General features: G+C 34.9%; 1 protein-coding gene across 5 annotated transcripts; it reads left to right on the forward strand.

Annotated features, from left to right (window-relative positions):
- The first annotated feature begins 2,490 nt into the window (after positions 1-2,490).
- rps6ka1 (ribosomal protein S6 kinase a, polypeptide 1) lies at positions 2,491-108,104 on the forward strand. 5 transcript variants are annotated; one of them, XM_068214459.2, is made up of 23 exons: positions 2,491-3,045; positions 23,857-23,901; positions 24,023-24,103; positions 82,898-83,017; positions 85,281-85,362; positions 87,626-87,706; positions 89,488-89,567; positions 89,657-89,763; positions 91,430-91,467; positions 91,552-91,694; positions 91,786-91,856; positions 93,496-93,584; positions 95,399-95,463; positions 95,549-95,651; positions 97,731-97,861; positions 99,249-99,374; positions 99,911-100,000; positions 100,134-100,292; positions 101,235-101,396; positions 102,808-102,884; positions 102,973-103,090; positions 103,163-103,300; positions 105,692-107,139. In XM_068214459.2, the coding sequence occupies exons 1-23, from the start codon at positions 2,983-2,985 to the stop codon at positions 105,812-105,814; spliced, it is 2,292 nt and encodes a 763-aa protein (XP_068070560.2). In that variant the 5' UTR covers positions 2,491-2,982; the 3' UTR covers positions 105,815-107,139.
- Positions 108,105-126,951: the final 18,847 nt, after the last annotated feature.

A 126,951-nucleotide genomic window follows, 5' to 3' on the forward strand; every position in this document is an offset into this window, starting at 1 on the left:
CTATGTAATAGGCTTAGCCAACAGCAACAGTGAAGAGCATCAAAGCCAGTGGTACTGTCTCAGAAATTAAGGTACAAATCTGTCACAGCACTGCAAAAAATCCTGGTGGGTTTAAATTTTTTAAGCTGAATCAAATGAACCTTATGAGTCCATTGAACTTATATTATGTTAAACTGACTTAAAACAGCTTGTGTAACTTATACAATTGAGTTAGAACTCATTTAACTTAGTTTAATAAGTTGCAATGACCTAAAAACATGCTGTCAGTGTAACCACCCCTACACCACCCAAACCTGCTCTGAGCCAGGATTGAACCGGCGACTCTTCCCATGGTGGTCGGGTGCTCTAACAAGGAGGCTAAAGACCTTGGCCTCCAGCATCTGTCGATAGAGCACCCTTAAGAGGTCAAAGGAGTAAGATTAACCTGCACAGCACTTCACTAGCTGGCCTCCATACACTAAGCCCCCTAAACCTTACTCCCTTCCGGATCATGGCACCAATGTAATCACCACCGGTCCTACACCACCCAAACCCGCTATGAGCTGGTATCAAACCGGTGACTCTTCGCATGGGAGTCGGTTGCTCTAATAATATAGAGGATAAAGACAGTGGCCTTTAGCATCTGTCGCTAAAGGTCAGAAAGTGAGGTTTATCTGCACAGCACTTCACTTGCTGGCCTCTGTTACATCAGGACTAATTGATCATATATTTTTTTTTACATTTTGGTACCTGTAAAGTACTACACTTTTTAGGTATTATGTACCTTTAATGTGTAAATGTGGACAGTTACAGTACAAACATATTTCATTTCTGGCAGTGGAGCATTAGTGCAGAGAATAGCAGTTTCCACATCCTACTGCACAAACACACACACACACACACACACACACACACACACACACACACACACACACACACACACACACACACACACACACACACACACACACACACACAAACACATCAAGTGTGTTTGCAATGCTTGATTTGTTTTTGTGAGAAGGATTTATAATTGTCTTTATATCCACACTTGCAGGTCTTAGTCTTGATGCCTTTTTTTAAATGTCACAGTTTAGCCTGACAAAGCCCTACATTATCATTAGTGTATTTGAGTGCCATTAAAATCAGTTTGTACTTTGTCCCATCATTTGACTCAATGAAACATGGTCCTCTACCAATGCACACTCCATATCCTCCCACTACCATCTCATAAAGGCGGCCATTCATACTCTGTTTTACTCTGGCAACAGATTCACCGGCACGCTGGCAGATGGTCTGTGGTTGCCAGTGGTAACCACTCTCAGCGAGAAGCAACAGTTGCTCTTCTCTGCTCCCTTTGAGAGAATAAAAAGTCAAGAGGTATTGGCATATCACTGCCTCGCCACAAAATGGGCAAGCCTACAAGACAATTACAATTGAGAACATCGAACAGCATTCCTAGCATGATGGAAAAGGAGATAGGCTACTTGTGCCAGTAATGGGGAATACTTTGTTACATCAATCTCTCTTTTGTTGAGAAGTTTTTTTTTTTTTCTGAGAAATGCCCTGGGATGATATGCTTTCATATCAGTCAAATGCAGTTAAAAAGATATTTTATAGGAAATTGGTGGTGGTGTTGTTGTTTAAGTGATAAAAAACATCCAAATGTTATCTTACACCTGAAAAACGTGTAATAATCAAACTGCTAGATTTTTTTATTTCAGAACCCAGTTTATGAATTGATGACTTTTTTGATTAGACTTTAACAAATTGATTAAGTTGGTTGACAAATTTATGAGAGTGTGGACTGAAACACAAAACACAAAGTCTGTAATTCAATCTGAATTTTTGTGACATAGCCAATACTTTAAATTCGCACATAATTCTGACGAATTAATGTCATGTGAACATGATTGATTTATCAGTTCTTGCTGAAACCCCCAAAATTCCATCTAAATGTATCTTTTTCTGTTACTTTTGTCCTTCTAACTTTAAAAAACAAAACAAAATTGTATGAGTTTTGAGGAAGATAATTGTTTTTGTTGTGAGTCTTCTCTGTGAAATGTACTTTCAGACACAAATGGAATTTTTAAAAACAAAAAGTATTGATCTCCAGGAGTTTAAGAAGTGTTTTCATCTGGCCTCTTTAACTTTGACACAAATATATTTAAATTTTAAGCTATGGACAGCAGGACATACTTTTATTTGTGTGAGGTGACGTGACACGCACGTGTGTATGAGGTTTGAACGCAATTTCCCGATAAATCCACGCCGAGACCGCAAAATAATTAAACTACTGTATGTTTGGAAGAGGATTTTTTATTAGTTACATGAGAGTTTGTTTGAATATAACAACCTGTAAATTTGAGCTAGAAGTTTCAGCCCTTGTCAGTGCAGCTTTAGAGTTTGCCTTGCAGTAACAGCACAGGTCCAGAGAGGGGCGTAAGCAGAGTGTTTGGAAAAGGGGCTGGCCGAGAACTGTCTTCAAACCAATGATCGGCTGAAGCTTTTACACTGTGGATTCGGTTCAGAGGAGAACACACTGACAGCATCGGCTCCTCTTTGCAGCGTCTGTGTGCACACCGACAGTCAGTGTCAGAAGACACTTTCCACCGTATTGCATTAACACATCTTATTGGATTTCCTCGGAGGAGACGCGATTGATCGGCGCAGACGCGCAGTGCATGTTCTTCTGAAAGCCGAGTCCACCTGCGCGTGTCTGAGAGATTTGTTCATTTCCAGGAACGGGGCTGTGCAACTCCTCTTCCTAGCCGGACTGAGAGGAGAATCCGTCAACGTCATTTAAACGGGAATAACAGCTTTGATCTTTCTTTTTCTACGAAGTGATTATGCGCGTCCTGCGCGGATTGTAAGCAAGGAAAGTCGCCCGTTTGCTCCTGACCCAAAGGGACATATCAGGTCGTGCCAGCAGGAAATACACGGGTTCGGAAGAAATTCCCATTCAAATTTGAGGACTTGAGACAAACAGAAGGAGCGTGCACAATGCCTCTTGCTCAACTGGCAGAGCCATGGCCCAAAATGGAGCTGGTGCAGTTGGAGACGGAGGTGAGAGGTGGTGAAATCACAGCACTAAAATTAACTGATTTAATGTGCGCCCTTTAGGTTGCTCTATCCGTGCCAGAGGTCCACGTGTTTGACTTTAGGAGTTCATGAGAAATACAGCAGTCGTCTAGAAATGTGATACTTTGTGCAAAATAACTAAAGAGTTGTGCAGGTGTGATGGTCAGGGTCTTTATTCTGTTCTTTTGGAGCGCCAGCAGGACGCGCAGCGCTCAAGTAGTGCAGGTCAGATGTTTCCTAATACTGGAGGGTCGTTTCATAAAAAAGTGCCTAGGTGACCTTCATAATCGATGACTTTAACCAAATAATCTTTTTCTAACTTAAACACACTCACACTCACACTCACACACACACACACACACACACACACACCAGACCCATAAACCTTCTTCATTTGGATGTCAGTCGTAGCCTTGTAATGATAGCAGTGTGAATATCAACCATGTTTTCAAGTTTCTTTTTTGATGAAAACCATAATTTTTTTTAAGAATCATGTTCATGCTATTTCACAGCTGCTTTGGAAAAAAGTCAATTATATCTAGATTTTAAATAATGTGGCATGAAAGTATAATCCAAAAACATGCCACCACTTCAGTGATTCATAACCTTTTTTCTAAATCAGAAAATCACATAAAATCACATTTTCAGCGTGGAAAAATGAACCAATTTTAGGGAATGACTCTGCAGTTGTGTCATCTTTAAACTCCAGCGGAAGAATATTGTTTTCTTGTTGTGCTCAGTGAAGCAGCTGTTTTCCAGTTTTTCACTGTGCAGTTCTCTTCTCTGGGGTACATGTCAAATGTCATAAAATCAAATAAATAATACAGCAGTTTAAGGTCAGAAGAAGCATTGGGAAACAACACTCGAGTTATCGAGCTCTTTTGTATTTCTGAACTTTAGTTGTGGTGCATAAGAAAAACACAATTTTTAGTGTTTTTTTATGTTAAACATGTTATAAAATTATTGGCATATAAATACTTAATATTTACATTGTCAAAATCAAATAGCATCCACTCGTATCTGCAGTATAAATTGTCATGCTTGGTTATAAAAAAATTAGGTGTTTTTTCCTTTAAAAGATTTAAATTGCGATATGTGTTCAAATATGCTAGTTTGATGATTTGTATCTTTTGGTGACAGACCACAGTGCTGACATCTCTGAGAGCTAAACTCCTAGTCAGTTCGAGTTTTGTATCACAGAATACTGTCAAGACGTTTGCATTGTACAGCTCTGGAATTTCCTCTTCCAATTCAGCTGCAGGCCAAGTTTGCAACTACAAGGCAAGCAGAGACAATATGTTCTGTGAGTGATTAATGAGAATGGAAGGAAGAAGATTTAATTTCTTATCTTGCTCTCAGACTAATGTTGATCTCATTTGAGAATCACAATAAGAGGCGTATTTTACTCTTTTGTTCCTGTTCGTGTAATCTGTGCAATTTTGAGATTAAATTAACTTTAATTTTCCCTTGCCTTCTGCTCTCTCACCTGCGCAATGAGTTCACCACCAATCAACTGGCAGCAGGTTTGCTGCAGAAACATTCTCAGTTTTCTCAGTCATTTGAACGAAATTACTTCTGCAGATGAAAACGAGAGGCAGAACTGATCAGAAAAAAATCTAATATAAGTTTAGCAGGAAAGCTCTACTGATTAGAATCTTGCTACAGCATTTCTGCAAGTAGCCTACCACAAGATCTTAAAGTGCTTCTTCCTGATATAGACTCGCTGAACAAAGGACTAAGCACAGGAAGTCACACCACTTAATTTGTCTGAAAAAGACAGGTTTTAGTTTTTTCACATGCTGCTAGTGCTCAAAGGACCCCAGACACACAAAGTGTGTAGTTACTAGATTGAAGAAAAAATGTGTCGTCAAAATGTAAATGTATGTAAAATGCACACCTGCCTATTCTGTCTGATATTATTTTAAAAAGGGCATTTTGCCATTTGCATCAAATTATATTCAACATAAGTGCAATTTTGCAGTCAAAACATGACTCTTTACAAATAAATAGATCTATTGCTAGTTTTGATATGTTTGTTTTGATAATCTGACATTACTTGCAGCATTTTGGTGTATATATTTTCATGCTTACAGAATCATGAAGTATCAGTACACATTAAGTTAGCTTGGTTTAAAGGTCCTGTGAAGTGCTTTGAAATGTGCATTTTTGGTGTGTGACAATTTCAAATGAAACTTGAAAACAGGGCAGGAAAGCTCCTCCCCTTTTAAAAAGCAGCCAATAGCTTTTTATTTTTATTAATACTCTGCCAGTGTGATTGTGTGAGCTCAAGTGCATCAAATTTAACGCAAATCTGAAGCGTCTTGAAGGGGGAAACATGTAAGAAACTACAGAGCATTTGCTTGGTCAGAAGATTTAATGTGAAACTGAAAAATGAAGTGCCATCAAAAAAATAGCTAATCCATTTAGATCATATCTTTTTCCTTTTTTCCCCGGTATGCTCCTGTATTTTACAATTCTATTCCGCTATCATCTCATAAAGGTATTTTTCTATTTCTCCCATATTTTTTATCTGTCTATAAAGGGTGGCAATAAACATTAAAGAGCCGATCCTCTCTATACTCAACCCATACATCCGAACCACCAGGGGATGCCCCTTGCTCTGTAATGTAAATCTGTTCTGTGCCTTCATTTTATTTAGGCAGGAAAACATTTTGAAATAAATATTAAAACGGTGGGATTCCCTTCCTTTCCATTACAGATGTCGTTGCTCTTACTATTCACTAATACAGTCAGTTCATTTAGCTGTGCGTGACTGTCAGACATGCTACATACTGATAAATAGACACTGTTTCCCCAATGGATTCTGTACACGTGATTTGAAGTGGAGCAAAAGTGGACACTCTGTTTTGGCTGCGTTTGAGACAAATACACAGAATATTAATATCAAAACATATCCCTTATTTTCACATCTCAATGTTGACATTTCATTTAGACAGAAGTGACAAGCTTTGGTGGTTTATATCTTCATTCATTTTTCTTTTCGGCTTAGTCCCTTTATTCATCAGGGGTCGCCACAGTGGATTGAACCACCAACTTATCCAGCATATGTTTTACGCAGCGAATGCCCTTCTGGCTGCAACCCATCACTGGAAAACATCCATACACACTCATTCACTCACATACACTACGTACAATTTACCCAATTCACCTATATACTTTTAAGTATATGTCCCAATCAGGTTTTTTTTTTTTTTTTTTTGCCTCTGAGTGATTTGATTTTGGGTATTTGCCGATACCGAAACCTGGTCCGATTCCGATACTTCTAAAAGGCCTAAAAAAAGATTGAAGAAGAGCAAAGACAGATCCAGGATGTTCCTTATTTTTTATTTAATTCATCTTATTTAAACGTTTAACAACTCTGTTAAAAAAACATCACTTTTGTGAAGTAACTTAAACAATCATATGATAAATAACATCAATTCTTCACTTTGGACTTTTTGACTTTACAGCTTTAAAACATGTACTAGCTCTATTGCAGTTCCTAATGCATTAAAAGAGAAACAATACTTCTAATTCATACGTGCGCAGTGCACTTGATGTTAAATTTATCGTTCACTATTGTATTTGCATGCTGTATGTTGACTAGTGATGTCAGTTTACTGGAATTGCTAACATGAACAATAGAACTGTTCTAATAACTTATATTAACATGGACTCATAAATGCTGCAGATCCGTTTCTTGTTACTTGTTATTGTTTGAATATATATTAATACTTATAATTTTAACATCACCATTTTTAAAAATATGATAAACATATTTTTGTGTTAATTTCTTATGTAATCTATGCAGGGTGGTATGTTGAACAATTGCATTTCCCTGTTTACCAGCGCATAAGTCTAGGTTAAAAGGTTCTGCTGTAGGTAAAAAGAAACACCATATTTCACATCCTGATAACTTTTTGGAGTGAAGCACAGACACATCTTTCTGGTGTAATTGTTTCAAGTTTCTATCAAATGAAGTATTCTTTGAAAGACAATGTATTCTCAACAGTGCTTGTAGGCTAACATTAGGAATGCAATGATTATAAATTTTGGTTGTACAATTAAAGTCTGAGGAATAATCAAAGTTTCACGGTTATCGCGATTATTATTCATTCATTCATTCATTCATTCATTCATTCATTCATTCATTCATTCATTTTCTTTTCGGCTTAGTCCCTTTATTAATCAGGGATCTCCACAGCAGAATGAACTGCCAACTTATCCAGCATTTTTTTACGCAGCAGATGCCCTTCCAGCCGCAACTCATCGCTAGGAAACATCCATACACACATTCACAAACACTCAAACACTATGGGCAGTTTTAGCATATCCAATTCACCTGTACCGCTTGTCTTTGGACTGTGGGGGAAACCGGAGCACCTGGAGGAAACCCACGCGAAAACAGGAAGAACATGCACTTCACACAGAAATGCCAACTGACCCAGCCGAGCCTCGAACCAGCGACCTTCTTGCTGTGAGGTGAACGTGCTACTCGCTCTGCCACCGCGTCACCATGATTAATATGTATTCATTAATTTCAAAACACTTCTAGTTTAGATAAAAACACGAAAACACCTTAAAAGTGTTATTTATTGCTGCTCAGTCACTAAGTAATACAGCACAAAATAATAATAAAAAACAAACAATAGTTCATTTTTCTTTAGACTTAAAAATAAGTGAAAAATGTTTTTGGCATTTAAACATAGGTACACAGCAAAATCCTCTGACTAAAATTTACTCAGTATTCTGTCCCTCTTAAAATTGAATCAAAAGTTACTCAAGTCATTGAGACAATGAAAGGATTAATTAAAAGATGATTGAGCACTGATGATGAAACCTGATGTTAATAAGCAGAAACACAGAAGAGAAACACAAAACTACATCTGAATTCAGTCACAGCCTAAATTAAGTCAGTGAAAATATAATACATTAAATCTCTCAAAATCTCAGCAGAGGATCATTAAGCAACTCCACAAACAGCAGCTTTACTTTTTACCAACCTGTTTGTTCTTATTTAAAGAGGGACCAATTACTCTCTGAACTGAGTCAATTTTATTCAAAGGATTTTGCTGTGTAATAATTTTACACATCTTCATTGGAAAAAGCAAACTTGCGCATGCAAAATATGGGATATGTGAAAACCTTAATTATAATAGTAATAGTAATAACCTCAGCCATTGTTAAATTCAGCAGTTTATCCAGTGTGTATTCACCTTGGTATATAAGCTTGGAACTTTAAACTAACACACATTTGGCATAACTTTAAGTTGCAGCAGTTTTGTTTCATGCAGAAATGCAGTGTTGATAAGTGTTTATGATTAATTAACTGTGACTAATTAAAGTGCAGTTAGTAGTGAAACTGGTTAATCGTTGCATCCTTAGCTAACATACGCTTAAAAATGTTTTGAAAAGTACTTTAGAAACTGGTAGGCAACTGCTTTAATTATTTGACAAAGTCTTATTTCCTTCTTTTTTAATCTGTGTGTAGAACTATCATTGCCTGATGAAATCTATCCATGCTTTTAACTGCAAAGGTTTTAGTTAATATTTTGTAAAGGTTTAGCTCCGAACACCTGCTGTTCATCTATTTGATGGCTTTTGTGCCCAGGGGTTCGACAGTGAAATGTGTTTGTAATCATACATATTACACAAGGAAGATTGGCGTCATTATTTGAAAACCCTGCAGCTCTTTGGAACATGCAGTCTGTTCAACAAGAACTTCCATCCCTTTGGAGGTTAAATGTAAAGAACAAAGGAAAACATTTGAGGCAGTACACTTCCATTAAAGGACATGCATTCTGTGAGCTCCAGGAGTCACTGGTTGCGTTCTCACTCCGTCACCGGTAATTCATGAACCTGGGAGTCTCCCAGATGCGCTTGAAGCGAGTTGACGGTATTTCATAGTGTATGAGGCCCAGTCTGTCCCCACAGGGAGGATGATATTTCACTCGGAAGAGCCAATATGAGTGTGTCCTACTAGCCAAAATGTGAGGTTTGAATTCAGAATGAAGGAGAATTCAAACATGAGTGTTGTTGGGTTGGGAATAAGCGATAGCTTATTGTTTCTAATAACACAATTCTTTCCTAAGATAACAAGGATAAAACCAACAATCTGGAAAAGGGTTTGGTCAGGGCTTCACAGTGAGACAAATATCGTATGTGCAATGAATAAATGTGCTACAGAACCATGTGTGCAATACAGAGTTTAATACGAGTCTTTTTTCGGAGATTTACTGAAATCGTCTTACTCTGATTTCACTTTTTTACACCAGTCGAGTGTTTAAATGAATTATTTTTGTGACCAGACATGATTTCACATAATGGAATAAGGAAGAAAGGATACTATTTCATAGATCATAGCCATATACAACTATAGAGCGCCATCTGCTGTTAAAAGCAAAGCTCAAAATTGATACAAGAGAGAATAGCGATGCATTTTAAAAATGTAAGATTCGATTTCTCAAACAATTTTTCGCCACAGCTCTACTATTTTATATTATTCTATACAGTTAGAAGAACTATGACGTTCAGCATCGCATTACAAATTCACGTTATTCTTTTAAAATACCCAGTAAGGCTTAAGGAACACCGAAAAACCATGTATTAACACAACTGTATGCTTATTGTCATCATGTTTGATCAGGATAGGCATTTCTATCTTGTTTTTACTCCATTACAGGCAGCTTCTAAAAATCACAGACTTCCATACTATATAGTATGCTAAAAACAGTATGCGCGCTAAGTAGCATGTCCGAACACATAGAATTTAAAAAACAGTATGCGAGAAGTACCCGGATGACCTACTACTTCTGGCAAGATTTTGAAATGCACATCCAGTGCATGCTATGCTATCCCATGATGCCCTGTGAGAGAATTTATGAAAGGGAATGAAGTGACGCAACTGATGCGGGTAGGTCACGTGATCATGACAAAATAGTGGTTAGTAAATCTGTGTTCCATTCATAATGTACAGAATGTACTTTTCTAATGGTCGAGTTGTACGTTTAAATACAAATCCAGTAACTACTGAGAAGTAGGTGATTTCGGACGCAGCCACAGTGCTAAGTTCATTTTTTTTTCCTTCTGTGATGCATTTGCTTTACGTGTTTTTTGAATTTAAGCACATGCTGCCCTCTAGTGTCCAGTGTGATTGAAACCTTTTCATTTCATGCCTTCTCACACCCAATGTTTGGTAAAAAAGATAGCAATTATTCTCTGCAAAGATAAGTAATATTTTCTGGTATACATATAAATGCTGATTAAATGACTATAATTTATCATCTTTGATTTTGTGATCACAATAAATGCTAGAAAATATCATGATTATAGGCTGGTTTCAAGTCCATATTAAACATCTCTATGTTGGTTTCACTTGCGTTGATTAGATATCGTCAACATCAGTAGTTCCTTTTGGTTTCCTTTGTGATTTTCCAAAGAATATTCTAGTAGAATGTTACAGCTATATTCTGTCAGCTTGCTCTTGCTTCTTTTGCGTAAATATCTCGTACTCTCATACAAAACGGCACATGTTTCCAGCATATGTTCCTTGGGAATATGAGATGTAAAGATTCTGTGTCTCGGCTGTCGTTGTACGCAGTGGTTACTTTGAAACGTGATACGCCGTAGCAGAGCACGAATATAGAGATGGCCACGAATATAGAGATGATGATTTGATCCGGAACTCACAAATAAAGACAGAATATCCACTTGTCATTTACTTTTCAATCCTGTCACCTTTGAATGCTAGTACAAATCAAAATGAACATTTGATGAGTGTTTAAATGATTAATCTGTAGTTTCATCCATAATTCAGTTCATCAGTGATTTTTGTTTTCATCTTTGTCCTCCTTTTCTCTTTATGTCTCTTTCTACATTGCCTTCTTCCTCATCACTTTCTGCTTTTCTTTTAACCAGGGCACACAGATATTCTGTCAGACCTTCATCTTTGATGCGTCACATTCATTGTTGTTCAGTCTTGTATAACTGCTTACCATGCAGTCTCACATGCTTGTCAGGTTTGACATTGAAACAGGCACAAATGTTTTGTATGTCAAATGTCTGAATCATCAGCAAAGTTGACAGTTCTGACTCATATTGTTTAATTTTCCTATTTATATGTTTTATTATTATTATTATTATTAATAAATAAATAAATATATAGATTTTTTGTTATATATTTTTCTAATTATTTTTGTAAATATTAAATGCATTAATCATTGTAGACATTTTTAGATATTTTATTTAGTATTTTAATGCTTTCTTTTGTCCATACATACATCCATCCATAGATAGATAGCTGAAGACTAAAACTATTAAATATTCTGTAAAATAAAAAAAAATTCAATTCCTTTTTATTATATTTTTTCATGTACATACACAGTTTCATGTACCAGATATAACATAAACCAACAAGCAAACAAATGAACAAACAAAACAAAAGGCTCCTCTGTATTTTAAATCAGATTACAATATCACCTCTTTTACTAATCTACAGGGACTAAAGGTCCCTGCATCTCAAGCAAGTAATCTGCAATATTTTCATTATATTTATGCAATAAAACTGGAGTTATGTAAATCCTCATCAACCACTTATATTGTAACAGTTTCAAACAAGTGTTCATTTTTAGTGATTGAGTTTCCTCACATGTCTTGACCCAGTCTTCTATAGATTTATCCTTCTTAAGATTCAATCTCTATACTTCTAATTTACAATTAGAAGATTCCTTTGATCCTGACACCAGCATCTTGTATAATGCAGAAATTAAACCTTCACTAAAACAGTCTTTAAATATAATCTTTTTCAAATATTTCACAATTGATGTTTAACAGAGCAAGAACATTCGTACACAGCATTTCTGATTATATATTTAATCTGGAGGAAAAAGTAGGGATGTCCCGTCAGGTTTTTTTTTTTGCCTCCTAGTCCGAGTCGTTAGATTTTAAGTATCTACCGATACTTAAACCTGATCCGATACTTCTATAATACATAAAAAAGAATAAAGAAGAGTGAAGAAACAGATCCAGAATGTTCCTTATTTTTTTTGTTTAATTCACCTTATTTTAACTTTCAACAACTCTGTTAACAAACAGAGCACTTCTGTGAGGTAGCTTGAACAATCGAGTAATAAATAACATCAATTGTACACATTTGGACTTTAGCGCAACAGTAAATGTATAAAAAAATAATATAAAAACAAACAGCACCTCAAGTTAAAACACCCAGCAGGCAATCCCAAGTTTACAAATCTCAAAGTTTGCTATGACAGTGTTGTCATCATCAACTTTATAATACCTCCAAACTGCAGACATACTTGCGCTTTCTGTTTCAAGCTGCTTTCACATTTTACTTTGCCGGCATTTAACCAATAGCATCTCTGCAACAAAGTGATGTCATGCTGCACGCGTTGCTGTTTTTGTGTGAAGTCAAGATAGAGGTTTAACTCTGTGACACCGCATAACTATAGATCTGTTAAAAAATGATTCCGATTTTAATTCAAGTCTGAAACCGTGTGATCGGGCCTGCTTTCTGATCACGTGATCTGATCTGGACATCCCTAAGAAAAAGCCTTATTTCTTTTTATTTGGCTGGAATAAAAACATGTAAACGTCATCAGCATCACCTGATTTGTAGGTTAAAGGTGAGATTAAATAATGGCCTAGTTGCATATTCCCTCTGCTATGAGGAACAGTGTGACCTACTCGGGGACTTCAGAAGGATGTTGAAAGTTTCAACATCCACTTTATCTGCCTGTCAGTCACATTTGTATGGAATTGAGTCACACATATATGGACAGGTCTGACTGTTGATAATAGTTCCTTCAGGGCCTGAATAAATGAGAATATTCCCCTTGTGTAGTCTAGATGAGTTTCCTTCAGTCAGGGTGCTGTAGAGGTGATGTTTGACTGGACACATATTACACCAAATAGGAAAGTCCAGCATTCTTGTCCAAATACAGAATTTTGTTCTTATATTGATGGTTCTGCTATTAATATTCTGTAGCTTGGAGAGGAAAATGGCTTTCATTAGTAGACTGTGAATCACTGTACTGAAGGTTTTACCTAAGGGAATTGTTCATCACTAAAAAAAATTTTCTTATTATTTACTTACCCAAGGCCGTTCAAAATGTATGACTTTATTCAGCAAAGAGAAATTAAAGGGATAATTAATCCAGACTTTAATATTCTGCCATTTACTCCATTTGTTCTAAACCTGAAAGACATTTTGAAGAATGCTGACGTTCTTCAGAATCCTGACGTTCTTCAGAATATCTTCTTTTGTGTTAAACAGAAGAAGAAAAAACAGTTTGTGTAAAACTTGAGTGTAAGTAAATAGTGAGGAACCCTTTATATTTGGGTGAACTATCCCTTTAAGGTTTTTAAGGACACATCCCAGGCTTTTTCTTCCATGTAATAACATAAATGTAATGAATTCTCTAATGAATATGAAAGTATTCAGTGAAATTATCAATAATTTTTAGAAAAAAACAAAACATTTATATATAAATTTTAAATAAAAATGTTAATTCTTTGTACAACTCATTTATTTATTTGTTTGTTTGTTTGTTTATTTATTTATCTTCCTTTAGCAATTAATCTGTAAATTTTAGTTTTGGGCTATAAAAACTTTGTTTAAAGGGTCAGTAGGTGAGTTGCCTAAATGCTATCCATTAGCATAATATCTTTGAAACATATCTCCCTCCCCTGCCGTCCAAAGCCACGCCTTCTAAAATCCCAAACATGCACATTAAAGATGACAGTAGACAACCCACTAGATCATGTCATTCGCCAGTTAGAAAACTTGACAGTACTTTGCAATACTACAATTCTGAACGAAAAACGATATTATAGCTAACACATTTTCAGTTGTGTAACAAGGAAAACTTTTCACTGTGCAATATTTCATGCATGCAAGGATCACTGGTTTCACTCTCTCATGCATTTTGTCTTAAAGTGACTACTGTATGCTTTGTGTTTGGCCAGCAGCATGCAGGAATTACACTTATTACTAAGCCGTACTTGCATGCTATTTCAGATAGAATATTCAAAGTAGCGTGGTAAACATTATAGGGAGCGTTTCACAGGTTGTCATTGTTCAAAAACGAACCAAAGTGAATATAAAACCAACTTCACCTCAGTAAAGCAGGCTAGGCTGTAAAACAGGGGTGTCCAAACTCGGTCCTGTACGGCCAATGTCTTAGAAAGTTTTGCTAATACCTTAGTCAAACACACCTGAAGCAGCTAATCAAGCTCTTACTAGACATACTAGAAACTTTCTGGTAGGTGTGTTGAAGCAAGTTGGAGTAAAACTCAGCAGGACACTGGCCCTCCAGGACCGAGTTTGGACATCCCTGCTGTAAAAGGTCCCATATAAAATTGAAAATAGTCACATTAATCTTTCGCCAGAAGATTTCAGTGACTGAACAAATTCCATGCACCTAACCCATTTGTAACAACAAAATCTACATCAGCTTTAAGTGATTAAATCAGTTTTAAAACACAAACTCCAATACTGATTCAGGATTTTAAAAAGTTTTGATTCAGCATTTGCTTCTACCGTTCTCTCTCATTCGTGCATGTAAAAACAGCACTCGTTCACGCTCAAACGGCAGATCTGCTTGAACTGCTGCACAGATGTGCAAATCTACATTTGTTGACAGTTTGGGCTATACTTATCAGAATAATGGGAATTGTCGGCCCAACAAACTTTAAATGGATGAACATATTTTTAGTCTAATGCCTAATCCAGAATATAAAAATACACGTAAATCATTAAGTTTAATAATTACTTTTGGACCAGCTTAACAAAAAACATTTTTGAAGACAATCACCTTTTGCACCTTTAAGTGTGTGTTTAAATTTAAAAGAAAGTGAAAAAGACTCACTTTTGATTGATTGATTTTTTTTATTTATTTTTTTTTTCAAAATGAGTTGTACTGTATACACAGTAATGACTAAAACATAAACAGTATACAGTATTTTAAGGGAAAAAAGAAAGAAGAGAAAATAAAATAAATAAATAAAAATTATGAAAAAAAGACAGCAGTATGGTCTAATTTAAAACAATACCGCGGTGTGCACAATTAAGGATAAATAGATGACTTGTAATCATTGTCATGACAGGTCAAACCTAGTAAGCACAATAATGGGGAGACTGTAACCTTCTGTTTATGTATTATGGACAGTTTGTCACAAACGCTTTTGATTTAAGATTAAAAAAACTATTTGTAAATGATATATTTTTGAGATATATCAACCAAAACTCAACCCTTACCACAAGAATTAGCATCCTTAAATCATATTTTGTGTAAATGTACACATACATATTATGAGTTTGGTTGGACCCAAGCTTTAGGCTTCAACAACAAAAGCTGTTTAGTCTTTTCTTTCAGAAGTTTCGAAGCCTTTTTATTTTGCTGTGTAATGAAATCTGCAGTTTTTGCTACCGTTTCTGTTCCCTCCTGCTATGCACTTTACTTTCATGAATGGCTAAGTCACTTAAAATACAAGCCTTTTAATTCTATTCACATCTCCATTCCCCCTCTTTTCCTCTCTATCTCTCCCTCAGACACACACACACACAGTTCCTCTCACCTCTCCGAGGAACAGTTTGGTCCCAATTATTCGCTGGCTATTTCTGTAACAGGGTCACATTATGGGAGAGATGTTGTTAATTTTGTGCAGACGGCTCTTTTAGCGCTTCATTTGCATGGTGTTGTCAGGAAAAGAGTTTCAGGGTCGCTTGTGACCAGCAGCCCTGATCGAGAGCTTGTTATGTTGTGTTTTTACTTTAGTTTGCACATACATTTTGCATATACTCAAACTGTGATCTGTGTGTGCGCTTTCTTTTTCTCATTAATCATTTGTTTGATTGTTTTTCTAGAAAATATATGTACACGAAAGGTTCTTTGCCTACATTTTGTTTCCCATGTTGAAATATCATTGATTTCTTTTTATTTTATTAATACGTTTAACATTAGGCACACTTTTCTTTCTTATATCTTAGAGAGAACAACTATCAAACATAATCTATCAGTAGATGATCTGTGCATCTTTTATGAAGTTTTAGATAAGCTGTATTCATCAGAGTCGTAAGTGTTAAATGTGTGTGTGGCGTTAATTAAGCACAGCTCATATTCCCTTATCAGTTTTCTTACAGATATCTGGTGTTCACGGCTCACTTTGAAACACTTTGTTAATGATTTGTGAAAGCACACATTGGTTCTTTTATAATTAAGCTGTAAATTAAAGCTGGAGCCTGTCATTTCTGTGCTGATAGCACCATAAATGTACATTGCATAAATTATTACTGTTTTTAATCTAGAATTGCTTGGTAGATGGTCTTGCCTCTGACTCGACTAACCCCAACCTTTTTTCTTTAGGGTTAACCTTAGTAATAGATTGCTTATTGTTAGAAATGTGCAATATGGCAAAAACGTATCTTGCACAATATTGTTATGTAAAAGTACTTGTATAGTCTATAGATGATGTGTATAGCTTGTAGTATATGCATAGTCAGTGGTTAGTATAGTTAGTTTATCGTTATGTATAGGTTTAATATAGCTCTTACGTCCAGTCACAGTGTTGTGTTCATATATTTTTTTTTATGTAGCACCGTGGTCCTGCAAAACACAACATTTCGTTCCACTATATGTCCACACATACTGTATAATGACAATAAAGCTCAACTTAAACTTGAACAACAAAAAAATATGTCAAAATTTTGTCATTTTGACTGATTCAAAAACTGATTCCAGATTTCTAAAACATTACTTTATATAACTAGTTTATATTTGCAGAAAAGAGGTCTGAACTATAAAGGCAAACATTGTGAATGTCCCAGTCAAATCCGGTACAATCAGAAATTATATAAAATAAGAAAATGCTACATAGTTTTGAGCCACAATGTACACATATGGTTTTAAAGGTCAACTCATTTTATTTAAATTAGCACCAGTACTAGCCCATTATTAACAGTAAAGGTTTTGTAAATAAAAATAAAATAGCAGGTTCTTTCAGTCTCTGTGAAGACATAAAGAACATAAATAAAGAACATAAAGAAATATCAAACGTACAGTATTTAGAGCTTTTTTTTGCTGCCTTTTTAGTTTTTTTTTTTTGCATACATTTTTTGATTGTTGCAGTGAGGTTTTAAATTTGATGAAAACGCACATACAATTATTAATAAGGCTTATCAAAGACAGCTCATTTAATGATGTGAGTTCTTATGACTTAAAATTTGTTTGTTGAAAGTATCTTGTCTTTCCCTTTATTGGTTGGTTTTCCTCACTTTCTATAAATAACAAGAATCATCTTCAAGGCATTGTTAATTTCTGCTCAAAAGTTTTAGAAGTTCCCCTGCAAAGTATTGCATCCTATTACAAACAGCAGGTGTTGAGGATGGCACATTAAATAATAGAAGATGGCACACACCCCTAAAACAAATATTTTGGGTGAAGTCTAAGGACAGATCTTCCACAAATCGTTATAAATTTACTTTTGTGCCCTAAGCAATTCGTTTCACAGTGATGGGTTGCAGATGGATGGGCATCTACTGTGTAAAACATGTGCTAGATAAGTTGGCGGTTCATTCCGCTGTGGCGACCCTAGATTAATGAAAGAACTAAGCCGTGAAGAAATTGAATGAATGAATGAAGTTCATTCAGTTCGGTTACTTGGTAAATGTACTGTAGTTAATCGATTGGTTATTACTGCATTATTTATTTATTTATTTTTTTCTTTAATAAATAAATATTATTAAATTTGTTTTCTTTTTTTTCTGCAGTTTTCTCGATAATTATCTTCCTTATTGAACGATAACTATAGATTTTTCGGTATAAGTTGTTAACGCTTTTAGCTTTAAGAGTACCCCAACAATGACTGAAGCCACAAAAATTTGAGCGTCCATTAAATGCCGTAACATATTTTTGACAAATCGATACATCTCTAATATCAACACACTTTAATTCCCATTAATGCACATTTCTGCTGTGTGATTGGCTCTTAGATCAATATAGAGTAAAAAAAGTCCTGATCTTATTATGATTATTGACATAAATTATATTGTGATTTGATATTAAGTCGTTTATCGGCCCAGCTCCTATTTGTACAATCTCATTTGTAGATTTTAGTATGGTTTGTTCATCTCACAATGATGCTTCCTTATAAATATTATACATTTTCATACTGAACTAGCATAAATTCTTATAAATTAGCCATTAAACTGACAAAATGTTGAATTGTTATGTTTCCTTGAGATCAGGGTGGGTTTTCCTTTTAATGTCATTTCATAACAAGTCTTCGAGACCAATATGGTAATATTCATGGTAAGATTACCTGGTTTAAAGGGATGGTTTCCATACTTTTATACCTCTTTGTCTGTTAAACACTAAATAAGATATTTTGATGAAAGCTAAAACAATTGTTTTACATAAGTAAAACAAATAAGTTAATGGCTTTCCATTTCCAGCTTTCTTCAAAATATCAATATATCTATATTTTGTCTTCAGCATTTTCAGTTTTGGATAAATTATCCCTTTGAGCTTATTGTAATGTTTATTTAATCATTAATTTAGTTCATACATGCCTATTTACACATTTTATACTGTAGATTAATCATGACATGAACTGTGCACCAATTCTTGATTGTAATTTTGTCAAAAAACATAACAAAAAGCATGTTGCAAAGTGACAGTTTTCTTTATAAAGGCAACTTGTAATAATCACACAAGTTATCCACATACTTTGCACTAGAGCTTCAGTATGCCAGTCCACAGTCAATGATTCACTACAGAGAGTAAAAGCAAAAACAGACAGAGCTGTCTCCATCTGTCACACCATTACCATCACACATTCTCTCAGAAAAGATGAAAGATAAATCTACTTAAGATTCTGAAGCTGCTCACAAAGTAAATATCCAATTGATATTGTCAGTGGCATTAGCGGGTGATATCTCTGGCCGTTTTATCTTCGGTCTGCACAACTCTAGTTTTGGCATCCCAACTGAGGTTGTCGTTGTTGTTGTTGTAGAAAGGTGTGTGGAGTGCCAGAGGTTCTCTTCACAGTTTGGAGACAATGCCCGAAGGTCTTTGCAGTTTCCACGGAAACTCCTTTCCTCAGACCTCTTGTGTTTCTTGTCGTCAAAAGTGTCATTGACTTGGCTTTTTTAAAGCGAGGCTTCATAACTTCCAGAGCCCTTGAGTAAATCGATCTGAAGTCAGCATAAGCGAACAACGCTCTGATTTCATGTGACAAATCCTTGATCTCTGTCTGTTTTTCTAGTTTTGCTCTGAGCTGCCAGACGTGTTTTCTTCCTTCCTCCAATTCCTTTTGTAAAACATTTGTATTTTTGTCTCTTTCATTTTCCTGTCTCCTTGCTCAAGGTTCTGTCTTGAATGAAACTGAAGCAGCAGCCAGTGTTAATAGGACATGATTGTAGTCTCATGGGAGAACTCTTTGATAGATTGCATTTCTGCATATTCATGTTTATTCAATTTTATGAATACTCTCTCACTGTTTGTTTCTGATCATTTTAGTTTTAAGGTCAGTTGACTGAGAGGTAAATACTTGTTCTATGGGAGAAATGAAGGAAAACCACACAAGGAAGTGTTCTTTACTTGTGTTTTATAGTCCGTTTCCACTGAGTGGTATGGTACGGTTCAGTACGCTTTTATGGCCGTTTCCACTGTCAAAAGGTACCAAAAAGTGAACCATACCGTACCACTTTTTTGGTACCCTTTCGGAAGGGTACCTAGCACAATAAAAGGGTACTAAAAGACGGAGCGAGACGTGCTACTGAACGCTATTGGTTTACTGAGATAGGTCACTAGCTCATGCACAAGCCAGGAGAATAAAAATAAAGGAAGCGCCATTTTTGAAAACACAGCTGAGACATCACACTGTAATATTATATACATATAATAATAAGCCATGGTTGACCCGAGCTTTAACAAATCTTGTCGTTTTATTTTTATTTATGAATTTATTAGACGATCAAAACGATTTGTGATTGTGATACAGATTTAACAAAACACTAAAACTGCCCATATGAAAATTTACCTACAAATAAAAACAGAATACCATGATAATTGAAATTGAACCACAGTTGCCACACAATTATATTTTTAATCTAAATGGCAAAAATGACAGTGATACCGGTAAATATCTGGAAAATTTCATATATTCAAAAAAGCGCTGTTCACACCGGCGAGGACGTTACGAAAATTTTCCGGAAAAGAGCATTCACACATCCATTCCAAAATACCGGTAAATTCTGACATCATTCACCACAAATGAGCTTTAAACGGCTGCGCTTGTATTTGTAAACATTTTACTAAATTACAAACTCTGTGGATGATCAATATTGTGAACAACTTTCGCTGGATCACTTTCGCATGTCGAGATGTTCATAATATGTGCGTGTGCAGGCGCTCACAGGCTGTTTCACAGGCAAACGCAAAGCTTGAAGGTAAACAAACAACGGCTTATCATAAGCATCTCATCGATGATTATTTACACAGTTGGCATTAAGAAGAACATATAAACGTGTTCTGAGTAACATCTAGCAGCTAAATGTGTCTGGAAAAATATTCAAAGGCTTCTATTCTCACAAACCGCGCGGACGTAAATGCGTCTGACTGTTGTGATTGGCTAAAGCAGACGTCTCACGTCAGCACATTCTAGACGTGCACGCGCTAATTACGGCAATCTTCCTTCTGCATTCACACAGCGCAGCATTCCGGCAAATTGCCGGTAATGTTACAACTTCTCTTTCCGGAAAATAGCCAGAACGAATTTACCGGTATTTTCAAAAAGGACCTGTTCACACATACAACCTTTCCGGAAAATTGCTGGCAATTTTCCAGAAAGGTGTGTATGTGTGAAAGGGGCTATTGTCAGAACACTTTTCCTATAATAAATCCATAATATTTTTATAGGAGTTAGCTTGAATCAAAAATGTGCATCTTTTCTTTCTTGTGGTTTAAATACAGGTGAAGTAGCCTCTTAAAATGAGAACAATTGAAGGGATTAATCTTTTTAAATGGGAATTTATTGTTTTGTTGCAGGATTGTGGTTCAGTCAAGATTGCTATGTCAATTGAATAACGTAATTGTGCACAAATACACCATCTGTAATCAACAGCAGTATTATGTAAAAATATTAAAATGGTTAGTTTTTCATGATTTATTTAACACTGCATTTCAAGTATAGCATGTACAATCTCAAAACCTAACTATAATAAATAACACAGGATTATTTTAGGATTCATTTGTAGCCAGACTTTGATTCTATGCTTGATCTATTCTATTCTCTATAAGCACACAAAATGAACAGTGAATCACTGTAAACATAATAGTAAACATCTTGTGAAATTGGTGTTACAGAAGATCCAACTTGTGGGCAGAACAGATGCTCGGGCATATTCTTCACAGATAGTGAGCGTGGATGTGATGTAAGGAACCAAGTCTGTATAAATGCCCTGGGAGCCATTGATTATGTCACCTAGACATAACACGCATTTATGATTTTTGACACCACAGCTGTGAGCCTTCAAGTACATTGATTCACACATGCGCAAACACTCATGCCGTGTCTGTTCTCACGATAAGCCAGAGGATCCAGCTGTAAACTGTCCTCAAAATGTTTATGTACACTAGTTTAAAGGCTACGTGCTTGCAGTTATTTTGCATACAATTAATCAAATTAAACTTGATGAAGTAAAATGAGCCCTTTTAAAATGCTTCCCAATTGTGTTGCACAAAATTGAGGATAACATTTGACATTTGTTTTGTGTTGTGTGTCTGCGTGTGTTAGAAATAGATTCTCTTACAATTCTGAAAAGATATCTGAAGTCATTTCAATACTGATTTTGAAAAATATGGATTAGCTGCAATCTATGTATGAAATGCATCATTAAATATGAAATGGAAAAGTTTGAATTAATGATTCAGTGTCTTTATTCAGTTCACATCACTTGTTTGACATCTACAATATTGGGATTTTGTATGCAGGATTGGGTAGGCATGAACCGGTGTAAGATTCTGACAGTATGATAACCTTGGATTTATATATAATTGTGTCATAGTATTACTGAATTGTGATTACTGCTGTAAAGTAAAGAATGTCTGGGTAAAAAAAACAACTTTTTCCCAATAGAACAAAATGCATTATATTTTAAGAAAGATTTAAAGTATTTTGGAACTGTAAACATGTCAGGCCAAATAATCAAATTGCTCCATTAGAAAACACAGATTTCTTTACAACTTGAAAAGGCATCTTTGGAGATCTTTTTTATAGATATACAATAAAGCCACTGCACTGTTCAGATCTATAGCACGCTAGGATTTTGGTGTGTAAGTTAATTTAAGTTAAGTGGGCTGACACCAGTAGCTTTTGATGTGGAGGGTCCTTTTCTGCTGGAGAGACTGTTGCCCTGAATACATAACTAAATGAAATTGTTGTTTAGAAAAACAACTTACTTATACCATAGGAACATATAACAGAAATGTTTTTACAGTTTTAAAACCTCGACTCTTCCAATGCTTAGTATTTCGTAGTCCATGCATCCCAAATGACACTGTAGGCATAAGATTCTGACGGTATGATAACCTTGAATAAAAATATCATGATTTTACAGTATTGTGATTGCAGATCTAAAATATATTCTTTTAAATGTCTGGGTAAAAAACAAAAACTTTTTTCCCCTTTGAACACAATACGTTTTATTTTGAGAAATTTTTTATAACAGTTGAAATGTCAGACTAAATAAGTGAATCATTGACTTCTGCTGTCTTCATTAGTTTCATAAACACAGATTTATTTACAATTTAAAACAGCATCTTTGGAGAGATTTTGTGCTGGAGATGCTGTTGTCCTAAAAAAAAAAAATAATGTAAAAAAAAAAAAATACATTTACCTTAGGAATGGTATAGCAAATAATTTTGGCGGTTTTAAAACCTTGACTTTTCCAAACCGCAGTATACCTTGAAAACGGTTATCATCCCATTCCTAAATGACACACTATACAACTTGTACTTATATGCTTAACCCTTAACTGTGATGTTGTTCCCAAAAGGAAAACAACATTTTTCCAACCATTTCCCAGGAGATGATTAATGGTTGCCAAATAAGTGAAATAAACAACAAAGCTTTCAAATAGTACCTTTCATGAGTACAACTGCAGGTGGCTTAATTAATAACATAGGAGAATTTTGACATGTTCGTCATTCCACACTTCTGTTTATTGGTTAAATTCATCTTCCAGAAAAAGACTTTTTTTTTTAATAGATTTATTAGATGAAAACGGATTTCTGTATTTCCCGATGAGTAGCTTGTAGCTTATCAAGCTAATACCAACACTGGTATTATTTAATTAATAAAGTGTTCATTTTGCACTTTGAACTACCACACCAATGTTAATGAACAGTTTCCCAGTACTTCTGTGATAATTTGAATGTTTGTAGCATGGAAATTACAGTTTGAAACACTTATGTCATTTCATAACTACGCATGACAGCTGCTCTCTAGGTCAAACACAGATCTGATCATACTTGACCATCATTTACATTTACATCATTTGTGAATAAGATCATGTGGGTGTTTTCTAATCGAGATCACTGTCTTTTAATGATTAATCACCACTCTTCTTCCCACGTGGCACCTCAAAAGTGGCTTTTTTGGTTTATATGACTGTTAATGTTATTGTAAAATATGGAAAATGTAAAATACTTTCTATTCATACCCAAACTAGTACTGTGTGTGCATTTAAACATGAATTTCTGTCTGGTTTTCTTGCAGAATGGGCAGAGCACCACTGAGGATGGAGTTTCTTCATCTGTAAAGGTAGGATTCAACTGACCACAAAAAAACACAAACCAACTTGTTTAGGATGGTCATAAGAGTTTTAAAGAAACAATATTAAAAACAAAAAGAACTTATTCATCATTGAGTTTCTTTCTCATAGCAAACGAATTGTAAGAGGGGTGTGGTTAAGAATATTGAAGTTAACAGCGCAGGACGGACACCCCAAACACAGAAGCAAATGGTCAGAAGCAAAGTTTTTTTAGTGCGTTTACTTGCATTGATTAGTTGCTCACCTAAAGAATAACAATGTGTACAAACAAAATAAACATCGTACATTTTCGATTTCACACAAACTTCATATTATATAGGTAATTTGCAAACTCGGTAAAAGAGTTTATATTTGTTTTTTTGTATATCAGTCAGTTTTTTACAATTTTTACATTTTTATCAGTCTAATCAGTAATGATGCAGTAATCTAACAAAAATAATTGATTTAAGTTTTTTTTATATTGTAATAGTGAATACTGTAGTTTAACTGAAAAAATATGAAGTGTTTTGTATTTTTTTACATTATGATATAATACAAACTTTATTCATGAACGACCTCCAGCGAGCAGAACAAAGTGCTGAAAATTAAAAGGAGTTCATAACACAACACAAGACTTATAAAACATATTTAAAAGAAGGAAGACAAACACATATGTAAGATATATAAAAAACACTATTCAAAACAAATATAAAATTAATTGTCAAAGGCCAAAGAAAAAAGATTTTTGAGATGGGATTTGAACAAAGACAATGAAGGGGCCTGCCTTATATAAAGAGGCAGAGAGCATTCCATCGTGTGGGAGCAGCCACAGCAAAGGCTCGGTCTCCTCTGATCTTACGCTTGGCATTAGGCATTTTAAGGCCGCGTTTACACTAGTACAATTTATTTTTAAAGCCGTGTTTTAGAACAAAGATGATCCACGTCCCGACTGGCGTTTCACCTAGCATTTCTAAATAGCTTTCCATCCACACTGCATCACTGAAAACTAGGCACGGTTTGGTTTACGGTTTTGGAACCACGGTTCGGTTTTTGTTTATTTCTGATGTCTTTCCTCTACAAATTACTTTTAGTTTTCGACATGTGTGGCAAAAAATGTTTACATTTATTATATGTTTTTTGAAAAGTCCTTTTCACAGATCAAAAGTGACAGGTCCTGCTGTAGAGATCTGTTATGAGATTGAATTACGATCTTGTGTATGAGCCAGGATTGTGAGTGGCGTATTTGACAGACCTCAGAGCAGCTTCTGTCTCACAGCAGTGTCTGAGGTCTATTGGCAGCTTTCTGAAACAATCGATGGAACAAGCACTGTAGATTTAGAGTTGTGGCTCAGAGACTCAGAGGCCTCTTTGGGTGTCTAAACGGGTCAAATTACTTGCCTGTTCCTCGGTCAATCTTGACTTTATCTAACTGTATGAGGAAAGCCTTTTTCCTGCTCCCTCACAGATCCCTGTATTTAAAAAAAAAATGTATGTGTAACATGAGCCTGATGTGCTGGACAAAGAGACAGTCTGTCTCCTCCAGCAGCAGCAGCAGCAGCATGTGCTTTTCTTCATCTTTCTGAATGGTGAGCTCACCTCAGGACTGCAGTGAAGCTCTGGTCAAGGTCCTGTGATGCATAAAACCCCAGAGACTGTCGACAGATATTTTTGGGCTTTTAATTTAGTCTGTCCAAAGACAAAAGTGACCTCGCTTAAAGGCACAGGATGTCATTTTCTCGGCTAGAGGGCACACATTTGCAACAAAGGCATATTTTAATGAGTGTGGAATCATGGGAGTTGTAGTCTTCATTGCATTCTAAAGGACTCCTGCTAAAATCATGTTCATGGATGAGCTAAAAGATTCAAAACTTACTATCATAGTAATATGAAGCAAAGTAAGGCTGAAAGCTTTGAAATTATTTGAGACTGCTGAAGAGATATGTACACTGAGCTTTTATCATGGCGTAGTCAACTGATTCCGGTTCTTCCGGTCAGGATCATGTGAGGAAGCACATCTTAGAATCCTATATATATATATATATATATATATATATATATATATATATATATATATATATATATATATATATATATATATATAGAATCCTGCTATATTGCTGCTATGTGTAGTGTAATAAGCATATATTAAAGCATAAATGTCTTTGGGGTTTCAATGTTTTTATGAAACCACAATGAAAATTGAGGATTTACAGTATGACATCTTTATCATTGTGAAACAGGACATGGTCTGTGTCACTAGTAGGTAAAATGGCTTATTTCTCTAAATTCAAACATTTTTCATAAGATTTCTATAACAAACCATTCACATATAGCAAATTATTTAGCACAGTTTTAGTGTTTTGGGATATTTGATTAAAGAAAAACTTACATATGGTCACTTTAAGCAGTAGTTTCACTAGTCTTTGCAGCTTCATTTGTGAATGACTAAATATTATGCAAATATTATCATCAATTAGTGAAGGTAGTTCATTAGCTGTTGATTAATAAGCATGCATTTGTGTAAATACAGCTTGTTAACATTTTAGTTGTTATTTCCTGACATTTCTTAAAATAAATTGCATTCATTTTTGTTATGGTTAGTGCATCATCATCATTATTCTCGGCATAGGCCATGATATGCATCATTTCCAGGGTGCTTTGACAAAAGTGATTCAATATAAACGATTTACTGCACATGTAATGTCCTGTCTTGTTAAAATGAAGCCTCTTCAATGGCAATTAAGATATTTCTTTTAAAACAGCATGTCAATTTTCTTTTATTGTGCTATTGTGCTCATGTTTTAGGGTTTTTTATTCTCTGTGGTGCCATTAGATTCTCATAATATGTTGATCTCTTAAAAATAACAAAGAATTAAAGACAGTAGAACAGATATACTTTGATGCTTAAACAAAGTAAAAAAAAAAACTGAGACAGACTGTGCAAATAAAATGTAAAGATGTTTCTTATTTGACACAAACAATAGATGTTTTATTGTTCCAAAGGCAAAATGAGTCGTTTTGAAAAACTTGCATGTGGATCATGCATCTTCCTTGCATTGAGATTTTTAACAATAACATTTGGTAATAATAATAGGTTACATAGTAGATTAATTTTTTTCTATGAATATTTTTAGATCAAATTTCTTTAAGTTAAATACAGTTTAAAGGAATTGTCAGTAATTTTTCCATTTAAATAATGTAATCAAAACAATTCAGTTTTTGAATCCCATTAACTGAATTGGTGATTACACATTTAAATGATTTACGAGTTTGTAAAAATCCCCTGAAATTCCTCCATACAGTATATATGCACATTGATAAAGTTCATGATAACTATTAAACTGATTAATTGTAGTTTTTGTTCAATGTAAACTAGGGCTGTGCGATTAATCAAAATTAGATTAGATATACTAAATTAGATAATTGCAAGAGGCTGCGATATGAAATATATATATTATTTAACTTCCCCCACTCAGAGCAAATGCGTGACTGCCGTCTGTGTGTGACTGACAGACTTACTAGCCAATTGATTGAGCGCACTTTCGTTCTGCCCAATCAGAATTGCGCAACTGAACTATGCTGCACAAACTACTACAAACAAACAGTTTTTAGTGCTAAAAACCGGGGTTCTGCCCAGCCAAGAACAAGTAAAAAAAAAAGAGAGAGCTATACAAGGCCTGGGTAATCATCAACAAATAAAACAACTGCATTCTGACACTGCACTCATATGACAGGGTATGTGAACTGTTGTAAAAAAATAAATGAGTGAATAAGAAGAGAGAAACCAGTCCAGGAGACTCGAAACAAGCAGAATTCCTTCATTGAGACGTGTTGGTTGATCTGCAGTCATACAGCGTCTTTTGGATGTCCATGTGTCCGCAGAGCCTACTGGAGGTCCGCAGTCTGCAAGTTCTATCACGAGTCTGAATTAAGACAAAGATGTCCTGTCGATATTGTCCTGTTAGGAGGAGGGGAGATGGCTAAACAAAGCATGCAAATTCAGTATTGGAGTCAGCATGGCATAGGTGTTAAAAACCGGCCCAGCTACTGACCACACAAGTTAATCAACATAGGGTTTCTGTAGCATAAAAGCAACACCCGAAGACAAAGATGGAGCCATTTAAAACATTTGCACCACTTTGGCTTAGCCTGTAGTCAGAAAGACAAAGGTTAAATGTCCCTCCTAGCTGGCATGTTAATGAAATTATATAATTAAAAACCAAAGAATATAACTTTTGAGTTATACGTAGGTTATTGTTCATTCGGAATTCGGAATTATAAATTCGAAATTTATATTTCCACAGAACTTACTCTTTCACGATTCATTCTTAGCATTCAGTGTACGCAGTTGAATTAAACATATGTAACTGTTTTTGCTGAAATCATTGCTGCAATCAAAAACGAGTAATGTGTATGATTAAGCATAGCGTGAACTTGCCTGATATAAAATGAGAACTGCAGAGTCCAGCATTTTTAATTAGGTCCTCACTTCTTTCAGCTCCCTTTTAGCCAAAAACGTCTGCGGTTGGCATTAAAAGCAGTGTGGTGTACAGTAAAAGTTAGGTTTTCTATTTTCGAATTGGGCATCCTACTGCACAACACGATATGTTTGCTATTTCAACTGGTTTCTTTTTGCAACTGGGAACCCGTGTGACGTAGGTTGGTAATTCCTCCATTGCCAGTGACAAGCTAGTAGCAAGCAAAATACAATTTCAGAGTTGTTTGCTAATGTAAGTTGATATCTTTTCAGTTCCTTTTATTAACTAACACTCACTGTATTTTAGCAGTAAAAAGCTACACTACAGATTATTGAGATGAAGCTTTACTACATAATTAAATCAGAAATCGAAATCCCAATGTCTGTCAAAAAATTGCACTTACTGTAGATATTTTCCTCAAATCACACAGCCCTATTGTAAACCTTGTTTTACCTTTTTTGTAGTTCATTTGTAGACTCTTCCCAAAAGGAGTCCTGACCACCAGAGAAAGAACCACTGTGCTAAAAGTAGGTTTAATGTTCACACCATAAAGAATTTCTCATGATTTGTTGGCAGTATTTGACCTGGACAAGTTTTGAAGATTTTCCAAATGCTGCCTGAAACCCATTTAACAGAACTCGTGCAACAAATATGGGCCCATAGCAGCAGACACCATGATAACAGCCAGAGCCTGTGATTCATGAAGCCATTACTGATCCACCAGCTCACGAACTGTCACTGCGCCCCTTGATACATGCTTATTGGTTGTTGTTGTTGTGGGAGCACTTGGAATAAATCACATGACTTTTTATTTCGTTTCATGTCAGCATCAGGTCGTTGGTGAGGGTCGATTAACTGTCGATGAACTTGGATGTGATCTACGGTCATCATAAATACAGTGAAGTCAATCTGTTTGGAAGGACAGGGCCGGCAAAACAATCCAGCTATGCACTGAAGCTAATCTGAGACGAAACAAGGCCACGCACAAACAAAAGCAGATGTGTTATGGCAGATTCACTGTGAACACTTCAAAAGGCCATGGCTTGTTTCACTTGTCCATGTTTGCGGATGTTAAATTGGGGTGTGTGAATAAATGGATGGATTTGTGCCTGTTGAGGGTTTTGTCTTTGGTCTCTTTATGCAGTTATTTTAAATAATCTTGTTCCTCTTTTTGTAAGGGAACATTCTGTCTAAGGGATGTTGATTAGTGGGAACAAGTGGTGAACATGAAGATGAAAGAGATCAGTTATTGAAAAAAAAAAAAAAACAGGAACAGTTAATGAGGTGAACTCTTGTAGTTTTTACTTCATACGCAGATTAAAATTGCTGTCTAGAATGTGTTGGTACCAATTTGCCTTATTAAAGGTGAATTTTTATTCTTCTCTTTTTTCATCTCTCTCTCTTTAATATGCTGTGTAGACCTACATCACACAATAACCCTGATTTGCATTTACATCTGAAAGATGTGTTTTTTTAGCATGTTTGCTCATCTGCAAGATGTTTTTGAGGCTTCTGCTGCTTTCTGAACTGTAAATAAATGGAGTTTGACCCTTTTAGTGTTCGTGTGGAGATCATCACTATCATGGACAGAGTAATAAAGTATTAGAGTAATCTACAAGTTAATTAAAAAATAATCCAAGGCATGAATGGATGGGTTTGCAAATGTATTTAATAATCTATAAATTAAATAAATTGATTAAATGGCAATATTTCAATGGTTAATTGATCGAGTAGTTCTAAAAAAATCTAAAGGAAATAGGAATCCATCAATAAATCATTCAAATTAAAAAAGAAATTACCAGAACGTTCAGAAAGTTCATTTAAAAGGGTAGTTTAATAAGAAAACACATACCTGATCATGTACTCTCCCTTAATATATACACTTATTATTATTATTATTATTATTATATTTCTGTTGAATGCACATGCACCCATTGACTTCCATAGTAGGAATGTATTGCTATGAAAATTGATTGGCCCCATCAACCAGCATTCTTCAGAATATCTTCTTTTCTTTTTAACAGATGAAACAAATTTGATGGGTGATTGAAACGATGACAGAATTTTCATTTTTGGCTGAACAATCCTTTTAGGAATTCATACATTTATGGCATTTCAAAGTGCATTTGCAAGGGCAGTTTAAAAACAGAAACGCATAACTGGAGCAACAAATAAAATTAAAAGTAGAGATTTTACTGGAAGTTAGCTGTTAAAATGCCAGTTCGGTTTTGATTTCCTAATGTTAGCTTTTTTTATAATAGTATTTGGATTGCTTGTTAATTTAGCCTTTCTATTTTAGCTGCTCTATTGAGCTTCTCTTTGAGCATTGCACTTGTAAAGGTAAAATAATGCAGATTGGCCATGGTTGATGAAGATAACAAGCTCTCTAATTGGCTGTCACCTGACAAGTTTGACAAGTTTTTTGCCAATACACAACTATTGTGTTGAATAATAAATACTGCATGTAGAGCATGAGTTATTCAAGATCTGAAAGCAGATGTACAAGGCTATTCCGACTTGAGCTGTAGTATCGATATTATGCATGAATGCTGCTAATAATACCCGGTTCTACTGTAACCCTCCCCCAGACAGATAGCAGGAATAAATAGCTGCATGTCCAGGAATCTCTGTCAGCCAGGTCTTGAGTTGAGCAGAGTCAAGCGTGACATGTCGGAGACTCCAGAAGACTGTCTTAGATGATAAGAACAGAGAATTTAATGAGATCTTATCATCTCTATTTCATGGCTTTTCACTTTCATCTCACTTTCATACTGCTTTACCTTCACATCTTGCTTCCTTTGTCATTAACAGTCTCTCCTTTTACCCCTGGCTATCTGGGATTCTAAATATGGGATTATTTGAAACTACAGTGTGAACATTTTATTTATTTATTATAATTAGAAATGGTTAATTTAATATATTCTTCATAATTTAGGCCCGGTTTCAACTTGGTATTAACATATGTTAGAATGTGACTTTTGTCGAGACTCTTTCCTGTCTTGTTTCATCATTTTTGCCTGAGCACTAAGTGTGTGAGTAATAATGAATGAATGAACACGTTGATGAATTGGTGGGCAAATGGGAAAACTATGTATTTAGGTGGAAACTATGATTTAGATTACATCTATTTATTTTGTTTCATTACAGAAAACTATGAACACTTTGTTTCAGGGTACTAACTCACAAGACACAAACATATAAAGCATACGAGTATTTCTAACAAAATGCCTGGAGCATTAAGACAATACGAATGTCCTACAAGTGGTTTGTCAGGCCCACTCACCTGCATGCATCACACTCATGCATCATACCATTATGTGTTGCATTGTGTGTATGATTTACTGAAATTTAGTCTTTAAGTTTTGAACTGAGATACTGTGTCTGAGCCTCGGACATTATCAGGAAAGCTTTTCCAAAGTTTAGGAGCCATAAATGACAAGGATCGACCTCCTTTATCAGACTTTGCTATTCTTGGTAATACCAGAAGCCCTGTGTTTTGAGATCTTAAAGAGCGGGTTGGACTGTAGCGAGACAGAAGTTTGGTTAGATAAACAGAAGCTTGATTATTTAAAGCTTTATAGGTACGAAGCAATTTTTTTATAATCAATACGGAACTTAAATGGCAGCCAGTTTAGGGAGGATTAATTTGGGGGGCACATGGTCATATTTTCTTGATCTGGTAAGAACTCTGGCAGCTGCATTTTCTACTAACTGAAGTTTATTAAAAGAGGATGCTGAGCAGCTAGCGAACAGAGCATTACAGTAATCCAGCCTAGAAGTCATAAAAGCATGGACTAGCTTTTCTGCATCTGAGATGGATAGAAAGCTTTGTAACTTATTTCTCAGATGAAAAAAAGTCAGTTTTTGTGACGAGAGATATGATTTTTAAAAGTTAAGTTGCTGTCTAATATAACTAACACCTAGATCTTTTACAGTAGAGCTAATACTTGCATTGTATTCTTATTTCATTACGGCTCCCATAGTTAGTAAAACATTAGTTAATTTAGCTAAATTGTAAAATGAAAACTACAAAACCGTTTAGACAGGATCTGACTTATTGTTTCTTATTTTAAAATGTTCTTTGCTTTTTCTGTGCAGAATTATTTTTTGTAACATTTTAATGATTGATGCTGGTTGAGTTTGAGAGTATAAACGCTTAAACTTAACACCTAAAATAAAATAAATCACTTCTTAACTTTTATTTAAGGTTTATAATGCAAGTCCAATTAGAAGCACTGCAGCAGGACTTGTATAATACATCTACTAAAAGAAAATTTCACTTTACAAATTGTGATGCACATAAGTCCTTTAATCATTTGCATATTATTAAATTATATTTCTGAAATTAATTTCTAAACTCAATACATGTACAGTTGAAGTCAGAATTATTAGTTCCCCTGATTTATCAGCTACCTGTTTATTTTTCCCCCAATTTCTGTTTAACAGAGAACACATTTCTAAACATAATAGTTTAAATAACTCTTTTGTAATAACTGATTTATTTTATCTTTGCCATGATGACAGTAAATAATATTTTACTAGACATTTTTCAAGACACTTCCATATCTTAAAGTGACATTTAAAGGCTTAACTAGGTTAATTAGGTTAGCTAGGCAGGTTAGGGTAATTAGGCAAGTTATTGTATAGCGATAGTTTGTTCTGTAGACTATCGAAAAAATATATAGCTTAAAGGGGCTAATAATTTTGACTTAAAATGTTTTTTAGCAAAATCAAAAACTGCTTTTATTCTAGCCAAAATAAAACAAATAAAACTTGAAATGTGGTTGGTTGAGTGAAACGACTAAAATGCCTTTCCACTACCCTGAATCAAGCACACATGGATCTTGAGAAGTTGCATCAGTTTCTAGAGTGAGACTTGGCAGAAATTGGCTGTAATGGATGTCAGATCTCATCCTCCCATAAGGTGAGCCTCCTCTGCCTCAAGGCTTGTTTTGGCAAGTCAGGCGGTTCCTCTATATTTTGCTATTCTTAGCATTGCATAACTTGCATTATAGGAGTTTTTGAGTTTTGCCCTGGAAATTTGATTATGATTTATGCTAATAATTCTTAATAGCTAAAGTACTGTAGCTCTATTACTCCTTATTCTAGAAAATAGATTTACTAGTAATTTTACTATCAGCTTGAAAAGTCTTTAGCTTATTAAAAAATTTGATTTTCTTATCTGAGAATTTAAATATTAAAAAACTATGTCAACAGCATAAACTATTAAACTATGTAAATCACTCAGACTGACCGTAAAATGAACATTCATGTAAACTGTTTATGTAAACATATAAATGAGAAATTTCAGTAAATTGCCGAATGTTTTGACGCCTGCATAATTTCCAAAATCCATGTAGTATCCATGGGCTACATTTAAATCTTGTAATTCTTACATAAAAGGGGAAGATTGTGATTTCATGATATAGATTGCACTGATACAATATATTAAATTGTTCTCTTATTTTGAAATAAAAAATATGTAAGTGCAAAAACCAGAAACCATTTTACAAAAAGTTTTTAGTTTAAAAAAGTATTTAAATTCCTTGTTGTATGACGATCTTTTCAACTGAATTAGTGGAGAGGTTTATTTTAGCTAGGAGTTACTGAGATATCTTTACTTAACCAGAGTAACCTTGTTTGCTTCAGAGGTAAATTGCGGATGGTGAAATATAGGCTAATGGCAAAATCATAATATGCTCAACAAAAAGGACCAACAAATGTTTTTACAGTTGTATTTTGTATTTTAACATATATAAAAACACAGGTATGACTTATTTTCAGCCTCTACTGTACAAAAATAGTGATGTTTATTGGCACCTTTTACTTCAGAAATATCACAGTAAGAGCTTAGTTATGACACGACACATAAACATTCACTTTTATAAGCAGTTTACGTGTGTTTGTTGCTTCATTACAAACATTTACAGCAAATTTCATAATCTGCATGTTAAACAGAAGATATACATTCAAACAGGCTTTTAATAGTAAGAATATATTTATAATCCTTATATCCTGCATTTTGAAGTACTGTGAACATTTTGGCCAGTCAAATGCTGCCTGCGGGATGCCTTAATGGCCATGTGTGGATTGAGAATCTTTAAATAATTCCTTGCAATTAGTGAGATATGTTGAGGTTGGCAAATATTTTGCATGACTTGTGCCCTCTAGTCACAACATGCTCTAACATCTGAGATCATTCTGTTTAGGGTGGCTCCTTATGTTGAGATTATATTCAGGATGTTCTCCTGTTTTCTTTCTTTGTACAGTCAAATGAGACTCCTATTTGTCTGATGATTTTGATTTTTATATTTTTTCATCTTATCAGGCGACTTTTCAGAAATTATTTTTAAAAAGATTATAGTAAATCTCATTTTACATCGTCATCAAGACTCTATTGATGAAATACTGCCTTTTTTTAGTCAGTCCTCTGATTTTTAACATTTCTGCTAGTGATTTTGGCCAATTTATGGAGTCATTTCCAGAGTCGCTGCTGAGATTGGAACAGAATCAAAAGCTCATGTGAAAATTGAAAGTGAGAAATTGGTCCTGTATGAGACAGTTCAGCTCTGTAGAGCTGCAGAAGCACTAAACTACCAGTCAATATCTTCTGATGAATGTATAAAGCTTCTCATCTAGCCTAGTGGTAGAGTTCAATCTTCTTGGCTCTACTTTCTGTGAGTATGTTTTGCTGAAGTTTGTTTAAAAATTCTGTTCTGTCTTTTGTTCTGAGAGGTTTTCAAAAGCAGGAACGAGCCCTGTGGGAGACGTCCAGTGGTTTGTCCTGTTTATAAAGTGCTATCAGAACTGCAGCTTATTCTCTAGAGAGCCAGGAGAGAAATAATCAACAGATATTAAAACAGACAAAGTTGTTGCTTGAAAGCAGAAGACTACAGGGGTTTTACCCAAAATATAATTTTGAAAAAAAATTTCTTTCAGAACATGAAGATCTGGCAAACTGTTCAAATATGATTGTCAAAAAATTAAAAAATTTGACTCCAGAATTTAAAAAATCATTTTGTTGATCATTAGGAAGAATAGTATTTTTTATTTAATTATTATTTTTTGCTTGGTGCAAGTAGTTTTTTCAGAGTTTCATTCATTTTTTCCCACACCTTTTGCTTAATGCACAGAAACCGTCTTGAACTCATCTGGGAGCATTTTTTTGCCTATTAAAAAAAGAATTTCACAAGTAAATAAAAAAAAAACAATACAGTGGTCCCTCGTTATTCATGGGAGTTATGTTCTAAAAGTAACCTTTAATAGGCGAAATCCATGAAGTAGTCAGCTTTATTTTTTACAATCATTATAGATGTTTTAAGGCTATAAAACCCCTCACAACACAGTTTATACACATTTTTCAGACAGGCATTAACATTTCACACTTTTCTCTCTTGTTTAAACACTCTCAAAGTTCAAACCTTCGTAGAAAAACAAGTCCAAAGATCAAAACCATCAAAGCCAAAAATCTTCATTTATTTTTTGTGTAATGCTGCCCTACAGCTGCGCAACTTTTACCTTTCTTTAGCATGTCCAGAAGTTCAGTTTCTGTGCTATGATTAGCATCTTTCTCTGCCTTTTGAGTGCTATTGGGAGAAAACTTGCAAGCATACAGTACAACACCTTAGAGTCACACTGCTAGCGATGGAAGATTTATGTTAATTTGGTAAGCTGAATGCATTCTGTACTGTTTACGATAGATACGGTACGGAGGAGATTGATTGACATGGTCTACAGCCAGTCAGGACGCAGAACACAATGTGCTGTAGAAAAAAAGCATGTCAAATTATGTAAAAACCCACGTCATAGCGAGGGATCACTGCAAAATTAATAGCTTATGCACTTAGTTTCTCTTTGAAAATAAGGTAATGTTTTGATACGACAACAGAATATTCATGTATCGACATGACATTTTCAACTTTATATCACACAACGTATATTAGCATAGCATACATTTTTATTTTAAACATGTACAAGTCATTGTATGTGTGAATAACATTTTGTTTTTGAATGAACTCGAATGTAAAATGGCGTCATTACATCATTGGTCTTACTCGAAGGCCTTCACATACAACTTTAATTCTGCTTCTTCTCTGCATTTAAAAGTCCCTCGACACACTCATGCGGTTGTGTTTGCTTCATCCATAATTGATTTTCACATGAAGTGTTGTCCTGTTTGTTAGGAAATGTTGTTAAATTGATGAATGTTGCCCCTGTTGTGTGTTTGCCGTGTGCCGCTTTGCTGACTGTATTGACCTTGTTGTCATGGTGTTTTATAATCGGCATGGCAACAGCATGAGATTTCGATGCATTAAACGGGGAGAGCGAGGAACAAACGTGTTCACTGAAACATTGCAGCTCATTGTCAGCTGTCAGAGTTGGAGTAAAAGGTTTTTAATGAACGCATGTTCATAAATACGGACCATTGGCACTAATGAGAGCGAATGGAGTCTTGCCATAAAAACTGTTGTGAGAGGTGTTTGTGTTAACGTGAAAGAGGCTGATGGATGTGGAAGCTCACTATTTGAATAAACATTCTCTCTGTGGATCATGAGATAATCAGTCTTTTACTCTAAGCATTATTTCAAGCTCTAACATTATGTTTGCAAGCTGAAGGCAAAACAAAATGCAATGTAATCTAATAAAGCATCAGTGAAGTAGAATAGTTTTTCTAGTGTGTTATTGTTGATAAATAGTTGTTCTTGTGTTTGTTGAAAATCGTGATAATAGGTTTGATTGCTAAGAAGGGAGATTTTAGTTCAAATTTTCTTATGTGTAAGGGATATATATGTATATATTTTTAAAAAATACTGTAGACACAACTTACAAAGCCACTTTAGTTGAGTTTTACCTGTTTGGATCCATGTAGGTAATTTCTGGCTCTGGCTGGAGCTTTTTAGCTTGGCTTAGCTTAGCTTAGCATAGATCATTCAATTGGATTAGACCATTGGCATTTCACTTAAAAATGATAAAAATTTTCATATTCAATAGCAATTTTTTTATTTTCCTTCAATTTTAGTACAATATGTAACTACAGAAGAGTCCAGCTTTGAGAAAATTATCTGAACCTGTTTAGACTGTTACGCTGCCATATAAAGGATAACTAGAAATTTAATTCACCCCATGTTATTTCTAATCCCCCAAGACTTTTGTTCATTTTCAGAACACAACTTAAAGATATTTTAGCTGAAATCTTACAGCTGTCTGACCCATTATATACAGCAACAATCCTGAGATGTTCAAAGTCAAGAAAAGGAACCAAAAACCTTCCCTGTGATTTGTGTGGTTTAACTACTAAATCAAATTCATATGAAGCGCCAAGAACATTTGTCTAAAGCAAAATAATAAAGCAAAGAACGTTCATCTTTGGGTTAAAAATCCCATAAATATCTGTTTATTTTTCCAGAATAATTAAGGAAATTACCACCAGTTGTTTTAATACTGTACTTCAGAATATATGTAAATTAAGGCTAGCTAGGTTGTTCAAAATTTGGGAAACTTTAGTTTGCTGTAATTGTAATCTTCAATGTGGTCCCTCTATCTGCTTGCCTCTTGTTGTTTGGCCGGACCTTGCTTAACCCTAGATTAAACACTATGCATCTCTACAAAGACTCTTTAATATTTGATAGAACACTTGTGCTTGTTGCGGAAGAGGCTTTTATTTACGCACCACTAACTGTCACCTAATGCAGATCTTAAGTTAATGCCAATAAATCAGTTCTTTGTTCTACTGTCAAAAATACAATGTTGCTAAAATGTAATAATCTTTTTTGTGTGTGTGTCATGTTTTTAGTATTGTTCACAATGAAATCTTAAATTATTTAAATTATATAAAATTATTATTATTATTATATTTATTGTTTTTGTTGTTATTATTACTATCATTGTTATTGGTATTATTAATATTTTATAGTTAAATTATTATAAATTATATTATTAGTATTGTGAATATTATTATTATTAATATAGAAAGTATTGTGATATTTATATTTCTCATTTAAATTATTGAAATAGTGGCAATGTGGCTCATTTAAAAGTAAAGTAAATAAAAATTACTTATTAGAAAAAATTATGAGAATTAAAAATGAAATTTTAACATACTTTTGCATGAAAGCAAATTTTTTGGGCCCATTCAGGGTGTGAATTGCAGGGGAGTGGTGGGTCAGTCTGATCCCCCTGAAGGACATCAAAACAAGATGTATGCGGGCGTCTGTCCTTTAACAGTTAAGAAATAGTTTGCTCTGATCTGTATCTTAAATAATATTAATATTTAAAATAATACAGCTTCAATACTCATTCGACCACCCCTATAATGGTTTATACCATTGTGAATGCATGTTTGCGCCAAAAATATTAATTCATAGGTTTGAAACCAGCAAATCTAGAGCACCAACAGACAGCGTAAGTTTTTACAAAACTTAAAAAGAAGTTTGCAGATGTCTGTAAAACTAGATGCATAGTTTGAATTTTATTTCACACTGGCTCGCACATGGAAGTTAAACGGTAGAATAAAAATACAAGCAAACCGGTCGCAGTTTATTTAGTATCACAAATGTCGTTGAGAACCACTCAATTTCGCTCAAAACACTGAAAACATTATAACAAGTTTGATTTAATAAATTTTGTGTTGTTTAATTAAATGTATACATTTGGCTCTCTGAGGCATATTACTAAACATAACCAAAAAACTTGACCACCCGAATCGCCGTATAAATTGCACTCTGGGCCCATTAAACCCTAAAAATACTTTTAAAAATACTAGTAAGGTTATTCTATTCAAAAGTAATTTTTGTTTCTTTTAGAGTGTGTTCCTTCTAAGCAGAGAAACTCCCAAAGCAGAAAGCAGAGAAACTCTTTCCAAATACAGCTATTATTATCATCTGTTGATTTTTTTTTTGTTGCTTTACTGTATATTGCAGTAAAACAAAATGTCATTTTTTCCAATATCATATAGTTGATGCTAGATTATGTGGGGTATGCATCTTGGACATTTCTACCAAACTTCTCATGTGGGTTTGAAACAACATAAAGATGAGTAAATGTTGACAAAGTATTTCATTTTTCATTGAACTGTCCTGCAGCACTGTGAAATTTCAGAAGCACATGGGATTTAACTTAAGACCTTTAAAATACAACACTGCTGTGTGAAAAGAGGGGGATCTAAATCTGAGTGTGTGCATGTGGGTGTGTGTGATTTATTCCCAATAGAAAAGGGAGGGCTGAGTAATAATGTCTTTTCCATTGGTGTGAATTTGATTAGTTTGCGCTCTTATGTTAGATAATGGCCTTTTAGGTTCGATCTGCACAGCTGGGGTGCTTTACACACCATACGTGAGTGTGCGTGAGTCAGTGAGTATGTTACAGACATCTGTGTATGTGTTTTAGAGAAGCATGTGTGTGTGTAGAGAGAGAATTTCATATCACTTTCAGCATCTGAGTGAAATCTCTTTGAGGTCGTCCTCCCTGAAGAGGAACTCTTGTGCTTGCTCATCAATTTTTCAGCAGTCTCGGCCGCTTTGTGGCACTGATGTTATCTGATGCCCTCGGCTCGTCGTGCGTTTGAACCTTGCTCTGTGGACGAGAGTGTGTTTCTCAGGATCTGTGTAATTAAAGCTTATGTTTGGGGTGCTGCTGCAACAACTCATCACATTCAGAGTTAAGTGGACATGAAGGGCTGCTTCTCATTAATAGTGATAGTAGTAATAGTTCAGAGATTTCCTGGTGATTCTAAATAGGAATAAAGCTGCCGTCACACTGGACTTTCCTTCCTATAGACTTCCATTCATACGTATGCGAATGCGTCAGACCAGAAACACAAGGTCATGCATCAAGTTTCGCAGGTCACTGTAGTGCAAAGTTCAAGCTTGGTGAACTCTTGACCTGCGAAATTGCATCACTTGACGGCGTGAGACCAATCGAGGATCAAAACATGACCTCTCAGAACAGAAATTTTAAATATAGACCGATCACTTGCTTTTTTAAATGTCTAATCATCTCGTTTAATTCCTCCTCTTTTCACAGCGCCGTATGGCAGAATTTCACTCACACAAACTCTAGTGTGACCGTTGAAATTGATAGATATAGTACAGTCAATAAAATAAATAGTTGTTTTAGTAACTTAGGTAATTTAATTGAATTCTGACACACATTTTCACTCATTTGAATGGCAACATTTCAGCAAATAGAACCCAAGGCCAAAATTAATTTTGTAAACAATGATGTCAAATCACTTTCATTTGCAAAACCTTAATAGTTAAACTTGATTGGAAAACAGCTTAGGCCTATTCCCAATTCTACCCTATAGCCTTTTCCCTTACCCCTACACCTCTTTTTGGGTTATCCCAATTCTCTTTAGCTTAAAGGTGTAGGGCTAATTGGAAGGGCTAGATACCCCTTGAAACAGATATTTTTCAGGACCACACTCAAAACCAAGGGGTACGAAAATTTCCCAGAATACACCATCTTCAACGGCAGCATGGCTGCGCATTGAAGTCAGGAGATGCACAAATTATTATATATATATTTTTTGTCAATATTACAATATTTTACAACAAACAAGCGTATGTTTTAAAACATTTATAACAGGGTTTGTGTTTTACTGTCATGCTTTAAAAAAAACATAAAATTTTGCTAGCTATAATTCATAATAATAACTTTTTAATAACTTTTTTAAACTGTATAGCAGTCCTGCAACATTCTGTCTCGTGTGTTTACATAGATGAATATGGCCAGGGTGTAAATGCACAGTTAAGATCTTATTGCCACATTATATCGTCATGATAACATGATATCGCTGCCTTCAGTGATTTCCTAAAGATAAATACCAAAAAACAACATAGCTGGAATCACTACAGCAGGCATGATTGCCTGATCTCAAATAAAGCAAGAGATTGTGATGACATATGATGACGTGTGCAGGTGCTGTGGTATACCATTTTTTATGGGAAATTTTGAAGCCCTTCAAACTCTGTTTCAATGGCCAAGGGGAAAGGGTAGGAGTACAAGAATAGAACTGGGATTGGGCCTTACTCTTGTGGAGCCAATCAAAACCCAAAACCTTTCTTGAAACTTTTCTAAATCTTCAAACTAAGTAAAGATTAAAGTCTAGCAAGTCTTTCTTTTAATTTAAAACATCTTAAATAAGTTGTATTGTCTTTATTATTCCTTTTTAATGTAATAATAGCCAGGCTGTTACACCAACATAATTTTCATGTTGTCCCAACACAAAACATGGCATGTTAACTTAATTTTTACTAATTTTACTGGATTGATCATCAATGATGGGAATAATTGTGTTATAAATAAACAGTGTTACTAACGGCGATACTTTTTTCAGTAACGAATAATATATTAAATTACTGCTTCCCCTGTTAGAATGCTGTTACTGTTACTAACAATAAAAGTATGCATTACTATAATTGAGAACACAGAAGTAGTTTTCATGTAAGCAGCGTCTCCCTCAGCCATGAACTCCCTTTCTCTGGGGTGGGTGTTTATGTGTCCGGGGCTGAGGTGAACACATAACCAACCAGAGATGATAATAGGTGTGTCTGAGAACATGATGATTGGCTTAGAGTAGATTTTTATCGCTTGGCAATCAGAGGCAGAGTAGTGTTCACATACAGTCAGTCACACACACACCAACAACCAGGAGTCAGAACGATGGCACATCCAACAAGTTCGAGGGTAGCGCTTGCAAATTGGAGATATAAGCACTACTTTTCTCTCAATGAGGTAAAAGGCAAGAATGTTTATGTATTGTGCAACTTATACCCTGGAAAAAAAAGAGTCTCTCTGCGTCGGTGACAAGTAATTATAAGTTATAAGTTATATTATAAATATAAATTATATTATGAAGCACCTAATGTCGTTACACGCCACCTTAGTGGCTATGCAGGTGATAACGTGAGCTTTGCTACCAAGGAGATGAAGCTACGACGTCAAAGCAAATAAAACAGAATTTTTCTCCACTGTAAACACTCATCACTCAGACAGAATTAAACAAACTAATATCTAGATATGTAGTTGAGGACAAGCTGTCGTGGTTGTTTTATAATTATGTAACTCGGGTACTAACTCGGTTACCATTTGTAAGAAGTAACTATAACTAATTACTCTAATTAGGGCATATCAGTGCATTTTTACTCAAAACACTATATCTTTACTGTGATTTTGCAAAATCTATTCCCATAGAGCAAGCTATCAGGGCGTTTATAGGAATGTTAATAAATACAGACTCAAAACTTCTAAAATTTTTAGGTATGCAGAGCGTTTGCTGCTTCTTTAGACGCCTCTGATGTGTTTTCTGCTCTCTCTCCTGCTTTCTGCTGTTTGCTGTTGAGAAATGCTGTCCTGCTCTGGTAATCCTGCACTTATTCAAGTTCTTCTCTCCATCGCTGTTGAGGATTATACAGATTTACGCTTCGACCTATCACACTGAGTGTGTGTTTTTGTGCACGTTTGCAGAAGGCCTTCTTTCACTGAATCTGACCCTTGTAAACCCCTGCTGGCTTACAGTATATTATTAAGGCACAGCATTAGAGGTCTGAGGTCTTTGCATTTGACGGGAATAATGTGCCGTGTGTGAAATCATTAAATGCAACTTAACCACCAATGTGACTTTCCCTTTTTTTCTCTTAATATAATTTTGACCAGATTGTATCCTAGTCAAGGGTTATTTATTTTTGTTGGAAATATAGTTTATAGTTTTGATGTGAAGATTTGTCTATTTTCCTCTTGTCAACAGGTCAGTAAAGGAGACTGAATATTCATGTATTTTATTTTCTGAACAGTTCTTTATTTGTGATTACTGTAAGCTTTCTTTTTAGATATGTCATTGAAAACAGCATGATTGTGTCATCTTGCAAGATTATCATGGTGTATTTATTTGGTTCTGAACATGCACTAAACATTTAGCTCTGTATACGTTAAAGTTTTGTTAGAAGCACATAATGCAAAGGTAAACAAATGTGAAACAACATTATTTTAGATGAATTATTTCATTCATTCATTCATTCATTCATTCATTCATTCATTCATTCATTCATTTTCCTTCGGCTTAGTCCCTTTATTCATCAAGGGTTACCACAGCACAATTGAATTGCCAATTTATAAGGCATATGTTTTACACAGCGGATGCCCTTCCAGGTGCAACCCAGTACTGGTAAATATTTTAGATGCATAAATGCATTTAATGATCTGATTTCTGGTTTGTTTCAATACGATTGAAAATTAGTGCATAAAGTATTAGTGTTCTTGCCGAACCGACAAGGTTTACTGTTGAACCCATACCAGAGAACACTTAAATACTATGCGAGTGTACTGCATTCGTGAGATTGCTGTGTGATTTCATGACACTGCTCTGTGGATAGAGGTGTTTTCATGGCATTTTAGAGGCACAGTGGGTTGTTTCTTGACATAAGGCTATTCTATAAACACCAAAACAATCTGTCAGGTGCTGGTTTCCAAACAAGGGAGTTTGAAAAGGAAGCAGAAAGAAAAAAAATGTGCAGGATTTCAGACATCACATTGGTTTGAAAGGAATCACACAACATAATTTTTTTTCTGTTCACACACTGATAGCAAGGCTTACAGTATGTGTGATGCCACATCACAGTCTGAGGGCTGTTAGGAGGAGGTCTGTAGATGTAGTTCTGGGATGAAAAAAGCATAAAACGTCTAAATATTTCAACATTAATGATCCAGTATATAAACATACAGTACTGTATACTAAAAAGTATATAAATAATATATATAAACCTCATTAATCATATATTATTATGTTCTGCTTTCTAAAGACACATAGATCCATGTTTACTTTGTAGAAAATGACACATTGCTGTGTAATATTTTACGCACAGATAAGACTCAATAGATGTTTCATTAAGCTTTTGTAAGCAGAGCAAGGCCAGGCAAACTTAATTTATAGAGAACAAGTTTTCACAACCGTATTGATCCAAAGTGCACATTATATTCTTTGTCTCAGTTTGCACTATTAATGCATACAATTGCACTCAATCTGCTCCAGCCATTATGCTGTTGTTTGCACAAGCCAATTGCATTGGGCACTTTTTGCAAAATTAGCACAATTTTAAACAACTTCTATACATTGTTTACATCTGTTTACAGTACTCCACAATCAGTATTATATATTGTTTACCTTCATAGATATATATACAGTTGAAGACATAATCATTAGCCCCCTTGAATTATTAGCACAAATGTTTATTTTTTTCTCGAAATTTTAACACTAATGAATTAGCTGTGCATCTAAATAAATCTGAAGTAACATCAACAGATTAAGTCACAGGTCTCCAACTCTATTCCTGGAGGGCCACAGCTCTGCACAGTTTTGCTCCAACCCTAATCAAATACAGCTGATCACACTAATCAAGATGTTCAAGACTACGGGAGACTATTAAGCTGGTGAGAATTGGAGCTGGTTGGAGCTAAACTGTGCGGAGCTGCGGCCATCCGGGAATTAAGTTTGAGACAATTGGTTGAATGAATGCTTTAACAAATGTTATGTTTGTTTTACATTACAGTACCTCATCAAATAATACATGCAAACCAATAAATCTTATTGTAAAGGAACTTTTCCTTCTATTTGATGAATGAGTTTGCAAATATGGAAATACAGTCTATAGAGGGTCTCTCTTTCACACACATATACATACAAATACATTGTACATACAAATATATATATGCATGAATACAGTATATACCGTAGTGTTTATATTTATATCCTCTCTCGCAAGACTCCCTATGAGTGTATTATCAATTGAATTATGTAAACACTGGAGGCATTACAGGCATCTATTTCAGTCTATAGCAGCACAATAGACCCTACAAATTGGAGTCAAGCTAGAATGTGGGCAGAGCACTTTATGCATTTGTGGTTTGGATCTATGACAGTATATGTATATGTTGTGTAACCATGGTGATGTGTATCCATGGTGACACTGCAGGCAAGCCATTCAATAGACCAGAGTAAGTTAATGCTGTATGTGTGTGTGTTTGTATGTTCACAGTGAGCACAGGTCACACTCGCTCACTCGTTCTCTCTCTGAGTAATCACTCCCTTGAAAATGACAAATTGCCTGCCATCCTCGCACTGTGTGTGTGTGTGTGTGTGTGTGTGTGTGTGTGTGTGTGTGTGTTCATGCTGCAATTATGATCCACTTTGAAAGGACCTCCAAGCAGTCTATGTTCATCTCCTGTGCTATGACTCCAGGACAGCCTGTGTTTGTGTGTGCATGCACTGTTTAACTGAAAGTGTGTATCCTGCTCGGACTTGCCTTTGGGAGGAGACACAGGTCCTGCTCCAGAAGACAACATGATATGGGGAAAGTCATGAACAGACAGAGGGCTAGGTCTTTAATGGAATCTTAGAATAAAAGGGATTTGGTATACAGATGTCATACAGGTACGTTTTTCTAGCCTTCAGGGAAGGGCAGTGACTCCATATTGAGATGATAGCAACATGCACTTAATGCGGATTTGTTGGCTGCATGTCCATGACTTGAATCTCTTGCTCCAGCACATCCCAGAGGTTTTCAATTTGACAGATGTGATGACGGTTGAATAGGGGTGTAAAAATTATACATCAGGGCCATCGTTCGGTTTTGTTCACAGTATTAGAGCTTTCAGTTTAGATCTGTTTGGTGTAGGGAACGGGGTTTTTGGGGTGATAGTAGCAATGTTTAAGAACTAAAGATTTAATTTAATGTTTCCCAATGGTCTTAATGAAAAGTCTATAACTTACTTTATGTTTCTCAGTGGTAGTGTAAACAAAGTCCCTTTAAGGCAATTCATTTCACTCGGCGGCCACCTTTAAAGCTCTCAGGCATTCTGTCTGAATGATTAAACATCTAATTCTAACAACAGCGGTCTCATAAGTTTCATTTCTAAACATTTGAAGCAAAAAAAAATAATCTTTATTTTTCAGGTTCCCCAATGCACATGCGAACTCGAAAGGAATGAGATCACCACACCAACCTTATTTATGGCCGTTCTACACATCATGCTCACCTAGATAATGCTTCGTCTGATAATGCTCGTCTTCTGAAGTAATTCACAACTTGGTCTTGATGGCGAATCTCCTCCAGAAATGTAGTTGCTGTCATGTGATGTGCGTTTGACAGGACGCACTGTACCTCGCGTTAGTTTCATTTGGATTACAAAACAAAAATTGAAAAAGCACAGATTTCAAGCTTTATGTTGATATATTTTTATGTCTGTGAAGCAAGTATTCGCTGAGATTCCAGAGTGTTTGTTAACCACAAAATCTGTTGCAAACATTTGGTCTGAGCTTCTCCCTCGGAGAAACGTATTTAGATCGATGATTTTCTCCTGAACTAGTAGGCGGGGCTTCATTCGCCATATTGACTCTACAATTTTTCCTGTTAAAAACTATTCTTCTTTTGTTTTCTTTAGGCTTTTGTGTAAATAAAAACTATTTTCATCCTGTCAAAAACACCTCAGGCCACAGTGAGCGGTTTCACTCAATATGTCTTTAAATGCCAATGAGCTGCTGCTCCCCCTCCCATCTCTGAAAATGCAAGGTCATGGCTGTGTCTGCTCCTAAAAGCTATACTAGTGCAGCAAACATTATTCAACCACACCTTGAGCAAACCTTGATATGTAGTATGTAAAGCTGTTTCCATGTTTTGATTATAAAAATGTGAGACCTTGCTTGGTGTATATAATTTATCATTTTTTGTCACTGCAGCCTGCCATTATCAATGTGCAATGTATTTAAACAAACATCTATAAATATGAACAGGGACTTGTGGTGGTTAGGTATTGGGTGGTACACTAGTTCGACGTGTCCTTGTTTACATGTTTCAAGTGTAACTTTAATAATTACAAGAATTATGCATTATTACACGCAACTAACCCTAAACCTAAAGCCTGTTTAACACTGCAAGCGCAAGCAGCGCGTGACCAGTGCTTGTTTTTTTGCCGTCAGTGTTAACAGATTAGAGTTTTCATACTGCATGTAGAAGCAGTGCGTCAGCATGAGGCGTGAGTATCGCTGAAGTAGCAGTGCTGCGATAGTTTCGGCGCTGGGTCTATTTTTGCTGCGCTGCTCACGCTCAATTAAAGTGACAGTTTATTGGTAAGAACCAAAAACACATTAAATGACAGTAAAAAAAGTAGCTATTTTACCGCAAAAATGCAGCGATAATATCCACTGATTTATATATATAATCAATTAAATGAACTTAAACAATTAAAAAAAACAACCAATATTTATTTAGGCCTGAAATATAAAACCAAATATAAAACAGTTTTAGTATCAGTTTTGCAAGAAAAGGGAAGTAGAAAGTGGAGCTTTAAGACTGCTATTTACGAGAGTTGTAGTACATAGTGGAGTGTATTGTGGGTAGTGTAGTTCGACAAGCATGCTGGAAAATGTGAGCTCGCTGTGCAGCTGAAGCAGAATTAGTTTGGCTTTGTTTTATGTTCACTCAAGTTAATCCAACCGGGAGCTGTTTAATTTGTGAACCTGAAAACACGTAAAAAAGTCAAAGAAGGGCGTTGATTACTTTTGTCCATCTCATCCTTTGCACAAGCATGAATTAATGAGCTGTTACCCTGCTGCTGGACATCGCTAAAGCGGAGAAAGTAACACTAGTTTGATCATGTATAAATATCATAACTATATTGTATAAATATTATTCAAGTTAGGCCTACAACATCCTGACATTTATAAACAAAATGACATGATCAAAATGACATCACAGGCAATTGTTTTCTGAGTGCACCAGACATGAATGACACTCCACATAGAGCGTGATAAGCAGACAGTACTGTATGATAAGTAGTGTGTGGTTAAGAAAACAGCATTAAAAAAAGTTAAAGTGTATTTGTATATATTAAGAGAGATAGGCAACTAGATAGAATAGACATAGATGCAGACCCAGTCAGTGTGAAAAGCAAACACCTGCGTGCTGCTTCTGCTCTCCATACGTGCTGTGCACGTGCTGCTCACACTTTGCTTTCACGTGCGGTGTGAAACAGGCGTTAACCCTGCATTCTAACCTTAAGCATATAATACATACATTTAATTTAATAACATTCAGTAGTTAAATGAATATTTACATTGTAACAAGGACACCTAGAAATAGTGTTTTCACTGTCCCATGATATACCAGACATCTAATTATAATAGGGTTGTCGCAATACTGGAATTCGATACTGAAATTTTAAAAATGTATTTTTTCCGCTAACATTTGAGCGCTGTAGAGCCCGTTCCTAAACACCGTTGATTTGTCATTGTGTTCACATGCTCAACAGAAATGACTGGCCTTGTGATTGGCCTTGAAGTTCTTCAGTTCACCGAACTCACCGCTATTTACTGAGTGTAACCACAGATACAGGGACACTGGAGCATTTAAAAAGCCGCGATTCATCAGCGGATCACACATATGTCAACTGATCGATGTGACTTTGAAATTCACCAGTGTCCCTGTGTCTGTGATTACACTCAGTAAGCATCAGTGAGTTCGGTGAACTGTGGACCTTCACAGCCAATCACAATTATTTTTGTTGAACAACACTCAAATATTAGCGGGAAATGAATATTTTTTTAATTTTTATATCGATTGGTACCAAATTTCAGTATTGTGACAACCCTAAATTATAAACATTTAATATTGTCAGTGTTCATCAATTTTTGCTAAATATTTACTTCATTCTTTGAGTAGAAACTTCAAAAGGTCAGCATTTGTTTTAAAAATGGAAATCTTTTGTGATATAAATGTCCTAACTGTATGTTTTTGTTAAATGTAATATGTCTTTGATGAATAAAAGATCTAGTCTACAAGACAGCAGCTTTAGCTTTTCGGAATAAAGCCAACTTTAGTTTTTCCAGATGTGTGAGAAGTTATCAAGGTAACTCGATATGCTAGTTGTAGAAAATGTGCCATAATCCACAGTCGGCCTCATTCAGTCGAGAATATGAAATGAACTGGGTCGTGCTGTTCTGATTTTGAGGTGTTGTGGGAGATCTTTTATTGTCACAGACGTGTTGAGTTCAGTGCATTTCATCTGTGCAAGATCTGACTGCCACGCTCCAACATCTTCTTTTCTTCTCAAGAGTCTTTATTTCTCACTGTGAATCATGCTCCTTCATCTGTATATTTCGACTCAGACACTCACACTTTTCCTCGCGTGCTGCAGTGATGTGTTAAATGAGTTTGAAAGCAGAGCTTGTTGAATGCGTATTGTGTATTTTATTTAAGATGTCACAAAAGAATGTCAATTTTGTTTTTATTTCTTGCTAAGGTCATTTTCATATGGAAGAAATTGATTCTGATTTGATTTGAATTTGAATTAGAACTTTTATTTCTCATTTTAAATTCTACAAAAAACCAAGATCAAAAATCTTCCACAGCTTACAAATGTTCACTTATAAAATTATATTGTATTACATTACATTATGTGAAAATATTTATGTATTTGTTTTTACACAGAGTATGGACATTCCTTGGTACATTTAAACTCCTTTTTTTTTTAAATCATAAATAGTCACTAGTGGAATTATCATCTAAATTGTGCAACAAAACATACCCGGGGCAACATGGTTTACGTTTCACAAAAAAGTAGACCGAGGCACTTATTTTCAATCAGCCTGGGCTGGAATTGTTTATGACTTTCCAAAAAATTCCTTTATCATGAATCCTCTCAATATACAGATGTATATGCATTGTAGGTGTTCTTAGTAGACAAATTGAATCAACTAATGTGACAAAAACACTCAAGCACGAAGGTCAGAATCGGCCTACAGCTGAAGAAATCCCCATCTACAGTCTGTGTTTGCTCTACAGTAGCTTGCGTCGACATGTTTTTGTGTAGTGGAGCGGTTTGGCTCTGTGTCCATTCATATTGTTGCTGATCCAAGATGTGCTATGTGTGTGTGTTGACACCTGCACACACTCAAACTGAGTCACTTCAGACACGTTTCAGCACGACCGACTCTGCACACACAGCGAAAATCTGATCTGCTCTTTATTCTGCTCTTACACACATTTTTTTCTTCGTCTTTCTGTCAGGTCATTTGAACCATCCGTGTTGTGTCTCACTCTTTATGTTGAGTTCTTTTAATAGGCTGGCATCTATTCCTCTGTTATGCACTGCGGCAAATTTCATTGGCACATTACGGCCCATCATGAGCGCAGAGCGAGGATTTCTGGCTCTCTCGCATTGGAATGACATCATCCTGTGTGACGTCACAGCAGTGTGCTCAGTGCTGTGTTTGTGTCTGACTGCAGTTGAGTGAACTGATCCGATGTCTGTGCAAACAGATTTCTCATTCCTACTGACACTCGCGTTTCTCATTTTAGCACGTTTTCTTCATTAACAGTTGATTTGGGGAGAGAATGAGTTTTGAAGACAGATAGATGAAGAGGGAGTAAAGCTACACTATAGTTTTAGGATGGAAAAAATAGCTTTTTGTGGACTGTTTTAGAGTTTTGTGGATAATATTATGAATGTTATTGTTAATTTTCTCTTTTAATATGAGCATGTGTCGATTAGGGCTGCACAATATTGGAAAAATCTGACAATGTAATTTCATAAGATGATTTGAATGGCTCTATTTGGGAATATTTAATTAATTTAGATCAACTTAGACCATCAATTCTTTTTCTGTTCAGTGCATATGCATTAAAATCCGATAAATTACAAGCATATGTAAATATGACAGAATTACTATATATATATATATATATATATATATATATATATATATATATATATATATATATATATATATATATATATATATATATATATAAAGTAAAATAGACAGTGCTTCATGGATTTCTGGAAAGACTAACAGCATCCAGGTGGAGAAATTGAACAGTCAAACTTTAAATAGCTTGGTCATTATTATATAAATAATTTTAAAACAATAATAATTAATTATATCTTTATATTCTTTTGATATTTAATAACTAATCTAATCATGCGGCTATTGCAGAGACTCACATTGCAATATCGATGCTCAACTGTTGTTCAGCCCTAGTTTGGATTGATCATTATATGTGGACCTTTTATTGTTTACCTTCTTTAACATTGCAGATATTGAAGTAATATTATTGTTATTATTTATATTGTACTTATTGAGTCCACAAATCTAACCTATGGTTCCTCTAGTTTTGTGTCGTCAATGCCAAGATGATTGGTTTGATTACTATTGAACATCCAAAATTCATGAACTATATCCTTTGTTTGGACTTGGTAACTTTTTAATTTTTCTAGTAGAGCTGCACAATATATAGTTTCAGCATGTGCACATCTGCAATAGTCGCATGGCAGGATCTGCAATGTATGGATTATATATATATATATATATGGACAAAATTTGTGGAGTTACTTCAAAGTTTAACCATAATGGAGTAAAAGTTTATCGTTTGCACAAGTTTTTAGGCGGTATGAGAGTTGAAAACATTCAGACACGAGCAATTTTACCATATGTAGATTTAATACAACCTTTATTGAAGTATTTAAAGAGTAAAGTCTTTGCACTGTTATTTTACGTTTGATTTTACTTTTTGAAATTCTGCACCTGAATATGATTTCACTATACCCTGAAAACCATAAAGCACTGCTTATTTCACATTTATATTTGACAAGTTCAGATGCAAAAGCCATTAAATGTCACTTTCTCCAAAAATGAGCTAATGACACGTAGAACATGTCCAACAAATATTTTTGCTTCAAATCATCTAAATTCCAGCGTCAGCACATTCAGATATAACAGATTGTTTGCAAAAGCTTCTAAACGCCACTTGCCTTTAACAGCATAAGCTGCTATGTCCTGAGAACCAATCAGAAGGCGCAAATCGAATCATGTTTTCAATGTAATGGCGCACTGATACTCCGGCTTTTATGAAGAGACTCCTGTTTTTATTCCGCTTCCGATTTACGTATTTTGTATTACACAGAAATACAAAATATCTTTTTTAATATTGCGCATCCCTGTTTTACAGTATTTTATTCTTTACTATTGTTAAAAACTGTTATGCTGCTAAATATTTATAGGAATAGGAAGAACACTGCAAATTAGAAAGTACATTTTTGTCTTCCCTGTGTCTTTTAATTTTCGTTGATGAATAAAAATATTAATTTTTTGGGTGAAAATAAAAAATATCTCTAACGCTAAACTTTTGAACAATACTGTGAGTTACAGTAAAGTTCACATTAAAAAATATGAATGAATAAGTGACTTATGAAAACTGTAATAAAAATTGAATTTTTCTTTTCCGCTTAGTCCCTTCATTAATCTGGGGTCACCACAGTGGAATGAACTGCCAACTTATCCAGCATATTTTTTAACGCAGCAGATGCCCTTCCAGCTGCAACCCATCACTGGGAAACATCCATAGACACTCACGCACATGTTCACTATGGACAATTTAGCTTACCCAATTCACCTACAGCACATGCCTATAGGCTTGTGGGGGGAAACCGGAGCACCCAGAGGAAACCCACGCAAACATGCAAACTCCAAACAGTTATGCTAACTGACCCAGCCAGGACTCAAACCAGTGACCAGTGACTCCTTGCTGTGAGGTGATCGTGCTACCCACTGCACCACTGTGACGCCTCTATTCAGTCTTTGTTTTTACTAAATTATTCTCTACATTTGATTGGAAACAAGACATATTCACTCCTTCCCTGATGTGTAAAAGAAAGGTTTGTGTGTGTCCACATCCTGTTTGAAGCCATAATTGTTCACTATTCATGGTGATTCATCCAGACATCTAAATCAATGCAATAAAGACAATCATCCAGCTATTGATGTCCACAAAGCAAAAGAAACACGCTCTTGCTTGATCATTTCCTCTCTTCAATTGCCTAGTTATCTCTTATGTTTTTTCGCCCATATCCTCATGCGCTATTTTAATATTCCCTTTTAAAGGTATTTTGTGATATTAGTTTATGTCACAGCTCTCTTTTGATGAAATATTAATATGTTTATGCAGAGATTTCTTATGTGAATTCATCCTCAGCTGGACTGCTGCAGGGGGAAAAAAAGAAAAACACACAAATCCAGCCCCGTCAGCTACTGATGGCTCAGCCTGCAGTGTTTTTAGGCTAATAGACCTTAAATAGATTTCACGTTGATTATCCACTTAATCTGTTTGATCTGGTGTAACTTCTGTTTGTCTGGTCAAATTTGTAGGACAGTGATTGAATCTGTCAAGTTACAGTCTATCATTTCCCATTAGAAAAGCAGTTTAGCAACTTCAGCCAGAAAATAAAATATTAGTCTGAAGTTTTTGTTTGTCTTTTGTAGACCATAAAAAGTGTTCAACAGATTGTTTAGGTTGCTATACACTTAGGGTGGTTTCACACCTATATAGATCGATTGTTTTGTTTTGTTTTGTTTTGTTTTGTTATGCCTTAAAAGCTTTACTGTGATATAGCCTGGTTCGTTGGATCATATTGCTTTTTTTGGTACAATAGAACTGCTCATTTCAAGCGAGCTGAGACTACCTCGTTCAGGCAATCTTGGACCGATTGTTTTGATGCCGATTTGAGCCCGATTGCAGTGTTCACATATGCCCAAAAGAACTGAGCTAAGGGATCAAACATGCCATGTTCCAAAACAAATGTCTAGCTGTGAAAGCACACTTAATATCCAGGTTGAGGTATTTCGGCAAATGATATCTTCAACTTTAACCTGTTTCTCACATGAATTTAATATACGGCTTTTGAAAATTTGCAGTGATGCTGATATTTGTGCTCCGATCAGAGTTTTTGCAGCAGATATCAACTTCAGATTTTTATTCACCATAATATAAATCCTGATTATTCAGTTTTATTTAACTTGTATTTAAGCTGAATTCTCTGTTAATTGTCATGGTTAACTTGTTTTTAGTTTTCAGCAAACTCTGACATTTTCAGCAGTGCCTGACCTAACACTCCTGATTGGCTGTTGCAACAGAAACGCATGTAAATGATTAGTAATGCTTAGCACTCCAGAAAAATCATGAAAAGATGATGAACTGAAGCAATGCTGAAAACATACACTACAGGTTTAAAGTTTGGGGTCAGCACGATTTTTAAAATACGCTTCTCCTGCTCACCAATGCTGCAATTATTTAATCAAAAATACCGTAGAAATTGTTAAATGTTATCGCACTATAAAATAACTGTTCAAAAGTAGTTTATCATTTATTCCAGTGATTTTAAAGATTATTTTTCTGCTTCATTACTCCAGTCCTCAGAGTCACTTGATCCTTCAGAAATCACTCTAATAATAATTACTATTGTTGTTATTATTATGATTATTATGATTTTTTTATTAATGGTAATACTAATAGTAATAAAAAGCAATAATGACAGGAGTAATCATTTTATTTGAAACTACAAACAAGTAAGTGAGAATTATTAGCCCCCCTTTGATTTTATTTTTTTTAAATATTTCCCAAATAATGTTTAACAGAGCAAGGAAGTTTTCACAGTATTTCGGATGATTTTTTTCTTTTGGAGATAGTCTTTTTTGTTTTATTACGGCTAGAATAAAAGCAGATTTTATTTTTTTAAACAATTTTAAGGACAAAATTGTTAGCCTTTTTAAGCTGAATTTTTTTTTTCATTAATCTACGGAATAAATCATCGCTATACAATAACTTGCCTAATTACCCTAACCTGCCTAGTTAACCTAATTAACCTAGTTAATCCTTTAAATGTCACTTTAAGTTGTATAGAAGAGTCTTGAAAAATATTATTTACTGTCATCCTGGCAAAGATAAAATAAATCAGTTATTAAAAAGTGAAATGAGTTATTTTAAAATATTATGTTTAGAAATGTGTTGAAAAAAATATTCTCTTTAAACAGAAATTGGGTAAAAAATAAACCGGGGCTAATAATTCGGACTTCAACTGTACAATAAGAAAGCAGTTGTATGCAATAAACATTTAACAGGTTAAACTTTTTTTGAATTTAATAAATGTGTCCTTGATCAACAGAAAATTTTTCTAAAAAAAAAAAAAACATGAAAAAAAAACTGACCCCAAATTTTTGACCAGTAGTGTAATTTAATTTTCCATGAGTCAACGCAGAATTAAGTCAACTAATTGTTTTTAAGTGATTTATTATTTAATAATATTGTAACACTACTTTTTTCATGCTTTCACTAAAATAACAACCTCATAGCATAAGACAAAATTGTCTCATAATTCAAAATTGCCTGACTCACCTCAGAAATGCTATTGATTTTTTTTCAAATCTCAGTAACAAAAGCATGATGCATGAACACCTGAAGATGAAACATACAGTACAGGGGCTATTATGGATGATGGACTGCTAGAGAAGGCAAAGCCAACGCAGATGTTTTTGTAAATTAGCTTCGCCTTTGTAAGCCAAAGCTTCTAAAGAGAAGTTGTTGGTATGCTGTGTTTTAAAATGAATGAATGTTTAAGAAAACACATTCTAAGGTAGGAGACCTACTGCTCTGCATATTTTGTATGCTTGTCCCATCACTACAGATACTATGACCTAGTTTGACAACGGATTCATGCACTTTTGGAAGCTTGAAAATAAGTCACCAACGACATTACACAGCATGCAAGAGCCAGGATAAACATTTTAAATTACTCTGACTGTGTTCATCTGTCAGAAAAAAGTTATGTAGACAGAGTATGGCTTGAGGATGAGTAAATTATGGGGTAATTTTCATTTTTGGGTGAACCATTCATTTTAATGACTTTATTGGTTTGTTAATTATTAAGCATTTTTATCAATCTGGCAGCTGTTTGGTTACAAGGTCTCTTGTTATAATCCTATTTCTCATCACACGGCTTTAATAGCAGCTGTCATTGTTTTGTTTTGGTCTACTCTTACAGTAATTCATGCGCATTTGTAATGTGAGAGGTTTGTGTTCGTTAGCTTTTGCTGTTCGATGTTAGATGGTTGTTTTTATTTGTTTTCGGCTGCAGCAGATTCATGCAGGACAGATGGCGTATGGAGGCAGAAATAGATTCAGACGTCTGTAGGTGTTGAAGCTAGATTTTTAAACCGCTTTTTTTTTTTTTTTTTTTACTTCACAGCTGTCTGGCCCGAAGCTGAACTTCCTCGTGACCCTGCTGTCACTATCGGACAGAAGCAGCAAACAGATCTGTGCTCCGAGGCTCAAGGGTTCCTGCTGTGCGTCTTGGCCTCGCAGAGCTTTAGTTCAGTCAACAGAATGCTGTTTATTTGTCAGACGCTGTTTTGTGGGTCTCGTTAGGGTTGTTTTATGGTGTTCGTGGTTGCTGTGAGTTTCCAGTTTATTTTCAAAGGGAAAGAGGACAGAGGCAAAACAGAGGCGGTGCAGAAAATTAATGGCTTGCGCAGAAAAGTCATGGTGTTTACATGCATGACTGCTAGTGAAGCAATAAAAATATTTGCTTTTCAAGGCTGACCCATATCTCTGACCTGTACCAGTGCAACTGCAGATTTTGTGTGCGATATATTTATGCGGGAAAAATAACACGTTTTTATAGAGATATAAGTAGCTTCTAACATTATTTTTGTACGTTTGTTTTGCTATCACTTACCTAATACTCAAAACAACACTGTAAAACATACGTCTCAAACTCGATTCCTGGAGGGCCTCAGCTCTGCACAGTTTTGCACAGCTGATCAAACTTTCAAGACTACTAGAGACTATTAAGCAGGTGAGAGTTGGATTTGTTTGGAGCTAATCTCGATCGAGTTGTAAAAGAATCAAATAGAAGCTTCTAGTTAATCGTTTGGAAAAGTGGCAGAGAGTAGATTTTTCTGATGAATCATCTGTTGGACTACATCCGAAGCCCAGCCCAGTCACCAGACATGAACATTAATGAGCATGTCTGGAGTAAGATAAAGAAAGAGGCATTGAAGATGAATCCAAAAATCTTGATTAACTCTGAAAGTCCTGCAAGAACGCTTTCTTTGCCATTCCAGATGACTTAGTTAAGTTATTTGAGTCATTGCAGAGATGTATGGATGCAGTCCTCCAAGCTCATGGGAGTCATACACTATATTTTAATTTTTTCCCCACTGCACCATGACTTTATATTCTATACTGCACATTATTTCTGTTATGTGACAAGACTTTTGTCTAGCAAAGTCAGACCTTGTTGTCTTAATCAAATACAGTTAAAAATCAAGGCATGATCATATTTTATTTTGGTAAAATATGCGTAATCTAGAGGCCTTTGCCTTTCATATAAGCCACTTCTGATGCCAATTGCTCAACTAGAAGTTAAGTTATTATTTGTTTTTCCTAAAACTTGGACAAGACAAGACTTTTTTCAGGTAGTGGATTTTAAACTTCAACTGTTGTTGTTGTTGTTTGCCGTAAAAATGTGTGGCTAACAAAGATAATAATATAACTGAAATGTGCATCTTCAGTCCAAATAACCTTCAGTACTAAGTACCAAGTTTATGCACATGAAGATAAAGCCACCTGGACAATTGAAATAACGCAATAAATATAAAAAAATTTAGAGAATAAAAATTAAAAAATTTTGAGAATGTATTAAAAAAAAAACAATAACACATTATAATTACTGTTTTTTTACTGTCTTTATTAAAAATGTACAGTAAAGTTACATATATTTCAGGGTTAAAACATTTAATTTTTTTAAAAAGTGGTTGATAAGATAATTTACAGTTTTTTGTAGCATTTTTAATTTTACAAACACTTCTAACATTTCACATTTTAAAACTCTTATTCAAAGAAGATTTGACTCTATTTCCACATATGTCCATAACTTTGTGATATTCACCAGATATTAATTACAGTATATCAATACTTTATTATTTAGTGGATTTTTCACCTTTACACTTTCACTTTTTTCAGTTTTATTTACACTAATGAAGCAACAATTTTTTTTGTAACGGCACCATATTAAAGAGTAAAAAAGTTTGAAAATAATTAGAAAGTTAAGACAAAGCACAAAGACCAGCAGGTGTCCTGTACGTTTTTAGAGAATGTCCAGCATCCACAGAAACAGAAAGATCAAACTTGAGATTTAAGAATCTGCCCACAATACATTGTGCTTTGGACATGAATTTGATTAGAACTACAAACGCGACGCGAGTGATAAATGTAAATAAACTACAAAACATGGTGAACATGTGAGACCAACTGTCAAGTAGAGAGGCTTTGGTAAAGATATTTGTATGACTGTTAAGTAATATCTAGCCCGCTGGAAAATATTTAAATCACGATTTCTGTGTTTTAGTTCATCTGCAACAACGTTAACTTATATAAAGACATGTTTGGACATTAACGTCTGAATGAACAATTATCAAAAGACCTGAGGAGACTTCTCTGCATGAAAGACTCGCGAATGGGAGATTATCCTGCTGCTGCTTCTCCAATAAGGTTGGAAATTAAATATGCCAGAAATGTGAATGATGTGTGGATGACTGACAGGGCTCATAACTAAGCAACACAACAATCTGTTAATAAGGAAGTAGAATGTCCCAAATCTTGCATAATCTTCTGTTAAACACTCAACAGTATATACTTTTCCTTCACACAAAAAATACATACTTTTAGTATAAGCATGCGAATTGGGACGCAGCAATAGTTTTTCTCTTTTGTAACCACTATAAAACTATGAACAGTCAAAAAATACTATATAAGAAACGTTAATTAAACTGCTTTAGTCAGTGATTCTGACCACACATAACCTTTTTCGGCAGGCAAAATTTCTAAATTGACTCCTCTTCATGTTCTTAAAAAACTGTGTGGTGTTCTTTCTTCTGTGAAACACAAACTGACAAGTGTGATGACGGAAGTTTCTCTTTTGGGGTGAACTGTTCCTTTAAGGTTTCCTCTCCAGCTTAGTCTCTCGCTTATTTCTTGTCATGTTAAAGTGACGAGCACACTGTACTGCGGCAGTGTTTTAACTCACACACAACTCCGTTCCATTCATCAGCAGGCCTGGAGAAATGAGAAAAGTCAGCCAGGCTTGAAGATGCCCGCCTGTACTTCACATCCATCAATTGTTTGACCGCTCTGGCTGACCTTCAGACACTCATATCAGGTGTGAGCATGTCGCCATTTATCTCCAGCCGTGCTCTTAAACTACTGGCCTTTCTGCGAACACATGCGCCTTTCACTGCTCTACAAAGTCCAGATCATCTCCTACTTCTGTTCTCAAATCAGCCTGGTCAGAGCTGAGGGTTTGAGCGGATTAATCATTAGCCTTTATTGCCTTTGTCTGTGCCGAAGGTGCATTCGACCCGCTGCAAACTTAATTGCAGCCGAAATTGTTTGAGTTATTGGTCATCGTTATAAAGTTGTGCTTTGGTCGACAATGGCTCGCCTTGCTGGCTGTGTAGATTCAGCTAAAGTCAATATCGCGGTGAGTCACAGAATCGACTCTGATGTGTCTGTATGCTGTAAATCTCACCCACTCCACACAACATAAATGACATTTAGGACAATGATAGTATTGATCCACAACTCTTTGCAGACTCTGAATTCAACTCCCCCTCATATGTACCCGATTACCCTGCGCACCCTGTACTCCCGACCATATTCAAAGCCTGTAGAGAGTTATTGATCAAGTTTTGCCTTTCAAGCTAGCACATTTTCATCAAGAAAGGAAGTCTACAGGTTTGTAAAGGAATTGATATTGCATTTTTGTATCAAAATTTATTTAAAAAAAGAAAAAAATATTGTTATTATTGATGATGTAATTAGATTTCAGAAATTCCACTTTTAAATATTAATGAATTTATAAATTAGCCTGAAATTCTGTGCATATCATTATGTACTCAAATTTGGCCAAAATGAAAATCAAACACAAAATCTAAAAATTAAAACCATTTCAAACTATTGATAAAATGTAAGTTACTAGAAAATTGACATGAAGAATAATAATTTCAAACATGTTTAAATGTTCAAATTCTTCCCAACATAAATCTTAATACAATTTTTTAGTCAATGTAAAAACGTCCATTGCTTTACCTTTATTACTTTATTTTAAGAGTTACTATATAAACAAGAGCCAATAATAATCATAATAATAATTATATATATATATATAATCTTCTCTCTATTTCTTATCTCATTTTAAAGGGGTGATCCACTACGATATTATATTTTAAACTTTTGTTCAACTTTAATGTAGCTGTGTGAACATACATGAACAACATCTTTGAATGTAATATGCTCTAAGTTCAATGCAAAGGGAGACATTAGCTGCGTCTCAAATGGCACACTATACACTATGCACTCATGCACTATGTTTTATGGAACACTAATTTTTTTTTAAGAAGCGGAAAATTCAAACCATTTCCCTGATGACATTTGACAGTTGCCAAATCAGTGAAATAAATGACCAAACTATCAAATAATACTTGCCATGAGTATAAACACATTCACCATCGGGAGGCGCTATAATCACTCTTGTAGGAGAATTTTGCTTTCACCATCCAAAATAAATAAAGGTACCCAACATGTGCCCGATAGCTCCGCCCCTTCCGCTACATGAGCAAACCTGCGGTTGTTGAGTGTGTGAAGAGTCCATCATTACCCACTTCATTTTAGCGGCTGAATGAGTGCATCATCCGAGTAATTAAAATGCACTTATTATTTTTTTAGAGTTTTCAGTGTGAACGCACTACTTACACTATTTATTCTACAAAATGGCATAGAATAGTGCATAAGTATGCGATTTGGGATGCAACTATTGGCTTTTACGGAGTTACCTTAGCAAAGCGACAGCGAAAGAAGATTGAGGACTACAAAAAAAAACATCCGGGTTAACGAAATCACACGCTTCCGGTTACACACATTTACCACGTGCATACACCCCATGCCGCAAAGAGGCGTAGCCAGAGGCGCTGTCATGCTGTAATGTAATGATATCAGAGAAAGCTAAAATGCCATCCAAATGCAGGTATTTCCAAAGAGCTTTTTATGTTTCTGTTATTTGGGCTTAAAAAGGGCACGACACAAAGAGAGAAGGGCTTACAGTTTATTTTAATTATGCTCCAGAGAATTATAATAAATGTATAACAAGCATTTGACAAAGGACAGCTTTCAGAATCTCTCCATGTTCAGTGCTGGATTCAGCTAAAAGCTCCTCAAAGAAAGAGCAGCTCCAACCATAATAGATGAAGCTGTAGATTGTGAGCCACAACCTTTAAGTATTTTTATTTGTTTCAATTTAATAATTACATGCACAGTGTCTAGCCTAACGGTATGTTGTAGTCAGCGGCATGTAAACAGCGGGAAAATGCTGTTTGGCACCATTAACAATTTAGCTACAAATTCATATTTATCCGTCAAACCCCTGTAAACACCCACAATCTTCAGCAGTGCTGCAGTGTCTCTATATGAAGATGCTTATTGTGCATTCTACTTCTCAAATAATGAGCTCGCAATATATCAGTATCAATTCATTGATTGTTTTTGGATTCAATAGTTACTTATTGGTTGGTTCTGAACCAGTTACTGAATAGTTCAATCAATTACTGATTGTTGTTTATTTAGTGTTACATTTAATTTTTTTAACATTACTAACTTACATAACTTACATTACTTAGATTACCTATCTCATGGGATTTATCCTAAAGAAAAAAATGTGTTGATTTTTTTTTTTCATAATGTACATTATAATGTGATGAATACACTTTATTGTAGCATACTGTTTAATTTGACTTGTAATTGCAATATCTACTTGTAATTTTAATTGTAACATTGCTTTTTATTTTTAATATACCAATTACTATTTTCAGAATTTAATTTCGTCTTGTGAATATCAGCATTTTCCTCAGTGGCGTGTAGAATCTGATTAAGGTTTTATGTCACAGTAGAGCTGTAACTCCCCTCAGAGCTGTGCACAGCCAGTGATTCATGAGCTCTTGCCCTGTTTTATTGCTTAATTGTCCAGCCAGCTGGGACAGACAGTTATTGGGTGCCCTCAGAGGTAATTTTGCATCCACATGAGAGCCTGGAGGAGGCAGTGATGGTGTGTTTGGGGTCTGCGCACGTGGTGTAAGGTGTCCTGGCTTGAGCAGGCCTTAGCAGAGCACACTTTATAAATTAATGAGCTGTGTTCTTGTGCTGGAGGTCATTTATCTCCGAGACTGTGTATGTGTATGTGTGTGTGTGTGTGTGTGTGTGTGTGTGTGTGTGTGTGTGTGTCTTTAAACTGTTCTGTCTGGGTTTGTACGCAAGAATACGTCACATATTTAGATATGTCTGTTTAAAATCAGAGGGTGACGCAGGTATTAAGGTCGTCTGGTTTTTCCTTTTGCACAGGTGTAACAGACAACATCTTTGTGTGCTTACATAACGCTTAAAGGGATTTTTCACCCAAAAATTTTAATTCTGTAATTATATATTCACCCCTAACTTGTTTCAAACCACTTTGACTTGGTCTGTTGAACACAAAAGAAGATATTTTGAAGAATGTTTGAAACTGGTAACCTTTGACGTCCATCATTTTTGTTTTTTTCTAGTATGTTTGTCATTCATATTTTTCAAAACATCTTCCTTTGTGTTCAACATAAGAAACTCTAACTACTCAAGTGTGAGTAAATGTTCCATTTAACTAGATCATGTTTGTTCTGATGTGGTGTGTTATCTGTTTGAAACTGACTACATGTTTTATGTGTATAATTTATGTAAATGACTATACGTGCATATTGTTATATGAAGCCCTCAGATGCTCCCGTGTCTCTCGTCTTCAACCCTGACTGCAGTTTCCATGGTTATGCTGCTCATCCTCTATTCTGTGATGACTCTTATTATTTTCTGACACTCCCCACGGGACTAATCTTCCATTCACACCTGACCCGAGCAACTCATTCACAAACCTCACACGCTACATCCTACAGATGGGCTTCTGTCATCGCAAGAAGTGGTGAAATTACTGAATTACTCATTAAAGCATGATTGAAATGTTGTGTGGTGCTCCTCCTCTGACATAGTGAAAAAGTATACTGGACTTTGTAGATTGAAGTAATAGTTTCTTCAAAAACATTTCTACTTTTACTTTTTTTTTTTCTTTTTTCGCTGGGTGATATGCATTTCACCTGGTGTGGAATATGTGAAAGCTATTTATAAGTGTCACACTTCCTGATGCCAGCAGGTGGCGCTGTGACTAACTGAATTTTAGCTTTTAGATGTGTCCAGGCTAGGACTTTTATCAAACTTAAAGTTTGGAGCAGACTGGAAAGTGTATAAATTAATCAGCTGTGCATTATTTTGTGATAATTTAATGGACGGAAGTAGGGCTGCAAGACTAATCGAAAAAAGATTGCAATCTTGATTTGACCCTGCACATGATGTTAATTCAGCATTTTTACAGTTCCGGCAATTCTATTTTCTAGTTTAGGAGAAGAATAAAGGCAGTTGTATAAGGCTTCATATTGTTTTAAATGCCAAAATAGTGTTAAAATACCTCCAAATAGTGTTAAAAGTGTCACATACTGTATTTACAAGGAATAATTCACCCAAAAATGTCAGTTTTTGTCTTAATATAATGATGTATTCGCGGCTGCGAAATCACACGTGAGCTCACGCACTTTGTTTCTTATTGAGAGGGGGTGTGCGCAATCGATGTCTAATTTAGTGAACAGAGCCTGCATAGGCTGTGAATGTTGTTAACAGGTAAGAAAGTTGTAAATAATGTTCAGTTTGTTGCACAGACTGTTTTTTTCCTCTTTCTTTCATAGCTACCACAGTGTTATGCATGAAAATAAATGTTTTATAGTGTCAGTTTACCTACTCTGGCCTATATAATGTTGAAATAAATGCAAGAGGGAATCTGATAATGGCAAATGTTTCATTTTACCAGTGAAAATGGTCTACTAATGTTGTCAACGACAGATAGCAAGTTGTTGTCTCTTCAGAATGATGAATAGTTGAATTCTGATGCATGACTTTACTATGTGTTATTGACCAGGACAAATTTAAAGTCTGCTCAAGTCCACCATTCCAAGTCTATTCAAAATGTATCATTTTAACCAACATTAGACCTACACACATGCTTAATATTATTGTTGTTTTACCATATGATTGAGAATAACAATAATACTAATAGTCTACTCGTATTAATCTTTATTCTATACCTACAGAATCGTAAGAAATTTGTAATCTTGATTTCTAACTAAAAAAATTGTGATTCTTGTTTTAGCCAGAATCGTGCAGCTTTAGACTGGAGTCAATACTACTGCTACTGCTCCACACCTAAAGCTATTGGTCAGATGTTCTCTTTTCAGACATTTTTTGTTAGGTTTCTGTCCTTAAATCTCTCTCTGTCCTAAAATTCATTTCTTTTGTTTTTAGCTGTGAAGTATTTAAACTCATTCACCAAAGTAATATGGAACTTCAGTGCAGTCAAGACCTACCACCAAAAACTTTAGTTGTAAATTTTTTTTCTTTGAAAATAAAAATAACTGCACACTTTAGGGCGTACTCACACTAAATACAGTTGCCTTGAACCATGCCGAAAGTGCGAATTTTTTATTTTTTTTTCCCTCCTTCCCCTGACGGCCTGCACTCACACTGCATTTTGCCTTCTGAATGAGAGCACGCCCTATTCATACGGGGCTTCAGCGTCAATGTTTGACAGAGGGTGTTCCTGAAGTTGGGACTAACGCAATTGTCACAGCAGCGTCAGCCAATGAAATTAGTCAGCAATCGACTTCTGTCTGAGCTGGTGTATTGGCATAAAGTGATCTGATTGGCTGACAAGTACATTGGCGCTTGAAAAGTTGAGAAAGTCCCAAGTTCTGCAGCGAGTAACACCACTGAAGCAGCGCCGATGGATCCACAATGCAATTCGGCAACGCCTGACGTCACCCATTCAAAGTGAATGGGAAGCGTTGACGCCCCATGTGAATGGAGCATTACATCATCGATGATGCGACTGTTCAGTTTAACAGAAGATTAACGCTCTTGATAGGCACAGTGGAGATTGCTTGAGTTATATCGCTTTAGTGATTTGGGATGCAGTGACACGCAGTCAAATATTTTGCTGAACAGATCTATTATTTCTGACACTCATAAGTTATCAGAAAAGCTCTCGTGCTGCAGGTATTAGGAGGTTTGCTGAAGGTGCAGCTGACATGCAGTGAAGGGTTTGTGTCTTCAGTTAACAATACCAGTTTACGTTCATTAAAAAGTAAGAATCATTAGTAAATCCATATGAAACAGTCTTCAGTTTCAGGCTCAGGTGCACTTTGCACTAGCCCAAGGCGGTTTGGATAGGGTTTGTAATACACATTGGAAATTTGATTGTTTGTAAATGTTCAAAAGGAAGAAAAAAAAATCCATTCATCTGTCCAGAAAGACAGATGTTTTAGCTGTAATTTTAGTTTTGGCATCTTAACACTTTTGTATCTGCTTAAGTGCAGTTCTTGTGCTGAATCTTTATTGGGAATCTTCATCTTAATGGACCCTTTCCCACAATAGCAACTCGCTCAAGAGCGTCTCAAGTGCAATTACCAGGAAGATTCATTGTAGTTTCTTTCTTCTTTCTAGATCTCTGCTTTCTTTCTCTCTCTCTCTCCCTCTCTCTCTCTCCCCCCCTCTCTCTCTCTCTCTCTCACACACACACACACACACACACACTCACTGCTTTCTTTTTTCCTCTTTCCCCTGTTTCCCATTTCTCTTAGCTCCTGAGCAGCAATTTGCCTTGAACTTACAGGGGTCATGATCTCAACTTTGTCCTGAAGAAATGTTTAATATAATAGGAATCTGATCAGGGCTTTATGTTTGAATTTAAAATGGTGCCCAAGTCAATGAGGTCAAACAAAGACCCTCTGATATGTGACTCAATCACAGAACTGTTCAAGTATTCTGATGTAATTATGAAGAACATTGCTTCCCCGATTTAAATGTCCGCACATTAACAGAACAGATTTGAGGAACAAAATGAAACGATGTGTTGAAGTCATTGTAGATCATGAATATTTACATTTTTGGAAATATGGTCTAATTCTTCATTGTGGTTTAAGCAGTAATTAGAATAAATTATTATTCAGGGTAGTAGTCACAGTGCTCCTTAAAGATTTTTTAGCATTGTTTAAGGAAGAGCCTAATAGAGTAATCAGCCATTCCACTGTTTTTTATTATTATTATTATTTTTTTTTTAAGAAACGGCATATATTAAGGCCCTCCAGACTTGACATGACTCACTCTGAACTCTCTGAATTTATTTGCATTTTAACAGCCTATTATATTTCAGTGTTCTGTGTCAGACAGGCTGTTCACTTAAGCAGGAAGGTTAGCATCATTTGCTTTTTCCAGTTGTCACACTTATCTGATTTGCACAAATGCTGCCACTTGATTTCTTCTTCCTTCAAATATGCAAAATAATTACATTTTTAAGTTTTATATGCATCTAAAAATAAAAACCAAAATGTATTTTTCTGAGAATGAATGAATGAAAGAATGAGTAATTCAATAAATGAGTAGTTGCGCATATAAATAAGTACTTTAAGGAATAATTAATTCTTTAATTTAAAAGAAAATTCTTGTATTAAATGGACTTTAATTTTGAAGTTTTATTTGTATAAGTTGTCAAATTATAAAATGTTTAATTGTTTAGATTGTGTAATTTAATTTAGTATACATACTTGTTGATTATTCAAATTTGCTTTACAAAGCAATCTTTTTTGTTGATGTTTTGAGACCAACAAAAGTATTTTCTATTACCATGAATTAGGATTTTTGTTTTACTCTAAGTCTGTGTGTGATCAAATGAGATCTCAGACATTTTTTTCCCTGAACTCTGTACAGCTGGTGAGTTTTCACGCTGTTTCCTAGCTAGGCGCAATGCTCCAAGCAAATCCTCTGTCCACAATCAACATTAACCTGAGATGAAGCGCCGTAAAATCACAGCCAGTCAGAATCTGATTAATGTACGGTTACATGCACTAAGTTTTGTTTTGACTTAAAAATTGCACAGACTACAATAATAAAAAAGTTCCAAAATTAAGTTTTTGTAACATTGCCATAGAAAATCCATATTTGATTCCCATAAGAACCTACCAGTGAAGAGTATCAGCGAACCTACCATTTTGTGTAACATAACAAACGTTTTTATAAACATTCTCTTATGTGGAATGTAAAGTTTCTTCCTGGAACCATTGATGCCAATAAAAAGCTTTGTTTTTAAGAGGGAATAATGTCACTGTAACCTTTGCATGATGTGATATGACAGAACAGTCTTGTGTTTGTGTTGATAGGAGTCTGAATTTGATAACAGGAATGAGTCTCTCCAGTGTATTCAGACCAACTCTTAGGTTTGTTTAATCCTCACTGCTCTATACTTTAGGCCAATAATGTTTAATATTTAATGATTAAAACATGAGTGTGTACATTTTTATACAGAACATATACAAGTAACCATAACCAAATTTCAAATTCACTTGCAGTCACTTGCAATAATTTTATAGTTTCTTTACAGAAGGACTTTTATTTCTTAATGTGAAAAACATTTTATTAATCTAATTAACCTTTTCTTCTTTAATAAACTATTTGAACTAAATTCTGATGGAAAAGGCTGCATGTGCATCTGATTTGGATAACTTGATAAACAGTTATATTTGTCACTGCATGAGTTTGCCATCAGTTTAGTTTATAGGTGTTTCTTTTTATGTCTGACTGAATTTGCTAAAGATTCAATGAAGTTTAGATCAGATAGAAGCACCTTTCCTCTTTTAATACCCATGATATTGTATTGAATCAATTTGATGTATCAGTGATGTAAGAAAAAATACCAAGCAAGTTACTTATGATGCTTTCAAAATCAGTAAAATCATGTCTTTTTCTGTATGTATGTGTGTACCTTACTCCCCTCATTACAGGGACCAAAAACCTGACAAGATGAATAACACTTGTACATTTTGACCTTGTGGGGACTTTTCTTACAAATAAAATATACTGAGAATGTAAAACTGCAGATTGTTTTCTATAAAGGTTGTATTTTAGTGTAGGGTGAGGTACGGTGACAGAAGATCGTTTAAAGTAAAGTAAAAAACAAAAAAGTCTTTTGGAAAATGGTGTGTGTGTGTGTGTATGTGCGAGCGTGTGTGGTCCTGCATGGTATTCATCAAACAATCAATCAATACCAATCATCAAAAAAATAAAAATACCAGTCATTTTTGACAATGTGGGGACATTTGTTGTCCCCCATGAGAAAAACAACTGAATCATTCAGAATAGAATGATTGAAATGAATGAAAAACAGAAAGTTTTTTTATTATTATTATTTTTTTTTAAAAACTTGCAGGTTTTCTCTCAGGATTAGAGTAAGAGAATAATTTGACCAACATTACATCCACAGCAAGTCCCCATTTAACATGAAAACCCAACATTTGTGTGTGTGCGCGATCAGATTGGGTTGCAGCTGACGCAATAATTTTAGTACAAGTAAAAGATCCTTTAGCAGAGTACAAATCTTTTTAAACTACACGTGTATCATGTTTCACTTGCACACCCATTAAAATTTAAATGACCCATACCTGTGCTGCCCTCTAGTGTCTTGTTCTGGCACTGCATCTGCACCCGTTCACTCATAACCCAAAGGAGAACAATGTCTGCCTCTTAGCGACTCTCAAACTATGAAGTGTTCAGCCACTTCATACAGTATATCACCAGCCCAACAACACTGTGCTCAGCTCATTACAATCTCATGTTTATTTGCTCAGTTAATTAGAAGGCTATACATATTCATACGCACTTTCCACTGATCAAAGAGGCTCAAACTGTTCATGTCTGCCAATTAATTATTAAGCCTCTTCCAGCCTTTGGCCAGCTAATTAGCATGACCAGTGTAGATGGCATCCTCTCACACACCAGCTTTATTAAGCCTCTTCCAGCCTTTGGCCAGCTGATTGGCATAACCAGTGTAGATGGCATCCTCTCACACACCAGCTGCACACACGTCTTTACGCTCAACGAGCAGTTCTGTAAATCCAGTGCAACAGGTGGCCACACAAAGAGACACACACATCGCGTGTGGTTCAGCGAGGAGATTCTGAAACACGTGTTGAGCTGTAAATGTTGCGTTCAGATGGTTTTGGAGACTGAAGGGAGTCTGGTGGTTAAGTGGGGTAGGTGTTGACGTGTTGGTTGGGAAGTCATGAAACTTGTCAAGCGCTCAGTGATCTGGTTAGGCTCATGAATATTAATTAGGATGCTTTGACTTAATCTAACCATACACTTAAAAAATGCTGAGTTTTGTGTTGGGATGACATAAAGGAATTAAGTTAATTTACAAGTCTTTACAAATACTAGTGGATTGAACATAAAGCATAAACTGAAGAATAGTTGTTTCAGCTCATTTTAAAGTTGTAGTAAGTAGTTTGAACAAGCAGCAAGCATATTTTTTGAGTGTAATAGATCATAGTAGAATCTACTGTACACTATACACTTTAAAACAAATCTTGCTGCCTTCATCTTTTGAATTTTTGAGTCAAAATAACTTTTCTAGTAACTCAATTTCCTTCAGTTTAGTCTCTATTTCAGAGGTTGCCACAGCGGAATGAACCAACAACTGCAACCCAGTATTGGGAAACACCCATACACACTCATTCACACACACACACACACACACACACACACACACACACACACACACACAATTTAGTTTATTCAATTTACCTATACCACATGTCTTTGGACTGTGGGGGAAACTGGAGCACCTGGAGGACACCCGCACCAACACAGGGAGAACATGAAAACTCCACACAAAAACGCTAACTGGCTCAACTGGGACTCAAACCAGCGATCAACCACTGAGCTACCGTGCCGCCTTTACATCAATCAAACTGACTAAAAATATTAGGTTTAACTTTGTAAAACTTAAATTAAACTATAGCCTGATTATCTTGTTAAAATAAGTTAAACTAGCATGAACTTTGTTGTCACATTTTTGTCATGTACTTTTTACAGTGTAAATGTTTGGGCTTCTTAAGTATTAGGTTACTGAGTATGTTTGCATGGACACCGATAATACGATTGTAATACGATTAAGACAGTACTCTGAAGAGTCTACATGTAAACAGCTATTTTTGATTATTTTAATCTGATCTAATCGAATTAAGATGTGTGGAGTATGCCGATTTTAGTCGTGTTTTGAAGCACTGTACAGACATGTACACAACTTAATCAAACTATTACTGTCATGTAGGATTTTTGTAACACATATTGTTACAGGATGAACTATACACACACAGATGTTTGACATTATTCTCTGCATCACGAAATGTGGAGGGATTTTCCCCATACAGTGTTTGGTATCAAACTCTATTAAAACAACTTCCAGCAGTTCATACCTGCATGCAAAGTGTATGCAAAGTGAATTATAGTAAACTGCTTGGCAGTCAAGCCCATGTCTTAGAGCAGAGATGCCTAAAGTAGGGCCCACAGGCCAAAGTTGGCCCATTGAAAACCTTTCATTTGGCCCACTATACCATCTGAGAAGAGAGTGAGAACAAAGGACAGGGTTGGAGAGAATGCCTTTCGTCATGTTTAATTTGATGCAACTTTTTTTCATTGTTTTATTGCTGAGATACAAAAAGGCAAATGTTTCAATAACATTTTTTTAAATGTATATACTGTCACTCGACAGATAGCAGACTATGCAGAAGACATCGGCAAGCGAATCATGGCAAAAATTTATGTATCTCCATTAGGGCTGGGTTGATAATGTTGAAATGATATTATATCGAGTCACAAAAAACTTACTGCAACAATGGGAATCTAAAAGTGTTGATATTAGAGATGTGCCTAAAATATGAATACAGCTCAAAATATCTTATGCCATAAGATATGGACCCTCTATTTTTTGTAGCTTTAGTCATTGTTGGGGTACTTTTTTAAATCTGGAAGCATTAACAACTTATATTGAAATATATATTGTTATCGTTCAATATGGAAAATAATTATGGAAATGATTAACTTAGATTCATTATCAAATGTATAAAAGCATATTAGTTACTATGAAGCAATTTTTTCTAGTTATTTTTGAATATTATAAAATTAATTAGGATATTACCCATGACAACTATTACCTTTGGCCTATTAGCCCTAATCAAGTGTGGTTTTTTGGCTCTTCATAAGAAAAAGTTTGGGCATCCCCAGTTTAGACTTTCTAATTTCATGCTGCTTTACCAGTTAAATACACAAACTCTATGCATAGATTAGTTAAATATAACTAGCTGGTTTAGCTGTAGCATTTCTGCTTTAGTATGAAGTAATTGCTTTCGTTTTTGCTTCCCAACACTAATGACATCAGTGTCATTAAATATAGCCTTTAAATTACTGCAGTTGCAGCTGTTTTTAGATGCGCAAGTGCTGGGGATGAAATTAGTCATGGCAAAAATTGGTGGCCACATTAAATGACACAACCGCTAAAGCCATTGGGCCTGTGGAAATGTACCTGTCTAAATGCAAAAGCAGAAACTTGGGAGTGACTTGGGTTGAAATTTTGTTCTGGTCAAAAGTTTCAACATTTCCTACTCTGTGTCCTCATCTGAATATATGAGCCCCTTTCTGCATTTCCCCATTTCTGATGACTCAAGAGGTCTGTGTGTGTGAGAGAGAAAGACTGTGACGGATAGCCTCACTCAAGCCTTTGTCCTCAATGACTTGGGTCAGGGTGGAGATGTGGAGGCATATCTTTCGAACCAAGCCACGGATGCAACAGGTAAGTGTACTTGACATTTACCTGAGGGGTTTGTTTTAGGATGAGAGATGAGAGGAACAGGAAGCACATCATTTTACATGGTGCCCAATGCCCATTCTCTTCTGATGTGGGAGAAGATTAGAGAAAGTCCAGACATCACATTATTATGCTGTTGTATACTTCATATGTGCTGGTCTAAAGTCGTAGGGGTCTTTTTAGAGGGCACGTCCCTAGATGTGTAAGCTGTTTCAGTTTGATTCTAGTGTGTGTGTGTGTGTGTGTGTGACTGAACGCTGGGTTGAACATTTCTGAAACAGGAAACGTCTGGTTTATGATGCAGAAAGCGGCAGCCTGTAGCTATGTGGTTTGCTCAGGCTTGCAAATAATACATTAGGTGTTAAATCCTGTGTGGCTTTACTTTCATATTAATGTTTAGGATTGTCGGATGCTTTCTTTTTATTTCTATTTTAGTTGCACCTAATTGAGAGCATATGGAGACAGATGTGCACACTGCTTTTGCAAAATATTGGTAGCAAAAGTGCATTTTGTTTTCTCTGTTGCTGTTTTTTTTATCATGGTGTTGATATTTTTGAAGCCCAGCAGAAGTTGATACAGATGTAGATGCTCATAAATCTAGAGGCTTCAAATAGATTCCATAACTGTTACATGGTGTTTAAGATGCTAAAGGTCGTTGTTGATTGCACGAGAGAATAATAAAGAACTTTCTCTCTTTTTCTGTCAACCTCAGCTGAAACAGGAAGTTTCGAATTGTTCCTGCTGTCGTATGGCTTTGTTACTGGTGTGTGTTCATTTTGTGATGTCAGCTCCATACACTTTCAACACTGAAAGATCACATTAGCGTCCTTCCTACACAAAACGAAGGACTAATTGACTGAATGGAATCTGTCATTTGATTAAACGTAAATTGTTCCAAGTTAGTTTGGACTGACTAGAATACAAAACGCAAATCTAAAAATGTGTCAGGCGCTGTTTAATTGTGAACAGGTTTAAAGTTGGTAGGTTACAAAAAGATCTATGAAGTTTTCTGAAGTTTATAGTACCATAGTTTAGTGTGAAAACAGACATTTAATGATATTTAATCTTCATTTCCTTACTTTAAGAGACTCATTTACACAAGAGCATAGAAATTTAAGCCTTCAGGGAAATCATCTGTTTTTAATGTATTTGTTTAGCATAGAAAGCTGTTAGCAGATTAGCTTGCACATGTAAACATTAGCAAAGACCTGCTTTATCAGATCATGTAAACTTCCTCCTCTGACATTCTTAATGCTATCTTGCAACTATTACACTAGTTTCAAGTAACGATTAAGATAGCTTTCAATCCAGTTAATGGTGCAAGATCACTGTGCTTGTTTTTGGTTTTATATGTTATTATCTGCATCTGTGAAATTGTTATTGTATTGTGTCCCTGGTGCGTCGTATCTGCGTTTTATGTTGCCGAGTCTACGTTATAAATGAGAACTGGTTCTCAATTGACTTACCTGGTTAAATAAAGGTTATTATATAGCCAAGCTGTGTAGAAAGTGTTGAAAGCTGCTAGCCCTGCCCCTAGATAACAAATGTAAACATTACCCGTTAAAACGTCATTGCTGAAAGAAATCTCTTGACCTCTTCATATACTGTAGCCATTTATCATACACTGTCAGAAAAAATGTGCAAAATTTGTGCCCTAAGAGGTTAAAATGGCTTGTCACTAGGGCTGTACTCTTAAGGGTTCACTTGTTACCCATATTTGCACCTTAGCAGTAGATACCGTCAAAGGACAAATATGTACCTCTGCTGACTAAATTGTATCTTTTTTCTGTGATAAATAATGCTATCTTCCACAGTGACTAAATTAACACCCTTTGATTTTAATTCTATATATTAAAATCTATATATTTCACACACATTCATTTTATTTTATTTTCGGTTTAGTCCCAAGTTATCCAGCATATGTTTTACGCAGCGGATGCCCTTTCAGCTGCAACCAATCTCTGTGAAATATCCATACACAATCATTCACCTGTACTGCATGTCTTTGGACTGTGGGGGAAACCAGAGCACCAGGAGAAACCCACGCAAACACATGGAGAACATGCAAACTCCACACAGAATGCTCAAACCAGCAACCTTCTTGCTGTGAGGTGACAGCACTACCTACTGCACCACTGTAAAAAAAAAATATATATATATATATTTTTTTATAATATATAATATATTAAAAAATATATATATATATATAGAACTGCGTAACCTCTATCAGAATAGTAAAACGTGTTTAACCAACAGTTCCAAACTGTTCCACTAAAAAAAGAAATAAAATAATCATCAAAAAAAAAAAAAAAACTAAGACACTTCTATATACTTTTATTTATACTTATTTATAAATGGTTTAACTAAATTTTTGCGATTTTTTTAAAACCTTGACTTTTCAAACATTGAAATCGATTATCATTGAAAAAACTTGAAAAAGGTTATCATCCCATGCCTGACATGGACTCTTTGACAGTTGGAAACATATTTGTACCCTTTATATCTTTAAATGGTACATATGAATACCATAAGGTGCTACTATGAACCATTCACCATTTGTACCCCAAGTGTTCACAAATGGCCTTTTTTTTCTGACAGTGCAGGCGTGAAATGACACAAACGATGGCAGAATTTACTTTATTCTATTTTTGCTCTCTCAAGATTGATGCAAACCTGGAACAGCAATGTGTTGGTTGAGAAATTTCGGAGTTCTTGGTGCATCAGGACATACAGTTGAAGTCAGAATTATTAGCTCCCCTGTTTATATTTTTTCCACAATTTCTGTTTAACGGAGAACAGATTTTTAAAACATATTTCTAAACATAATAGTTTTAATAACTTACTTCTGAAATACAAATACAAACAAAAAAAACTATATATATATAATTCTATAATTCTGTAATAAATATATAATAGTAAATTTATAATAATAAATATATAATAATTCTGACTTCAAACATACTTGAGATATTTTGTACAAAGTTTGACTGTCTTTTTGTTAACTTTTTCCTCAACCCTACATGAACAGTACAAGGCACAGCACTTCTACAGTCTAGAGAAAGAGATTGCCGCTGTCAGTGTGAAGGTAAGAGATCTGGGGTTTTCTGCTGCCGCCTGCTTTCCTTTCTGAGCTCCGTCCTGCAGTCTGTCCGCTTGGGTTTTTGTGGGATTCAGGATAAAGGAAGAGGAGTGCTGAAACTTTCATGGCTGTCTTGGGTGTTTGTTGTTTCTTTGATTATTATGACTTCCTCTTCTTGTATTAGGCTGGAGTGCTCAGGGTCAGAGGAAGAACCTGTGTGTTTTAAAGAAGCACCGTATTTTTAGCACAGTCAATGGTGGAGGAGAACACAGACAGGGGAAAACAGCAATGCATTATGGGACAGGATGAGCCCTTGTGTGTTCACCCGACGGAAACAGACATTTAGATAAAGCTCAGACAGGGACTTTTCTCTTGGTCTACTTCTGTTTGTGGTTATGTTGATTTTACAGTCATCTGATTTGTTTTATTCAGTCTTTTTTATTTGTTTGTTCTTTCATTTGTTTGTTTGTTTTTTTTCTTTTCGACGTTTGTTTCGCTTGTTTTTCTTTTCATTTTTGTTTATTTCGTGTAGCAGCATAACCGATACAATATTTTCACTGCCAATCATTTCACTTTTTTATACCAATATAGAAAGTAACAAAACTCAATGTCAAAATTCAATAAATAAATTAAATAATAATAATAACAATACAAAAATAATGTATACAACATTAATAACAAAATTTACACAATTAGGCGAGGGTCAAATATACTACTATGGTGCTTATAATATGCCAAAACAATCTGAATTTTAATTGTGTTGATTTGAATTATTGACAATTATTATTTAATAAATCTGAATTAATTAATTAATTTCTTAAATTGAATTAGAATTTTATAACTTATATATTGAACATCTGAAATTTAAGACAACTGAATTTTCTTTTTGACTTTTTCGGTGATTCATCTTAAATTCTTTTTATTTTATTAGTTATATGGATTGCTTCTTTATTTGTTTCTTTTTTTTCATTTACCTTTATACTTCTGTGTTTTTTATTAATTGGTTTATTCTTTTGATTAATTTATTTTTGTTATTTATTTTTTCTTTTCATTTTGTTTGTAGTTGTTTTTTGCTTTTACTTTAGTTCCTTTTTTTCTTGTTTTTAGTCATGTTAATTTTTCTTCAGTTCTTTTTTGTTTTTTTATTTGTTTGGTTTCATGTTTTTTCTTTGTTTTTTTAGTACTTTTTCTTGCACTTTTAATTTTGCAATAATAAACACAACACAAAAAGAGTGTGTTTATCGTTTAGTACTAGGAATTCACCGATATGGATTTTTTTGGCCAATATCGATAACTCTAAAGATTTGGAAGTCGATAACCGATATATTAGCCAATTAATATAAATATTTTAAAATGTCTTACTTTTATACAGTAAACAACTGATTTTGTTTTTAAAACTTCCTAAAAGTTTAAACTTTGAACTGATCTTATGAACTGAATGGTCTATACTCAAATAAAAAAACAATCTTTTTAAATTGCAAGGTGATTATTTAGACCTAAATTCACGATTTCACTTAAATCAACATGTCAAGAATAAATTGTTTTCTTTTATTCACATAGCAAATTATTATGCAACTTGACTGTTGCATAAAAATAATAGGGTAAATAACAAAACAGGATTTAATTAACAAACAAGTATAATAAATAGATTTTAAATAAAATGAAAGTGAAAGAACTAAGAACTGAAACCATCCCAATTGTTCTTGAATAAAATGTGTTATAGTAATGTGCATATGTAAAAATATGTATTGTCCAAAAAAGAGGTGTTTTGACAGTTCAGAGCCATCAAGCGAAAAGCTAAATGCGGATAGTATTTCTTTAGAAAACGTGGCATTAATGTTTAGCTGCAGGCACTGTGTGATGCATGTGCATGCGAAGCTAGTCGGATTTGTCCTCGGAGTCAGATTTTGATACAGCATGACTTTGACAAACACAGAGCATAATATAAAGACAGAATGTGGCAGACAGTTGAGAACACCCATACTGGATTCAGTGACTGGCACACGTCTCCACAACTGCTGTAAAGGCTTTGTCAGATCACTATGTATGTCTGCTGTGATATCCATCTTATGCTCTCGTTAAAATCATTATAATTATGCTAATCAAACTGAATACAATCCTACATTAACACATAGCAAGCAACATGTTGATAATAACAAATAATCATATTAGATTACGAACAACCCAACGAGTTGTTTAGCACATGTTCATTGCAGCTATTATGTTTACACAAGTGATATTTTTCCTGAGGTGATTTAAATCAAAATACACAATGGAACTCTATCAAACATATCTACAATGATAAGGAATATGGTTACTTGGCGCACAGCAATACCACACAAAGAAAGGACAGACTTTGAAGCAATAAACAATTTGAGGAAAGCTCCGTTATAGTGCACTGGACATGTCTGAACAAGTTCAACCCATGCTTGCATAAGGCAGGCAGTTCTGTACAATGACATAATCTATCGGCTTAACGATATCGGCCTAATTTTGATATCGGACCAATAACATAAAATATAGCATTTATCGGCCGATGTTGATATGGCCGCCGATATATCGTGCATCCCTATTTACTACATGATTATAAAAATATTCATCAAGTACACATAAATAAAAAAAAATTCTTCAGATATATAAAATACAATTTGACAAACTGAAAAAAGTATGTTTTCTTTGCGCTATATTTACATTAGCGTGTGATTATTCTGCCACACATTACTTTCACACATCCTCCCTCCCTCTCTCTGTTTTTTTTTTTTCTCTTACCAGTTCTGTTTTCAGGTCTCAGTCTCTTCCTTCCTCTTCCTGTCTTCACTTTAGTTGTCGAACAGGGCAGAGCAAACACCCGTACCAACTCACACACACAAACACACACATTTCGCTCTCTTATCTGGGATGAGTGTTGTTGTCGCAACCCCAACTGCAGGCGGATGGGGGTAATAGTGAAATGCCCTGACTAGAGGAGAGATGAAGAGATGGAGAAGGAGAAAAGGAAGTTTAGTAAAGTCAGTCAGTTGTTGACTCTTTACCTGTTCAGGCGTCAGCACAGTAAGACTTTAGCCAATGGCACTCAGTCCAGAGAGGACACAAACACCACCACAAACTGCACTTCATCTAGTGCAACTTTAACTGAACTTACAACGTGGACGGTCAGTAATTGCACACTCTAACACAAAATATATATGCATAGTTTTGTTGTTGGCTTGTGTTGTTATGGAGTTTGTATGTTGAGGGGAAATGTTTCATTTGGTTTGTTGTTTTGGGCAACACTGAAGTGAATAAGTGCAGGTATTAACATTGCCTTCCTTTTAAAGACATCCATCTTTCTTGTGGTGTGCCTCTATGATCATGCTCATGTTTTTTTTTTGGTCATACAAGTGTTAGCACGGAAATGAAAAGTAAATTCTGTTCAGTCAAAGTGTTTGGAAAAGCAATATTGTGTCTTATTGGTTTAATTAATTCTTGAATAATTATTACTCTTATTGATCATGTTTACATTTACATACAAACGACACTGTGTTTACTTAAAAATCGAGTTATTTTCTGGTGGTGATATCAAAACATGAGCACCCATGCATCAGTTTAGATCTTCAGTGTAAGGTATTTACATGTGTGAAATGGGGCAATGGGCAAAAATCTTAAAAATTAATTAGTTTATATCTTGTTGATAAAGGAAGATTGTTTAATATTTACATGACCACAAATGTTGTCTGCTTAAGTGTAATTAGGTGAAGGCACCAGTTCACCCAAAAATAGATATAAAGTTGTTTTAAACTTTTATGAATTTCTTCTGTTAAAGCCAAGATGAAGAAACTGAAGAATGTTGGAAAAATGAGCCACTGATGTCCATAGTAGGAACAAAAAAATACTATGGAAGTCTGTGGCTGCTTTCTTCCAACGTATTTCAAAATATCTTTGTGTGTTTGTGTGTGTATGTGTGTGTGTGCGCGTATGTGTGTGCGTGCGTGTTTGTGTCTTCTTTAGCAGAAGAAAGAAACTCAAACAGGTTTGAGAAAAGTAAAGGATGAGTTCGTTTCTGGATGAACTTTTCCTTTAAATATCACTTTAAACTAGGGGTGCCCAATTTTTTTCTTATAAAGGCCAAAAACCACACTTGATTGAGGCTAGCAGGCCAAAGGTAAATATAGTTGTCATGGATAATTTCCTAATTTATATAATATTTAAAAATTACTTGAAAACATTGCTTTATATTAACTAATATGTTTTTTTTTACATATGATAATGAATCTCAGTTATAACAGAATGGAGATAAGGGCTGGGCGATATGGCAAAAATGCAATCCTAATTAATTATTTTTCATATTGTATGATAACGATATATATTTCGATTTAAGTTGTCAGTGCTTCCAGATTTAAAAGAGTACCCCAACAATGACTGAAGCCACGAAAAAGAGAGTCCATTAAATGGCATAACATATTTTCGGCTGATAAATTTTAGGAGGCTGAAAATTCGATACACCTGTAATATCAGCACTTTTGGATTCCCATTGTTGTACATTTCTTAGATCAGTATAGAGTTAGAAAGTCCAGAGCTTAGTATTGTTACTGACATCAATTTATTTCGCAATTCCATATAATATCGTTTATCAGCCTAACTCTAATGGAGATAGACAAATTTTTGCTGTGATTTGCTTGCCAATGTCTTTTGCATAGTCCAATACCTGTCGAGTCACAGTAATTACATTTTAAAAAATCTGATTCATTTACAACATTTAATTGAAACATTTGATTTTTTTGTATCTCAGGAACAAAACACACCAACAAACAAACGTTACATCAAATTAAACATTACAAAAGGCATTTTCCTCAACTCTCTTTATCATTCTCACTCTCCTCTCAGATGGGATGAGATGGTGGGCCAAATCAAAGGTTACAATGGGCCAACTTTGGTTTGCTGGCCCTAGTTTGGGCATCTCTGGTTTAAACCAATACATTTTAAACAAACTTTTAAAAGAATAATTTAATTTATTATTTTTGTTTATTTGTCAGGGACAGTGTACATTAATTAGCATTGCTGCAAATGCTCTACAATTAGCTAGAAGGCTATTTTTTTATCCGTTGTCTCTGGACAGATGTTAGAATTGTATAATTTTTGTATTATTTTTTAGAGTGACAATCAATCGAGTATAACTAAGAAGCACTAAAATAGATATAGTTAAATATATTTTAGTAAATAAAATGTATATACAAAAATAACTAAAAACACCAGCATTATTAATAGAGATAAGAGTAGTTAAAACATATTTAAACAACAAATCATTAAGATCCAGGCAGAAGTGGTATCATGATAGGTAGGTACAAGCTAATATGAATGATGACACTTCTATAAACCTATTGTAAGTGGTTATTTCTCTGATGCTCCCAGGGGACCGTTTACCCTAAAATCGAAATAGTCATTTTAAACTTGTGGACATTCTTCTGTGAAACAAAACCAGATGTATTGAAGACTGTTGTTCATTAAGCAGTTGTGTTGATCATTGACTTGCATTATAAGGGCACACATTTACACCAAATCAAAACGCCAAGACATTTGTCAAAAGATATATTTGGTGTTCCATGGTAACAAACAAGTCATACAGGAAAGAGCATGGCAGTAAACAAAATTATGTGTTTAAATGACAGCTTATTAGTATAATGACAATGTTTCCAACTTCCCACTGAGTGATGATGTTGGTGGTGAGTTAGTCAGCTTGTGGGTTGTATACCAGCAGCTGTTAGTCTAACTGGGTTTGATATTTTACTGTTTGTGTGGTTTACTAAACCATGTTCTCAGAATGCTCGTCTTCTCCTCTAATCTGATTTCTAGCAGAGACTAGCCAATTGCTAATATAATAGCTAAATCCAATTACAGTAGCTAACATCTACTAACTCTAATGCTCTAATCTAAATGCATAAGCTTTCCATCTGCACTGCTGATGAAGCTTGCAAAATAACAAAATAACATGGTGGTGGTATTTAAACCCTTCATAGGGCAAACACTCATTAGATAAACCCTGAAGTGTTACAAGGGTTTAGTACAAGGGTTTAGTTGAACTGTTATGACTTTGTATATGTATAAAAATGTATGTTGTAATCAATTTCAATGTTCTTTTCTCAGTAAAGTGTTAATAGTGTCATGATAATACTAAAAATGTGTGTTTAAATCAGGTTGTGCAACAATCCCTGAAAACTTTCTGATATAACTGTTATATTTTATCTCTTAAAGAAGGAACTTTATTGAAAGATCCATCCCTCTTGGAGCCCCATTTAGATGTTGGGATGTTGTTAAAGTCACTGACAATGCTATTGATTTACTCTTGAAATTAAGGTTAAATGTTCAGTGACATAGATGATAATACACTCAAGCATGGCACATCATTCAGTGCCTTCTCTCATAAGAGACTTAAAGTCCTATCTATAGTATTTACTTAAAGTCCAAAATATCTTTTGTTCTTGTGTGTTTACGTTAGCGTACACCAGTGGTTCTCAGTTCCAGTACTCAAGTCACCCCCTTCCCTCCTGACCTGCACATTTTGTATTGCCGCGGCCATACTTGATTTTGCGCATGTGAATTTATGTTGTACAATGTTGCGAAGAGGGGTGGAATTAAACAAGTTGATTAGACATTTAAAAAGTTGGTCCATATTTTAAGTCATGTTTTGATCTTCTACAGGTCTCATGTAATCATGTGATGCGAAATTGTTGGTCAGAGTTTACCAAGCTTGAACTCTCACCACAGCGAACTGCAAAACTTGCCACATGAGCTTGTGTTTCCAGTCATGAATGGAAGACTATGGAGCGAAAAGTGCAGTGTGACCGCGGCTTACGTCTTCCTTAGTTAACACACCTGATTCAGATCATCAGCTTATTAGCAGAGAGATCCATGAACTGATCCTTTTGTGTCAAATAAGACATCCATACAAAATGTTCAGGACGCAATTGAGAACCACTGGTGTACTCAAACAAGTGAATGCACAGTTTTACAAAACTATAGTCTGTTTAGTAATGTCCTCAGACTTTTAAAAATAATCTTAAAAACGTGATTAGTTCATTTAATTTGTGATTTAACTCCAAAAAGTGAGATGTTGAATATACTTTTAAAAAAAGAGCAAACATTTTTTTTAATAACTTAATTTTATAGTTATGCACATAGTTTATTTAATAAAGGGAGCAGGTTTACTCACTTTAAAGCCAACTAATCACTTTAAAACAAAGAGTTCACTCACTTTTTAAAGTAAAGTCAACTAATTGCTTTTTACAGTTGAGAGGTTCATCCTTAATAGATTGTTCTCTCTCAGAACATTCAGAATCAAGTCAGCATTAACAATCAAGCTTGTCTTCCTGACCAGTTGGCTCTGTATTCTACAATATACGTTATATTCTGGCTACCCTTATTGAACTTATTCTACAATGCGGAAGTGCACTCGTTTTTGCGATTTGTTTAGAACTTCCGATTCAGTCGCCAATGGGAGAAATGACTAGGAATAATAAACCGCAGAAAACGGTCAAACTACTTGCTTTTCAAACAAGTGTGCCCATAACTATACAGACAAAGTAGAATAATATAATAAGAAAATATCAGTTTGCTGCACAATGAGCTATTTTTAATATCTAAAAATGAATGGAAGTTAATGAGAGCAGAAGTCTCGAGCCAAAAAGATTCCAATGGCTGCACCCACTTGTATGCAAGGAATAAGGTCAGTACAGTAAAGCTCATCTCTGAGGTTGAAGTCCATTTCTATCTTTTGTGTTGTAGGAAGATGGTGAGGAGATCAAGGAGATCAACATCACACATGTGGTTAAGGAGGGATCAGAGAAAGCAGATGCTTCGCAGTTCGAGCTGCTCAAAGTGCTTGGACAGGGCTCCTTTGGAAAGGTAAAAAGAACCATACAGTACATTTTGTATTTGTTCATAGAGGTCTTGTGTTTGTCAGTTTGATTTGTTTAGCCTATAAGATGCTGCAAAAACTGAAGCAAGCACTAGTTCATTATGATTTTGTAAAGCTTTTAAACTTGTTAAAATTAAAAAAAATTTAAAAGCTGATTTTGTTTTGAAGCCCCGCAATTTTCTCACACTTTACTTAGCATCAAGTGGTTCCAAACCTTCATGAGTTTCCTCTTTCTGTTGTAGTAGCCATTTACTTCCATCCTTTTTCAACAGAAAAAGGAAACTTAAACAGGTTTGTGACAAGTGAAGGTAGAGTAAGTGATGAGTTGAGAATTTTGAGTTTTGGGAATACATCAAATGAACAAAGAATACATTAAATTGATACTTAAGCTTTCTGCATTGTTGCTTATTAACACTTTACTTCTGGATTTCTGTTTATCTGATAGTCCTGAAAACGTTAAATTAACAATTTTTTCTGAAGAGTTGCAGAAATTGAGATTTAAGACTCCATTAACATTCAGCTTTTCCATCCCAGACTAAATAACGTTTTATTTAATTTACATCAAGTGGGTATACAATAACAAAGCTGCCTACAAAACAGTACATGTCCACACCCTTCTTATATACAATTGAAGTCAGAATTATTAGCCCCCCTTTATTTTTTATTTATTTATTTTTTTTTAAATATTTCCTAAATTATGTTTAACAAGGAATTTTTACAGTGTGTCTGATAATATTTTTCTTCTGGAGAAAGTCTTTTTTGTTTTATTACAACTAGAATAAAAGCAGTTTTATAATTTTTTAAAAACCATTTGAAGTTCAAAATTATTAACCTAGTAAAGCCTTTAAATGTCTCTTTAAGCTGCATAAAAATATCTTGAAAAATATCTAGTCAAATATAATTTACTGTCATCATGTCATCAAGATAAAATAAATCATTATTGTTATTAGAAATTAATTATTAAAACTATTATGTTTAGAAATGTGCTGATTAAATCTTCTCTCAGTTAAACAGAAATTGGGGAAAAATAATCAAGGGGGCAATAAATCTGACTTTAACTGTATGTATATACACGTATACACATATACACATTCAAATAACTTAAATAAAAAATAAATAAATGAAATAATAACAAATAAAAAATAATGAATTGAAACATTAAAAAATAGATAATGATAAAATAACAAAACCAATAATACAATAATTATAAAAATAAATAAAACTACATGTTTACAAACACACAATTCACATAATATTCATATAAGATTCACTTAATATAGTCAAAGTTCTTCTGCTTGTCTTTGATGATATAAGTTAGTTTCTCCTGTCCAATACAGTTCAATATTTATTTTTTCCCCAATTCTATGGATCATCAATGTTTTCTATGCAATAGCCCTTCTAGCTAGAAGAAACCCCAAATACCATATTTTTGTCTTACCAATTGTAAGTTTCATAAGATACAAACCAAAAATGCAGAGCTTGGCATTTAAAGGGATTTTATTATTAAACATGTCTGACATGATTATGTTAATATTAACATTTAACTTTGCTGAGTTTTGTTGAAGTCAGGTTCTCTTTTGTCATTCAATTTAAATAAAACTTCCTGTGGGAAGTTTTCTTTTAACTCGTGAATTTAAAAAGAGTTATTCACCCAACGCTGCAGATTGAGGAAAAAATAACTAATAGAGTTTCTTACATTTTTTTTAAAAACCTTTAAACAAGATATTATAACATTATGAAGTCATGGTGGCGCAGTGGGTAGCAGAATCGCCTCACAGCAAGAAGGCAGCTGGTTGGAGCCCCAGCTGGGTCAGTTGGCATTTCTGTGTGGAGTTTGCATGTTCTTCCTGTGTTCACGTGGGTTTCCTTCAGGTGCTCGGGTTTCCCCCACAGTCCAAAGGCATGCGCTACAGGTGAATTGAATAAGCTAAATCAGCAATAGTGTATGTGTGTGTGAATGCAAGAGTGTATGGGTGTCTCCCATGTTGAATTGCATTTGGAAGGATATCCACTGTGTAAAACATATGCTGGATAAGTTGGCGGTTCATTCCACTGTGGCGACCCCTGATTAATAAAGGGACTAAGCTGAAAAGAAAATGAATGAATTACATCCATTAATATTTTAAACCAGTAATATTACAAGGCAGTAAATATACCAACGGATTGGTTGCTTTCAGATTCATTCAGCACAACAGTCTGACTGAACTCTAGATTAAAAACATGTTTTTTTTTTGTCATCCGTGTCCACAGGTGTTTTTGGTACGGAAGGTAACCCCTCCTGACAATAACCAGCTTTACGCCATGAAGGTCCTGAGGAAGGCCACACTCAAAGGTACAGCATCCGTGTAAACACACATACCACAAACCACACACGCTTCCTTTGCTCACATTGACAACAGATACTTTCATTTCTCATTGTTCTCCTTGCCCTGTTTATTTTTCTTATCTAGAGTCACTCCTAGTTTCACTGTAAACACAATAATCAAGCCTAATCATGCAGTTAACTGTTCCTAGTGACCCTTTTCTTAAATATCATTGAATCTGTGTGTTTCAATGTCAGTATACACAATGTTTAGGCTTATTCCTTCAAATCTGAATTGATGTCAGCTTGGAGTTTGAATGAGGTTACAGGTAAACTGTAACTCTGCGGGTTCACAGACTTCCTGTTTTGTTTTTTCTTTCTTTTTGAGGGGCTTTTTTTGTTTTTGATTCGTACCCCCCAAATGACAAGAAATCCCACCTTGTTCACAACCCTGAGGTTTAAGATTGAGGTGTTTGTTCCTCTTCAATCTCTTTTGTTGTCTCTGTCTTCTCGTTCTTTCTCTCTGCTCCTGAAGAGGATCTCTTGACAGATTAGAGTATGTTCTGATGAGAGCTGATAACATCACTTCCTACAAACACGTTATTTGATAAACTTCTGCTTCGCACTTCTGTGAAGCTCGACTTCACTGAATCTGCTGTTGTGTTGGTCACTTTTACAGTAAAGACTATCTTCCTACTCAGGCTCCACTAATATTGCTAAAATATGTGAATTTCATAACTGCTGTTTGCTTGATTGTATTGTAGTTGTGTTTTATTAGTGTTGCTCAGTATTTCAGACTGAAAATTAAAATGTTTGAATTTAGGGCTATGCTATATAATGATGGCACAATCCAAATTCTGTTTTGTACCCCTTTCCCTTCCCCTTGGCCCTTAAAACTGAGTGTGAAGGGGAAGGGCTTTAAAATTTACCCCTAAGAGCTCATACGCAATTGCATGCTTCATTTGAAATCGACGATCGAAACTGCTGTGGTAATTCCAGTTGTTTTATTTTTTAGGTTTTATCTTCAGGAAATCACTGAAAAGATATCAAAGATATCATGTTTTCACAACAATATAATGTGGCAATAAGATCGTAACTCTACTGTGTATTAACAGCATGGCCATATTCATCTATGTAAAAACAACATTAACATTATTGCAGACACTGTACAAAGGTAGTTTCCAGTCACTAGACTTTTCTGACAAAGTATTCGAGTGTCTTCGAGTGTCAGAATGTTGTGGGACTACCATACAGGAGTTTGATTATAGATCGCCAAATTTAGCGGTTTTTATTTTTGCGGGTTTTTTTTATTTTAATTTTTTTTTTTTTTTAATTACGATAAAACATGAACGCGGTTTTGAATATATTAAAATGTGCTTGTTTGTTGTAAAAATTCATAATAATGACAAAAAAATACTAATTTGTAGATCTCCTTACTTCCGGGTGCAGCCATTCTGCTGTTGAGGCTGATGTATTCTGGGAAATTTTCTTACCCCCTGGTTTTGAGTGTGGTCCTGAGAAATCTCCTTTTGAAAGGGTGTACACCCCTTCCTCTTAGCCCTACACCTTCAACCTAAAGAGAATTGGGACACCCTTACCCCATTCACGGGAATGCGCAAAACGAGGGGTAATGGGAAGGGCTAAGGGGTAGAAATGGGATTGGCCCTTTTTATATCCTACTGTATGTACAAAATAAAAAGTATATTGTTTTATTTTATACTTTATCGCTTATGTCATATAAAAACCGCATGATATCATGTCACAAAATAAATTGTTTACTGTAATATTTTTTCATTGTTTAAATGCACTCAATATTACATGCTATTATATCCCATTATGTGAATGCAGACAGAAACATGAATAACAGCATCGTGAGAAAGTTGCAATCTTGAATTTACAATGTTTACTTTTTGCATTTTATTTAACAATTTTGTTGTTCTTCTTGATGGACGTGTAATCATTAGTTTTTGAAAAAAGCTTTATATTTTAATAATATTTATTTTAGATTTGTACATTTTTAATCAAACATTTGCCCTGAAGTTATAAGTGAGATATGATGACACAAGAATGAGTACATTTCTGAGTATGATTAAAAAACTTTACATGCTTATATAGTATTAATTGATTGAAATGACAGAAATGGCACTATATATCAGGACATGTATATCTTTATCGGATTATGAGATGACTTAAATCAGAATATGAGCTTTTTGTCATATAGCACAGCCCTAATAGAATTTGGTAACTTGGAAAACATATTTCCTTTCTAAATGTGAAATTGATCTCATCACAGTGAGGGATCGAGTGAGGACCAAAATGGAGAGAGACATCCTAGCAGACGTCAACCATCCATTTGTGGTTAAACTCCATTATGGTGAGTTGGTGAAGTACTTTGCAAATAATACTTTATCATGCCACTTTTTCCTAGAATGAATTATGCTATTTTAAAGTGTCTCAATATTGTGCTTAAAGGAGTCTATGATATGCAGAAAGAACTGGTCCATCTCTCCCATGTACATTCAATAAACATGGACAACAGAACAGGCACTTACAGAAGCTACACAAAAACTTTTAGTGACAAACCCAAAATTTAAGTTGTTATTCAGTAAAAATCCTGCCATCCACCCACAGTCATTATAATCTGTTGATTTATTGTTTCAATGATCCACTCACAAATCCAAATACCCTGGTGTGCAGATTTAACTGTTTAGCTGTTGTGTTTAAAGCCTCACTGCATGACGATAATGAGGGAATAATAACGTAAAATTTACATCCATTTTTGAAGTTTCAGTGACATGAGCTTGAACATATTTTGATGACAATGTTTTCATTTATGGAATGACTAAACTTGAAATGGCACAGAAAAGCTCTTTGGTTTTAAGTCAGTACTTGATCAAAACAATTAGAGTGTAATATAACTTTAAATTGTTTTGTGAGCGTGGTTTTACTTTGAATCCTGTCCTGTTTTTTCATGAGCATAAATTATGATTTACTCAATTTAGTTTTATTCTATTATTATATTTCGGTTAAGTTTAGTTTAGTTTAGTTTAGTTTACTTTAGTTTAGTTTTGTTTTTTGTTTGGTTTGGTTTGGTTTAGTTTGGTTTTTAGTTTAGTTTGGTGTTTAATTTAGTTTGGTTTTTAGTTTAGTTTGGTGTTTAATTAGTTTAGTTTAGTGTTTGGTTTGGTTTAGTATAGTTTGGTTTGGTTTGGTTTTTAGTTTAGTTTGGTGTTTAATTTAGTTTGGTTTTTAGTTTAGTTTGGTGTTTAATTAGTTTAGTTTAGTGTTTGGTTTGGTTTAGTATAGTTTGGTTTTAAGTTTAGTTTGTTTAGTTTGGAGTTTAGTTTAGTGTAGTTTAGTTTAATTTAGTTTACTTTAGTTTAGTTGGGTTGGGTTTGGTTTAGTTTGGGTTTTAGTTTAGTTTAGTTTAGCTTGGTGTTTAGTTTGGTCTAGTTAAGTTTATTTTTGTTTAGTTTAGTTTTTGGTTTGATTTAGTTTAGATCAGATTAGATTACATTAGCTTAGCTTAGTTTAATTTAGTTTAGTTTTTAAGTTTAGTTTAGTTTAGTTTTTAGTTTGGTTTAGTCTCATTTCATTAAGGTTTTGTGTCCTTGTTTGATTTTGTTGATTTGTTGATTTTGATTTTGCTCATATTCACGAATGGATCTGTTGTGCTTCCTATACACTGCTTCTTGTACACTCTGAGGGTTTGGTGAAGGTCTATATGTGATATAGATTTTTAGATTTTCTAGATGTGCTATAGATTCATTCATTTTCATTCTCTTGTTATTATTTATTTATTTATTTATTTATTATTAATCAATAAGTCACACATACAGTTTAATAAAAATAATGACAATTATACATTTTACCATGATTTACAGAAGATACCCACGTAAATGTCATTCAATTGATGAAATAGTTTATACACCAAAAATTGTATCAGGCATTTTTAAAACAAAATCCAGTTGGTCGATTGGTGCATATTAGTACTGTGTAAGTAAGCATATCAGTCATGAAGCCACTGTATAGACATCTACTAGCATACAGGAAGCTGTGATCTGGTCATTACTGACAAACAGATAAGATTAACTTCGCTTTTACTGCATTGGAAGATTCTTCATGTCTTTGTATGTATATACTGTATGTGTTCAGCCTTTCAGACTGAGGGTAAACTCTATCTGATTCTGGACTTCCTCAGAGGAGGGGATCTGTTCACCAGGCTGTCAAAAGAGGTATATACTGTACAGTAATTCTTACAACAATGAAGCCTTTATTCTCTTCTTTGTCTCTCTTGCATTCACTGAGTCACTCTTTTGTTCAGGTGATGTTCACAGAGGAAGATGTCAAGTTTTATCTGGCTGAGCTGGCATTGGGTCTAGATCACCTGCACGGTCTTGGCATCATATACAGAGATCTCAAACCTGAGAAGTACTTAACATGTTTGCATCTTTATTACAAACACACTTACGAGATACTTGACTGTACAAATGCATCTTATATTATGCTACTGGATAAAGATTAAGTACCTATAGAAACTTATCATAGCATGTGAAAATCTAGACCTTTACTCACATTACACATTGCTTTCCAAAGATACAGGTTATGAGAAAGCTACAAAATATTTTAAAGGCTGAAAAGGTTATATGTAGTGCTTTGATTTCAGGTTGTATGACAAATAAATTCATTATTTTAAAAGGGTTTGATGATACGCTCTGTATAGATACCCATAATGTATGATAATAATCACTTCCATGACAATGAACAATATTGTTCTGGGGTGAGTTTTCCAAACAACAGCATAACTCATGGCTGTACTATTATAGTATGATGCATTATTTGAGAAAAGAATGGCGAATGAATGTTTTCCAAAGCCATAGTTGCTTTGTTGCAGATCCATCATTTGAATCACGTTAGTTACAATGTGAAAACAACTTCCTTTGAGAAAAACCCCATACTTTTTTGTGCGTATTATATTGTTTTACACACACACATACACACAAACACACACAAACATTTTAAAAAAAAATTGAATATTAGTTTTGGTAAAAACATGCACTCACTTTTAATATTAATTTAAATTTATGTAAATGGCACATATAGGGCCTATAAACATTTCCTTTACAGATATTATTGAGAATATGCCATATTCTATTCTAAAACATAAAACCACTTAGCTAACATGTATTCTAATCTTACTAGGAATAAGATGCAACCAGAACTAGATCTAACTATAGCTCTAGAGAAATAGTTGCAAACGTACAAGTTTGCATTGGAACGATGGAAAATAATGCACCAAATCAACTAACTATGTTTGTTACGACGCAACTTGTGATTTTAGTTGGCTAACAATGGCTTATTTAAATGAGATCAATCATTTGATACTAATTATATACTTTTTGTCAATGTTAGGATTAGTTTTACTGTAGTAAAACTATTCAATTCAATTAAATACATCTTTATTTCTATGGCACTTTTACAATGTAGATTGTGTCAAAGTAGCTTTAGATAGAAATTCTTTGAAAAATGAAAACTGGACTAACACAGATTCAATTTTAAGTTCAGTTGAAGTTCAGTTTAGTTCAGTTCAGTGTGGTTTAAATTTCACTGCAGAAAGTCCAAACACTGAAGAGCAAATTCATCAATGCGCAGCTCCACAAGTTCCAAACCAAGCTAACCAGCAAGCAAAACTACTGTAATTTATAGTGATATTTATTTTACTTCATAAAATGGTTGTTTACTTTCAAGTATGACCTTGATATTGATTAAATAAATGCTTAAATTTATACAAACATAAACAGGGATAAATGTTAGTATTTCAGTTTGGCTCTCATTAAAGCAATTGAGATTTTGTTTTGTGCTAACCCAATATGTACTTAAAAAAAGAATTATAATATTAGCATCTTTATTATGTTTAGATTATTTGAATCATTTTGATTGTTTTCAAGTGTAAAATCTGCAGGCATGTGTGTAAATTAAATGAAATAGAGTCATGGCAATTTTCAGTTTTAGCTTATATAATTTTACAGTTAGCCTGCCTCAAATGCTGATTGTGAATGACAAATGTAACAAATAATTTCAATGTTCTGTTTTCTAGCATCCTCCTGGACGAAGAGGGTCATATCAAACTCACAGGTACAATAAAACTAGTTTCAGCTGACAACAATTCAGCCATAATTTCATAACTGGCTAAACTGGTGGTGTTTTTCTTTCTTTCAGATTTTGGATTGTGTAAGGAAGCTATCGATCATGAGAAGAAGGCATACTCGTTCTGCGGGACGGTGGAGTACATGGCTCCAGAAGTGGTCAACCGGCAAGGACACACTCACAGCGCTGACTGGTGGTCATTTGGGGTACTGATGGTACGTCCACAATTGTGCAGAGTTTATGGCTTGTTTGATGTTGCTTACATTTACTCTGATTTATTTGGCTTTTTCTCTCTCTTTGGAATAGTTTGAGATGCTTACGGGATCACTGCCTTTCCAGGGAAAGGACAGAAAAGAAACAATGAATCTCATCTTGAAGTGAGAATCCACCGAGTTTTTATGTTTATAGAGAGAAAGTTTAATGGTGTTTTGATTGGCTTGTTATTTTGTTTTAGTCTATGAGCATCAGATATTTCCGTTTCACTGGTTTGCTTGATTTGTTTGTAGGCTGTTGGAAGAAAAGCAATTTATGTTGATTAACTACAGTGTCAGCAGTGTAGCATTTCTTCTTGTACTTTCATTCAGCATTTTATTATATGAGTGATCAAAAGTGACACTAAAATAATAAATAGTTGAAGGCAAACCTATTTCCTTTCCTATGAATATTTCCCAAGAGATGTTTAACAGAACAGTATTTTCTTTTTTTATATATATTTTTTAAGTTGTTTTTCTTTTAGTTTGCTGGAAATCAAATTAATGATTAGCCCTCTTATGAAATATTTTTTGACTGGCAATAAACAACCCACTGTTGTCCAATGACTTTCCAAATTAACTGACATGTTAAGCCTTTTAACTGCACTTGAAGCTGAATATAGTATCTTGCAAAATAATTAGTATAATATATGCATATTTGTTATAGCAAACACGACAAAATAATTGATTATTAGATATTAATAATTAAGACTGTGTTGGGAAACTCTGTTAATTGGTGCTTGGCAAATCTTTGAAATGGAATAGGCTGCTAAGTTTGTCTTCAAATGTATACTGTTCTGTTCAAAACAAATTATATTTCTTTAAACCTTTTGTCTATTAAATAAATCATGGCTATGAAGCGCAAACTTTATACAGCCCAATAATTTTAACAGTTATAATGATAAAACATTTTCTTGATCAGCAATTCGGAGTATTATAATGATTTCTGACAGATCATGGGACACTGAAGACTAAAATATTGATTTAAAAAATTTTAACAATAGTATTTCATTTAAAAAATATACAATATAAAATTGTTATTTTGCAGCATTTTTATAAATGTTTTTATAAAACATTTAGGCCCAATCCCAATTCTATCCTTCACGTGAAGGGGTAGGGGTTTCCCAATTCTCTTTAGCTTGAAGGCGTAGGGCTAAGGGTAAGGGCTAGATACCCCTTCAATTAGAGATTTTTCAGGACCCCACTCGAAACAATGGGGTAAAAAAAAATTCCAGGATACACCAGCTACAACGGCAGCAAAGCTGCAATCAGAAATCAGGAGATGCACAAATTAATAATTTTTGTCATTATTATGAATTTTCACGACAAACAAGCACGTGTTTTAATATATTCATAACCGCATTCGTGTTTTACCGTCATGCTTTTTAAACAAAAACTTCTAAATTTTGCCATCTATAATCCCTAATAATAACTCCTGGATAGTAGTCCCACAACATTCTGTCACTCGATGACACTCGAATACCCTGTCAGAATAGTCTAGAGACTGGGAATGGGCTTTTTACAGTGTCTGGTATAACGCTAATGTTATTCTTGTGTTTACATTGATGAACATGGCCACTGTGTAAATACAAAAATAGAATTGAGATTGGGCCTTAAAAAGAGCAAGATTCAAGAAAAAAAATTTTTAAATTTAGTTGAAATTTTGTAGTTTTAATTTGTGACTAAAAGTGACAAAAATATTATTAAACAGTTAAGCTAGTAGAATATTATTTAATGCGTTATCACTGTTTGCTTGACTCTTCAGAGCGAGGTTGGGGATGCCTCAGTTCCTGAGCTCTGAAGCTCAAAGTTTACTGAGGGCTCTGTTCAAGAGGAATCCCACCAACAGACTGGGTAAATACTCTTTGGCTTTGTGTAACCTCTCAAACAGTATAAACTGCTTGTTATTTTGATTTAGTGTATTTTTCTGTGCATGTTAGCATATGTGCACCGTTGAATGCACAATCTTTATAGGACTACATTTGATCTTGTGCTTGAACCATTGAACGGCGTATATTGGCATATATCGGTATAATACAGAACTGGATTACTCACTATGACTTGAAGCCAATGAAGCAAATTTCAAGTAAAAGGTTATTCATTTAAAGTCAGCAATTTCCCCTGCTTATTAAAAAGTTGCATTTATCATATTCAAAACAGAAGATAATATCAGATCTACAGACAGAGACATCTCAGCATATGTACGATAAATGTCAAAGTGCACATTAGCACATTATCAAATTGCTGTTGCAGCTACTGTATATATTTTTTGTACAGTAGCTGTATTTTTTTCAGTGGTATTGATAACTGCTTGAATATAAAGTAGATTTTGCTTAGTCACACTCTATCAAGAACAGTTTTACATATCAAATCGGTCCCACTTTGTATTAAGTGGGCTTAACTACATGTAATTACATTCAAAAAAATAAATACAATGTACTTCCTGTGTTCATAATGTATTGCAGAACACTTTTGGTCTTATTGAGGGTAATGTTAGGGTCAATTTTGGTAGTATGGGTAGGTTTAGGGATGGTTTAATGTGCAAGGGATGGGAAAGCAGTCTAATTCCACATTTAGGTATAGTGTTATTACATCCATATATTTAATCAAGCATACATACAATGTAAATACATGTATTTACACAATAAGTACCTTGTAACAAATGATTAATTTCAGTGTAATTACATATCAGTTAAGATTAGTTCTTTAAAATCTTTAGATTATATAATTGTACTTCAACAAGAAATGTATTTTTGCAACTTATTTGCAACCTCATTAAAGTGCAATTTTTAGAAGGTAATTCATACAGTGTAATCCAGTTATGATAACAAAGGGTTGAATCTTATTATTACTGTATATTTGAATAAATTTATTCTGCTAATACTTGTTATGTTCAATATTTTCATAATTATGTACATACAGACATATAATTAGAATTAGGTCAGTATCTGTGTGTTATTGTCCTTCACACCTAACATGCAGGAAGAGAATAAAACATTAAAGATGACATCAGAAATAACAATTCATTAAAATACAGAAAATGAATCCTGTGCAACTGAATCGCTATGAAGCGGATGTTTTTACATTAATGCTTTCAGTTAGTGATGCTTTCTGTTGGTCGGAAAGAGTAATGGGCTACTCAAACACTTCTTTTGACTTTAGAGACTGATACTTATTTACAATGAAATAAGCAATTCTTGATATGATTAGCATAAACAATAGTGTTTTACACATTGCATATTAGTATTATTCTTTTAAGACATTAGACATGTCTTTATAAAAACCATATGAGTGATTAAATAATTTCTGCTTGTTTAGAAAAGTGGATCATGCCCAGAATATGCAGTCACTAATGCATGTGAAAAAACAAAATTTTACTTTGGCCTTAAAGGGATAGCTCACCCAAAAATTGACTAATCCTCCACACACTGGACGGTAAACTGAAGAATGTTGGGGAAAAAAACAGCCTTTGTCATCCATAGTATTTTTCTTATCCTACTGTGGATGCTTTTCCCCAACATTCTTCAGAATATCTTGTTTTATTCGACAGAAGAAAGAAATTCATAAAAGTTTAGAACTGCTTGAGTAAGGGGATTTTCATTATTGTGTGAACTATCCCTTTAAGAGATTATTGATTCTAGTTTTACTCATACATGAACTGTTAACAGGTTCTGGATCAGACGGTGCTGAGGAAATCAAACGCCATTCATTCTTCATGACAATTGACTGGAATGTAAGTACAGACTTTAAATTCCTATAACTTATGAAAGCAATTCTTTTACAGCAGCTGAACGTAACAGTCTTTTAATCATTTTCAGAAACTTTTCAGACGAGAGATAAAACCCCCATTTAAGCCAGCAGTGGCCAGACCAGACGACACCTTTTACTTTGACTCAGAGTTCACGTCTCGTACACCTAAAGGTAAGTTTTGTTATCTGTGATCAAACTCTGTATGACTCGTAGTACTTTTTTGAGGGGGCTGTTGTGAGAATAGTTAAACCAGTCTAAACATATATAGTATGGCCAATCAATTAAACATGTTGTTGTGGAGTTAAATGGGATAGTTCTCATCCTCAGGTTTTCAAAACCCATTGATTTGCATTGTCTGTGTAAAACAATAGGAGGTTTGGTGGAATGCATGAAGGAATACTGCGTTTTTATATTATAAATGTGGATGGGGACAAGGGGCTGTCAAACTCCAAATAGGATGAACAATATCATAACCCAGAGGCTTTTGCAAGTCTTCATAATCCATGCTATCATATCATTAAGGGATGGATTCATGTTTTATCCCCTCAAATACAGTGCTTAGCATATATAAGTACATCCCTCACAAAGCTCTCATTTAAATGAGTATTTTCTATTGGATGCTTTAAATTATTATATTTTTGCATATACATTAGTTTAGTCAGTCAAATCTGGAGCTAGTATAATATAATAACTTAATAATAATAATAACGTAGATTAGCAGCCTAAATTTATATGTTAGAGAAAATTATTAAATAAAACATTAAAAATCCCAGAAATGTTTAAAATGTTGTCGAAATCTTGTAGGTTGTAATTTATTTTTGCAATATTTTGCCTGAATTTAATTCTATTATCTTTGTTTTTCTAAATATGTTTGGTGACTAAAATATTTTTTTTAATAAATGTATCTGTTTAAAAACTGTTTTGTTTAAATGCACCAAAGTTTATGACCTATATTCACTGATAACTGGGCAAAAATATTCATTTTTAAAATGAGGTGTACTCTATTATGCTGAGCACTGTATGATGTGACTTCTGTTCCTAAGAGACTTTAAACAAAATGAATTTAGCTGGCAAAACATTCAGTGAAGACACACGTTGGATTTGTACTAAATTAATAAGATACAAGAATTTTTGTATATTTGGTTTTGTTTTTGTTTTTTTGTTTTTTTGATGGTTAAAATAAATGTTGTAGATGTTGCAACTATTTCTGTTTTTGTTTCAGGGGGTCCGCGGGGTCTTAAACAGTCTTAAAATGTCTTAAATCTTAAAAAAACTAATTTCAGGCCCTAAAAAGTTAAATATTTGCTGAAATATTGTGTTGTAGGTCCTAACTTTTTTCCCTTTGTTCATGTATAGCTACACAGTCTGGCCATCACTGCCAACAATCTGGCCAACATTTCACCTCAATAAAACTTATAACTTTTTATTTAAAAATGTTATTTTTAACTTTACATAATATTTGTTAATTAGTTCTCCATTTACTGTATTTACTGCTGAGGACACTGACCCGAACAGATATTTTTGCATACATTCAGTTTTTTATAATTTTAAAACATTTTTACAACTTTTTTTATTTTATATTAAAGAAAGGTTATGTTGAAAACAGATTCATGTATACAACTGGAGCTTGCTTGATTTGAGACATCATTTGAAACATGTTGCTTAGAAATAGTATTATTAGTATTATTATAATTAGTATTATTATTATTACTATTAAATGTATTAAATTTTATTTTTAATAGGTAAAAAAACTATAATTTGGGCCATTAGGAAAAACTCCTCAGCGTTTATTCTAAAATTTCATTTATGATGGTCTTAAAAATGTCTTAAGTCTCAACTTGATTTTACAGGTACAACTACTGGTAGCCTATTAAACATTATTTCTGAAATAAATATTAAAATGTGACAATCACTTATCCAACATGTTTTTTTTTCTAGACAAAATAATTATACACATTTTCTGTAAATATTGATAAAATATCTGACAATATTTTTTTATTTAGTAAAAGTTTCCTAGATAGTCATGGTCTCCATTCACTTTTAGTGTATTTAAAACTGCAGTATGAACATTCTTCTCAGCATCTCCTTTTGTGTTATGGGATTTTCATTTCTGGGTTAACCATCCCTTTAATAGTTCCTGTGGTCTTTTCATAAATAAGCTAGTCATAGGACAGAAGATTGAGTTTTCATGCCAGTAGATTTGATATGGAGTTTCAGCTTCATGGTTTCTCTGGTTTTTCTTTTTTTCAGATTCCCCTGGTGTTCCCCCCAGCGCTGGGGCCCATCAGCTTTTTAGGGGCTTCAGCTTTGTTGCCACGGCGATGCTGGAGGAGGAGGGCAAAGAAGAGCCCTCAAAACCCCCTCCACACCCTGTGGTGCAGGTCAGTGATAAAGGAACTAATAAAATGAATAACAAGAATTACATTGTGCTGTGGTGCTTAAAAAGATTCCCTGACAACTTTTAAGATGCTGTTTGATGAGGCTAATCAGTTCAGGTTAAGCTTAAGTTAATCAGTGGCGTGCTTTTAATTACCACAGAGAATAATTAAGCATTTAGTCTCATTACAGTGTGTCCAATTTTCTTCTCATGGTCATTTAAAGTGGTTCACTTATGCTTTCAACAGTAAGCTTCCTGCATAATATTCTTCTCTGCATCTGTAAGCACTGTTTCTAAACTCCCTCAAACAATATCTTAGGATAGCAATATCCCATGTCAGAAGAAAACAAAAATACTTCCCAAGGAGGTAAAGTCTGGTTAATTTGTGTTGGTATAATGTCACTAAAAGACATCTGTAAAATCTAACATACTGATACACATTAGTTTTCTTCCACAGATTCATCTTTACATCTCATCTAAGGGCAGTATTAGAACCACTTTAAAGTAAAAATACTAGAATAAACAAATGCTATAGCTTTCTTGCTGGTTATAAATACAGTAGATCTAATGTTTTACATTTTATGTTTAAAACTGTTTTTTTAAACAACTAATAAACAAATTATTTACTTGGGTTAGAGTTTGTTTTAAACCCAGATTCGTTTCTTGAACTTGCATTGTCATGTCATTTGATTTATGTGTATTTGCAACGGTGACCACTAGAGAGCAGTATTTCCACCTTTTCTATTTGATTTATGTAGAATTCAGTTTAATGTGGTTTAACGGGCATGATAACATGAGTACATTTTGATGTAGGGTGTCACTGGGGGGTGGGGGTATGTAAAAGCTGTTAATGGCTTCACTCTGTTTTGGTGAAATCAGATTTCTGTTTAATATTGATATTGTGTCTCTTTGTGAAAGCATGAAATTATTGTGTTTATTTGTATTATTTGATCAAAGGTCCCAAAAATAATTAACATTTTTGTTGCAGGGACATTATTGTGTTCCATATGAAGAAATTAGCTTATAAATCAGACCTAATGTCTTGCTTGAAATGTACATAAATCATTACATCTGTGGGAAATCCTAAAACATTGAAATCCAACATGCTGTGTTTTGTTCAGATGTTTCCTCAAGAATAGTAAAACCTGACATTTTGACACAGAGATCACCAGAAATATATTTTTTCACATAATGTAAATGGCAAAAAAGGTTTCTGTAATAGTTTAGGATAGGTTTATAATATAATAGTTTAGGGTTTGAAATCATTGTTAGGTCAATAAACAAACAATATAAGTCTATAGTCAGCTGTACAAAGCCATCTGTGTGTGTGAGACATTAGGTGCAAACTGTTCTTATGCTCTATTCTCTGTTGTATACCTGTCTCCAAGCAGCAGCTTCACGGTAAGAACATTTTGTTCAGTGACGGATATGTGATGAAGGAGGACATCGGCATGGGCTCTTTCTCTGTCTGCAAACGCTGCATACACAAAGTAACCAACACAGAGTACGCAGTGAAGGTTAGAGACTCATTATCTTATCCTCTTCCCATGTTGTTGTGCCTTTTATAAAATGATGTAATGGTAATAATTCTGAAAAATTTGGACCAAAAAATAAATAAATCTGTATTTTAGATACATTTATTGAATACTACACAGACAGTACTATATACCATTTTGAGGGATGTAAACAAAAACAATGGTCCCAACGCATTTTCTGTTTTACATTTTTAATTTCTATAGCTTCTGAGAATCCAAAAAGAGTCTCAAATTGATAAATAATGGTATGATAGCTGTTTTAACATTAAGTTAGGATTGAACTGCCTCCTGTTACTGTTTTGAAATAGTTTGATAATAAGCTGGAAATGTTCATGGCCCAATAACATGTCCACATTGAAATGGTCAATAGTATTAATGTATTTCCTTTATACCATTTTAATGAATACATTAACTCTTAAATGCTCTGTATGTTATAAGATTAAGGATATGCTCACTAAAATAATTTTAGATGCCTTATGTACTCAAGTGACTAATATGCTTCTGTATAATGCTGAAAGGTAATTGATAAAACAAGCACGGATCCAACTGAAGAGATTGAGATCCTGCTGAGATACGGCCAGCATCCCAACATCATCACTCTCAAAGATGTAAGTCAACAGAATATATTTTATTTTCTGGAAAAAAATTTATTCTGCATTATTTTAATTTGACAAATTTCACAATACAGAGAGTTACTGGGTTACAACTCTATATTAAACACAAAAACCCATTGTGCTGTAGGTGTATGATAATGGGAAGCAGGTCTATCTGGTCACTGAGTTGATGCGAGGAGGTGAGCTGCTGGACAGGATCCTCAAGCAGAAGTTTTTCTCTGAGAGAGAGGCTAGTGCTGTGCTGCACACTATCACAAAGACTGTGGAATACCTGCACTCTCAAGGGGTGAGAAAACCTGCATGAACAAATGCACTCACATTTATCTTGGAGATTAACTTGACACAAGCACAGAATTTGTTAGTATGATTCACAGCTTTGCTTTTCCTTTTCTTTCTGAGGGTGATCCCCAAGGCTCTACCGTGTGCCCTCTTCTATTCCACTCCTCTCTGTTCCCTCTCCGCTATTTACAACGTTTAATGTGATTCAATAAATTGTGTGTTGATGTTTTTTTCCCAGAAGAACCACGAGAGATAGAGTTCTTAGGGCAAATATCATCCTGTAGCTTTTTATAGAGTGCATTATAGCCGTGTTTGAAAAACGAAAAGTTGACTCAATTCAATTCAATTAAAACACTCTTACTTGAAATCTTAGCCCAATATTATAGTAAAAAGTGACTGGGGCTTTTGCAACACTAAACATGTTTTATTGGATTTCTTATGATTGTTAGACAGATGGACTTTTGATTTAAACATGTTCCCAAAAAGAGAAGACATTAGCTACTTTCACAGATGTAGACTTTTCTGGAAAATAACCAGCAGTTTTCTGGAAAGGGATCATGTGTGAACAGGCCTTTTTTGAAAATAGCGGTAAATTTGTTGGATTTGCAGGAAAAAGCGCATTCACATTTAGAATTTACCGGTAAACTTTATTTAGTAATTTTCCAGATATTTACCGGTATTTCTGTGTGAAAGGGGCTAATGAATAACTTATAAAAAAAATAAAAACTTTGACTACCTTAAGCTATCCTTTATTTGTGATCATGTGGTAATATATATGTAGTAATTTACCCATTAGAGACATATTTATTCAATAACATGTAACTCTAAATTTAATTCTTAGTTTTTTTTTTACTGTGCATTAATGCCTCTTGAATTTTTAAAATGGCAGGTAGGTTTGCAGTTGTTTGTGAATTCATTGTAGTTCAATGTAAGTTCTTTTGTCCTGCAGGTTGTGCACAGGGACCTGAAGCCCAGTAATATTCTGTATGTTGATGAGTCTGGAAATCCTGAATCTCTGCGCATTTGTGATTTTGGCTTTGCCAAGCAGCTTCGTGCTGATAATGGCCTCCTCATGACGCCTTGCTATACTGCCAATTTCGTAGCACCTGAGGTGAGCAGTTGTTCTCACAATGGAGCAGGGAATGCTGTATAGAGGGATTCCACTAAAAACTTGTTGAGAAGTCTTATTTTGACACATATTTTGAGAAAATGCTATGAATAAAAAAAAAAACAACAAATTAAAAAAAACGCAACATACACTCTGGGCAAATAGACTACCCTTTTGTTTTGTTTTTGCATAAATCTGTTAATCAACCTCAGTCCTGATTAAAACTACTAAATTGCTTAGAAAATTACAGGATTTTAACTCTCTAATTGCCAAATTGATAAATGATGTCACTGGTTTGGTGAAAAGCACACAAAATGACGTATTATATAAATTATATAAAAATGATGTATATAAAAAGTAATTGTTCTCTAGATTTTTTTTACCTATCTTAACCTTTTTTAAACCTTTTATCACAGTCTTGGAAATGTGAAACAACATTGCCTTTGATGCATTTGTATTTGATTGATTTTCATTTTTTCTCCCTAATTTACTGTTGGTGGCTGTTTTGCTCCATTGACTTCTGTTATAACCATTTTTATTACAAAACTATGACACCCTCATAATCATGCATTTTTTATTGTTGGTGGCTTCTCATGTTGGGACGAGATCAAATTTGTCATTTTTACCGTTGGCCATCTGTTAATACAATTAACACTTTAGATAGGCCTGCAAAGAAACGTAGTTCCTGGAGTTTAAATGGAGTATAACAGCAAATAAAAAAATTGTATGTGTACGTGCATGTGTGAGAGAGTGACCTTTACGCACTTACCTTGATGTGTCCAAGAAAATAAAAATATGCATCTCGGCTCTCAGAACTACATGGAGTAAACAAAAACAAAGACTGTGTATTTATAAACCTTCAAATGTGGTTATAATGGAAGTCAATGGGGCAACAACAGCCACCAACAGTAAATTAGGGAGAAAAAAATTTAAATCTACCAATGCATCAAACCCAAATGTGTTACTAATCGTTCACTTGTCAAAGACTGTAATAAAAGGTTTAAAAAATGCAGTTCACAATTACTTTTTATATTAAAAATATGTCATTTTGTGTGGTTTTTCACCAAATCAGTGACATCATTTATCAATTTGGAAATTTAGTGGTAAAAATCTAAATTTAAAAACAATTTAGTAGTCCTGATCAGGACTGAAGTTGATTAACAGGTTTTATGCAAAAAAAAAAAATTTTAAACATATTTATCTGATGCATTTTACAGCAGTTTAATTCAGTTGATGTGTTTATCCCTAACAACAAAAAGGGTAGTCAATTTGAACAGTGCACAAGGGTTAAGATTTTACAACTATCTTGGCTTCTGTATTGGAAATTATTACTGGCTAAATGACTTCAGATTCTGTGGGATCAGTGTGATGTGGATTTTTAATTTTTTCAGTAACAACTGTTGTCCTTTTGCAGGTACTGAAGAGACAGGGCTATGATGAAGGCTGTGACATTTGGAGTCTCGGCGTATTACTATACACTATGATTGCTGGGTGAGAAGATGCTCATTCACTTCCATTTTTGTAAATATCTTTGCAACACATCCACAACCACTTTCTTTTCGGTTGTTACTTGTTCCAGGTTTACGCCATTTGCCAATGGACCAGAAGACACTCCAGAAGAGATCCTGAGCCGGATAGGGAGTGGACGCTTTACTCTGACGGGTGGCAACTGGGACGCAGTGTCTGATGCTGCCAAAGTAGGCCAATCCCCATTCATCCAGACTGCTTTGAAGGGAGGTGTTTTCTCACACACATGCTTTTCTCTACAGGATTTGGTCTCAAAGATGCTCCATGTGGACCCTCACCAGCGGCTCACAGCCAGGCAGGTGCTGAAACATCCATGGATCGTTCAGAGAGACAAACTTCCCAACAGCCAGCTACAACATCAGGATGCTAAGCTTGTCAAGGTATCCCCGCCTTGAGGATTTTGCACTATTTATATGCAGCATGCATGCCCGGTTCCAGAAAGAAATCAGTTTTTGAGGGTGCTTCTAAACTTAGGGTAGAGTGCTCTAGAAAACTGTAATTATGTAAGGGCCAAGCATGGAAGGTTGATGGTAAAATATTCTATTTAAGGATTACAGTGCAGCCCTAAAATACTGATTAATTGTCATTTTATGACAAAGGATTTACATTACATAGGTTTACTTTCTAAAAGAAGCAGCTTTTTTAAACAAATCATTTGAATGAATGATTCATTGAATCTCTTGGTAAAGGGATAGTTCACTCAAAAATGAACATTTACTTAACATTTATTAACACTCAAGTTGTTCCAAATCTTTGAGTGTCTTTTTTTCTGTTGAACAAAAGAAGATATTTTGAAGTAAGTTGTAAACCTGTAACCATTCACTTCTATTAAAGGAAAAACAAATACTGTTGAAGTCAGTGGTTACAGGTTTTCAGATTTCTTTAAAAAAATGTTTTGTGTTTTTTTAAGATTGCGTAATTCACTCTGACCGAATCCCTCCTCCAGATTCCCTTTAGACTTTAAGAGCTGTTTGTAATGTGGCTGGCAGTATAAATGTCCATGGAGAGAGACAAAGTTTCTGAGGCACAAAAAAAAAAAAAACTCAAAAAGGTTTGAAACAAGTCAAGGATGATGGCGATTTTCGGGGGAACCATCTTAAGACAGGGACTTTTCTTGATCTATGGGCAGTTATGTGAATAACGACACCATAAATAACTTACGTTACTAACAGCGATACTTTTTTCCAGTAATGAGTAATCAAATGAACTACTGTTTCTCCCGTTATAACGCTGTTACCGTTACTGACAATAAAATGTCCGTTACCATAGTTTTCATGCGAGCAGCGTCTCTCAGCCAGCCATAGGACCTCTCTTTTTCTGCGCGGTGTGTCTGTGTGTGTGTTCAGGGCTGGGGCGAGGCACATAACCAACTGGTGATGATGATAAATGTGTCTGAGAACCTGAATATTGGCTAAGATAGAGTACATTTGCATTGTTTGTCAGTCAGAGACAGAGTCGTGCTGGTGTTCACACACAAACACACGCAGTCAGTCGCACACATCAATGACCAGGAGTCAGAACAATGGTAAATCCAGCAAGTTTAAAGGTAACGTTTGCAAACTAGATATATAAACACCACTTTTCCCTCGTTGAGGTGAAAGGCAGGAATGTTTATGTATCATGCAACTTATGCCCAGAAAAATATAGTCTCTCTGCATCGGTGACAAGTAATTCTAATCTAATGAAGCACCTCACAGCGTCACATGCTGCCACAAAATTAGATAATGTGAACTCTGCTACCAAAGGAGGAGATGAAGCCGTGACGTCAAAACAAATAAAACTTAAAATTCTCCACCGTAAACACTTATTACTCAGACAGAATTTAACAAAATAATATCTAGTGTAGATTAGTGAACAGTGTTTGGTAAGAGTTTAATTTGATGGTCTCTATTGCACATTTTGTTGACTAAAAGTTGCATTGCAACTACAAGCCAACTAATTATCATTTGAGTATTAGTAGACTGTCTGCTTAATATCTGCTGATACTGCTCCTTCAACAGACATTCAACTGACTATAAAAAACTTTGCAAGTACGTCAACTTACACTGACACTAACCCTAACCCCAACCTAACAGTCTACTTATAGTCTAATGAAAATTAGTTGGTATGTAGATGCAATGTTATTTAAAAATCCACAAAAATGTGTTAAAGGGACCATTAAAATAAAGTGATACCCAATGTTTTATTTTTATTTTATAGTCATTTGAAAAAATTGACTTTTTAAAGTAACACAATAGTTACTTCCTCTGGTAATTAGTTACTGTTATAATTATGTAACTCGGTTACTAACTATTTGTGAGAAGTAGTAACTATAACTAATTAATATTTAAAATGAATGTTCCCAACACTGCCTACAAGCAGTTATTATTTATTCAATCCTGAAAGGCTTAAACCAGCTAATGTACCGACACAACCTTTATTTATTTTGTTGCTAAATAAAAAAGCGGCCAAAAAAAATCACAAACCCTTGTTATAATCTTTTTGTTTACACTGTACATTAAATGTAATATTTACATTGTATCAACACTTTGAGATGTTTCAGTCACATAAAACTTTTCATACAAAAACAAATAATGTATAAAATGTAAAAACACCTCTGATTGGCCGCTTTGCTCAAAAGTACAGAAGATATGTTTGTGATTGGCTACTTTGCTCAGCACGTTCGTTGCAAACACAAATATAATTGAGCCTTTACTGCTTTCGCATTTTATAGTGACTTGTTTTTTTTACCATAAATGATGGTGTATTATTTGATTACTCTCTCTGCACAGGGTGCGATGGCCGCGACATACTCGGCACTGAAGAGTTCCCAACCACCTCCTGAGCTGAAGCCAATCGAGTCCTCATTCTTAGCTCAGAGACGGGTGAAAAAGCTCCCTTCCACCTCTCTGTAGAGAAGAGGAGAAGTATTCCTGACTGAATGCAGTTGTGGACCGGATGGATGGACAGACGGACGGACAGATGGATGGATGAAAAAAACCACACTGAAGCTCTACAGACTAAAGACGGTCACTTGAACCTGCCCATGACATCAGCACAGGAGGGAAGCTGTCAAGCACACTAGGCAAGGGAGCTGATTGGCTGATGAAGTTTGAGGGGCGTGGTCAGTGAGGGTTCCAGACTCCCTTAGGAGTAAATGTGTTTGTATTTGTTTAGTTTTTTGTGCGTCCAATTTCAAAGAAGCAGGTAAAGGATTCTGTTAAAAAGTAGATGATATTCCCAGTGCATTTATGTCTTGGTACTGTAATTGCTAAATATCAACACTTTTTTTTTCATCCTCAGTTTTTTGTTTGATTTGCTTATATTTTTTTTATCTCTGTATTTTGTTCGATCTGGATTGTCATGTTGTTTTGTGTACAATATGTCTTTTTTGAAAGCCTTTCAACTTTTTTTTTTGTTTTTTTTGTCAGTAGTTCACTTTTGTAGGCCCTCTTTCTGAAAGCTCGGGAGAAATAAAGATGTTCCAGTATAAGATTTCACCCAGATGAATGACTAAAGTAAAAAATATCTTCCATGAGGATCCGGTGAGAATGTTCACACGACTATCATACTGGAAGTGCTCTCTGCATGGATTTGTACAATGCTGTCTTGTTTTCCCCCAACTCAGCACTTTCGTTTCGTGAACGTATCAGCACTGGTGAAGACTGTTCAGAAAATGTCTCCTTTTGTGTTTATTAAAGCAAACAAGAAAAAAAGTCTGAATGTGAGATGACATCTAAAGCTTCTGGCATGAAAAAAATGTTGCTCTTGTTTAGACCAGTGCTTTTTCTGGATATTGACTGCTGTCTCCTGTGTGTTTTGATTTTGTTGTTGTTGTTTTGCTTAAAGAGAAGTTATTTTATAAAGGCACACAGAGCACAAGATGTATAAATATGACCGCTGAGAAACAAAAAAAAGATTTAATGATTGTGTATATTTTTTATCCTGTCTGTCCTATTCTTTGTTCTCTCTCTGTTCAGAAGCCCAGCGTGCTGGAAATATCCACTATTTTGTGCTCAGGCTGTTCTTAGCGATGCCTTGCAAATTCATGAAGCCTTGTCTTGCTCAAGTATTGCACCCAGTCAAACTCGTCTTCAATGTTTTAAGATGTGCTTGCAGTATTGTTTTGCATTTTCCTCACTAGAATTTTTGAATTGTTTAAACATTTGTTTACTCCAATATAAAGATTAACAAAAGATTTAAGATCTGATTATTGAAATTAAAGAAATCCATAAAATGATAATGGTAATCATTTAGTCACTACATGTTTTTCCAATCCTCTGACATTTGTTTAATTTTTGAAGATACTAAGAGACATGTTCACGCTGTACTTTTGAATACAAATGAAAGGGACCAGGAATCATTTATATTCAATCTAAAATGAAAGCATAACATAATGCTAAAAATACAAAGTGTTTTATGGTTGGAATGATGTGAGGATGAGTAAATGCTGACAAGAATGTAAAGTGATGCAGTCATGATGTCAAAACTTGGAAGACTAATTTGCAGTTCCTTGAGATTTTCTTTTGGGTTTATATATTGTTTGTTTCTTTTTTTTTCTTTTGATTCTTAAAATTTGGTCCGCAGTAAATAAAACTTGATTCTTGGACACACACCACACTCTTATGTGGAACTTCGAAACCTGTGTTCCTAAATAATAATAATAATAATAAATAAATAAAACAAACCATCTTTTAAAAATCACACATTAAAAAAAATAGTCATGTATCAAAAACCCGTAGGAAAATTTTGAGAAAAACAATCATCTACATTTTAAATAGTTCTTTCATGTTTTTGGTGTTACGGCTGCACCATTATTTCCTTTGGGATTAGTCATTTAAATCAAATCTCTTTAAAAACAATAACTGGAACAGAATTTGAAATTGTAAACAAAGTGTTAAAAGAAAAACAGAGTTTGTGTTTGTAGTTGTGCTTTCTGTTTTTTCCAAACTTTAATTGCTCTTTTTGTGGTATTCGACTTTAATCTTTAAAAAAAAAAAAAGTTAATTGTGATTTCTTTGTCTTTCCTTTAAGAAAAAAAAGTCTTTATTTGCTGGTAGTCACAGCATTCGGTTGTATTACTGTGTATGTGTTTGTTTCTCCTGTGAAGATGTTGGGAGGGGTGGTGTTTTCTGGTAAATGGGTGTAAATGAACACTCTGCGCTTTTACAGTTAAGGGGCTGAATTAAAAGAATCTGCATCCTGATGCCTTTCTATTAAAAAAAATAAAATAAAAAATGTTTTATGTCTTGTTTTGCCCAGAGGTCAAACAAAGCATGAATAGTGAGGAAAATAACCACTAACAAAAGTAACATTTTTAAGGTGTATAATTTTACAAGACATGAGATAAAAAATAAGATTATTCACTGATTAAAAACGGCATTATCTTGTTTTTGGCTAAAAAGGATCAAAATCTAATGAACTTGAAAGTGAAAATCTCACTTGTGTTCTGATAATCTAGAACAGGTTTTCTTGTCTGTGTGATATATGGTCAAAAACTAATTTATTCATTATTCATTCATTTTCTTTTCGGCTAAGTCCTTTTATGAATCAGGTGTAACCACAGCGGAATGAATATTATATTTAGCTTACCCAATTGCATGTCTTTAGATTGTGGGGGAAACCGGAGCACTCGGAATAAACCCACGCAAACACGGGGAGAACAGAAAACCCCACACAGAAATGCCAACTGACTCTGCCGAGGCACGAAACAGCGGCCTTTTTCCTGATTGTAAGGCATAACATTAAAAATAAACATTAAATATTATATGAAATATTCTCTCTGCTAGCGAAATACAAAAAATGCACGTCTTTACATCGTAGCCCTGGGCTAACTCTAAGAAAAAAGTGATGATGAGACAAACGAAGCTTTTCTTCGAGTCATTTGAATCTTGAATCAGTGCACTGCAAAATAGGTATACCCCAGCAAACACGCGACGCAACAAGGTTCCAGCAGCTACAAGCAATTTGGCTGTCTGCATCAGAAACGTTTAAATACCAGCCACTCCTATGAAGTGGTAAGGGTACATAATTAATCATTATTAACTTTGCTACAGCTAGTTTATTTTCAAGATCTAAGGTGAAACGTTGCCTCAGTAGTAGGCCTAGGCGTACGGTGAAAATGTTTTCCAACTCGCATTGGTAGCGTTCAACACTGATTAGCACATAATCTGTACCTGAAGTCATAGTTGTTTATGCTGTTTTGCCGCGACGTCGTGGAAATAGAAAGTGTTTAAAATAGTAGTTTGATGATAAGGGCAAGCTTGAAAAACATATTCTGAATGTAACAAAAATAGCATGCATAAAGCTTTCATAATTTTATAGAAAGTCTGTCACATTTAATTGATAATCGTCTAATATCATTATATAATATCTGCACATTTCTAGGTTTGTTTTATTTGTTATAGAGGGCACGGCTAACTATGATTTCTGATGTCTAAAACAGATCCTATGTCAGTTAAAAACAGTTCACTTGTTCGGTAGTGTTTCTTTGTAAATCCACTGAATTGTGTTTTGCAAGTCATCACTAAATTTTTGACAAACGAACTGCGGTGAAAATGATCGACGGCATTTGAAGACGGTGGAAATTAAAATTGGATTTCAGACAAATATGTTTAGTTTTTTCCCGTCTCATTTAACTGAGTGGACTAGTTGGGCTCACAGGCTAAGTAGGCCACCCTGGTCCTTACTTTTATTTTTAAATGATTCTTAATTGGAACTCTTGAATTTGTCAGTCACAGGGCATATTATATTTTAATCTGCTCATTGGATTAATATACAAAAAGTCAACATGAAAGCTCGCATCAAAATTTAGGCCATGATGTGCTGGATTATTCGAGACTAAATCCATAATGAATGAATAAAATACAAAGCTTTTAAGGTAGCCTATCTCTATCAATTCACCTACATTGTCTGTTTTTAATCCTCTCTCATTCTTCTCTCCTCTCAATCTGTTCTCCCATTCCTTCTTTATAATCTCCTCCCTTGTCAAATATGTGGACAAGTATGACAACATTGTTCAAAAGAAAGCATTCTTAAATATGTTAATAAATATTGTCTTGTCATTGTTGGCAAAAATCATATAACTACATGACATCTTACGTAAGATTTATGTATATTACAGTATGTATCAATAATTTCAAAGTTACCCATGAGTAGGCATGGGCCGGTATAAGATTCTGACGGAATAATAACCTTGGATAAAAATATCACAGTTTCACGGTATCATGGTATTGTGATTACTGCTCTAAAATATAGTATTTTTTAATTGTCTGGGTAAAAAACAACAATTCTTTCCTATTTGAAAATAAAGTATTTTCATTTTTCAAAGATTTATAATATTTTGGAACAGTAAACATGTCAGGCTAAATAATGAAAAAATCATTGACTTCAGCTGCTTCATTAGTTTCAAAAACACAGATTTCTTTACCATTTAAAATAACATCTTTGGATATTTTTTTCTGCTAGAAAACAAACAAAAAATGTTAATAAACTTCTTCCATATCCCTTGGGAACGGTTTTTCAGAAAATTTTGACGGTTTTAGCACCTTGACTTTTCCAAAGAGCAGTATACCTTGAAAACGGTTATCGCCCCATGCCTACCCATGAGCTTTACTTCTTATATGATGGACATGTGATGCTTTTTTAAACTGAATTTAGTATCTTTAGTTGTATTTTTAAAAGTATTTAGCCCCAAACTTGTTGCAATGATTGCAAATGTCATATAAAATTCAACAAAATTTTAAAGAGTTTAATTAAAAGATTTAATTTAATCAAAGTTTTCTACTCTACGATATCTGTAAAGGGTCACCTTTGCCATAATCTTATGTTTTCCCTCTCTTTGTCTGTTCATTGTTTATAATCACTATGTAACATCTGTAGCACCACTCAACTTTACTAATGGAATGCTTGGGGAAAAACATTATTAATCCAACACTTACAGCCCCCGCCTGTCCCTCCCTTCATAACGGCTATAATCTCAGATGGATTGGGCTTTTAAAGAGTTATTTAAAGCATGTCTGAGTGATTCTCCCTCTGTACTGTCCCAGCTATTTTTTCACTGACCAAACCACTAAAATGGAGCTCAGCAGGTCACCACTGCTCCTCATCTGCTTTTATTGTATATGTTCTACTAATAACATTCATATCTTTTAACAATCTTCTCTTATTTGCTACTCTAAAAAAATTCAAAGTGGACAATGTCATTTATTGAGCCTCCTACTTCAGAGCTGGTGAATGCTTGATTCTGATTGGTTAGTGAGCATTCTGTGGTGTGCAGTTATCATCAGATTAAAGCACAGCTAAAGCAGTTCTAGGCAGATTGTGACTGTATATGGTTTTATATGCTGAATGATTTCAGTTACTTTAGAGTCAACAATCAAAACAAAACTAAAGGCTTTGGACCATCTAGATCAGGGATGGGCAAACTTGATCCTCGAGGGCCGGTGTCCCTGCAGAGTTTTGTTCCAACACTAGTCAAACACACCTGAACAAACTAATCAGTGTCTTCAAGATCACTAGAAATCTATAAGCAGGTGTGTTTAATTAGAGTTAGAGCTAAACTGTGCAGGGCATCGGCACTCCAGGAGCGAGTTTGCCCACCCCTGATCTAGATCATTGATCTCAAACTCAATTCCTGGAGGGCCACAGCACTGTACAGTTTTGCTCCAAACCTTATCAGACACAGCTGATCCAAATAATCGAGGTGTTCAAGAGTTGTTAACACCTTCCTTTTTTGGGAAAGCTGTGTTTGATCAGGGTTGGAGCAAAACTGCAGAGCTGTGGCCCTCCAGGAAGTAAGTTTGAGACCTATGATATAGTACAGAGATACCCAAACTAGGGCCCGCAGGCCAAAGTTGGCCCATGGTAACCTTTGATTTGGCCCACCATCCCATCTGAGAAGAGAGGGAAAAGGTTGGAGTGAATGTCTTTAACAGAGATTGTCATTTCTAATTTAACATAACCTTTTGTTTTTTTTTCTTTCTTTCATTGTTGAGCTACAAAAAGCAGTTTAAATAAATATTGAGCATAAATCAGATTTTTACAAATGCAAATGCTTTCACTCAAAGATAGAGGACAATGCACATCGATGAGCAAATTAATAAAAAGTTCATTATAGAATTTAACAAATATATTTAATTAATACAATTAAAGTATTTTTTTTTTATTTTTAAATCTTATTAAATTAGAACATAACCATCGCAATTTTAATGTACCCACCACCCTCAACCAAGCTGGTTTTTGGCCCTTCATAAGAAAAAGTTAGGGCACCCCTAAATTTTGAGTAAACTGACGAAAATGCTGCTAAAGCCCTTCTTGTTGTGTCTGAATTACAAAACATACAAAAAGAACTTTTAAAAAATATCATTTACAAATATTTGTTTTATTCCAGTTCTATTTTTTCCTTAGTAGTTTATCTTTCACCGTTTTACGTCCAGCAAACATTTAGAAACTTAAATTTTTTTGTATGCATGTACTGTTGCATAGAACTGTATGTATCCTTCACAGAACCATCATATTGCATACTATTTAATGTATATGGGATGTCACAGAATTTTTAAAGTACACTTTCTTAAATAAAAATGTAGACTTGTATAAACTTTATAATAAGAGAAACATTCAGTCACAAAATGTGAGAGGTTGTGATATATTTCCTTTATAATGGAGGCTATAAACCCCATTTTTATGAGTGTCAAAATCTGTTGCTTGGCAACAGCAGATGATGAAATGTTGTATTTGCAAACAATCTTACATCTCTGGCTATTTATGAGCTCAGCGGGGGAGGACAAGAGCGAGAGAGGTGCACAACGATGGAATAACTTCAAAGAGAGGGAATGTGTATGAGTGTGAGGCAGGCATTAAATTCTGCTTGCCTACAAACCATTTGATATCAGGCTGTGTTGCTATGGGCAACACACAGTGGGAGTGAATAGGGTATGATTAAGCAGCGATATTGAAAAAAGAAGCACTTTTTGGCTTTTTTCATTGCGTAAGCTGATGTAGATATCTGGGGGATGGCAGAGAGAGAAAGAGAGAGGATGCTGAGTGGGCAGGAATACAGAGGGCAGGCATCCAATCAGCTGCAGCTCAGTCAGCGTCTGTTTGTCCAATAGAGTGTGACGAGGCTCCTCTAGTGTGAGCTCACAGCGCTGCTGCTGCCTGGCATCTTATTAATGAATGGAGCGTCTCACAGGCAGCAAAACGTTGCTTGAGCTCTCTCTCCCTCGACGGAGAAGGCAACACAAACAGAATAGTACAAGCGATTCACACCTCGACAGAAAGCAGCAGCAGCCGTGTGGCAAAATGAAGAAGCAGCAGAAAGAGGACGAGAACTCGGACAGCGATGCAGAGCTGGAATCTTCTCTTCCATCAACCATGGATGTCCGTTCCTCTTCCTGCTCATCCAACCTGCTTGTGCCCTCATCTTCTCAGCGAAGATCCATCTCCATGGGAGACTTTAGGAGAGTCGCTGCTGGACAGACAGGCTCTGAACCCAACTCTTCAGCTGCAACGGCGCCCTCGTCCAAGCTGGTGACCCCTAGCTCCAGTATGGAGTTTGAAGCAGCTCGTCGACGCCTCCTGGAGGTGGAGGAGCGCCAGCGTGTTATCAGAGAGATGGAGAGGCGACTGGAGGAGCTGAGGGAGGTGTTTGTGCGCTCGGAGCAGGAGGTGGTTGAACACGGAGAGCTGGTGGCCCGCATCACTGCTGCTGCCCAGCAGGGCGAACTATACGTGGCGGAAAACGGACAACGACTCAAAAAAGGATTGCGTTTCAAACGGCACAGGCCCACCATTGTCTTTTCCTCCATGCTGGGACTCAGAACGTGCCTCCCTTGGCCTGTGAAGATGAAATAGCAAAACAACTGGCTGGTCCTTCACTGATGTCACACGTCACGAGAGCATCGTCCACTTCAGGTCTAAGGATATTCAAGTCTCGCTCTTAGTCAGGAAATGCTTCGCTTCGTTCATATATATCGTTACCTGGGATCTGAGATGGTGCTTCATTTGAGCCCATTGAAATGGCGCAGGCCTCGTTTTTGCTGCTTGAACCACCCAAGACACTAGGGATGTGTGTGTAATGTGTGTGAACTTTGGAGCTCTGTGCATGTGTCACACTTCATAGGGTTGCGTAGTGTGCGTGCGAATGTGTGAATGTCAGAAAGGAAGCTGAAGCATGCTGTTCCTCCTGGAGAGGTCACTTAAGTTTCCTTTGATTGGTCCAAAAAAGGAAAAGCATTCTTCTTCTTGTAGTAAAGCTGTGCAGAATCTGAGCGTTCAGGCTTTGTTTACACCAAGAATGATAACTATTATAAAAAACTATATTTGGCATCACACCAACAGATGCATGCAGCTTGAAATGTTCAGGATCTTTCAATTAAATTGCAATTATGTCTGTGGGCAATCAGTTACCACCAGAAAACAAATCATCCTTGATGTGATTCCAATTATATCATATATACACTTATGCATCTGGCAAGTGCTTTTTTCCAAAGTTCTTTAAATTGAATTTGTTTGTTTTTTAAGTTTTCTGGAAAAATAACCAATAATCATGTGGGAACCAATGGGGCTGGGCCAATAAACGATATTATATCGAATCGCGCTAAAATTTATATCAATAACAATGATAAGAACTGGACTTTTTTTTTTTACTCTGTATTGATTTAAGAGTCAAATCACACAGCAAAACTGTTTTTTTAACCTTTTTTATTAAGATAGGATAATAGAGGACAGACAGGAAAGTGTTGGGAGCAGAGAGAGATTAAGGATGGGCATAAGACCTCCAGCCGGGAATTGAACTTGGGTCACCCTGAGCACTATGGTGCTAAATGTCGTCGCACTTAACCACTAGGCTATTGAAGCTGACACAATGGGAATCTTAAAGTGTGTTGATATTAGAGGTGTACCAAATTTTCAGACACCGAAAATTTATCAGCTGAAAATATGTTATGGCATTTAATGGACCCTCTAATTTCCGTGACTTCAGTCATTGTTAGGGACGTACTCTCCTAAAACTGGAAGCATTAACAACTTGTATTGTAAATATATATCGTTATCAATCAATTTGGCAATATTTGTCGAGATTAATATGGCCATATCACCCAGCCCTATGTACCATGTCATAGTGTTTGAGCTAGAGGAATGCTTGATTATAAATGAATAAATGTTAATAGTTATCATCTTTGGGGTGAACCCCAGATATAGCACCAATGAATAGATTGTATGACTGCGAATGTTGATCTGTGCACATACTCTATACTTGAGATGAAGGCTTCTATGCCACTTGTGTACCCACATGTGCTTTAGTTCTCTAATGTACATTTGAGGTGCCTGTCGGCGTGCGTTGATGGAGACGAGAACCGGCCATTTCTCTCTCTTCTCCATCAACATTCCATCTGTGGCCTCTCTCTCATTCCCCTGTCGCCTAGCAACCTGGACTTTCAATTCCTTCAGAATGTATCTGACATCAACAGATCATCCAAAAGTACAGCTCATGAATGACAACTAGAGGACATTTTAAGATTTGCTGCAGAATGCTAGTTAGTTTGAGAATGTAGAATGCCTTCAAATATGTAGTTAAAATACGTAAGCATAGATGATGGCTATGCCCGAACGAGTTTCAGCCTGGCATCATAATGTCGTGTGTAATGATCTAGAACAAATCCTTGAGAACCTGCGAGAGATAACCAAACAAATATTTAATGACTACAAATGCAGAAAAGTAATACGCTATGAATGTACAGTGTTCAATTATTAAGCACTCCATGGGTTGTCATTTTGCAGCCTTTCCATTAGGCCACGCATAGAATCATGGAATTAATATTAAATGGAGCATAAGTTTTAAAATCCATCAAAGATGAAGGCAGATTGGCTGAATGCTATGCTAACATCAATTTGATGCCTTCCTACCTCTGTACATGCTACCTACAAACGCTGCTCTTTTTCAGGTATCAGACACAGCCAATGCTAAAAGGCTAAACAGGCTAAAACCGGTATCAAATGCAGCTTGCTGTATTGGTATTGGTCGGTTGTTTGGTGCAAACTTCCCGTCTCTTCTGCATTTCTCTCTCTCTCTCTCTCTCTCTCTCTCTCTCTCTCGCTCTCTCTCTCTCTCTCTCTCTCTCTCTCTCTCTCTCTCTCTCTCTCTCTCTCTCTCTCTGTGAGCAAATGGCTCATAGCCGTGTTTGAGTGAAGTGCGTTTGGGGACTTCATCAAAACACAGGAGACTGCTATTCTTGGCTTGAACCAGTTAAGGCTAGAAGATTCTGGGCTATATAGAGAGAGAAAGATTGTGTGATGCAAGCTAACCTTGTTGGTCTTGTGAGCAGAATAACCTTTTTCTTCTGCAGTTAAATTTATGCTGTACTGCAGGGTAGGCCAGCAGGACCGTACATCACCACTGAGAATGTAGCCTGCACCTGGCATCCTGCCTCATTGTGTAAGCAGACAGTTGCTGCACCTTATTAGGAAAAAAAGGACATTGACTTACTGCAAATTAATATATTATTATGTAACATATTTTAAAGTAATATTCATAATAATTACACCTTATTATTTAAATTAGTTATTATTCAAATTCATAATCGGATTTTAAATTTAGTGGTAAATATTGTCAATATATGTTACATTACCTGTTCACTCTGATATTAGATTCTGTTCCACCAACTATTCTTTAGATTTTATGCATATATTCACTTGTAGAGGATTATTTATACCATTGAAAAGCTGTGAATACAATACACATAGAATGTCTCAAACAATTATTTCACCCCCAAAAAATGAACATTCTGTCATCATTTAATCATCCTCATGGCATTTCTATGAGAAATATTTTTCTTAAATATAAATGATTTATAAGCAAATCCAGGAATTTCAGTCTGTTTATTATAAGTTCTGATACTTCAATATGTACATAAAAACATTACAAGAAATAATAATCCAAATGAACTGAACCATTTAGTATGTTACTAAAGTAACATAAGTTAGAATCCGAAGTTAGTAAGCTACTTTTATGTTCATTTGTGGATAAAATCTTAAATTAAATCTATTCATCTTACAAAATGAACATGTTTTGAATGAATATTATTTAAATGGAGGGATAATTGCTTATGGTTTCTGAAATGACGTGAGGGTAAGTAAATGCTGACAGAATCTTCTTTTTAGGGTGAATTTACCCTTTACTCACTTCCCAATACAGTCCTGTCTTCTATATGCGATGAAGATCAACTATTACAGAACAATTCTTAGGTCACTTACTTGGTCCAATTGTATGTTATCCTATATGAAGTGAAAGAGTGAACTTTAGAGAGTTATTCATTGGGTATATAAGTATATACCCTAAATAGAAACCATCACAGAAAATTCCAATGTTTTACACTACAAATACCATTACAAACAATCAAAATGAGTACATTTAATTGGTTTTAAGTATGTTTTGGGACATATTCCTTTAGTATTTATAGTTATTTATTTTTTACAAGGCTAAAATTACCAGTAGAGCTTGGCCATTGGGTTTTTAATTTGCATTATACAGTGCGTTTGTGTTTTATGGATGATCAGTCTTGAATTAGAGTTAGTGACTGTAAAGACACCAAATTCTCTTGCTGTGGATGAGAGGCTCATCCCATTAGCCTTCATTTGGACGATCTGCTTTTTGAGGGTTTCAGAATAACCATGAATGTCTGGCAGTTACATTGAAAACATAAAAACTAGGCTTCCAGTTAAATAGTTCAATTTTATGTTGTTTTAAATGAACTAAGAGAAATCTAAAAGTGTTAATTTTGATTAGTTTTATATTAGCAATATATATGCTATGCTTCAAAATTTAAGCAACTTGTGAAAAATATGGCATCATTTTAAACGGGACTAAGGAGTGATTTTGAAATTGAGGAAATTGTAGGTTTTCCTCTACTTCTGATCTCCACTGTATATATAGACATTACTGTATGGTGCTTTTTGTATCTGCAGCTGTGTGATGATGTTGCTGGATTTACGTGGTTTAATGATGCAGATTGCCTGCTCACCGCAGTCTTTATTCAGTTTGATGGATCGGTGTAAGTCAAACTCAACAGAGGTGATGGAAGCACAGTTCAAGGGCTACTTTACTTTAATGACAGAACATCTGGGTGTCCTTATTAATGCTTGCGTGATCTCCCTCATTTTAGGAGGGATTTGATTTCAGCAGCTGTAGATTATGTTAGATTTAGGACACGCGATTGGCTGCTGTAGAGTGTGAAAGATGATGAATGCCTGCAATTAGGGCTGCACAATATTGGAAAAAACCCGCATTATGATATTTGTTCCCTGCGACATATATTGCAATAGAAATACAAGTTCAACACATGACTTAAATAGCTTTATTTGGAAAGTCACTACTTTAGATTGATTGGAATGATTTTGTATGGGAGTGAAATATAAATATATGTTATGTAAATTATGGTAAACATATAATAAACATTAAAATATATATATAAACAATAATAAAACTACAGTCATAAATTAACATAATGGAGCAGATGTTAAAGTGAAACAAACAGCGCTTTATGGTTTTCTGAGGAGAGTCTTAACAGTATTTCGGTACAGAAATTGAATAATCAAACATAAAAGAGCATTGCATAGTCTTCATTATATAAACAATTCAATAAAATGTTACAATTTTAAACTCCTTTATGTTTTATGTTCTCTTAATATGCTTATTAACTCTTAAACTGTTCACATAGACCTTAAAAACACATGAAAATGTCACATTTTCACTCCATAATGGTTAGATTTTGCTGTGTCTCCACAAATCTCATGTGTTTTGACCTGTCGATTCTGGTCAACTATAATCCCATTCAACATTGCATTGCTCAAACGATATATTGTGCAGCCCTACCTGCAATGCTCTTCATCATAATCATCATATCAAACTACATTATTGTGACGAAAGCCTCTTGTGTGAGGATGTGTTATCAGTAATCGCTGTTTGAATAAAGAGATGAACCCTTCAACGAACACTTACCACGGTAACTTTAGGTTCTACTCATCTATCACTTATCTTGGCTTGTAGAATATAATTTAATTTGATTTAATCACACCAAATTTTTTATTCAGTCTCTGTATATGTATTTATTTATTTAATACACAGATTTCTTTGGTGGGATTCAGCATTCTGAGATTTCCAAATAAAGTACAGTATAGCAGGGTTTTAGAAGTACCAGGTTTCATGTAGTGTACTTAAATGTTTGTAATGTTGTGGTTTACCTCTTTGCTGTCTGGTTTGGTTCATTTCTTGTAACACATTCTTTTTAAAAAATCTGAAAAAATGATTTGGCAATTACATTGTTTCTGAAAGTGTTTTTTCCCATTAATTTCTAAAAGTCTTTGTTTAAGAAAACCGTGTAGATAAGAGGTGATCCACAACATTAACAAAAGTTCAAAGCTGTGTTCCTAACAGCTCAAATAAAGAAAGGAACTACACTGCGATTTGATGGATGATGATCTGACGAAGAAAGAGGGAGTAGGTGAAAATTGTGGAGTAATTTGTTTGTCACGATTATCTGCTCTGATGTAGATTTCTTCAGAGAATCATGGCTAATGTAATTACATAGAGAAGGACATTCCATATTAGAGGCAAATCTTCAGATATTGTTTAAAGATAAAGTTTTACTTTCTGTGGATAAACTTAAGGTTTCACAAAACACAACTATTAATTGTCACCACTGTCAGGGACAATGGTTTTTGTGAGGGTTCCTCAATGTTGAATGGTTTCTTGTGGGTTTTATTTAGTCTTTTTAGCTATAAAGATTCATTAAATGCCTTATCTCATTTACTGTACATATAGAATTCTTTTACAACACGTTTAAAACACACCTCAGCCAGAGTCTCTCTCATGCTAATTTTTGCACTGCACCTTTTCTGAGTTTTACTATGACAGATGTTAACAGAAAAGCTTTCCCAAAGATCTCTCTGGGCCCACTTGCAGGATGAATGTAAAGTCTTTGTGTCCATGTCTATAGTTATGATGCCATTCTATAGGCTCCATCTTTGTAAACGGTTCTGTTGGATTTTCAGCTTTTGTTGTCGCATCTAGTTTAGACTTCTTCTTTTAGCTGTGAAATAACACAATCTTAATTCTCACAACTATTCAGTAGCTTTCATTTTTATTCAAGGACTTTCTTTAAACATAAGCTTTTGACTGTAATTTTGAACATTATATGAATGTATCATCCAATGACTTTCTGTTATCAATGAGTTGTGCGAGATCTATTCGAATAAAAGTTACTGTTATTTAATATTTTTCTTTTAAACAAGATTCAACAATTCCCACTCGTCTCTTGTCCGTCATTGAAAGGATATATTTTTTTTATTGTTGGTTTTTGCTCGCTGGTTTACTATTTGTTTGCTGAACAAAACAAAAAAAAACACGAAGATTTAAAAGAATCCATTTGCTCCTGTGCACAATATTTATTCCCTTGACCTTTTTAAATGACCAGATATGCTTATGAAAAATGCTGATCTCGTGCCAGAGAGAGAAACTAATATGCCAATGTCTATTTTAAACAGTCGGTCTCTCAGCAGAATTTGATAGGGCAACAGGACCTGAGGAAGTGCTTGATCCAGCATCACTTGAAAAGAATTCTGCTGAAATCAGTACCAACACCATCATTTCTTTTCCTGAGCCATCTGGCAATCAGACAGACATCAGCACTGAAGGAAAAACAGACTGCTAATGTCAGTCCAGCTGACATTTATATATGCCAAAGTCAACCGATTTAAAATCGATTGGCTCAAAGAAAAGCAGCATTGAAAAACTCCATAAGCTTGTCAAACTTTGATTTAACTCTAGAAAAAAAAGCACTTTCAGGTAAAGAAACAGATAGTAGTCGACAAAATATAACATGATGATCTGGAATGTTTTGATCCAGTCCAATCAATGATACTGACAACACAAACATGCAAAAAGAGACGTTAACCTTTTAAAAATGTACAGTGTTAAAGTTTATGAATTGGCAGGATTAATTATGAACAGTATAAAGCAATGTGACCTGGGATTCTGTTTATCCAAATAGAATGAGCAAGAAACAAAGATAAAGTATTTTAAGTGTGTAAAACCCTCATTAATCTTGGTATTACATCACATAGTTGCATTTTATTTAACAGTGTGCTAAGTTAAACGATAACTGCATGACCTAAGACCCAGTTTTATTTTCACTTAGTACTTATGTATGTTCTAAGTATACATACAGGGTTTGTACGGGTGCTGGAAATCCTTGAAAATACTTGAACTTGAAGGTTTAATTTGGATCATTGAAATGACTTGAAAATGTAGTGATGCTTTCTAGATAATTTATCCTACTAAAAAGGTAATAATAATACACTACTTAAAAGCAATCTTTTTGCTTTTGTATGCACATGTGCCTGTAGCGTAGTATTTTATTCTGTGCTAATTAAAATGAAAATAAAGAAAATAATTTAAGAGAGTAAATGACTGGTATTTAGTGTTGTGCTGTGACAAACATTCCATCAAAATGTTTCCTTTGAATACTATACAGAATAAAATAATAATTAGCATCTCATATGATGCGTAAAAAGTCTGTATATGTATGTAGAGATGCACCAATTGGATATTTTCACCAATAACTCTTAAGATTTGGAGACCCATAGCCAATATGTTAGCCGATCAGCTTCTCTGATTTTTCTGCATGATTGCAAAAACACAAGGCAAAAGCATAAAGCGAGCAACTGATTTTATTTTAAAACCTTAATCTCTAAGCTACTGTTGTCTATGGCCAACTTTCTATTTAAATAAAATCTAAATAAAGCAATAAATAAAGCACCCATATCAACGAACATAAACCAAATAAGCAGCAGATATCAAGCGTGTGCAGTGGTTCAACCAGCGGAAATAATGCAGAATCTATCGACTTAAAGATATCAGCCTAAATTTGTTATCAAACCGATCAAAAAAAATAGCAGTTATCAGCCAATATGGGCGCTAATATATATTGTGCTTCATTTGCCACCAAGTGCTCAAATTTTGGCTTTGGCAAATGTGTAAGAACCCTGTATGCACACATGTAAAAATGTAGCTACCTTACATAACAGTACTTTCTTTGATAAGTACATTGAAAGTACACACTAATCACTCCTGTTGTAATATAAAGTGCAACCTTAATGTCTCATATTCGAGACTAACCTGATGATGGTGCTTTGAGACTTCATCCCCAATCCCACAGTTATGAGTAATACTAATATATCAGAGTAATCACATTGTGTAAATATATCCCTAAAACGAGCTCAGATCACTTAAGTAGTGCAGAAAGCACTTAAGCGAAACATCTGCAACATCACCGAGATTAAAACTCTGAAGTGCAAAAGAGCAGCCATTCATTTCATCTTCACTTTCAGTTTATGCAAAGATCAGTAAAGCACTTACTGTGTTTGCATAACATAAGGTCTTGCATAATGGTTTCAACCCATAATGGAAAAAGCGATGATATTATAATAGCCCTGATCCAATGAATGGGTTTAGTTGGGGTAAAAGCTTACCCTGGTGATTTTCTATACACTTTAAATGACCCAACATACTCTATAAAATAAAAAATTCTGCTTTTGTGACATAAGAATCTGAGGCATATCACATTACCTTTTTGTAAATCATGCAAATGATAAAGTTTATAAAGAAGCAAGGTGTATAATGGAGAAGTCATTTGTGGGAACATTTTCTAGAGGTAAGCCGTCTGTCTATCTATCTACCTGTTCACTTGCGCACACACAGTTGCTGCAGATTTGTCGGCTGCACATTCATGATGCGAATCTCTCGTTCCACCACATCCCAAAGGTGCTCTATTGGATTGAGATCTGGCGACTGTGGAGGCCATTTGAGTACAGTGAACTCATTGTCATGTTCAAGAAACCAGTCTGAGATGATGCGTGCTTTATGACATGGCGCGTTATCCTGCTGGAAGTAGCCATCAGAATATGGGTACACTGTAGTCATAAAGGGATGGACAGCAACAATATTCAGGTAGGCAATCTTTTATTGTCTGATTTTGGTGAGCCTGTGAGAATTGTAGCCTCAGTTTCTTGTTCCTGGCTCACAGGAGTGGTACCCGGTGTGGTCTTCTGCTGCTACAGCCCATCCACTTCAAGGTTGGACGTGTTGTGTGTTCAGAGATGCTCTTTTGCATACCTCAGTTGTAACGAGTGGTTATTTGACTTACTGTTTTCTTCTAAACCAGTCTGGCCATTCTCCTTTGACATCAACAAGGCATTTGCACCCACATAACTGCTGCTCACTGGATATTTTCTCTTTTTCAGACCATTCTCTCTAAACCCTAGAGATGGTTGTGTGTTAAAAGCCCAGTCGATCAGCAGTTTCTGATATATTTAGGCCCGACCGTCTAGCACCAACAACCGTGTCACGTTCAAATTCACTTAAATCACATTTTCCCCCCATTCTGATACACGGTTTGAACTGCAACAGATTCTCTTGTCCATGCCTAAATGCACTGAGTTGCTGCCATGTGATTGGCTGATTAGAAATTTCTTTCAATGAGCAGTTGGACAGCTGTACCTAATAAAGTGGCCGGTGAGTGAATATGACAGCATATATATATATATATATATATATATATATATATATATATATATATATATATATATAATAATTTTTTATATATATATATAATTCTATGTATTTGTTTGTTGTCACGCTGATTATGTTGTCAGGTTCTGTGTTTCTATTGGCTCTTGATTTGCTCGACATAGAAGCACACTACAATATTTGCAAAATTAAGTCAAATATTTGACTGCTATTTCAAACATTTACCCACTGCATTGCTAAAAATTCACTTTTGCTTTTTCTATGTTGGCTGCAAATAGTGAAGCCAAAGACAATTGATCGCCCCCCGTTGGTTGGCTGCAGTATAAAAGCCTAATAAACCACATAATCTTCATGTACATGAAAAAGACGGGAACCAACTGAAAATGATTGTAATTACACTGTGCTCTTGTGATTATATCAGCTGGAGTTTGAGTCGAATTTTAAAACCATGGCTACAGAGCTGGGCTCCAAATGACATCATCACTTTTGTACAGTGGAAGGAAGATTATCCCAGAGATAATCTGTCGTACCCCTATAGAATTAAATACAAGTGAGATCATGTTTGTTCAGTCTGACAAGCAAAAACCTAAAAAAAAACTATTATAAAAAATAGACCTGCAGTGTGGTACATTTTTATTAACAGCAAAAGAAAAAAAGTAAAAAGTAATTCTATATAGTCTCAATTGCTGTGTAATAATAACAAAAATATATAGGCATTTTTAAAAATCTATATACTATTAAAAGCAATATTCAAAAGTGTCTCACATTTGGTCTGGATAGCGTGCACTAGAGGGAAAAAACTATAGTCATTTAATCTGACTGAACCTCTCAGAATAGAATCTTGTTTTTACTTTTTTACATTACTAAACAACAATGGTCATTTTAACTTCCCATATAATCCATACTGCATTTACTTGAGTGTCTTGTTTCTATTCCAAAAGCATGTACTAGACCAGTGTTTCTCAACCATGTTCCTGAAGGACCACCACCTCTGTAGCTCCTTAACCGAACACATGAGATTCAGATCATCAGCCCATCAGCAGAATGAAAAACCTGCAATGAGTGTGACAGACAAAGGAGACATCCAAAGCATGAAGTGTTGGTGGTCCAACACAAGCAAAAATATTGTTTTCAGAAATAATAAGTCAAATTAAGCAGGGTTTCCCTTAAAATAAGCAAAATAGTCTGCCAGTGGGGTAAACTAAATTATTTTGCTTGTTTTAAGGGAAAATGGTCTTTCTAAAACCAAGACAGTATTTTTTGCTTGTCTAGAAAATGGTAGTAGATATTTGGAATAGAAACAAGACAAAAACACTGAGTAAAAAAGCACTTTTTGCAGCTTGATCTTACACTTAAACACTACTGAAAAGCTTGATTAATTCAGCAACACTTTTACAGTACTACACATTTGTTTCTCATATACAGGTTTAACTGCCCTTTTTTTTAAACAAACAATTTTTTGAGACAGTATGTTCAATAAAATGACAGATTACACTGGCACTCAACCAGCTGATGTATCACGCTGCAAGCATTTCAGAGTGAACATCTGCTTCACACTGACCTGAAACTTTCTGCACTGTCTGACCCTCTGACCAGTGACGTAACACCTGTCAATTATGCAACAGCTCAGTCAGACACTAAGAGCTACCGATTTTCAATCTGTAAAGAAGCTGAGTGCTGGCAACCGTCCATTAGGCCCATCCAGAGTGATGGCTGAAAGAGGAGCAACTAATATGGATCTACACATATATAGCTGTGGAAAAAAATTAAGAGACCACTTGATCTCTGGATTTACTGGATTTATAAGATATGGCTTTGAGTAAAATGGTAATGTTTGTTTTATTGCATGAAGGTTTAGTCTTGCAAATTTCAAATAAGAAGTGATTTAGAAACATTTTTAAAGGGTACTTATTTTATCCCTTTTTCAAGATTTAAGAGAAGTCTTTTGTGTCTCCAGAATGTGTCTGTATAGGTTCTACTCAAAACACCCATCAGATTATTTAATATAGCTTTCAGAATATTTGATTTTCTGCTCTGAACACATTGTAGCTGTTTTTGTTTCCTGTGCCTTTAATGCTAGTTCTCCCCGCCCACCGATCCCACGTGCCTGTCAAGAGTGTGCCGCAATCTCCGCCTCGGCTGCGTCAGAAAAACAGCACAGTGACAGACATGAAGGAAGCAGCGCTCACGTAGCGTTTGTGAGAAATACTACAGTAAGAACTTTCCCAATGATTATTTGATGTATTTGTTGTGGAGTTGCAACGATGAGTCGCACACAATGTCATTATAAAGTTCACGCACACACAAAGAGCGTGCGCATTTAACTTTGCACTGTTTTTGCAAGCAAATGTGACAGGATACACGTTATTATTCACTGCTATAAACCTGATTTATTGTCCACAAACCAAGATTGAAGTGTCTTCTTTTATAATTGTACTACATGCGGCTGTGTTGATAAAGACGTTTAAATCGATGTAATTCATTACAAACATGCACTTTAAAGACATTTTAAAAACGCTTTAAGCTTGTAAAACTGATTCTTGATCACATTTGATAATGATTGATGATCACAGAGAGCTCAACAGATCTTTTAATCTCAGTTGCTTTGCACATGTCCTGTCTTGTGGATATGATTATACGTGTTACTATAGAGACGTGCTAATACACAGCTGTCAAATCAATTCGGTAGGCGGGTTAATCGCACTCCTATGTCACGTTGCGGTGGGCCTCAAAACGGGAGGGATTTGGAACCTATTTTTAACATCAGGAAATTAAAAAAAAAAAAGAGCGATATACTGTCTTTATAATACCCCAACAGTGAACACACTATACCTACTCACAATTCTGTCCAAACAGCTTACAAAAGATGATTTTCATCATAGGAGCCCTTTAAGTAAATTACAGCTGGTCTAAATAACAAACTAGGGTTATTCCACCAAATGCTGATATCTGAGGTCTGCACTGCTAGTGTGCTGTTTTAAAGCAGCTGAAACAGTACTTTTTTTGACATTTACGAAAATAAAATGATTTTAAATTAGAAGAAATGGTCATTAGTAGTTAACAGAATAAATCAACCCAAAACAATTAATCCAAACACAAACTATACATTGTAAATTCAGAGTAAAATGAAAATTGTCAAGTAAAGGCTCTTATTTTTTTCCAATAGCTGTATATGTGTATATAATCCATTTGCAAAAAGCTCCCATTCTTAAGCCAAGATTTGTGTGGAAACAAACTGCCGAGAGCAAAAACTGCATGTGTGACAGTAGAAGGCTTACATATTCTAGAAAAACACACTTACGCCATTTCTTCAAGTGACAATGTATTATGTCCTATTATAAAGTACTTGCTGTAAGTGTTATGGACATCTTTTACAAGACTGTTATGACGTGTTTAACGGTCATCATAATCTTAAATCTTTGAAAGTTTTTATTATTTTGATTTTATTAAAAACATATGACCATTTGT

This window comes from Danio rerio, chromosome 17, assembly GCF_049306965.1.
Source record: "Danio rerio strain Tuebingen ecotype United States chromosome 17, GRCz12tu, whole genome shotgun sequence".
Lineage (NCBI taxonomy): Eukaryota > Metazoa > Chordata > Actinopteri > Cypriniformes > Danionidae > Danio > Danio rerio.

Excerpts from the sequence above, each read along its gene's own strand:
- rps6ka1 (XM_068214459.2), top strand. The coding sequence starts at position 2,983 with ATGCCTCTTGCTCAACTGGCAGAGCCATGGCCCAAAATGGAGCTGGTG. Across the intron at positions 91,468-91,551 it reads GGGTCATATCAAACTCACAG|ATTTTGGATTGTGTAAGGAA; the intron begins GTACAATAAAAC and ends TCTTTCTTTCAG. Across the intron at positions 91,857-93,495 it reads ACAATGAATCTCATCTTGAA|AGCGAGGTTGGGGATGCCTC; the intron begins GTGAGAATCCAC and ends TTGACTCTTCAG.